This window comes from Meles meles, chromosome 3, assembly GCF_922984935.1.
Source record: "Meles meles chromosome 3, mMelMel3.1 paternal haplotype, whole genome shotgun sequence".
Taxonomy (NCBI): domain Eukaryota; kingdom Metazoa; phylum Chordata; class Mammalia; order Carnivora; family Mustelidae; genus Meles; species Meles meles.
In genome coordinates this window covers 107359017-107476404 of record NC_060068.1, presented here as the reverse complement: position 1 = coordinate 107476404, position 117388 = coordinate 107359017, and the positions used below count along the sequence as shown (strand labels likewise).

Sequence of the window (117388 nt, the reverse complement as noted above, 5' to 3'; positions counted from 1 at the left end):
ACTGATCCCAGGACCCTGAGATCATGACCTGAGCCGAAGGCACACACTTAACTGACTGAGCCACCAAGGCGCCTCACCATTTGAGATCTTATCTACTCCAAAATTCCAGTTCTGTTTTTCTGCTGATGATTGCTAAATTCCCATCTCGGTGCAAATTCAAGACACAACAGGTCTAATGCTTCACCAACCATTTCTACTGGGATGACAACATTGATTTTTTCTTTCAACTTCTGTTTCCATGGAGAAACTTCAGGCCATGGAGAAAAGTGAGACTTGTCCTGAATCTTCCTTGACTCCTCCCTCTGCTCAACTTTTCATATTTAGCCATCTTCCTTTAGGTTTGGCCTCCAAATCTATACCCTCCTCTTCATTACTTTTGCCTCCAGTTTTGACTAACACTGTTATATCTTGTACCTAAATTTTCGACTAAACTTTGCACTCAATAATCGATATTTTGGCTCTTGACTCTCCACTTAACACATTGTTATAATATTTATCTAATATACCACATTCAGTTCATCATTTGATTTAAAAACAAACAAACAGGGGCGCCTGGGTAGCTCAGTGGATTAAGCCGCTGCCTTCAGCTCAGGTCATGATCTCAGGGTCCTGGGATCGAGCCTCGCATCGGGCTCTTTGCTCTGCAGGGAGCCTGCTTCCTCCTCTCTCTCTGCCTGCCTCTCTGCCTACTTGTGATCTCTCTCTCTGTCAAATAAATAAATAAAATCTTAAAAAACAAACAAACAAACAAACAAACAGGGGCACCTGGGTGGTTCAGTGGGTTAAAGCCTCTGCCTTTGGCTCAGGTCATGATCCCAGGGTCCTGGGATTGAGCCCCTCATCGGTCTCTCTGCTCAGCAGGGAACCTGCTTCCTCCTCTCTCTCTGCCTGCCTTTCTGCCTACTTGTGCTCTCTCTCTGTCAAATAAATAAATAAAATCTTTAAAAAATAAATAAATAAAAATAAAACAAACAAACAAACAAGGGTACCCGGCTGGCTCAGTTGGTAGAGGATGTGACTCTTGATGTCTGGGTAGGAGTCTGGATCCCACATTGAGGGGCAGAGTGTACTTAAAATTTTTAAATCCTCAAAGACAAAACAAAACAAAAGAAAAAACCCTTGCAATGTCCTAGAAAATAAAATCTCAATATTTTGTCCTGACATTTCAAGTCTCCTAAACTGGACACTATCCTACAGTAACATTTAAACATTTTTTCTATAAATATATTCTCATAAAAATTCAAACAATTTAGAAGTCAATAGACCACAACGTGAATATTCAGCTTTATTCCCTTCTTCCTCCAGCCCACTGCCCTTCCCACAAGTAACTGCTAATAACTCACTTTTCCAATTTCATCCTTTGTTTCCTCAGCCCCAGCTAGACCGCATTATGACAGTTCCTCACATATAGTATTCCCATGCAATTTCTGTATCCCAGTGGAGGCCATCTTCCTCCCTGAAATACTTTTGCCCTAACTACTGACTATCCAACTCCAAACATTCTGTCCTTCAGGTTTATTACCTGCTTCTTGAAATCACCTGCCTTTTATTGGATAGGATCTAAATATCACTGCCTATGATATCTAGTCATTATGTATTTTTCTCTGTTTCAACAGTAGAGCCGACAAGTCTCCACTTGGAGGTAGGACCATGTTACCTCTCCCTGCCTCCATAAACCTCTTACAACACTCTGCATAGAGTAGGTAATTAGTGCTCTTCTGACATTAAACAGTTCATGGAATCTTAGCGATGGAGAAGACTTTAGTCATCTCCTACAATCCTCTCACCTTACAGAAGAGGGAAGTTATTTGCCCAAGGTTATTTGTCTAGAAGTAAAGGTCAAGCTGAAGATAGATCTCAGTTCTCCTAATTCTGAGTTCAAGCAACTCCTTGGTCTTTTGCTCTGGAAAGGATCCATACTATTATCAGGAGAAACCAGCTGGGTAATAACTCAGATAGGTAACGATGGGGGAGAGCTTGGATGTGTCATGTGAAATCAAAACACACACACACACACACACACACACACACGTTTTGTTTTAAGTAGGCTCCATGCCCAGCGTGGAGCCCAATGTGGGCCTTGAACTCACGACCCTGAGATTAAGACCTGAGCTGAGATCAGAGTCAGATGCTCAACCAATTGAGCCACCCAGGCACCAACCCAAATTTTTCAGATAAAAAGAAGGAAGGAGAGTTGGTTAAGTGTCTGCTTTTGGCTCAGGTTGTAATCCCAGAGTCCTGGGATCGAGCCCAGCCACACGTTGGGCTCCCTTATCTGCTCAGTGGGGAGTCTGCTTCTCCCTCTCCTTCCCTCTCCTCCACTCAAAGTCCCTCTCTTTATCCCTCTCAGTCTCTCTCTCAAATAAATGAATAAAATCTTAAAAGAAAAAAAAGAGGAAAGAGAAGAACACATGAGGTTTCCCAAACATATCATTACCACTTATGCCCAAGTATAAGGAAAAGGTCATCCATTCCTCCTCTTACTATTCTTCATTGCATGTCCCTTTCTCTAGTAGTTACCTTAACTTGGCTTCATCTGAATAAACATGTTGTAGAGCACAGGGGCTCCTGGCTGGCTCAGTTAGAAGAGCACAAGTCTCTTGATCTCAGGGTCATAAGTTTGAGCAACATGTTAGATGTAGAGATTATTTAAAAATAAATAAACTTTATTTTTTAAGACTTTATTTATTTATTTATTTATTTGGCAGAGAGAGAGAGAGAGAGAGAGCGCACAAGCAGGAGGAGCAGTAGGGGAAGAGGGAGAAGCAGACTCCCTGTTGAACAGGGAGCCAGACACGGGACTCAATCCCAGGACCCTGGGATCCTGACCTGAGCCAAAGGCAGACTCTGCTCAAACATCTGAGCCACTCAGGCACCCCAATAAATAAACTTTAAAAAATCATTGTAGGGCACAAATTCAGAGTCACCTTGGACTTCTGATACCTCTGGAAACCCAGTATTCTTTCAATTATTTTTTGGTTTATGGCTGTTGTCCCAGGTATAATTGTAAGTGCGTCACTTTTTTTTTTTTAAGATTTTATTTATTTGACAGAGAGAGATCACAAGTAGGCAGAGAGGCAGGCAGAGAGAGAGGAGGAAGCAGGCTCCCCGCTGAGCAGAGAGCCCGATGCGGGGCTCGATCCCAGGACCCTGGGATCATGACCTGAGCCAAAGGCAGAGGCTTTAACCCACTGAGCCACCCAGGCGCCCTAGTGCATCTCCTTTCAAACTGAAAAGTACCCTGGCTTGATGATAGTTATATGGTACTCCTATTTACAACCTATTTCATTCATTCATTCATTCATTCATCCACTCATTTACTAAATAATATTCACTGGACACCTACTCTGTTATATGCATAGCACAAATCCAGGGGATACAGAAGTTCATGACATTGACAGATCTCTGCCCTCATGGAATTAACATTCTAGTGGAGGAAATGAACAATGAGTAAATAAAAAAAATAAATTATTACACATTGAGTAAGTGTCATGATAGAAATATGTACACTTGTCATAATAAGACAGCAACATCTTTGGAAAAAGTGGCCAGGGGGGCACCTGGGTGGCTCAGTCAGTTAAGCAAGTGACCTAGCTCAGGTTATGATCTTGTGAGATTGAGACCAATGTTGGACTTTGTGCTCAGCCCCAAGTCTGCTTCACATTCTCTCTCCCTGTCTCTCTCTCTTTCAAATAAATAAATAAAATCTTAAAAAGAAAAAAGAGAAAGTGGTCAAAGAAGGCTCTCTGTGAAGTTGACATGTAAGCTGATACCCAAAGGATGTACAGAATCCAATTATAAGAGCTTCAGGAAAGCATAATCCAGAAGGAAGCATCATATGCCATCAAGGCCAAAGCAGAAAAGAGCTTGAAAAATTCCAGGAGCTTATGAAAGTTTGATGTGACTGGAGTGTGTTTTGCATGTGAAATTAGAGAAGTAGGAAGAGGTCAGATAATCTAAGATCCAGAGAGTCCCAGTAAAAAGTCTGAATTTTGCTCCAGAGGAATGGGAAGCCACTAAAAGATTTTAAGTGAAGTGATGCTAGGATCGTAATTACTTCGTAAGAAAACTCATATAAGCTGCTATATGGAAAATGGAGTGGAGAGAGGCAAGTGTGGAAGCCTGGAGACAAAAGGGAAATTATATTAGGCTAGGCTAGACCTGAGAGTGGCGCAGATGAATGTAGGGACAGAGTGAATAGAAAAGGGAAGATGAGAAGTATGTATAAATGAGGTAGAACTGGGGCGCCTGGGTGGCTCAGTGGATTAAGCCGCTGCCTTCGGCTCAGGTCATGATCTCAGGGTCCTGGGATCGAGCCCCGCATCGGGCTCTCTGCTTGGCGGGGAGCCTACTTCCCCCTCTCTCTCTGCCTGCCTCTCTGCCTACTTGTGATCTCTCTCTCTGTCAAATAAATAAATAAAATCTTTAAAAAAAAAATGAGGTAGAACCAATAAAATTTGCTGATGGACTGAATGTGGTGTGTGAGAGAAGAGGTGAGATCTAGGATAACTCTGGTTTTCTAGCTTTGGTTAGTAAGTGGCAGATGATGCCACTTACAGACATAGGCAAAATGAGAGAGAACCAGGTTAGGGCTAATGGGAAGATGGAAATCAAGAGTTTTTTTAAGGGGTTTCTGGGTGACTCAGTGGGTTAAGCCTCTGCCTTTGGCTCAGGTGGTGATCTCAGGGTTCTGGGATCGAGCCCCGCATCGGGCTCTCTGCTCTGTGGGGAACCTGCTTCCTCCTCTCTCTCTGCCTGCCTCTCTGCCTAGTTGTGATTTCTCTCTGTCAAATAAATAAAATATTAAAAAAAATGTTATTGTAGGGGTGCCTGGGTGGCTCAGTGGATTAAGCCTCTGCTTTTGGCTCAGGTGGTGATCTCAGGGTCCTGGGATCCAGCCCCGCATCAGGCATCAGGCTCTCTGCTCCGCGGGGAGCCTGCTTCCTTTCTTCTCTCTCTGCCTACTTGTGATCTCTCTCTGTCAAGTAAATAAATAAAATCTTTTTTTTTAAAAAGAGTTTTTTAAAATTTAATTTAATTTAATTTATTTCAAGTAGGCTCCACGGGGCACCTGGGTGGCTCAGATCAGGATCCCAAGGTTCTGGGATAGAGCCAGACATTGGGCTCCCTGCTGAGACTTTCTCCCTCTCCCTCTGCTACTCCCCCTGCCTGTACTCTCTCTCTCAATCTCTCTCTGTCAAATAAATAAATAAATAAATAAATCTTACCAAAAAAACCAAAAAAGTAGGCTCCACATTCAATGTGGGGCTTAAACTCACAACCCCGAGATCAAGAGTGGCATGTTATACCAACTGAGCCAGCCAAGCACCCCAAGAGTTCATTTTAAATCAGTCAATACAGCATGGGACTCTTGCTCTCAGAATTGTGACTTCAAGCCCCACTGTGGGCATAGAGCTTACGTTAAGAAAGATAAAAATTGCAAAGAGTTCCATTTAAGCATGTTAATTTGAATTTTTTCTGAGACATTCGAGTGGAGACATCAAGCAGGCAGTTGACTATTAAATCTGGGAAAGCTGACTAAATTAAATTAGAGAAGAAATTTAAGATGGAGATGCAAATTTAGGAGACATGAATACAGAGACAGTTTCTGAAGCCACGGGAGTAAACGGGACTTCCTAAGAAGAGGAGGAGGTGAAGGGAAGAGGGTACAGGTTCAAGTCCAAAGAAACACCACATCTCTCCCACTGATGTCCACAAGTGGCCAGTGAAAAACCTGGGCAGCTGAATCTCTTTTGGAATCTGGGAATTGCTGCCAGACTTGCTGGCAGGTAGAGAGATAGCTGAGCTGAATTTTGTGGGTGGCCTCTTTCAATCTCTTCATTCAATGAATGTCTTCTGTGGGTCAGGCACATAAACATGAGGGGACATAGTCCTTCCCAATCGGGAAGGAAAGCACACTTGTGCCCATAAAAATGTGTTATGGTAATCTTTCTAGAGGAGGTGTGTACAGGAGCAGTGAATACAGGGAAGACAGCAAAAGATGTCTGCCTGGTCCAGAGCAGGAGCAAAGCTCATTCAGGGAGCTCTGAAGCCAGAATGGCTTTTCCCCCACTTCTCCTTGGTTGTTTGCTTCTATTTTCAAGCAAATCTTGTGCTTCCTAGAATAAAGGTAAAATCTCGACATGTTGGTGGGGGTTAAAAAACAAGGCTTTGGTTCTCTGACCATTGACAATAGAGAACAGTCCTTTCGGAGGAGCCTTAATCAGGTGTGGGGCGGGGGTGGGAGTTAGAGGAAAAAGTGGAAGTGAGAGTGGTTTATTGCTGTTCACAATAAAAGCAATAAAATACTTTGCCCTGAGCTGCATAAGGGCCATAATTGGTATGATAAGCTATCATTTAACATGAGGAGGAAATTGAAGTTTCATTTCCTTGCTTTTGTGGCACCCCTTGAATTGAATTGATGACACCATTCAGTCAATCAGCATGAGGCCTGCCTTACCAATTTTGTTTTGCAAAACAAAGCCAGTCACGGTCAAACTCAGTTGGTCAATTCCATAGATTAACATGAGAGGCCCCAGGAAAGCAAGACAGCTGGGATAGCTCTGGCTGGGAAATGATGGGTTAATCCTAGGCCAGCTTGGCAGGAAACTTCGTAAGATCTTTCAGGGCCCTGGTGCCCTCCCACTCCTCACCCCTCCAAGAGCTTCCCACACTCACCAGTGTCCTGGGGTTGACTCTGAATAATCTCCAGAGTTTGAAGGACAGGGGGTGGGCTGAGGGTATGGATGCAATTCCCCACTGTGTCATAATCCTCCTCTTCAGGTCTGATTTCTTCAGACGCAGGAAGGGTCATATGGTATGACGGAAGAAGTCTGACCTATAGGAGTTATATGATCTATATGAGGGCAAACGGGGAAGAATGAAATTTTCTTGAAAAATGGTCAATACAAAATTTCCGCCAAATCCTGGGCTCTCATAGATGTACCAACACAACCCACAACCTAAAGAACACAGTGAAGATTAAAATATTGTTAAAACTGTACTGAAGAGAGGGAGATTTTTGTTGCCTCTATGGCTAAAACGTTAGAAAGAAATTGTTGATTTTCCTAGAGGATGACCCAAACCCATCCTGATTCCTCTCCATGCTCAGAAGTTGTTAAGAACTGAGGCCACTTTAGAATAGATCACAATCTGGAGCTTTTCAAAGTTCCCATTTAGCTGAGATCATTCCATTTTTGTCTCGTTCTGAATTCTGATGTTTCTGGCGAACAAACAGTTCTGCCAGTAACACAAAGAACTATCAAAAAGCCAGGAAATCTGTACGTGGGGGAAGTTACCTGAATAACATGGGGGTTCATGTTCCCAGGGAGATTAAGGGAATGTTTGATTTTAGTTCCCTGGTCATCTTATATTTTTCTAAAAGGATTTATTCTTGCCATCTCTGTGACTGTCAACACAATTTAATTTTAATTTTCAAGTAATCAAAGGAGGCAATTTGATATTTGATAGCAGCAAAGCACTGCTGATTTTTTCACAGATTTTACTATAACGCCATGCAAATCACTTTCTGAGCTTCAAATTCCTTACTATAAAAAGAAGGGGATTCGATTCAAATGCATTAGATATGCACAAAACTTCTTTGAAATTCTGAAATTCTATTCTGAGCCCCTACATTTCTCTCTCCTGACAGTTCTGCCTTCATATGATGTCCCATGCCAATTGCCATACAGAATAAATTAGAACTAGTTTTGGTTGCTAGAAACTTAGAGCTTGTGAAACAGCAACGGGAAGATGTGCTTCAGATACATATCCTATGATTAGATTCCAGTAATTTGAATTTTGTACTGAAGGAAACTTATTTGTATATTATATTTTAAAAGGGGTTGCTGTTAAATTAACACCACAAAAAGGGCTGCAGGTGGAAGTTGTTAACAGCTTCTGATAACAATCTTCTCAAGTTCTTCTTCCGAAGGGGCTCCTTGCATAATATATGGCACTCTGGATGTGAGCCAGGAACCTGGATCATCATCCTTAGCTAGATTTGTGACCTTGGGCATGTCTCTTAGCTACCCCGGACCTCATTTGCGTCGACTATGAATGAAGGAGTTGTATTAGGTAAGAATGAGTAGTGGTTAAATGTAAATAAAGGCATTAATGCCTTTGGTAATACGGAAAATGCAAAGGGATTTAGAGACACTTTTTAAGTAATAAAGGAAAAAAACCTTGTGATTGTAGGCCCCCCAAAGCAACAGCATAAATGTAGTACAGTTCCAAGATCCATTCACTGATTAATTCACATAAATCCATTAAATGGATGAACTTGCTCTGCACACAACATTTAGCTGGCCCTATGAGAAAAACAAGGTTTTCCATGTCTGTGAAAAAGCACCAGGAAGTAATGGAAAGGCTTTAGGGCCAAATATAATTGAGTTCAAATCACTGGCTCTAAAAATTCCTAGGTATGGCCTCTGGATCAAATCATTCTAACTTCAAGATTATTGTGAGAATTAAATAAGATAACAGATGGAGGTTCTTAGCATAGTGCTTGGCACATCATAGGTCACAACAGATAGTTCTTTCATCAATGATGGGAACATAAGCGCCCCTGGCTGACTCAGTTGGTAGAGCATGTGACCCTTGATCTGGGGGTTGTGAGTTTGAGCTCAATTTTGGGGGTAGAGATTTTTTTTTTAATTTTTTTTATTAAAAAATATACCTGAGGTAAGTAATAATCACCAATATGGACTGAGTGCTCACTCTGTGCCTCCAAGGTACTGTTGGGTAACTTTTACATATCACATTTAATCCTTACGACAACGCTGTCAGGTCAGTACTATCATTTCCCAGTTTACAGATGAGGAAACAGACTCAGAGGTTAAGCAACTTCTCCTATGGTCACAGAACTAGGAAGTCAAGAAGTTATGATACAAAACTGCTTCGTTGTTTCCAAGAGTCAAGCCCTAAACCATTTCACCATATTATCCATTACATTATGTCAAAGGAGTATATTATTGAGTGCCAGAAAAGTTAGAAATTAAGCATGAGTATTTCACAGGCACAAGAAACAAGCATGTTTTAGAGCAAAATTATAGGACTGCCTCCTACGCTAGGGATTGTGTAACCATAAAAGAGTAGGAGAGTCATCTCCAGTATTTGCGAGGTGAGGGAGCAGGAGTAAAGGAAGAGACTGACTTCAGCAAATGTAGAGAATTAGGAATGAACCAGTTAAGTCAATAGACCACACTAAATAGAGCAATGTCCATAAAGGCAGGCTCTGGAATAAGGTGGGAAAGATAAGCACTAGCCAGAGTGTGGGAGCCCTGAATACCAGACTAACAAATAAGAAATATTCTTTTTCAACCATATTAGGTATACAAGAGGTACTCAATAAATATTTGTTGATTGTCACAAAATCAAGAGAATGAATTTCAAACCTAACTCCCCAATGGAAGTAGGAAACCCATTTTTTTTTTTAAAGATTTTATTTATTTATTTGACAGACAGAGATCACAAGTAGGCAGAGAGGCAGGCAGAGAGAGGAGGAAGCAGGCTCCCTGCTGAGCAGAGAGCCCGATATGAGGCTTGATCCCAGGACTCTGGGATCATGACCCGAGCCCAAGGCAGAGGCTCTAACCCACTGAGCCACCCAGGTGCCCCAGGAAACCCATTTTCAATATGGGCAGTGTCTATTCAGCCTGAGTCCCCTGGCCAGCTAGAACAGTAAGAAAGCACATGAGCACACTATTTTAAATCCCTTCAGTCTGTATTGTGCTTCAAAATTTCAAACTCTCTGAGTTTTACTGAGATATGATCGACATACCTGAATCTTTATAGCAGCTTGAGGTCAAGAATACCAAACTCACTGATAAAAATAAAGGGAAAATGATGAAGATGAGAGCAAGAAAAAAGATAAAGACTTTGAAAATAAGGGAGCTGTGAGAGGAAGAAAAGTCTAAGAAGATGCAAGGGCACAGAATCCAGTGAAAAGGCCAGCCAGATGGCTTTGGAAAGCCCAGGGCTAAGCCCTCAGAGTCAGGTAGCTTCTGAAGAGTGGAGAGGAGAGGGCAGGTAGGGATGCCCAGACCTACAGGAAGCTACACAAAAGGTCTGGCTTTCTACATACAACCGTGGCTTCAGATTGGGACCTACCATAATAGCAATAGAAAGAGGGATGGAATTTCATGATACAGATGTTTTCTCTAAGTTACAGCTCCACTGTAACCACAAACTTACAGTAGAAACTCAATCAGTATGATCTGGAAGTTACTTTTAAGTGTAATGTAACAAATACAACTCCTTGAGCAAACCAAGTGATACAGAAATGTGCTTTTTAAGTGATTTTGAGGAGCAGTCAGATAAGGAACGTAATTATATTTTGGTGTGTTCTTTTCAGTCTTTTTTCCCCCCCGAAAGTGTGTTTACCTACATCCTTTGCAAATGTTTCTATTTCTATTAGTCAACAGTAAGTCTTTCTTCATGCAAGGGTTAATATATGTACAACTTATACTATGCATAGGTGCATATAACCGACATATATACTATGTGGATTTAGCCTCTACGTATATTATATGCACATATAAACACAGGAATGTTAATATGTGTGCACATTTTAGCTGGCCTAAATTTCTTTTTCTGAATAAAGGGGTAAAATGTTAAAAAAAAAAAAAAAGAAGAAAAAGAAAGAAAGAGGGATGTAACAATGTGATTTTACCAGTGATAATATGGTATTTTTACTTAGACTATATTGCATTTCTCAGCACAGAGAAAACAATGGTTTCATATATTACATTTTCTTACATCCCTGTGGGGCATGAAGAACATTCATAATGGTTTGCCAATTGTGTGTTGAACTTGCATCTCTGAAAGGTACAAAGAAGTTAAGCTACACTAGAACTTGGGGGTTCTGTTAGATATAGGATTTTATTTTAATTGAACTTTGAATGGAAAGACTGAAACTTTAAAGCCTGAAAATTTTCAACTGGGATGTTTAGTCTATAGCTAGTCATCTGATGGTTAGAAGTTTGGCATGACTAATTCTTCACAGTCCATTTGCTAAATGACACATTATAAAAGCAAGCACCACTGAAAAGGATGTGCTTGTTTCCAAAGCTTCAGCTTCATTGCAGACTGACTGTTTTATATCGGTCCTCCTCTAACCATTTTATGGGGCAAGAGGCTCTAACCACATATATACGTTAAAGACTCCTTGAAATGTTCTCACATTGGCAAGGACCAGAAACACTAGATAAAGTCCAGAGAGGTCATCATCCAGGCCTCAACGTCACCTAGAAGGCCACCTAGAAGGATCAGGATTTTATAATTCTGATAGAAGATATTAACCCCTGAGATGTTTATTCTTGTAAAATAGTTTAACCCTCTCTATCCCTCAATTACAAAACTTGTCCTGAAAAGTAACCAGATCCTCGTAGAACAGTTGAGAATGTGAGTAAGCTCCGCATGGCTGCTTCATAATAAAAAGCTGAACACGGAGAGAATAATAACAGAAAGTTTAAAGAAGGATCTAGAAATTGTAGTTCAGATTGACACATTGTTGTTAATCTGTGTCTTTCAAGGGCCTTGTCTGTTTCATCTAGTTTGTCGAATTTATTGGCATAAAATTACTCATAATATTCCCCTATTGCCCTTTTTTTTAAGTTTTTTTTTTTTTTAATCTGAGAGAGAGAGAGCGTGAGAGAGCACAAGCAGGGGGAGAAACAAAAGAGAGGGAGAAGCAGATTCCCCATTGAGCAGGGAGCCTGACATGGGACTTGATCCCAGGACCCAGAGATCATGACCTGAGTCTAAATCAGACACTTAACCAACCGAGGCATCTGCGTGCCCTGTCCTTTTAATATCTATAAGGTCTGTAGTCATCTGACGATATTGGGCCCAATAAACAGAATTGGTTTAAGAAAGAAAAAGGGTGAAAAAAAATTGAGGCTGATTTGATAGACCATACTGAAGCCATAATTCTTCCAAGGAACATTCCACCACCTTCAGCTAAGAAATGCAGATGAGACAAGTTGGGGGGTGGTTTATGGTTCTAGTGATGGGGCTGTTGATCAGATTAGCTGCCCATTTGTCTGCAAGCTGCTTTCTCCTCCCATTCCCTGTTCCTTGCCACCACAGTACAGCTGCTGGCCAGGAAGCCTGAGGAAGAGGCTCCCTCTGGAGCTGATGGCAGTGGCACTTTAGAAAGTGCTGGCAGGGGGTGGGCTATAAAAAACAATTTGGTTTGGGAACAAAAGGCATCAATCAAAGCAGTGTCATCAACCCTTGATTTGTATGGGAGAGAATTTTGGGGTCACCTTTTGGGAAGAAAGAAAGGAATAGACAATTTTTTTTAAAGATTTTATTTATTTGACAGACAGAGATCACAATTTTATTTATTTGACAGACAGAGATCACAAGTAGGTGGAGAGGCAGGCAGAGAGAGAGGAGAAAGCAGGCTCCCTGCAGAGCAGAGAGCCCGATGCGGGGCTCGATGCGGGGCTACATCCCAGGACACTGGGATCATGACCCAAGCCGAAGGCAGAGGTTTTAACCCACTGAGCCACCCAGGCGCCTCTCAAGGGTCTAATTTAATAGGAAAGCTAAGCATGACTGCTACACAGACATCTCTTCCTTTAGCCATGTCCTTTGGTGAGGTAGGCGAAAGCTATCTCACTTGCACTTTCTATCTGAAATTGTCAAAAATCCCTGGATTCTACCTTTAGAAGTAAACTCTGTTAAAGGCTCTCTTAAGGGGGCGCCTGGGTGGCTCAGTGGATTAAGCCGCTGCCTTCGGCTCAGGTCATGATCTCAGGGTCCTGGGATCGAGCCCCACATCGGGCTCTCTGCTCCGCAGGGAGCCTGCTTCCTCCTCTCTCTCTGCCTGCTTCTCTGCCTACTTGTGATCTCTGCCTGTCAAATTAAAAAAAAAAAAAATGCAAAAAAAAAAAAAAGGCTCTCTTAAGACCAAGAGTTTTGGTTGTTGTTTTTTTAAATTTTATTTATTTATTTATTTGAGAGAGAGAGCAGGAGCAGGAGGGGTGAGAGGCAGAAGAGGCAGAAGAGAGGAAGAAGCCGGCTCCCTGCTGCGCAGGGACCCCCCCAATGCAGGGCTCAATCCCAGAACCCCAAGATCATGACCTGAGCCCAAGGCAGCCACTTAACTGACTGAGCCAGCCAGGTGCTCCAGTTTCTGAGATTTAATTACCTTTTGGAAAGCAATTAGGGATCTAAAATGAAAGGCATAAAATTAGGATAGGGACTGTTGTTAGTGAGGGGACCAACAAAAATAATCCAGGAAAAGCGTCTGAAGTCAGAGAAAGAGCAAACAAAGAATTGAGCCATCTCTGAATCAAAAGTCGAAACTCAATGTAAATAGTTCTTAGAATTAACTGCATAAAAGTAGCAGCAGTATTTCTGAGCTGGGTGCGTGCTTGTCCAAAGTATCTGTGACACTTTCAGATCATGCTCATCTGTGGCACCCTTCTGCGAGGACCAACACACGACTGCCCTGGATCTTCTCCTTCAAGCAATATTCTGCGCTTCAGAATCCGCCAAACGAAGCTGAGGTAGGTACGCACAGGTGAGACATTATGTGCCACGTTTCCTGGCTAAGTATAAGAGCAGTAACAGGCATGGGGAGCTTCTAGATGCTATCCCAGATCTACATGTGTACAGAAGTAAAGAAACAGCTGAACTGTTTAGTTCCAAGTCATTACAGAATTGCATGCTTGCTTGTTTTTTTCTTTGGTCTCTTTGAGTCCTGGAGAAAGGAAATAAATTTAGTGATCTATCTTGGTTAATAAAGATACCACACTATCACTCAGTGTGAGAGACATGCATGAAATCACTAGCACTTAACAAGGACAAATGTGTGCATAATAGTACTTTGGTACTACCTTTTAGTACATCAGAACATGGTCTTCTCCCCTCTCTAGTTACCCAGGAAGTAAACAAGAAGGCAGTCTTCCTGTTTTCCTCTGCAGTTGTGACCCATGAAATAATTACCTCAAATGTGTCTAAAATTAAAGAATGTAATAGCTAACTATAAATTTTTCCATGTGCATGTATTTTTGTTCATTCCATCTCCAAAATGTATCTCAAATGAGTCAGTTTTCTCTTTCCCCCTCCATTTTTTAAAGACTTTATTTATTTGAGAGAGAGAGCGTGTGTGCATGCACAAGCACGAGTGGAGGGAGGGGCCGAGGGATAGGGAGAATGAGAGAAGCAGATTCCGCTCTGAGGGTGGAGCCCAACATGGGGCTCTATCTCCAGACCCTGAGATCATGACCTGAGCAGAAATCAAAGAGACTGATGCTAAGCAACTGAGCCACCCAGGCGCCACCCCCTTCCCACTCCATTTAAAAAAAAAACAAATGGTAGGTTTGGAAACTGGAGCTGATTTCCAGTGTGGAATTTTTCTGCCATATACAATGCTGCCTCTTTTTTAGGCAAGAGTATACCCCTTGGGGAGGAAATGACCACGTGAACCTGTCACACCTAAATCTCATTGTAAAAACTATTTGCTTTTTCCTACGTGCCCTTGGTCACTGCTCAAAATACAACAATCTACCACTTATCTTTGTTACTAAGATTTTGGTTTGTCTTCCCAATACCGATGCCAAAGCTGTTTTGAAATACAGCAAGCAGATCAGTCTCAGGAGGAATACGTCCAAAAATTCATATATACGCCAGCACTAAGAACTTGTAAAACATCTTGGCAATAGGTAGCCTATTAATAAAGAAATATTGCCAGCCCTTTTAAGTTGACATCCATTAAGATGTGTATTTTTTTAGGATGGCCGGGGTGGCTCAGTTGGTTAAGCGCCTGACTTTTTTTTTTTTTTTTTTTTAGATTTATTTATTTCAGAAAGAGAGAGAGAGAAAGGGAGAACAGTGGCAGGGGCAGAAGGAGAAGGAGAGAAATCCTCAAGCAGACTTGATCCCAAGACCCTCCCATCATGATCTGAGATGAAATCCAGAGTTGGATGCTTGAGTGGATCTTTTTAAACCTTAGAAAAAATTGCAAAAGCAGTTTAACATGAACACTGCAGAAAAATTTTAAATACAGCTAAGTAAAAATTTATTTATTTTTTAAAAGATTTTTGAGAGAGAGCAAGTGCTAGCAAGAGGGCACAAGCAAGGGGAGAGCAGCAGAGGGAGAGAGAGAAGCAGACTGCCCATTGAGCAGGGAGCCTGAAAATGTGGGGCTTAATCTTAGGACCCTAGGATCCTGACCTAAGCTGAAGGCAGATGCTTAACCAATTGAACCACCCAGGTGCCCTGCTAACCAAAAAAAAAAAAAAAAAAAAAAAAAAAGAGCAGGGGCACCTGGGTGGCTCAGTGAGTTAAAGCCTCTGCCATGATCTCAGGGTCCTGGGATTGAGCCCTGCATGGGGCTCTCCACTCAGCGGGGAACCTGTTTCCCCTCCCCTCTCTCTGCCTGCCTGTGATCTCTGTCTGTAAATTAAATAAATAAAATCTTTGAAAAAAAAAAAGATTTTATTTATTTATTTGACAGAGAGATCACAAGTAGGCAGAGAGGCAGGCAGAGAGAGAGTGGGAAGCAGGCTCCCTTCTGAGCAGAGAGCCCGATGTGGGGCTCGATCCCAGGACCCTGAGATCATGACCTGAGCGGAAGGCAGAGGCTTAACCCACTGAGCCACCCAGGTGCCCCAATAAATAAAATCTTTAAAAAAAAAAAACCCAAAAAACAAAAGAACATATTCCCACCTTCCAGAGATTATATAATAATTATGTAATAGGTGGGTATCTTTCCATATCATACCCTACATATACACATATATGTATTTTTTTCATCAAGGAGATCACACTGTGCTTTATAATGTGTTTTTTCCAATTAACAATCTTTACTTTCCAAGACAATACATTTTCATCTCATCTAATACTCAACCTGGATTCAAATTTTCCCAGTTGTCTCAGAAAGGTCCTTTGCAGCTTCTCCGTCTAAACTAGGGTCTAGGGTTGCCTGGGTGGCTCAGTTGTTAAGCGTCTGCCTTTGGCTCAGGTCATGATCCAAGGCAGGAAGCCTGCTTTCCCTCTCCTAGGCCCCCTGCATGTGTTCCCTCCCTCGCTGTGTCTCTATCTGTCAAACAAATAAATAAAGTCTTTAAAAAAAATCAAGTAAAATGGGCGCCTGGGTGGCTCAGTGGGTTAAAGCCTCTGCCTTCAGGTCATGGTCTCAGGGTCCTGGGATCGAGCCCCACATCAGACTCTCTGCTCAGAGGGGAGCCTGCTTCCTCTTCTCTCTCTGCCTGCCTCTCTGACTACTTGTACTCTCTCTCTATCAAATAAATAAATAAAATCTTTAAAAAAATAAGTAAAATAAACCAGGGTCCAGTCGAGAAACTAGTATTGGTTCTGATTATGTATCTTAAGTCTCTTTAAGTCTAAAGTGGTCCCTTTTTTTCAAGACACCAATATGTTGAGAAGATAGGGGCATCTCTCCTGCAGATCATCCCATCTTCTAAATTTTTCTAGTTGCTTCTTAAACTTATATGTACTTAAACTTTTTAAACTAAGCTGTCTGAACTGTGTATTATAAATGCATCTAGATATACAATATATGCTTAGGAAAACATCAAAACTAAAATACTGTGTCTAGGAGTGCTTGGCTGGCTCATTTGGTAGAACATGTGACTTAGGGTCATGAGTTCAAGCCCCATGTAGGACTTACAAAAAAAAAAAAAGAAAGAAAATTCTATGTCTTACTTTGCTAACTTAAAAAAAAATAATACAGCGACATATCTTATCAGTCTTCTATTACTTAATGTTACATCACTGTTAAAGTCATACCCTAAGCTGACCACAGCTGTTACAGTATACTGAGCTCCAAAGAGACAGGACTAGGGCAGGTAAGAGCCAGATGTGCACTGGGTAACTCTGTGTCACACTAAAAAAAATAACTATACACAGGCAAGGAAGACCCTAAGAGACCAAGAAGTAAAATGCCATCATAGGCACTCTTTGTGCAAACTTTCTAGGAGGACCACGAGAAGCAACCAGATGCTTCAGTCCCCTTCTCAGAGTTTTACAAAAAGAGCTCAGAGAGGTAAAAGACCATGTCTACAGAAGAGAAAGGTAATTTTGAAGACATGGCAAATGCAGACAAGGAACCCTACATTCCTCCTAAAGGGGAAATAAAAACAAAGTCCAAGAATCCTGATGTACCGCAGAGGCTACCTTGAGTCTTTTTCTTGTTGATTATTGCCCCCAGATCCAAGGAGAACATCCTGGCTTATGCACTGGTGTTGTACTAGGAGAGACGTGGAGTAACACTGCTGTAGATGACAAGCAGCCTTAGGAAAGGAAGGCTGCTAAGCTGAGGAAAAAACAGGTAAACTAGATAAATTGCTGAAATACCAAAATATGAAAATAAGTCTATGTGGCAAGAAAAAAGTCCTCAAAGCTGAAAACAAGAAAAAGAGGACGAGAAGATGGAGAAGTAGAGGAGGATGATAGAGATGAAGATGATGATGATAAGGTGGGTTCTAATTTTTTTCTCATCTCTAAGATATTTAACCTCCCTATTACACAACTCACTCCTTTTGAAGAAAAAAAAACTGAAATGGAATACTGTGTGAGACTTGTTTTTAAACTGCAGTGTCTTTTTCTGTCTAGTAAACACACCATCAAATGTGTCTTCAGCTACCCTGTCCTAGTGGCATTTTCAGTGGCCACTACCCTTGCCTGTGTGTCAAGAGGCCCAGGAATTGAAAGCAGGTTCTTCTTGGTCCATAGTCTTTTCATCTTCAGTTGTTTCTAACGTGTCTTATATAAAATAATCGTTCTCCTAACTGGATGCCCATTTATGATCACAAAAAAAATAATACATTTGTTTCATTAACATTTTATATACTTCTGGATAAAATCAATTTTCTTATTAGAGAACAAAAATTGTACCCTAAAGCTATATTTTACCTTAGGTAATGCTATCTTATGCACAAAACACAGTCATTTGTTTAAAACATCTTTAAAAACAACTCATTTCGCACATAGTTACTTAAACCCCTTAGGAAGCTTTGTTTTAAAGTAGAAGCATGTCTTTCACAGTAAGATAGTGATTTGTTCTTTGAGGAACTTCAAGGTTCTTCTGCAGACAGATTGTGACACAGCTTGGGCTTGTTGGGATTATTTTTCAGTAGCCAATCAGCGAGCCAAATCTACAGAAAACAGAGAAAAAACTTGTAATAAACATTTAAACACATATACTATAAATTATAAATATATATTATGAATTATATAAATACACACTGTATATACAAACTCACACTATAATAGTATAAATATAGATCAACTTAAAACTTAGTTTACAAAAATCACTCTGAGAATGAGAAAATAACCATTAAAAAACTGAAACACTTGGGGCGCCTGGGTGGCTCAGTGGGTTAAAGCCTCTGCCTTCAGCTCAGGTCATGATCCCAGGGTCCTGGAATGGAGCCCAGCATGGGCTCTCTGCTCAGCGGGGAGCCTGTTCCCTCCTCTCTCTGCCTGCCTCTCTACCTACTTGTGATCTCCATCTGTCAAATAAACAAACTCCAAAAAACAGAAAACTGAAATGCTAAGTTTTACATTATGCAAAATTGTCAAGTATAGATCCATATTGGAAAAGAAGTAAAACTATCTCCTTTTACAGTTGACATGATCCTATTTAAAGAAAATCCCAAGGAAAGCTATTATAACTAATGAATTCGGCAAAGTTGTAGGTTAAAAGATTAACATAAAAATCCTTTGTGTTTCTAAACCATAAGAGACTCTTAATCTCACAAAACAAACTGAGGGTTGCGGGGAGGGTAGGGAGAGGGTGGTTGGGTTATGGACATTGGGGAAGGTATGTGCTATGGTGAGTGCTGTGAAGTGTGTAAACCTGGCGATTCACAGACCTGTACTCCTGGGGCTAATAATACATTACATGTTAAAGAAATAATAAAAAATTTAAAGAAAATCTCTTGTGTTTCTATATATCAGCAATAAACAGCCCAAAAGGAAAATAAGAAATCACTTCCATCCCAGTAGCATTAAAAAAAATTTAGGAGTTCATTTAACTAACTTGCATACTGAAAACTATAAAATGTTGCTGCAAGAAATTTAAAGTCCCAAGTAAATGTAAAGATAACCTGTGTTCATGGATACAAAGACTTAATACTATTTTTTTATTTTTTTAAAGATTTTATTTTTTAAGTAATCTCTACACCCAACGTGGGGCTCAAACCCACAAACCTGAGATGAAACATCCCATGCTCCACCGACCAAGTCAGCTAGGTGCCCTGGAAGACTTAATACTGTTAACATGTCATTACTACCTAAAGTGAGCTACAGATTCAATCTAATCCTTACGAAATTCCCAGAAATGTTTTTGCAAAAATGTTAAAGTCAATCCTCAAACTCATATGGAATATCAAGAGGCTCTGAATATATAAAACAATCATGAAAACGAAAAATAAATTTGGAGAATTTTGACTTTCTTCTTCCTCTTTTTTTTTTTTAAGTTTTTCGTTTATTTACATAATCTCTACGCCCAAGGTGGGGCTCACACGTATGACCTCAAGATCAAGAGTCACATGCTCTTCTGACTGAGCCAGCCAGGCACCCCATCTTTTTTTTTTTTTTAAGTAAACTCTACACTCAATGTGGGGCTTGAAGTTGTGACCTGGAGTTCAAGAGTCACATGTTCCACTGACTGAGACATCCAGGAGTGCCCTCTCATCTACTTTTAATCAGAGTATAAAATGGTATAACCACTACAAAATTTGGCAATACTTACCCAAATTCAAGGTTTTTTTTAAAGGTTTTTATTTATTTATTTGACAGAGAGAAATCACAAGTAGGCAGAGCAGCAGGAAGAGAGGAGGAAGCAGGCTCCTTGCTGAGCAGAGAGCCCAATGTGGGGCTCAATCTTAGGACCCTGAGATCATGACCTGAGCTGAAGGCAGAGGCTTAACCTACTGAGCCACCCAGGCGCCCCCTTACCCAAATTTAAAATGCACATATCAAATACATCAAAACATTCTTTAAAAAAAAAAACACATTTTTTTTTACTAGTATTTCCATTTGTAAAGAATTTATTCATAGATATATGGTATACAGACATATGAATGAAGATATTCACTGTTGGCAGTTCATAGTAATAAAAGCATAGAAACAACCTAAACTACCATCTATACATGACTAATTAATAAACTGTAAAACATCAATTCAAGAGAATGCCATGAGCTGTTCTTTTAAAACAGGGCAATTTTGGTCGTGGTGTTATTTAATAATTTATAATATATATTGTGTAAGTAAGGTAAAAAGAATTAAATGGCATATTTACTAGCTAGCATTTGTAAATGTACATGTTTCTAAGTAAAAATATATATGCTTATATATGTACAGATTTTCTCTGCTGAAAGGATATATAGAGACTGCTAAGAGTGAATGACTCCAGGAAGTATAACTGAATGACTAAGGAACAGAAATAAGAATGAGAGTTATTCTTCAGGATATCTTCTTGTAACTTTTGAATTTTATACCATATTTAAATATTGCTTACTAAAAAAACTGTTCTAAATATTACCTGCTCAAAAAATTAATTAGAAAAGAAAGTAAAAGGCAACATTTTTTTTTAATTTGTTTATTTGTCAGAGACAAGCAGAGGGAGCAGCAGGCAGAGGGAGAAGCAGGTAGATAGATGGAGAAGCAGGCTCCCCACCGAGCAAGGAGCCCGATTTGGGACTCAACCCCAGGGCCCTGGGATCATGACCTGAGCCAAAGGCAGATGCCCAACTGACTGAGCCACCCAGGCATCCCAAGGGCAACATTTTTTTAGATTTTCATACGTTTTGAATTATAATTCTACCTTTTAAATTTTTTTATTTTTTATTTTATTAAGTAGGCTCCATGCCCAAGCTGAGACTTCAACTCACAACCCTGAGATCAAGTCACATGCTCTAGTAGTAAGCCAGTCAGGCACCCCTGTACTTTTTGATCTCTTTCCAAATGATATAACCTCTGTGTGAAAAGACTTATACTCAAAGACTTATACTCAAACTCAAATAGCAAAAGAAGTATGATAAGGGTAATAAAAGAAATCACTTAACTATTAATCTCTATAAAATATATATTTAAATATAGTGATATTTATGGGATATATGTTTATATATAGTAATAGAAATAAAAAATAAAACCTGGGCAAAGAAAAAGCAGGACTGGAAAAGACAAAATTATAGCAGTTAATAGTTGAGCACATATGCACCTAGACACTCTAAGAATTTTACATGCACTCATATTTCTTGGTGTGTGTTTGTGTTTTTAAGTAGGCTCCAGAGGTGTTTGAATTCACAACCCTGAGATGAAGAGCTGAGCTATTATCAAGAGTCAGGTGCCTAAACAACTAAGCCACCCAAGTGCCCTCACATACGTTTATACATTCAATCCTAACAATATTCCTACCACATAGGCAGATACTAATCTATTTGCATTTTACTGATAAGAAAAACTCAGAGGTTAGATGTCTGGAGTCAGAGTTGAATCTAGGCAAGATGACTACAAAAACCATGTTTAGGAAATGGAACCAGGGGTATCTTTTTATCATCTTTATATTTTTCAGTAATATCAGTTTCCTACTAAGTAAACTATGTTATTCTCACAATGAAAAGGAGTTATGAAAGAAATAATCTGCCTAGGGGCACCTAGCTGGCTCAGTCAGTAGAGTGTGTGACTCTGTCTCAGGGATCATGAGTTCAAGCCCCACATTGGCCCTAAAGATTATGTAATATAAATAAAAAGAAAAAAAAAAGAAATAATCTTATCTTTTGTTTTTGGTAAAAGTGACAAAGTTAGTAGAAGAGATTAAATCTTTTGTCTTCCAAAGGGGATTCCCTTTCAGAATGGTAACACAGGCTGGAGATACCATTTTGTCAGGGCTGATATTAAAATAACCTTCCCTGAGGTGACTGGTGGGCTCAGTGGGAAGAATATGCCACTCTCAATCTTGGGGGTTGTGAGTTCAAGCCCCATGGTGGGCATAAAGCTTACTTTAAAAAAAAATGAATGAGGGGTGCCTGGGTGGCTTAGTGGGTTAAAGCCTCTACCTTCAGGGGTGTCTGGGTGGCTTAGTGGGTTAAAGCCTCTTCCTTCGGCTCAGGTCATGATCCCAGGGTCCTGGGATCGAGCTCCACATCGGGCTTTCTGCTCCGCAGGGAGCCTGCTTCCTCCTCTCTCTCTGCCTGCCTCTCTGCCTAGTTGTGATTTCTCTCTGTCAAATAAATAAAAATTAAAAAAAAAAAAAAAAAAAAAGCCTCTACCTTCAGCTCAGATCATAGTCCCAGAGTCCTGGGATTGAGCCCCGCATCGGGCTCTCTGCTCAGCAGGGAGCCTGCTTCCCTTCCTCTCTCTCTGGCTGCCTCTCTGCCTACCTGTGATCTCTGTCTGTCTAATAAATAAATAAAATCTTTAAAAAAAATGAATGAAATAACCTTCCTTGATTATCTCTGAGTCTTCAAATGAGTGGGAGTACCTATAAGGAAGAAACAAGGAAGACATTTGGCCCTGGATACCATCCTAGTTCTTCCCACCCAACTATTCTTCCACCTGACTGAGCAATGTTGAAGTATCTAGGGATGGGGGCACCTGGGTGGCACAGTGGGTTAAAGCCTCTGCCTTCGGCTCAGGTCATGATCCCAGGGTCCTGGGATCGAGTCCCACATCGGGCTCTCTGCTCAGTGGGGAGCCTGCTTCCCCCTCTCTCTCTGCCTGCCTCTCTGCCTACTTGTGATATCGGTCTGTCAGTTAAATAAATAAGGTCTTTAAAAAAATGATAATAAATTTAAAAAAAAGAAGTATCTAGGGATGTAAATAAATATGTTTTCTGTGAAAAAATACAATGTTTTAAATATGAAAACTATAGACAATTTCTTTATTGTGAATAAAAAAATTTCTTACAAAAGGATCTGCTGGTTTCTCCTTACAAAGTGCTGTGAGTCCTTCAAGCAGAGTTGGTGTTACATATAAATTTAAATAATCCTTAGCAGCTTGTCCAACTGGAATGGGTTCAATAATCACTGCAAATACAAATGTATTCCCATTAAAACTAATACAAATGATGAAATATAATCATTACAAAGAAAGAAATTTTAGTGGCATGATACAAAGGTTTGTGTTTTGTTTTTTTAACAAAAAGGAAACAGAACTAGATACATAGCATACATAGTGTGTTCAAAAACACACAAGCACACACAGAGAAATAATAAGACCACATAAGAGTGGCAAAAAAATATATATCAAAACGCTAAGGTTGGGGTGCCTGGGTGGCTCAGTGGGTTAAGCCTCTGCCTTCAGCTCAGGTCATGATCTCAGGGTCCTGGGATCCAGCCCCACATTGGGCTCTCTGCTCAACAGGGACCCTGCTTCCACGCACCCCGCCCCCCTCCCCCCCGCCTGCCTCTCTCTCTGCCTACTTGTGATCTCTGTCTGTCAAATAAATAAAATCTTTTTTTAAAAAAAAAGCAAAAAAAAAAAAAAACCCACTTGATCATGTATAGGATTTTGATTATGTTTTCTACTACATCCTTGTCTGCATTTGCATTTCCATATTTTTTACAGTGAATATTACAATGGGCAATGTCATGAAAAAGAAAAATATGAATGAAGAATTTGAGAGGCAGAGCATACCCTCCCCATAAGAGACGTTTAATCTCAGGTAACAAACTGAGGATTGCTAGGGGTGGGGGGAGGAGGATAGAGTGGCTGGGTTACAGACATTGTAAAAAAAAATCTCACTGTGATTTTAATTTGCATTTCCCCAATGATTATGTTTTAACACTTTTTCATGTGCTCATTAGCCATTTGTATATCTTTTATGAAATGCTTATTCAATCTTTTGCCTGGTTTTTAATTGTTTGCCTTTTTATTTTTTTATTTTTTATTTTATTTTATTTTTTTTAAGATTTTATTTATTTATTTGACAGAGAGAAATCACAAGTAGACAGAGAGGCAGGCAGAGAGAGAGAGGGGGAAGCAGGCTCACTGCTGAGCAGAGAGCCCGATGCAGGACTCGATCCCAGGCTCCTCAGCAGGGAGCCTGCTTCCTCCTCTCTCTCTCTCTCTGCCTGCCTCTCTGCCTACTTGTGATCTTTTTTTTTTTTTTTTGTAAAAAAAAAAAAAAGAATGTATGGATTTTGATAGGAAGTGCATTAAATTAATTGATCAATTTGGAGAGAACCACCATCCTGACAATACTGACTGTTCTGATCCATCAACATGGGACTGGGACATCTATTTATTTTAGATAGTCTTTCAGTTCTCTCAGTAATGTTTTATGCCTTTCAGTGTATAAGAATTGTACTTCTTTTGTTAAAATACTCATCTTTGTATTTCTGGCACATAGTAGGCAATTCAAAAATTTGTTGAAGGAATAAAATTTAGCAAAACTTTGAACTAGCCATCTCTTTTGAAAGGGAGAGGAAGGGTGCTACATTTTTCAAGGGTTAGGAACTCTGAATATCTTTGTGACTTTTTTGAGTGAATCATCGTATAGGGTTTTGCACATAGTTCTTTTTTTTTTTTTTTTTTTAATTTTTTTTTCAATTTTAAGATTTTATTTATTTGACAGAGAGAGAGAGAGACATAGAGAGAGCACAAGCAGGGGTAGTGGGAGAGGGAGAAGCAGGCCTCCCGCCAAGCAGAGAGCCTGATGTGGGGCTCGATCCCAGGACCCTGGGATCATGACCTGAGCCAGAGGCAGACGCTTAGCAACTGAGCCATCCAGGCGCCCCTGCACATAGTTCTTGACTGACCTCTAAGCAAGAGAGAGCTCATATCCTAAACTCTGAGAATTTACTCAAAGAACTTCATATTCTCATAGCAGAAGATCTGCAGTGTGGTAGGTAATTAATCATTTATATTTATCCCACAACTTCTGCTTCTCAAATGTCTATGTCTCTTAAACTCATGTCTAGAAGACAAATCAATAGGCAAAACCAAAGGTAATCTAAGAGAATAGCTTAGGTATATAACCCAATGAGTAAGAAAAGCCTCTAAAACGAAACAAAACAAACAAACAAAAACTAGAGAAAATAAAACAGTAATAGCAGTAAATAGTTGAGCACATATGCACCAAACACTCTAAGAATTTTACATGCATTTATATATTCAACCCTAACAATATCCCTAGCTAGGCAGGCACTACTAATATTTGTATTTTACTGATGAGAAAAGAAAAAAACAAAGAAGTTAGATGTCTGAAATCAGAGGAAAAATATAATTCAATAAGAGGACTAAATCTAAAGTACTATCACATTAAAAAGACATTTCATGTTTGAGATGTACTTTAAAGTAATATGGAAGCATTAGAAATAGAAGCAGAGGTTACAGATGATATAATAAGATGATATAATAATAAGAGGATACAGATGATATAATAAGAATATAATAATAATAAATATATATAATATAATATAATACGATGATATAATAATAATATAATAAGACTGATCACAATTATTTAAGTTGGGTGATAAGTTCATCAGGGGTATATTATACTATTCTGTCTACTTTTGGTTATATTTGAAATTTCCACAATAAACAATTCCAAAGAAAACCTAGTGGAAGGGATATGTGATAGAAATTAGATCAGTAAGAATAAAATATTTAAGTAGGTAAATCCTTTTGTGTACAAATAGCTATAAAACAGTTTTTGTGGGGTACCTGGCTGGCTCACAGGGTGGAGCATGCAACTCTTGATATTAGGGTCATGACTTCAAGCCCCACGCTGGGTACAGAGATTACTTAAAAATTTAAAAAATGAAAGTAAAAAAACCCCTTTAAATCAGTATTTTAAAAAACAGAACTCAAGTTTTTATTTGTTTAAGAATCAGCACTTTTGGGGCACCTGTGTGGCTCAGTGGGTTAAAGCCTCTGCCTTTGGCTTGGGTCATGATCCCGGGGTTCTAGGATCGAGCCCCGCATCAGGCTCCCTGCTCCGTGGGGAGCCTGCTTCCTCTTCTCTCTCTGCCTGCTTCTCTGCCTACTTGTGATCTCTGTCTGTCATATAAATAAATAAAAATCTTTAAAAAAAAAGAATCAGGACTTTTAGGGGTGCCTCGGTGGCTCAGTCTGTTAAGCGTCTGCCTTCAGCTCAGGTCATGATCTGGGAGTCCTGGGATAAGCCCCACTTTGGAAGGCTCCCCACTCAGCTGGGAGTCTGCTTCTCCCTCTTTCTCTGCTCTCCCTCTCTCTCTGCCATCCCCTCTCTTCCACCAGGCTCATGCTCTCTCTCTCAATAAATAAAATCTTAAAAAAAAAAGAATTAGGACTTTTAAATCTCCAAGACAGATTTCAGTTTTCTTTGAATAAATCATCAGTAGAAAATACTGAAGAATAGGCCTAAATGACTTAAAAGAAAAATAACGGGCCAAAAAAAAAAAAAAAAAATATATATATATATATATATATTCAAAGCTTCCCAATGCTTTACATCTTTTTCTTTACAACAGAAATCACCAAATTTTCTTCTGGATCTAAAAATATTGATAACAAACTAAAAACTTCAATGCTGTTCCTTACTATGCCCAGTTCTAAAAGGCTTATGACTTCCATAACAGGATGGAAACAAAAAACCGGTCTGAGACCTACTAATTTCACAACTGCTTAAGCGTCCATTAGGCAAACAGTAAGGTATTAGAAAAAATGGGAAATCTATCATAATTTCCAAGGGAGAGTCTTTTTTTCATGTGTAACAAACTTTACTGGTGCATTAGGAAGCACCTAAGGAATTGCAACAAAGGAGAAGAGAAACTCTAAACATGGCTAGTCTAAGAGAAAAGAAAGAAAAAAGTAAACTCCTCTCAACAGATTCCCTACAGGGCACAATTTAGTTCTAAGGGAAATAATGTATTTTCCATTCTTGGCTCAAGTTTGTAAGTAACCGTAACTTCAAAATATGACAAAATATATTGGAGAAAAACCCTGTTATCTTCCTTCCCAGGTACATCACCCAAATAAAAGAAAAAGCAAACAATAGTGAGATGCACTTGACTAAATTACTCATCAGTAACTCACCTTCAGGAAACATGAATCGAATTTCTCTTTCTGCTGCAGCAAAATCATTGCTCCCATGAAGTGCATTCCTTAGGTCATCTGTGCCATAAATTGCCCTTAGACTAAAAGTAAGTTAGAGATGATGACCATCCAGTGTGATATCCTTTCCTTACTTTTTACATATGCATTCTACTTGGGAATTTTACAGAAGCATTGCCACTTCTCACATATGGAGGTTTTAATCTATTTTGAATTTTAGCTTAAATCTACCTAGATGAGGGTCAAATATATTTAAATCTGCAGGAGGATACACCGGGAAATAGGAGTTCTCTGGGTGAAATAGAGTTGTTGTTTTGTGAGAAGTGAAAAGGCAAAGTATATTTAAAAATGCAAGAATTCAATGTCCTCGCATTTCCAAACTTTAATGATAATGCTAAAAATCTGTTTCTCTGGCCTTCTATAAACAATAATATTTTTAAAAGCCATGCCAATTTTCTTATGAAAAATCCTACTTAGGTGGCAGGTTAATTCAAGAATGAGAAGAATTAGTCTAATCAAATACAAATCAGACATTCGCTGAGACTTTTTTGGGGTATTTGCTATTAAGTTGGACATTTAAATAGCTAAAATGTAAAACTGACCCCACCCCATCCCAACCAAAAAATACAAAAAGTTGACTTAGGAAAAATTTCAACCGAAAAGAAATTCCTATTACAATGAAATCACTTTTGGTGTTGTTGTTGTTGTAGTTGTTGTTTTCTTCTCATTTTTATACTTGGATTCCACTTTTCCCCCTAGGAAAGTTACCTGTCTGGGTGAGTCTCTTTAGCTACTAAGGTATTACTTGGTCCCAAAAGTTCTTTCCAGTAAGAGATGGCTTTATGTCTAGCTAATATCATGACAACAAGTGGTCCAGAACTCATGTAAGCTGTTAAATTGGGGAAGAACATCTTCCCATACTGTTCCACATAAAAGTTACTACAGTGCTCAGGGCTGAGATGCAGTTTTCTTCTCTATAAGAGAAACAAAGTCAACAAAAGTATTTCAAATGACAGTTCAATAATAACTCATTAAATAATTAATAACTTGAAATTAATATAAATTTGATTATAAATTTGAGATTTTTTTATTATGAAGGGAGAAATAAAGTTAAATGTAGGCTATAAATAAACTTCTCAAAGTTATTTAACCAACTGTTGTGCGCTGTTGATGTGAATACAGACTCATGCAGCCACTGTGGAAACCAGTATGGAGTTTCATCAAAAAACTAAAAATAGAAATACCATATGATCCAGTAATTCCACTACTGGGTATTTACCCAAAGAAACAAAACCACTAATTCAAAAAGATATATGCACCCCTACACTTATTGTACCATTATTAACAATAGCTGAGGGGTGCCTGGGTGGCTCAGTCATTGAGCGTCTGTCTTCAGCTCAGGGCATGATCCTCAGGTCCTGGATCGAGCCCAATCTCGGGTTCCCAGCTCAGTGGGAGGCCTGCTTCTCCCTCTTCCAATCCATCTGCTTGTGTTCCCTCTCTCACTGTCTCTCTTTTCTGTCAAATAAATAAATAAGGGGCACCTGGGTGGCTCAGTGGGTTAAAGCCTCTGCCGTCGGCTCAGATCATGGTCCTGGGATTCTGGGATCGAGCCCCGCATCGGGCTCTCTGCTCCGCGGGGAGCCTGCTTCCCCCTCTTTCTTTCTGCTTGCCTCTCTGCCTACTTGTGATCTCTGTCAAATAAATAAATAAAATCTTAAAAAAAAAAAAAAAAGAAAGAAAGACGGGGCGCCTGGGTGGCTCAGTGGGTTAAAGCCTCTGCCTTCAGCTCAGGTCATGATCTCAGGGTCCTAGGATCGAGCCCCGCATCAGGCTCTCTGCTCGGCAGGAAGCCTGCTTCCCCCTCTCTCTCTGCCTGTCTCTCTGCCTGCCTCTCTGCCTGCTTGTGATTTCTGTCTGTCAAATAAATAAATAAAATCTTAAAAAAAAAAAAGAAAATTCAGTCTTTAAATAAAGAAATAAATAAAATCTTGAATTAAAAAAATCCAGTAGCTGAGACATGGAAGCAACCCAAGGATCAATCCACAGATAAGTGGATAAAGATGTGGTATATATATATACAATGGAATATTACCCAGCCATAGAAAGGAATGAGATTTTGCCATTTGTGACACTATGGACAGACCCAGGGGGCATTACAGTAAATGAAATAAGTCAGACAGAGAAAGACAATTACCATGATTTCACTGATATGTGGAATCTAACAAAACGAATGAACAAACTCTTAAACACAGAGAACAGTGGGCAGAGGGAATGTTAGTAGGAGGCAGAGGTGAAACAGATGAAGGGAATTAAGAGGTAGGAACTTCTACTTACAAAATGAGTAGTAATTCAGAGATGAAAAGTACAGCATAGAGAAGAGTTAATAATATTGCAATAATGTCATACGGTGACAGATGGTGACCACACTTACTGTGGTAACCATTGACTGAAGTATAGAATTATCAGATCACTATGTTGTACACCTGAAACTATTATAACACTGAATGTTAATTACCCTTAAGTTAAAAACAGCTATTTAACCTACTTAAGAAAGACTACTCCTGGGGTGCCTGGGTGGCTCAGTGGGTTAAAACCTCTGCCCTTCCATCAACAGATGAATGGATAAAGAAGATGTGGTATATATACACAATGGAATACTATGCAGCCATCAAAAGAAATGAAATCATGCCATTTGCGACGACGTGGATGGAACTAGAGCGTATCATGCTTAGTGAAATAAGTCAATCGGAGAAAGACAACTATCATATGATCTCCCTGATATGAAGACATGGAGAAGCAACATGGGGGGGTAGGGGGATAGGAGAAGAGTAAATGAAACAAGATGGGATTGGGAGGGAGACAAACCATAAATGACTCTTAATCTCACAAAACAAACTGGGGGTTGCTGGGGGGAGGTGGGATTGGGAGAGGGGGAGCGGGCTATGGACATTGGGGAGGGGAGGCGAACCATAAGAGACTATGTACTCTGAAAAACAACCTGAGGGTTTTGAAGGGTCAGGGGTGGGAGGTTGGGGGAACAGGTGGTGGGTAATGGGGAGGGCACGTTTTGCATGGAGCACTGGGTGTTGTGCAAAAAGAATGAATACTGTTACACTGAAAAAAATAAATGAAAACTTTTAAGGTAAAAAAAAAAACAAAAAACCTCTGCCTTTCGCTCAGGTCATGATCCCAGGGTCCAGGATCGAGCCCCGCATCGGGCTCCTTGGCGGGGAGCCTGCTTCCTCCTCTCTCTCTCTCTCTCTGCCTGCCTCTCTACTTGTGATCTCTATCTGTCAAATAAATAAATAAAATCTTTAAAAAACAAAAACAACAACAAAAAAAAAAACCTCTGCCTTCGGCTCGGGTCATGGCCCCAGGGTGCTGGGATTGAGCCCTGCCATCAGGATCTCTGCTCAGCAGGGAGCCTGCTTCCTCTTCTCTCTGCCTGCTTCTCTGTCTACTTGTGATCTCCGTCTGTCAAATAAATAAATAAAATCTTTAAAAAAAAAAGAAAGACTATTCCTATCTGGCAGCCTACTTCAATATATGGGTTTTTTGTTTTTGTTTTTTTTGTTTTTTATTTGACAGAGAGAGATCACAAGTAGGCAGAGAGGCAGGCAGAGAGAGAGAGAGAGGAGGAAGCAGGCTCCCTGCTGAGCAGAGAGCCCGATGCGGGGCTCGATTCTAGGACATGCGGGGCTCGATTCCAGGACCCCGGGATCATGACCCAAGCCAAAGGCAGAGGTTTTAACCCACTGAGCCACCCAGGTGCCCTGGTTTTTTTTTTTTTTAAGATTTTACTTTTTTATTTGACAGAGAGAGAGAAAGTGAGAGGGGGAACACAAGACAAGACTGGGGAATGGGAGAGGGAGAAGTAGGCTTCCAGCTGAGCAAGGAGCCTGATTTGGGGCTCCATCCCAGGACCCCACGAACTGAACCAAAGGCAGACACTTGATGACTGAGCCACCCAGGCGCCTCTATATATGGTTTGTTGATGACAAATTCAGCTTATCTCCTTCTTAAAGTAAAAAGACTACAATCATCAACATTTTTATACTTTGTATACATTGAAGTAACAAAATTGGACTTTAGAATATTCCAAATTCATCTTTATCTGTTTGTGATATTTTCCTATTAATTATGGAATTTTCACATATTATTTTAGGGAACTGGTCTCATTGTGGTACTTAGAAATGATATACCGTATAGTGATGCAGTGAACAAGTTTTTCTGTTGAATGTGAAAGTTGTGTAATCTTTATTCTGGTTCTGTCATAAATATGTGTATTCACTATGATCTTAAAATACTTGGTATTAAGTTTCTCAGTTTGAAAGAACATAAAATACTGAGGGCAAGTAAACGTTATTTTTCTTCACAAATAAGATTATACGAATGAATCAGTAAAAAATCACCAAAGTGCAACCAGCCATTCTGGAGATCATCCTTCTCCAAAAGCAGCTATTTGAATGCTCATCCATTACTACTGTTTGTCAGTTCAGTATGGTTGATCATGAAGAAGACTCAAGCTACAACAGAGGGATTCAAATTAGTCACCAAGAAAAACTTCTAGCTAGAATAAGGATGATGAGAATGGAGATAAATTGATAGGTCAAGGCTAAAAATCTCCATGATTAACACAGAAAGCTATCTTTCTAAAGTGAGTTAGATTTTTCCTGGCAGTACAGCATGAAATCTACCAAGTGACCTCTTAAAGCTCCTTCCAAAACAATCATGTCCCCTCAGGTTTCAGAAACTTGGCAAAATTGCTTGGTTTGTAGTATGAAATCAAAACTGCCCAAAGCAAGAAATGGGAAAATGCTTACCAAGGTGGGTCAAGACTGCTGTAAATAGGCTCTACTGACAACATTCTCACCAGTCCAGGACTGGTGCTTGTATCTGTTCACATACTGAAATTTATAGAGTCAAGAAAAAGAACTTTGAGAAGTTACTAAACCACCTGATTTATACAAACCTTGATTCTATTATTTAAAAATAAGATGTGTCAGGGTGCCTGGGTTGCTGTCATTAAGCGTCTGCCTTCAGCTCAGGCCATGATCCCAGGGTCCTGGGATGGAGCCCTGCATTGGGCTCCCTGCTCAATGGGAAGCCTGCTTCTCCTTCTCCCCTCCCCCTGCTTGTGTTCCCTCTCTGTCTCTGTTAAATAAAATCTTTAAAAAAATAAGATGCATCAGTATTTGTGATTCTTGGGCATACTGGTATGGGTTTTTTTGTTGCTGTATTAAAAAATAAAAATTTCGGAGCACCTGGGTGGCTCAGTGGGTTAAGCCTCTGCCTTTGGCTCAGGTCATGATCTCAGGGTCCTGGGATCAGGCCCCGCATCAGGCTCTCTGCTTAACAGGGAGCCTGCTTCCCCTCTCTCTCTGCCTGCTTCTCTGTCTACTTGTGATCTCTCTCTGTCAGATAAATAAACAAAATTCTTGAAAAAAAAGTAAAATAAAAATAAAAATTTCATCTGTTATAATGTAAGCCCTTATCGCATGCCCCTTAACAAGCAAAGGAAGCCACCTGCTACAGATATGCTGTCTAATGGAGCATAATTATAAAAATTAAGAGCTCCCCTTAAACTAAAATTGATGAGGGGTACCTGGGTGGCTCAGTCCGTCAAGTGTTTGACTTCACCTCTAATCATGATCTCAGAGTCCTAGGATCAAGTTCCCCCCACTCTGGCAGGGGTGGGGGTGAGGGTTGACACTCAGCAGTAAGTGTACTCCCCCCCACCCCGCTCATTCTGTCTCCCTCTCTCTCTCAAATAAATAAAATCTTAAAAAAATTGATAATGAATCAGTAATTCCACTTTACTTTAAAATTAGGTCAGGGCTCCTAGCTGGTTTGGTTAGTAGAGCATGCATGCAACGCTTGGTCTCTGGGTTATGAGTTTGAGCTCCATGCTGTGGGTGAAGATTGATTAAAAATAAAATTTTTTTTTTAAGATTTTATTTATTTGCCAGAAAGAGGGAGCGAGAGCATGCGCACAAGCAGGAGGAGCGGCAGACAGAGGAAGAAGCAGGCTCCCCACTGAGCAAGGAGCTTGAGCTCGCCCTTGATGTGGGACTCCATCCCAGGACCCTGGATCATGACCTGAGCTGAAGGCAGAAGCTTAACCCACTGATCCATCCAGGCATCCCTAAAAATAAAATCTTTTTAAAAATGAGATCAGGTAAAATTTTTTGGAATTCAGGTGAATATTTTCACAAAGCTAAGCTGTATTAAATAATATCAGAAAGGCAACCATTAGTTTGTAACAAAGGAAAGACTGCCACCTATTGAAAGGATGCGTCATTTTCCAGGTTCAATGGACTTCCAACTATAAAAAGCCTATTTTAAAAGTATATGATACAAAGAATAAATATTGTACAATTCCACTTACATGAGATATCTGGAATAGTTAAAGTCAGAGAGACAGAAAAAGCAGAATAGTGGTTACCAGAGACTGGGAAGAGGGGTAAACAGTTAGTGAGTAGTACGTACAGAGTTTCAGTTCCAGATGATGAAAAAGTTCTAGAGATGGATGGTGGTGATGGCTGCACAATAAAGGGAATGTACTTAATACTGTTCAACTGTACCCTTAAAAATGGTAAAATTTATGTTGTGTATATTTTTGTCACAATTAAAACAAAAAAGAAGCATGCAATATACCAAAGCTTTCTTTGGTACGAAATTTACTGCTGACTTGGGAAAGTGTAAAACATTAGTATTTTTTTTTTAAAGATTTTATTTATTTGACAGACAGAGATCACAAGTAGGCAGAGAGGCAGGCAGAGAGAGAGGAGGAAGCAGGCTCCCTGCTGAGCAGAGAGCCCAATGCGGGGCTCGATTCCAGGACCCTGGGATCATGACCTGAGCGGAAGGCAGAGGCTTTAACCCACTGAGCCACGCAGGTGCCCCTAAACATTAGTATTTATGCTAATTAACATTCAAGGACCAGCTACTGCAAAACAGGTGCTTGTATCTGTTCTTATACTGAAATTCATATAATTAAGAAAAAGAAATTTGAGAAGTTACAAAACCATCTGATTTAGTATAATCCTATTAGTCTATTATTTAAAATTAAGATGTGTCAGTATTTGTGATTCTTAGGCATATTTAACATGAACTACTTAAGGTTTTCACTAATTATTTTTAAAAGATGGACTTCTAAAAAAAGTTAAATAGAATAACTTTATCTTATTTGTATACTTCATTTAATTGTTTTTCTCCCCAAATGTAATGGGTAGTATACTTACAGGGATAAAAAATTCGGGACGCCTGGGTGGCTCAGTTGGTTGGACGACTGCCTTCGGCTCGGGTCATGATCCCGGAGTCTCGGGATCGAGTCCCGCATCGGACTCCCGGCTCCACGGGGAGTCTGCTTCTCCCTCTGACCTTCTCCTTGCTCATGCTCTCTCTCAAATAAATAAATAAAATCTTAAAAAAAAAAATTCAAAGCACTATAAAAAAGTATATACTGAGGGGGCACCTGGGTGGCTCAGTGGGTTGGGCCTCTGCCTTCGTGGGCCTCTGCCTTCGGCTCAAGTGGTGATTTCAGGGTCCTCGGATGGAGCCCTGAATGGGGCTATCTGCTCAGCAGGGAGTCTCCTTCCCCTCTATCTCTCTGCCTACTTGTGATCTCTGTCAAATAAATAAAATATTTTTTTAAAAAAAGTATATACTGAAAAATTACATCCCTATCCCTGTCCTAATCCACCCTGATTTTCCTGCTCTCCAATAGGCAACCATTTTTTAATCTCCCAGTGTTTCGTTTTGCAAATACTGGCAAACATGAATATGAATATGTTACTTTTCTCTATCATAAAAGATTGCTGTACACAGTTCTGTTACCTTTTTTTCCCATAACAGGACATGGAGAGGTTCCTCTTTTTTCATTTTACAATTAGTTGCAGAGTATTCAATTTTATGGCTTCATCAGTCTATTTAATCATTTTTTTAAGGTTTTTTAAAAAGATATTTATGTATTTATTTTTGTGAGAGAGAGAGAGACCACAAGCAGGGGGAGAGGCAGACAGAGGGAGAAACAAGCTTCTTGCTCAGCAAGGAGCCAGATGTGGGACTTGATCCCAGGACCTCACCATCATGACCGAAGTAATCTTTGCACCCGAGATGGACTTGAACTTACAACCCCAAGATCAAGCGTTACATGCTTTACCAACCCAGGAGTCTTTATTCAACCAATCTCTGAATGCTAGGTTGCTTTCAATCTTTTGCTCAAAAATGGATAATGCTCTGGGTGATAGACATTAAGAAGAGCATGTGATATAATGAACACCAAGTATTACATAAAAGTGATGAATCACTGACCTCTACCTCCTCTGAAACCAATAATACATTCTATGTTAATTAATTGAATTTAAATTTTTAAAAGTGGAAAAAAATGCTGCAAAAAATAATCTGTATATATGACACTTCATATTAATACATGGGTCACAGGAGGAATTCCATCATTAGAATTGCTGAGTTAGGGGCACCTGGGTGGCTCAGAAGGTTAAAGCCTCTGCCTTTGGCTCAGGTCATGATCCCAGAGTCCTGTGATAGAGCCCCGCATAGGGCTCTCTGCTCAGCAGGGAGCCTGCTTCCCCCAGCCCTCTCTCTGCCTGCCTCTCTGCCTACTTGTGATCTCTGATAAATAAATAAAATCTTAAAAAAAAATTGCTGAGTCAAAGGGTAGATGCATTTATAATACTGTTCGATAACTGCAAGATTCCCTTCCATAGGGGTTTACCTTTATGATTTTGCTAGATGGTATTTTAGTGTTTTTTTTTTTTTTTTTAAGATTTTATGTTTAGGTAATCTCTACACCAATGTGGGGCTTGAACTCACAACCCTAAGATCAGGAGTTGCCAACTGAGCCAGCCAGGCACCCCTCAGTGTTGATTTATTTTTTTAATTTTTCTTTTTTTTTTATGATAGATGTAGGTATGTATGTATGTATACATGTATTTCTATGACAGAGACAGACAGAGAGAGAGGGATTATATGACAGAGAGAGAGGGAACAAAAGCAGGCCTCCCCCTCAGGTGGGAGGGAGTCCAATGGGGGATGGGGGGAGGTAATCCCAGGACCCTGGGATCATGACCCCAGCCAAAGGCAGATGTCCTACCAACTGTGCCACCCAAGCAACCCTGTTCTACCCATTTTCAATGAATTTTTAAAATCTTTTTCTAGGAACTCTTTATATAGTTAAAGGAGATTAGCCCTTTGTGTTATGAATTGAGAATCTTTTTTTCCATGTTTGTCATGTGCTTTCACATTCTGACTTTATGATGTTTACCTGGCTATGCTAAGTTTTTTATGTTTATAGTCTTGTCAATCTTTTCTTTTATGGCTCCCAGATGATAAGTCATAGTAAAAGCGGCTGTCCCACTCCAAGAATAAAAGAAATTCATGCATCTTTTCTTCTAGAATTTATATCTTTTTCTTTTTTTAAGTATTAAAGATTTTATTTATTTGTCAGAGCAAGAGAGAGCGCGGGAGCGCACAAGCAGGCAGAGTGGCAGGCAGAGGCAGAGAGAGAAGCAGGCTCCCTGCGAAGCAAGGAGCCCAATGCAGGCCTCGATCACAGGACCCTGGGATCAAGACCTGAGCAGAAGGCAGAGGCTTAACCAACTGAGCCAACCAGGTGCCCCTAGAATATATATCATTTAATTTATTTATTATAATTTTAAAATATTTAAATCTTAGCTTTGTTTGGAGTTTACCCTGATTAAGGGTAAAAATCCTAGCAATATTTATTAAAGGGGCACCTGGGTGGCTCAGTCGGTTAGGCATCTGCCTTCGGCTCAGGTCATGATCCCACGGTCCTGGGGTTCTAGCCTTGAATCGGGCTCCCTGCTTAGCAGGAAGCCTGCTTCTCCCTCTCCTACTTTCCTGCTTGTGTTCCCTCTCTCGCTGTCTCTCTCCCTCTGTCAAATAAATAAATACAATCTTTTAAAAAAGTTATTAAAAAGTTCCTTATCTGAGTCTTTTAAATATTTCATTATACATTCCTACACTACTTCCTTGTTATCATTCTTACTCTGAGCCTTTACCTATCCTTTACCTATCCTTCTAAGTTCAGCTCAAATCCCATATTTTTCCTGAAGACTGAAGTTTTTTTTTTTTAATTTATTTTTTAATTTATTTTATTTATTTTTGAGAGAGAGAGAGGGAGAGAGAAAATGTGAGCAGGAGGGAGGGGCAGAGGGAGAGGGAGAAGCAGACTCCCTGCTGAGAAAGGAACCCAATTCTGAACTTGATCCCAGGACCCTGAGACCATGATACTTAACCAAATGACCCACCCAGTCACTCCCTGTTTTCTTTTTAAAAACACTGACAAAATAGACAATATGACACTATACAAATATGAGAATGAAAAAACCTGTAATTTCAAATAGGGATGATACAAAAAGTATTCAAAATATTTCATTCTATTTGATAATCTTTAACAAGGCTCTTTTTACATACATTTTCAAACCTCTACCAACTGCAGAATAAGGCTTTAAAACATTAAATGTTTTTAATAATTGAAAAATAATACCAGTCTAAAGTCCATCAATTGAGGAACAAGTAAATAAATTGTCATTCATTCATAGGGGAATAATACACAGAACTGAAGAAGAATGAGAGCGATTCAGCCATACTAACATGGAATGCTATCAGAGCAACTCTGTAAAGAAGTCAAGGGAAGAGGACTGTCCTGTTTCATGGGGGAGGAAATGTTTGTAAATGCTTAGAAAAATCCTGCAAAGGGGCGCCTGGGTGGCTCAGTGGGTTAAAGCCTCTGCCTTCCGCCTGGGTCATGATCCCAGGGTCCTGGGATTAAGCACTGCATCAGGCTCTCTGCTCAGTAGGGAGCGTGCTTCCCCACTCCCCTGCCCCCCACCTGCCTCTCTCACAAGTGTGATCTCTGTCAAGTAAATAAATAAAATCTTTTAAAAAAAATCCTGCAAGGACAGAAAGCATTAAGAAGATGCCTTTCCTTGGAGACTGAGACTTGGGTGTTAGAGCAGAGGGGGAAAAGGAATTTTAATTCTCATTTTATATTCTTTTGAAGTATGAAAAAAATTAAAACTAACACATATAACTTTTACACTTAAAAGTTAAAATAAGGGATGCCTGGGTGGCTCAGTGGGTTAAGCAGCTGCCTTTGGCTCAGGTCATGATCCTGGGATCCTGGGACAGAGTCCCACATCTGGCTCCCTATTCTGCAGGAAGCCTGCTTCCTGAACCTGCTTCCTGTCTGCTGCTCACCCTGCTTGTTCTCACCCTAACACATAAATAAAATCTTAAAAAATAAATACATAAAGTTAAAATAGGGCGCCTGGGTGGCTCAGTGGGTTAAAGCCTCTGCCTTCATTTCGGGTCATGGTCTTGGGGTCCTGGGATCGAGCCCCCCCATCGGGCTCTCTGCTCGGCGGGGAGCCTGCTTCCTCCCCTCTCTCTGCCTACTTGTGATATCTCTGTCAATTAAATGAATAAAATCTTAAAAAAAAAAAAAAGTTAAAGATCACAGCACCTCACCAGAATGCCCCCGCAGCAAGCGAGCGAGCGCCGAGGCATGGGGAAAATGGCAGACAGTTTTTCACTTAATGATGCTTTATCTGGGTCTGGAAACCCAAACCCTCAAGGATGGCCTGGTCAGTGGGGAAACCAGCCTGCTGGAGCAGGGGGCTACCCAGGAGCCTCCTATCCTGGTGCCTAGCCTGGACAGGCTCCTCCTGGCAGTTATCCTGGACAGGCCCCTCCTGGTGGCTACCCTGGACAGGCCCCTCCTGGCGGCTATCCTGGACAGGCACCTCCAGGAGCCTACCCTGGCCCAATGCTCCTGCTTATCCTAGACCACCCGCACCAGGAGACCACCCTGGGCAACCGAGTGGGCCCGGGGCCTACCCGCCTCCTGGACAGCCAAGTGCTCCTGGAGCCCAGCCCGCTGCTGGTGCCTTTGGCATCCCTGCTGGACCACTGACTGTACCTTATGACCTGCCCTTGCCCGGAGGAGTCATGCCTCGCATGCTGATAACAATTCTGGGCACAACGAAGCCCAATGCAAACAGATTTGCTTTAGATTTCAAGAGAGGGAATGATGTTGCTTTCCACTTTAACCCACGCTTCAATGAGGACAACAAGAGAGTCATTGTTTGCAATACAAAGCTGGATAACATCTGGGGAAAGAAAGAAAGACAGGCGACTTTCCTATTTGAAAGTGGTAAACCATTCAAAATACAAGTGCTGCTTGAATCTGACCACTTCAAGGTTGCGGTCAACGATGCTCACTTGTTGCAGTACAATCATCAGATGAAAAATCTCCAGGAAATCAGCAAACTGGGAATTTCTGGTGACATAGATCTCACCAGTGCTTCACACTGATGTAATCTTAAAGGAGACTTAAAAAAAATGAAATTGAATGTAAACCCTTACACACTGAAACTTCATGTTTCCTGATTGAACATTTTCACTTTTTTTTTTTTTTTTTTAAAGATTTTATTTATTTATTTGACAGAGAGAGATACAAGTAGGCAGAGAGGCAGGCAGAGAGAGTGAGAGGGAAGCAGGCTCCCTGCCGAGCAGAGAGCCCGACGCGGGACTTGATCCCAGGACCCCGAGATCACGACCTGAGCCGAAGGCAGCGGCTTAAACCACTGAGCCACCCAGGCACCCCGAACATTTTCACTTTTATTCATTCATCTTTCTTGTAAATCTTCGATTTAATAAACATTCTAAGAGTTAAAAAAAAAGTTAAAATAAACCTAAGTTTAGTACTAAGTACTAAGACACTAAATAATTTAACATATTTAAGCATTTAAAAAAAAGTTTTAAAGAGATTTATTTGACAGAGACAGTGAGAGAGAAAACACAAGCAGGGGGAGTGGGAAAGGGAGAAGCAGGCTCCCTGCTCAGCAGGGAGCCCCAATGCAGCCAGATTCCAAGACCCTGGAATCACTACCTGAGCCGAAGGCAGATGCCCGACCACTAAACCACCCAGGTGCCCTCATTTTTTTTTCTTAATCAGCAAAGAGAGAAAAAGAAACATGATCATCATGCCCTGAGTTACCTGAACAATGGTGAATCCAGATCTGAGAATGATATCTTGTATCTCCTCCTCTTTGTCCACAATATCCGGTTTGATAATAGCCAGAGTTTTTTCTACATATATCTGAGGTGGGGGCATTGACATCTCCATTCTGCCTTTTTAGGGTACAATTTAGGAGATTCTCCGCAGGTATCAACTGCAATGACATGCATCGTCCCACCCCAAATTTAATGTAACTGCGATTTAGAACAATATTACTAGGTGCTTGGGGCGCCTGGGTGGCTCAATGGGTTAAAGCCTCTGCCTTTGGCTCAGGTCGTGATCCCGGAGTCCTGGGATGGAGCCCTGTGACAAGCTCTGCTCGGCGGGGAGCCTGGTTCCCCCTTTCTCTGCCTGCCTCTCTGCCTACTTGTGATCTCTGTCTGTCATATTAACAAATAAAATATTTTAAAAATATATTACTAGGTACTTGATGTTATTAACTTATAGTTACAAACTGCCAAGTCTTTTTCTATGAGCAGTGTCTCAATAATATCATGTCTGAGCGCCTGGCTGGCTCAGTCCAAGGAGCACATTACTCTTGATCTCTGGGTCTCCTGGGTTCGAGCCCCAGGTTAAGTGTTAGGTTCATAAATGAACTTTAAAAACAACATAATTTCTACTCTATGTCTTTTTTTTTTCCCTTTAGATTTTTATTTGCCAGAGAGAGACACAGTGAGACACAGAACACAAGCAAGGGTGTGGGAGAGGGAGAAGCAGACTCTCCCCTGAGCAGGGAGCCTGGGATGGTGACCTGAACCGAAGGCAGATGCTTAAGGACTGAGCCACCCAGACACCCCTCTACTCTACCTCTAATTCGTGCCCTTGGTTTTCCTAAGCGCTTTCACTGAGGTCCAGAGGCCAAGGGGGTAGTCTGAAGGCCTTGAAGACCAGGTGGGCCTCTCTACAGCAACTCTCCACCCAGGGCAGGTAAGCCACCTCCGGTCCCCCCCCTTCCTGGAAGTCCGCACACAGGATCCGGCCTGGTTAGAAAGCAGGAACCCCAGGTCCCACGGCCTTTCCAGGCGCACTCGCAGTCCCGAGTACAGCCCTCAATTGCGCACTCACCCCCAAGCCAACTCCTGCCCGGCTACCGCCGCTTGTTGCTAGGAGACCCAAAGCACATTCAGGGACGGCGGCTGCAGAGGGCCAATCCCAGCACAGTGCGTCACAGATTCTGGGTGTTTCATTTTAATCAAGGGAAGGAGCAAGCCTACACCCGCCTTTATTCCCCTTGCCAATCTTCAAGCACTAGACATTTTTCAACATTTTCCTCATCTTATTTTACCCTCCTAGCCATTTAAAGGACGCTTCAATTATATCTTTATTAGTAATGAGACAAATTGTAGACACTCTCCCCTCATCCCCCACCATCCCATTTCAGACAGCATATATAAGAAACCCACGTCAAATACCTTACGGTCATTTCACCAGATGTTGTTCCCTTTATTCCCAGATTCTGTAATCATTAAAAAAGCAATCTTCAACTTGTGAAATAATATTTATTTATAGAGCAGTTATAAGAGGCTTAATTTAGTTACATCTAAATCAAGCCTTCGGAACAAAGAAGTGAGCAACATTTACCGCATAACCCCAGATCTCAGCTTTCCCCGTTTTATATTATGTGCACAGACACCTTTGACTCCTTGGTTGTGAGTTAACACATTTTCTTACTAGAAAAGCAACAGAAAACTGGTAAACAAGTATTGGGATCTTCTCTGAGTCTCAGTAAGAGGTCCCAAATCCAGAAAAGGTCAGGACAGCAGCTCCTGGTTATCCAGATGTTTTCCATCATCCACATAGCTGGCTGGTTCTCATTCCAAACTATTTAAGTCTCTTCTTTTGTCTAACCAAATACTCAGCACCTACAGAGTCAAGGCAGATAGCAAGCTATGAATCTTAAAAACTATAGAGATTTGAACGCAATTTTCTTTTTCCGCAATGAGGTTTAACTATGCTTTTTTTTCCTTTTAAATATGGTCCTTCCCAGAAAAGAAACTCCAAAATGTCATCTTCTGCCTACCATGTCTGACCCCTGTAGATGGGACAGTGTGAACATACATTAATATCAACAGGTATAGCTTTGGTCTGCATGTTTAGCCCTCTGACTTGATGCCCTGGAAAAAGGAGCTCCAGTTACTTATCTATCCCCATCTCTGAGACTTCCTCTGCTGTCTATCTTCCTATACTAGTTTACTTCACTATCTATGAAAGCTGGTCCTACGGAGGCTTAGAGTTTTCCAAAGCAGTAGGTACAATGTCAATACCTCAGGGCCTTTAACCACGTCTAAACATAAACTCTGAGGGCGCCTGGGTGGCTCAGGCCACCTCTGCCTTTGGCTCAGGTCATGATCTCAGGGTCCTGGGATCGAGCCCCACATTGGGTTCTCTGCTCAGCAGGGAGCCTGCTTCCCCCTCTCTCGCCTGCCTCTCTGCCTACTTGTGATCTCTGTCAAATAAATAAATAAAATCTTTGAACAAACAAACAAAACATAAACTCTGAGAACACAAGGTTACCTTAACATTGCTCTTATTCTCACACTTTCTGAAATCAGATTCCAGAGGTTGTACTCCTTTTTCTTACAGCTCACTACATACAGTACCTGAATCTGCTCTAAGACTTCTCGCTGCATCTCCACAGCCATATGGTACACATGATGATCAGAGTCATTGTACATCACAGCATTCTGGAACATCAGCATCAGGTCCCGCTGGAACTGAGCCATGGTGCGAATCCGTCCCTTAGACAGATTCCTTTTCAGGCTAGTTAGGTCCATAGGTCTGCAGATGGCCAAGAGAAACCAAAGGAAATCAAAACTTTTATGTGGGACCTAACATGCTCTCTTAGAGAACCAGCTCTTAATTCCCATCAAATAATAAAGTAGCAACAGCAGTTAACATTTGACTTTTTACAACAGGCCAAGTGCTTACCTTGCCAAGTACAAGGTACTTTGTATATTAATTCACTTGACCCTCTCAGTAAACTTATAAAAGCGAGGTACCTTATTATCACCAACTGGCAGAGGGGAACCAATGCTAAAGAAGTTAAGTACTTGCTCAAAGTCACACAGCTTGGATTCCAATTTAGAGGCAGCCTGACTCCAGAGGCCACAAGCTCTGGAGGCCAGAGGCCACTATACTCTACCCCTGTAGGAGGGGTACTGGCCTCACATACCAAAGTTGTAAGGAGCCCCATGATTAGTCTGTCACAGAGGAGTCACTGACTATTCAACGTGTAGTCCTATACTAGTTGTTTAATCTGCTGCTCTTACTATATAATCAAAAGCTAAGAATTTTTTTCTTCTTTTGTGGAAAAGAGTGTGAATCAAGTGAATGTTTAGATAAATAACTAATGAGACATGGAGAGCTGGTATATAAGGGAAGACATAACTGTGTAGAAAGAGGACTGAACTAGGAGGTTAAGAATCTAGGGTTTAATTCTAGCTTTGCTATTCACTGTTGATCACCCCAAGTCATGAGCACCTCTGAGCCTTACTTTCCTCACATACAGAATGAAGGAGTCTGTCTCCAAAGGTGCTTTCCTGATCTTTTATACTCTATTAAAACACTGGTTTATGACAGCATTTTAATGAATTATGCTACAAAAATCCAAAATAGTGCTATCAATGTTTATAATAGCCATTTGTATTACCATCTTTGCCTTAGCATACTTATAACGGCTTGATGAATATAGTGTTCTTTTTAAAGCTTTGGTCCAAAAGAAAGTACCAAAAGCTATCAAAGGCTATGGAAGATTACAATGAATGGATGTTACTTAAAAATCAGTACTAAAAAAGAAAAAAGCCTATTATTATCCTTTTGTTCCCTGCATTCTTTCTCAAATGAAGACCAAGCTTACCATCACTTTACAAACTTGTTCAGATATAAAATATATCTTGAGTTTGTAAGTAATCTAAATGAAATAAAGAAATGAGGGCACCTAGCTGACTCAATTGGTGGAACATGTGACTCTTGATCTTGGGGTTGTGAATTTGAGCCTTATGTTAGGTGTAGAGATTACCTAAAAATAAAATCAAAAAAAGGAAGGAAAGAATGAAGGAAGGAAGAAAGAAAGAAAAAGAAAGAAAGAAGAAAGGTGGATGGATCAGAAATAAAGTTTGAAAAGACAGATATAAAAGCAACCAACTGTTTTTGACCCCTTTTCCACTGACCTTTTTTTTTTTTTAAATACTTTATTTATTTGACAGAGAGAAATCACAACTAGACAGAGAGGCAGGCAGAAAGAGAGGAGGAAGCAGGCTCCCTGCGGAGCAGAGAGCCCGATGCGGGGCTCAGTCCCAGGACCCTGGGATCATGACCTGAGCCAAAGGCAGAGGCTTTAACACACTGAGCCACCCAGGTGCCCCTTCCACTGACCTTTTCACCACATCCTTGTATCCTGGGGCCTGCCTTTCTGACACAGGCTTCAGAAAAGGACTGCTGAACCTGTTAAGGGAAAAACTCTGAGAGAATGAAGAAACTCTGGAAAGTCATTCAAATGAGAAGAATGACTGTGAAGGCCAAGAGTGGCTTGGAGACCTACCTGTGACTGGCAATCATCTTCCAGACTGGCAGGAGAGTCTTCTTAAATAACAAGTGATCCTGAACAGGGTCACTCTGGCCTATATCAGACCTATGCGATAAAACAGAAAAGAAACAGTAACTTCACATATGGTATTCTGTCTCTCCCAGGTAGGTAAAGAGATCTCCTCATTATATAGTGCTTCTACTTAATATGGGAAGGAACTAACACCAGAAATTAAAACATATTTAATCCTTCCATAAGAGAACCCAAACACTACAAATATTCTCTTACTGGTCACTATTACCTAATAAAATAGTTAATTTCTCCTATCAATCTACAGTTGCTTCTGTCTTTTGGACTCTTGCTGATTTGCTCTTCAGCACTTGTGACTCTAAAAAACTGGTGTATGAAAGTAGTCTTTGTTCACTGATGCTCCCCAAGTGTGTGGCACATAGTAAGTGCTCACATATTTCATAGTATTAAGTATTTCAAAAATGAATCTGGTCCTATGCTTATGCAGAAACATGCCACAGTAATAAGTATTTCTTCTACATTTCCTGAGAAGGAAATACTTGGTTACACATCTTAGGGAAGTCTCTTATGTTTCATCTGAATGCTATACAATTTACATATTTCTCCTTTTCACTAAGAAAATACCTAAAAAAAATTCATTTTTCCTCATGGCCCTTCCTTCTCTGGGCTAAATGCTCTAGTTATTTTTTCTTCCAGGTGCTACTGTCCAATGTTTTATTTCATCTTATAATCTTCCCAGTTGACAAGTTTTCTCTTTATTCCAAAGTTGAACATTATGTTATACTTCCCACTTAATATATTGCATTAATCTCTCAAAATGGGTTCTTCTTACACCTAAAGTTTCACACCCTCTTTTTGTTTTATATACCATACGGTGTATGTCCATTCGAGCACAGCTCACATCTCATTTTATCTTTCTCCAAGTTGAACAATTCCAAACAACTATCCAGTTTCAGGATATAGTATCTCATCTGCATCTAAATTATATACACAAAAATCAACTGTCCTTAAATCCAGAACCCTATCAGAACAAGGCATTTAAAGACCAAAACAAACCTCTTCCTTCTTTTCTGGTCAGTTGACCAGAATGAATAACAGTTCCTTGGTACCAGGGCATTTTTGTTCATATACCCACACGAACGGTATTAAGTTTCCATTATGTGAAAGGTACTGCCTTAGGTTTTGTAACCTCATAATTGATCACCTTTGCAATATTTTAAGAAATAATCCCTAGCTTACCTTTATTTCCACCTACTTGGAAATGCATGCCAGGCAACAAGTAAAAACATGGGAACGGAAAGCACCTGCAGGCTTAGAGTGGTGCTCCACAGGTTCTACTTCTATTTTTTCCTGAGAGTTAGTACCAACTAAGGGAACCAAGAAAAGAGAAGCCTGGAGAACGTCTATCTTTTAAAGTAGTTTTAAGCTTGCCTGATTATAAGACTAAATCTCAGCTTTCTATTTCCCTTAAGTCATCTGGCTAAGGAGACTCAATTACTGTTATCTATTGCTTTCTAATAAATATTCCATGTTTATCCTAAATCCTAAAAAAAGAGCGTGGATTTTGCCATTCAAGGTACTAAAATGTCATGAGATAAAATGTCCCAGATTAGAGATTTCCCGTTTTCTGGAAAGTCATCATATATGCCCTCTGTTTATACTTACACAGGGTGCTACAGAAAAGCAAAGGAAGCAATTCTTCAACAACGTAGGTATTAAGCTGTGTTCTACTTGCATAACAGAATTTTGAAATCTGCTACTTAAAAAACAACACTTTATGCTATCTTCTCTCGGTATATAGATACAAGACCAGGCCCAGAAAAGGAACTATTTATTACCATAACAAAAACAACTTTTTTTTTTTCTGATTTAAAAAGAAATTCCTGGGCACCTGGGTGGCTCAGTGGGTTAAGCCTCTGCCTTCGGCTCAGGTCGTGATCTCAGGGTCCTGGGATCGAGTCCCACATCAGGCTCTCTGCTTGGCAGGGAACCTGCTTCCTCCTCTCTCTCTGCCTGCCTCTCTGCCTACTTGAGATCTCTCTCTGTCAAATAAATAAATAAAATCTTTAAAAAAAATTCCCTTTACTAAAAAAAAAAAAATTAAGTTTCCACAGTGTACTCTTTAGCTTCATAATTATTTATAAGACAGTTATACAAACAATTTCCCAGGATCTGTGAAAAAGAAACAAAGTAGGGGCGCCTGGGTGGCTCAGTGGGTTAAGCCGCTGCCTTCGGCTCAGGTCATGGTCTCAGGGTCCTGGGATCGAGCCCCACATCGGGCTCTCTGCTCGGTGGGAAGTCTGCTTTCCACTCTCTCTCTGCCTACTTGTCATCTTTCTCTCTCTGTCAAATAAATAAATAAAATCTTTTAAAAAAAAAAAAAGAAACAAAGGAGATCAATACTTCAAAATAATTTTTAATTACAAGTTACAAGGAGTTGTTTTTCAAAGTATTTTTCAAAGAAGTACAGTTTCAGTATTAGACTTGAGGGACAATCTGAATGGCAATGTTTCCTGAGTAAATACAGTAATTGAAGAGAAAGTTTATTGAGGCATCTGGGTGGCACAGTCGGTTAAGCGTCCAACTCTTGGTTTTGGCTCTGGTCCTGATCTCAGGATTGGGAATGTGAGACCAGGCCCCACATCAGGCTCTGTGCTGAGCGCAGTCTGCTAAGGTTTCTCTCTCCCTCTCCCTTTGACCCTCCCTGCCTCACGCATACGCATGTTCTCTCTCTCTCGAATAAATAAATCTTTTAAAAAAAAATAGAGAAAGGTTATTTATGAAAGAGATTCTCAATGTCGATGAAACATTTTTTTAAAAAGTAGGCTCTTTGCCCAATATGGGGCTCATACTTACAACCCCAAGATCAAGAGTCACACACTCTACTGACTGAGTCAGCCAGATGCCTGAAACAGATTTGTTTCATAAGAGGAAAACATAGACTTCTAGTTATACAATAAAGTTATATTTAGTTCTATTCCTAGTGTTCTCCAAATTTTAATTTCTTTTTATTAATTTACAAAAGTAATCCATGTTCATGGTAATGAATTCAAGTAGGCATAAACAGAAGTAAAAGTGTGAATCTTAACAATCTTGGATAAAAATCCATACTTACAACTTTGAAGAGGTAGCGCGGCTGAAAAGGATATCCACCAGAGGAGTCTCCTGAATGCTGAAGCCATCATCACACTCACCTGAAGAGGGCTGGTCTTCCACCTCTGACACATACCCTTCACCCTGGTCCTCCTCTTTGGAGTCTTCCTGAACCTCCCAGGGGAATGCGAAGAAACAAAGAGATCTTTAGAAAGAAATTTACTATCTGCAAGGTAATTTTATTTGCATGGGGTAAATGAAGGCTGACTTTAAGGTGGAAAGGGTCAATTACATAAAGCTATACAAGAGATTGGAGAAAGATGACTTAACCAGACCTTAGTCAATGAATTCTTGTTAACAATTTGGCCAGAGAACTGATTCTGTATCCCAAGAAAAAATAAAAGACCAATATACTAATTTCTAGGTGGATGTTGTATCCTTTTAAAACTGTCAGTATGACTTGTGTCCCTGGAGTTGCTGGTCTAATATTCAACATAATGACATTCTAAAGTGTTATCGATTGCTCACTGTGAACCAGGCACTAAGCAAAGTGTTTTACATGAAATGTCTCACTTCAACTTCACAGCAAACCTTAGGTAGCGAGAGCACCACTATTCCATTTACAGTGAAAAAACATTTACAGTTAAGGGTGCTGAAACCTGGATTTGCCCCCAGGAACCCAAACTTTCTGGGGTTAGCCTACATGCAGTAACTATGTGTTCTGCCTCCCTGGGTAGAGGACCAATCAGCCAGCTGGTTTAAGTTACTCACTCACCTCTTCACTCTCCGTGGTTAGTCGCTGAATTACACAAATATCTGAGGGTGCTGAAGCCACCTCTGGCCTTCCATTTTCTCCCAGTGACTTCTCAAATACCAAGGGGTCTACCCTTGCTGAAGGCTGTTCAGGCTCTCTGCATGACTCTTCTTTCTCAATAACTTCCATTTCCCTTCCCTTTTGTTGTCTGGTACCAGATGAAAGACAGCAACCTTCACTTGATTCTTTGCTGCTAATGCACAATGGCTCCATTAAATAAGCTACCTGCAATCATAGCATACATAGGAACACCACTGGAAACCATTATCTATATATCAATAACGTTACATGATTACATTGCCACTAAGACTCAGTTTGAAATGCAAACAGATTAATTCATTCATTCCATCAATTAAAATTTATAAAAAAGGGGTTCCTGGGTAGTTCATTGGATTGGGTGTCTGCCTTTGGCTCAGGTCATGTTCCCAGGGTCCTGAGATTGAGCCCCACATCAGGCTCCCTGTTTAGTGGGGAGCCTGCTTCTCCCTCTCCGACACACCCCCAGCTTGTGCTCTCTCTTAAATAAATAAAATCTTCCAAAAAAAAAAAAAGATGTATAAAATAACTCAGATTCCCAGTCACTGAACTGGTTGCTTGGAACCTAATAGTAAACAAGATAGATATATTTCTTGCCTCTTCAAAGAGCTTGTGCTCTAATTTTTCATGTCAAGTGTTAACTCTGATCAATTGGGAGTGGCAGTCGAGAAAACTGTTGAAAATTTTTCCTCCACAGACTTTGCAGAAAGAAGTAGCAACACATAATATGGATTTGTCTTGACCTAGGTTCTCCTGAATGTGTGAAGTTGCCACATAAATATAAACTATCCAATTCAGTTTATCTCTGGCCTTCAACCCTAAACCAGGGTAATAAGGACACTGTAAAATATTGCCTTGAAGTCGTAATGTTATAACCTTCCAAGAGTTCAGGTGTCACCTCCCATGACTCTGAAAAATGAATTGCAACAGAAATTCATAAGGCATAAGTCCTGCATACCGAAATTCCACTTCCTATGACCTTGGGCTCCTTATGACTGGGATCTTAGAACATTTGGTCAAAAAGTACATATTCAGCACATATTGTGTATTAGCACGAAATCCTAGAGACATAATAATTAACTTAGTTCCTGCCACTGTGGAGCTTGCATTTTAGTAAACAATATTAAGAGTGGTAGAAATGTATGTATGGGCAAGCATTCTCTTAGAAAGTTGAGACTCTCCCAACTTTGGAAATAATGGTTCCCCATTACCTCAGACAGAAAGTGGAGGAGATTCTGATGGCTGACTTCCTCTGCCTCTTCCTGAGATTCCTCACTGCCTCCGTCCCCCATAAGCAGCTCACTAGGTTCTCTCCCTGGGCTGCTTTCCTCTAGTTCCTCAGCCCCTGGCTCCTCAGTTTCTCTCCAGCTGCCCACATCAAGATCCAGACTGGAATCCCATGAGCTGAAGAGGGACCTGCAGTCGTTGCTCAGCTCAGAGTCATTGGGATAGTCTTGCTCCGAATCGAACCAAACCCACTCACGCCCCATCTGTAAATACACAGAAAAATGCATTAAATTCACTCATACTGCTATTTCTAAGGCATTTTCATCACCAATCTTCAGTACAAAGTTGAAGGATCAGAAACTTCTTTCTACTCACCATTACAAAGAATAAAAGCTAACTGAAGGGAGACATCAGGAGATGAAATGTTTGTCATTAGGAATAAAAAGAAAAAGCCTCATGTCAAACAGTCTAACAGAGGTATTACCCAGTAATTTTTTCTTGGGTTTCCTCATACTCCAAAAGAAAGGAGTAGGAGCATAGCTAGTTGAACAGAATTCCTCTATCCCCAATCACCCCTACACTCAACTGGAAGACAATACATTTGAGGGACAAGAGATATTCTGCTAAGTGTATAGACATTTTTAATCAATCATTGAATCCTCAAAACATACTTTAAAATCATCTGTGGCATTCTTCCAGTCATAGCCAACTCACTTCTCAGAATGAGTACAGTATCAAGTTTTAAAAGTATCTTCCCGTCCTCTCATTACTCTGTACTATCCTGGTTTTCTTACCCCTTTCTCTTCTCCCTTTTTAAGAAGGCTCCACAACCAGCATGCAGCTCAGTGTGGGACTCAAACTCATGACCCTGAGGTCAAGACCTGAGCTGACATCAAGAATCAGACTCAACTGACTGAGCCACCCCGGCACCCCTCCCTCCTCTCTTTAACCAGTTGCAGGAAATCCTCCTTTTATGTTCTAGTCTGGCCTCTGCTTCCTTATTAATACTTAAAATAATCTCTGCATTTTGAGGTTTCAACTTTGATCTCTACTCAAATAGCTCCTGTATCTCCACCTTTACTTCTTATGTGCATTCTGGTCTCATTTTTCCATGTATGCCAAGGTGCCATACCATCTGCTTTAACATTTCTAACTAAAATCACTCTCTTCCTGAGTATCTCCAAAATCATTTTCTTTCCCAAACTCCGTTTTCCCTCTTATCACTATTTTCCTAATCCTCTTTACTTCTCTTATATTCAGTCAACAAGCCCACTTACGAATTTCCATCTATGGTAACTTTTCTCAATGCCCATCCTCTGTTCTAAATAAATGCCAAAACCTGCTGGTCAGTTTCTTGAGCTTTAATCCAATGTGCTGTTAAGCACATCTGTCACCTTCCTACCAACCCAGTCTGTATCCTTTAATGGATCTTCTCTACTATCTTCTCTCATTTTTAGGGCTTCATGGCTTCTACCACATGCAAGTTTATAGACTGCTTTGGGAATATATACTTTTCTTTTTTTTTTTTAAAGTAGGCTCCACACCCAGCGTGGTGCCCAATAAGGGGCTTGAACCTGAGATCAAGGCCTAAGCTGAGATCAAGTCAGATGCTTAACCGACTGAGCTATGTAGGCACCCCGTATTATAATTACTGATCTTCTAATTCTTGGATTGACTGACTTCCCTTCTGTCACCCCACAAGACTGTGTCTTCTACTTCCTTAGCATCCTAACAAGCTTCACAGTTTAAGCCAGAAAGATCTGTAACTTCTATTATCTTTCTTAAACACATCTTTTTCAAGAAAACTCAATGTACCAGACAATACCTTATTAATGTCCATTTCTGTGTAATATAAGGCTCTTAACTGGTTCACCTTATGGAGTTAATTTTTACTTAGTAACAAAAATTGGAATGAACTCAGATGATAAATTTCCCCTTAAACTGATTTGAGCCTTCAAATAGCAATGAATTATAAAATACACAAGAACCCTACATGTAGAATCAGGAAGGAAATAGTGTCATACTGTCCTAGAAATACCACCTGCTAAGATAGTACACTAAGTAGGACAAATGTCTGGGATAAAAGTCAGTGCTACCTTTGTCCATGCTCTAATATTCATTAAAAGCAATACCATAAACAGAACTCTGAAAACCTTAAGTTTCCCAAAACATTCAAGAAAAGCTGAATAAGATTATTCTCAATACACAATGCAACACTTTAAAACATTAATTATAAATTCAGTCTTGGTTACTTACCTTCTCTAGGCTGTTGAATAGTTCATATTATAATACCACATCCCCCCCACCCAATCATCTCATTTCCAGATGATATAACAACTATCATGCAGAAAAAAATCTCAAGCCTCTCATACACACACATATACACATAGAACACACCAAAGGCTAGAGTTTTATTTTCTTTCACTTTATTGTGTACACACACACTTCACAGGTGTTTTGTTTTAAAAAGTCTGTACACTTCACCAGACAGTACAAACTAGCTACAATCTGCTAGCTACACATGAGGACATTAACATAGCCCATGATTTTTGCCCTACAACAGGCAATTATGCTACTCCAACTCTCTGAGAGAGTTTCCCCAGCTCATGTCACATGGCCCAGGTGCCTCCTCTTCTGTAACTTCCACTTCTGGAACTGGGCCGACAAGCCCAAGCTCTATCTTGTTTACTTCTACTTCAGGTTCAGCTCAATGAGGATACTCTGAAGCTTCACTTTTTCATCTTCATATCTGCTTCAATGGCACAGCGGCGCCCCCTGGTGCCCCCATCCTAGACGACAGGCAGACAAAGAAAGGGAGCATGAGTGAGTTGATCAGGAGGTTAAGAAAAAAAGTTGCAACAATGCTGGGGATGCGGTATCTTGGGGAAGAAGGAAGAGAAATCAACAGAAAAATCCAGGAAATGAGAGGTACAGATCTGTCTTCCCACAGAGTGAGCTAAAAAATTCCTGGCAGTAGTTTGTGAAAGGAAAAGCAGGACAGACTATTTTTGCTCCTGCCCACCACACAGGTCACTGGGGTTTCACCTGGGGTCCCAAAGAATGACTATCAGTCATCCCACCCAGGCCCCAAGCCGTGTTCAAAGAACAGGTAGAGTAAAAGAAAGGTGGGAGGGTCAGAAAGGGGAGTGGATAGTGAGATTCTTGGCTAACATACCTGTCCAGCTGTTGGTCCCTATAAGAAAGGCCTTTCCTGCAGACTGACCCTGGCACTAGTTCCCTAGCACCTCCTGACAGTTGTTTTCCATGAGATCAGGACAATCAGAAGGCTTCTTTCCATTTGCTGCTCTCTCCCTGCAGCCCAGCTCCTTCCTCTTGTGCAATACTTTGCTGTCTTCAATAGATAAAACATCCTATTAACCAGCTTTGCAACAGCCAACCAATTGCTTGGGGATCCAGAGTCACTGTTGCAGGCCAGTAAGAAAGAAGGGAGATTACAGTGTTCCGTCCGTGGTACAGGCTGATGCCTGTAGGCAAGATGAATTAGTGAACACTTTTGCTGGGCTAGGCCATTTTTACATTTCTAACATGCAAGGACTCAAACTTTTCAGACCTCATGAACATAAATAAGCTGCCTTTGAGGCGACATTAACAATAAAAATACCACCTTGCATTTGTTTAACACTTTAATTTTTTTCAAAGCCAGTTCCATACCTTGATCTCATTTTATCCTCACAACATCCCTGTGAGGTAGGCTGGACAGGTATCTCATTATATTAGTTCCATCATACAGATGAGGAAAACAAGGTTACAAGAGATAATCCAGTGAGTTTAAGATCATGTGGTTTTCGAGCTGATGCTCTTCCATTACATCATGCCTCAGGGCCCCATAATGAACAGTCAGAAGGTCATTTAATGCACAGAGGAAAACAGTAAGTCTTTAGGACTCGCTTTACTAAGTATATCGCTAATTCTACAAGCCACTACTGTATGCAGTACTCATCGTTACTAATATCCTTAAATTTTACTGAGTATTTGTGTATCAGGCATCAGTCTTGCAACTCAACATTAGGGGAAGAGGAAAAAAAATTATGTGCTGAGTATCTGCTGGTATGAGGAACACTTATAAAAAGCCAGCTAGCAGCTGCTGCTCTGGGCAATCTTATATGCAAGAAAAGAATTGGCAAAAGGTGGAGTCAAAAATGAGGAGCAGGTGCATCCTATATCCTTACCAAGAATACCTCATTTCAGTCCAATGAACTCATAAATAGTCCCTACCCAGCCCACACACACGCACATGCAGAAAGACAGGAATGCAGAAAATGAGACAGATTCTTATTCAATGACCTGAATAAAGAGAAGTTCAAGACATTGCCACAGTCTGCATGTTGGATTTCCCTCTGCCACCCACCCCCAGCAGGAGCAGAGAATCTCTGTGGCAACACCACCCCTTGCAGCCATTCAATACTTACAAAGAGAGAGAGAAGGAAGGCAGGAGAGCCCATGGGGACACTGTCCTGTTAGAGGACAAACAAACACTGATCAGGTTCCACAGAAACTCTCAGCCGCAAGCACCCCAAACCTCAGGACAGAGACACAAGCACCACACGCACAAAGACAAAATTTAAAAACTCAAGAACAAGAGGAAAGAGATCCAAAAGCAGTCTGGCCATTATGGTTTCTGGAGCAGGAACTGATGGTCCCCAACTGCTGCAAAAGTCATTTCCCCCACCTTGTAAGCACTCACCCAGAGAAATTAATAATCCACTCATTCAGCTCACAATTTCTCAAGTGACTGACTGGACCTTTCAGTCGCAGCAAGCAAGTGTTTTCGACGCATGGATGAGTACATCCAAAGATTTGTATGTCTATACACCACTGGAATATAGAAGCCCAGCAGTCACCAAGTACCAAGTAGTAATCTAAGGCTCCTTGGATGCTTCAGACTTCTAGCTCTGGAACACTGGAATACAGGCTTTTTCTTGGTCTCCTCACCTTCTCTGAAGAATCTTGTTTTCGGGTAGAATCTCTCCCTCGAAGACTTTTAGCACTGATCCCAGATTCAGATGTCTGCATAATCAACTGTGTGGCAAGGAATTGCTACAGAGGAAAGAAAGACAGTTGGCCCCTGAGACCTGATCGTAGGGAAGAAATAAGATACCTTTGACTTTGTAAATAGGACTTCATTTAATATCTGTTTGCAAACAGCATTCAAATACTTCTCGACTAATTGAAAGTTTAGCATATTAGGGTTTCATTCTAGTAAAAGGATCTAAATACCAAATATCTCTAACTTTTTGGCTAGAATACAGAATAAATCTCTCTTAAGAATGAGAGAGAGAGGAGACGCCTGGGTGACTCAGTTGGTTAGGCCACTGCCTTCAGCTCAGGTCATGATCCCAGGGTCCTGGGATCAAGTCCCGCATCGGGCTCCTTGCTAGGCAGGGAGCCTGACTTCTCTCGCTGCCTCTGCCTGCCTCTCTGCCTACTTGTGTGTACTCTCTCTCTACGACAAATAAATAAAATCTTTAAAAAAAAAAAAAAAAAAAAGAATGAGAAAGAGAAAAAAACAAATGAACCAAAGGCCTTTAGGAATTTAATTTAGCAGACTAAGCAGATATAGACAACATCCCTTCAAGTTCAATATCCCAAAGGGTGCCAGACAGTCCAACTATAGGACAGAAGTAGATTATCTATGATAAAAAGGAAGAATAAACCATTTGTTGAAGGTCAACTATGTATATACTTAATGTAATTTAAAAATATGCATTCACAGGGCGCCTGGGTGGCTCAGTGGGTTAAGCCTCTGCCTTTGGCTTAGGTCATGATCCCAGGGTTCTGGGATCCAGCCCTGCATCAGGCTCTCTGCTCAGCAGGGAGCCTGCTTCCCCCTCATCTCTCTCTGACTGACCCTCTGCCCACTTGAGATCTCTGTCAAATAAATATATATACATATGTGTGTGTGTGTGTATATACTTATGCAATCACCATTCTATAAAAAAAACTATTCCCCCCAAATATTTAAAAATATTTAAAAAATATTTAGAAACTGAAGTATTTAAATTCCCCAAATATTTAAAAATATTTTAAAAAATATTTAGAAACTGAAGTATTTACCCAAGAAAGGAAGAATATTCTCTTAACTCTTTTACCAATTCAACATGAGAAAACCAACATGAATCCATCAAGAACATAATGTTCCTGTGTCCCTGAAGACTATTCCAATTAAAAGTCACCAGCATCCTTTCCCGACATCAGTATGAATCCTTCCCCTGAGTATTTTCATTTCATCCTTGTTAAAACACTAAAGATCCTCAAAGTACCTGAATCTGCTCTAAGACATCTCGCTGCATTTCTACTGCCATATGATAGACATCATGGTCCGAGCTATTATACATTACAGCATTCTGGAACATCAGCATAATATCACGCTGAAATTCAGCTGTGCTGCGGATCAGTCCATTTTCAATGTTTTTCTTAATAGTTGACAAATCCATAGGCCTAAAAAACAAAACAACAGCAACAGGTAAGTGGAGGGGAAGAGGACTCAAATGGATCCAAATATATTATTATCACACAGATCTTCTCATACATACTCTTAGTCTTAGCAGCCAGGGCTGAAATGCCAACCCCTCATCCCACAACATGCACTTAATCCAAAAACCAAAGTCAACCTTTATAATAAGTATTGGCTAGGACAGGTAATAAAGAGGGTTAATTCTTGGAGACTATCTTTGGTGATCCAGCCACTGAAATGATCCTTACCACTTGGTCACCTTTACTCACATCAAAAACACTTGCTTTAAATATATCGTTTATAGTAAAAATCCACTAAGACTGAACAACTTACAATTCAGGCAAGTCAGCATGCTGAAAGGATAATGGCTTACCTCTGTACAATGCTATGGTAGCCAGGTGCTATATCATCTGTAACAGGCTGCAGGAAGACATTGGCATATCTGTCCAGAAAGAGTAAGGTGCAATTACTGACTTACTCTTCAGAAGCACAGGTGAGGGAATCTGATTTAAGTAGGTGAAGACTGTAAAAATCAAAGCCACCAATCCCACATAAATCCACCCAGACTTCTTTCTAGTCACTGAGGAGGAGCAGGAGAAAAACTCCTAGGTGACTGGTTAAAACTCACCTATGATTAGCTGCAGCTCTCCATACAAGCATGATAGCTTTCTTCCAGATTTTCTGTGCCTGAATAGCTTCCTGATCTTCACTACAGACAGAGCTGAAATAAAGAAACAAAGGAGTCCCACTAGGCATTAAGTCCAAAAAAATAAAAATAAAAATAAAAATAAAACAAAATAAAATTCCTAATCATTTCTTGCCAACTATTAGCTCTAGGCCAGGAGGAAAGAGAAGAAGAAAAAGAAGAATCTCAGATACTCACAACTGTGAAGATGCAGGGCTGCTGGGAATGGAGTCTGCCAGTGTATGGGACTGCAACGTAGCATTGTGAATGCTAAAGCCATCATCACTCTCACTCACAGGGGGTTCATTATCCATTTCTGACAAATAGCCTTCTCCTTGATCTTCTTCCTTAGCCTCCTCTAGGCTGGCCACTTCACTCACTCCATCTTCCTCCTCATCCTCACCTGGGGCATCCTTAGACACAGTGTGCTCTGGTTAATGCAAGCAAAGCTATCCAGCAAAGCATCATTAAACATGATCTTTTTGGGTTAGATCAGTTCTAGATAACGGCCTCACACTGCTTCCTGACTGAGCCCTCTATCACTTATACTACCATCTACGTACACTCACTGATCAAGTAATACAGAACCTGGACAAAGAATAAGACCCAGGATCTTTTTAAAAGGAAGAAAAAAAAAGCTACTTACTTAAGACTAAGCTAAGAGGCGTTCCTTCTTTCCCCTTGCTCTTGAGAGGAATTCTGACCCTGGATACAAAGTTATCAAAAATAGTTTTTATTTTGTGTCTCCTCTGATGGAGCAAGCTCACATCGCATTACTTTAAATCTGTTTGTTACTACCACTTTAGTAATTCTAAAAAGAAAACTCTGGATAATTTTCTTTGGACAGTTTAACTAATAATCTGATTTCTTAAATGTTCTCCCTGACTCTGGCATCCCTATTTACTCCACATCACTCTGGAAGTATCAAAGCTTCATTGTGCATTATGTGCAAAAGAAAGCTCTGTGTGATGTTCACAAACTCTTTCAGATGGGAAGCACATGTGGCCACAGTACTGCCAGTATGCCTAACTATCCACTGTAACTTTTCCCCATGCAACTCCTTAACCAGTCTCATCTCAGAGAGTAAGATGCATGTTTACTGTAATTCATTAAAAAGGTAGTACTATCGGGAAATCTAGTCACACAGCAAGAGGAATAAAGAAAAGTCTGAAATACCTTTATCTGGCTTCCAAAAATAGTCCCTGATTCTTCTTTCAATGAGTCTGCAGAGGAGAGAAAGACTACCTGAAGATTTTTCCACCTTAGCCTTCCCCTTCCTATGGACAATAATCCCCTGCAGCTCTCCTTTCCATGCTGACCTATTCTACCTCCTCTACTTGCCCACAACCCACAATCCCTCAGAAGCCAAAGCAAAGGATTTCAAGTTAGTTACAGAGTACAGAATTTCTGGCCTTACTATTTACCTGACATTTCAAACTTGTGCTGAGTCTCTGCCTCTAGAGGATCTTCGATGGGATTGGAGACATGTGATGGAGACAACATGCTTTCAGGAGATGCCTGAAGACCAAAAAGAATAAATACTCTAAGTACTGATACATCGCTTCAGCTGACACAAGTTTATTTTTCAATGATGAGACTACAGAAGCAATTTTAAGTCCTACTCATGTAACAGGAATCGAATGGACACCTTACAAGGAACAGGATAAGCGTACGTAGCAATAATCATACCTGTGGGCTATGGACACATCAACCATGTGAAAATTCAGGAACTCAAGAGGAAAACCAAAGGCCTGAACAGTCACTTCTTACCTAAGGTATAACCCTCCATCCTCCCAGCCCCTGATTTTAAATACCTCTGTCTTCACAGTTGTAAGTGGAGTCTCATCGCCTTTCCCACTGGGAACATCTGCTTCAACAATCTCTCCAGTGGCAATACTTCTGGGTTCCTCGTCTAAGTCCTGACTCCTGAGTTCTGGTGGCTCCATACTTGTGGCTGGAACAACTCCAGTTACTATTTCTGGAACTGAGATGCCTTGTTCTGATTCTGCAGGTTCCATTTTAATTTCAACACTGGGCTCCCTGATGTCTACCAGTTCATGGATTCCTTTGTTTTCTGTTTCCTCAAAATCCAGCCTTTCCTGCTTTACTGTCATCTCTGGTGCAGGGAGAGATACTGGCTTGTCCCGCTCCTGCTGGATAGGGTGCTCCCAGGGGCCAGGCAGGGACTGGGGATCATCATTCTCTTCACAGAACGACAGTGCTGCTTCTACTGCTGCCACATCCAGCACTTCAGGATGATCATCCACCTGTCCCATAATACACACAACTGTTGAATTCACAGAAATAAGCCCAAGTCCCTCAATTCTGTTAGCACCAAATGAGATGGCCTCAATCTGTAGCTTCTCTCTCCATCTTCTCCATGTAGTAGAAACAACCAATGGACAGGTTCCTGTCCTGAACAAACCAGTAACATCGGGATGGCTGGGCAGATGACTCATGTGAGCGCCAAAGGGCTTTAGGACTAAGGAGATAGAGACGGGCAGAAACAGAACTGCTTGTTTATTTAATTCTTACTACAAGAAGTAAGGAGAGGCTGAGGAGAGAAGCCTATGTAGGACTCATGAGACATTCTTTTGGGCTTTGCTAAATATTTACCTTGTCCTCAATGATGGCAATAATGTCTCCAACAGTCTCGAAGTCCAGCTCTTCACCTGTGTAGGACACAGCAATATCCATCTTCTCAGCCAGATCTAAATCTTCCTTCCCATCTATACTGGGAGCCTTTGATCCCCCAGGGGCCTCTGCTACCCCTGATCGGAAACACTCTTCTTTGATAGAATTGATGATCATGGAGATTTCACTGCTATCCATGGAAACAGTCACAGTATGTGGGTCCCCTACAGCCTCCATGGGGACACAAGTGTCAGGCTGACTCACTGAACAATAGGAAGAGAAAAACATTTCAGAACCTCATTTGATACCAAGTGACCACCTCAAGATCAACCAAGGCTACAGACAGATGTCAAGCACCCATACACTTAAGCTCAGAAAAAGTTATCTTAGATCTACATCTTTGTATGTCTTCTTGTCCCCAGTTTTATCTAGAAGAAGGCTGAGAACATGTTCTTAAGCCCACTCATATTTATACACTTAGCCCTTTTCCCCCAACACATAAGTGCCCACCCACATCTTCTCAAATTCTTATTTTTCTAAGGATAAAGATGGTATGTGTCCATGGAGAACAGAACAGAAGCACTGAATTGGTTGATGCTCTTGGGTCCGCTCTAACTGAAGCTCGAGAAGGAATTCTGGACCTACTGGCTGCTCAGGGCGCAGGTCAAGGACGCACCTGGAGCTACACTCTCAGGAGTGGAGACATCCGGAGCAGAGGATGGTGCTGGCAGCGCAGGCATCATGACAATGGTAGCCTGGGACACAGACTCTACAGGGGGTGGCACAAGTTTAACTGGAGGTTCACTGGCAACAGTAGTGAAGGAAGCGAGAGGAGTGGTGAACTGTGTAGGACCAGCTTCTAAAAGCCGGGAAAGAGTGGGAGCACCTAACAGACAAAGAGGTACATAAAACGAGGTAAGAGGAAAGCACATGAACAAGAAGCAATAGCCACTTTAAGACTCAACCAAGAAAATTTTTAGTCTCAAAGAATGAAAAGAAACTTCTCTGTTGAATAAGACTATCTATACCCTTACTTTTTCCAACCTTACTAATAAAGATCTTCTTCCAAGTTAGGAATGACCCAAAGCACTAGAACACACAGTGTAGGTCAAAAATAGGCGGTAACTTTTTTCCCAGAAGAAAATTAAACAGTAACAACAAAACCATGAAAAATTGGTATGAATAAATCTATCACTTCTGCAATTAAGCATGCCATACATCACCCAAATTCAATACCATTCAAATATCCCTAAGGTTTGATATTTTGTCAAGTTTTTTCTTGCTTTATTTTATCTCACTTAATTCTCATGACATCCTTGTGAAGTACACACACTGCAATTAATAAAAGAGGAAATTGAGGTTCATGGGTTAAACCATCTACCCAAGGCCACAAAATCAGTATGCGGCAGGCTTGACACTATATCCAGTTCTCTGGCTTCAAGTCTCAATCCCCTGTACTATAACCTCAGGTATCTCTAGCACTCTTCCATAATTTCATAAGCCCCAGGGAAGCAGTTTTACTACTAACTTCACTCTTCTCTTTGATATGTATGCTGTGGTCATCCAGAGCTATTTTTAAAGTACTGACTTTGAAAATAAGAATGGATTTACAATCTGGGGCACTACGTGGTTTAACAGGTGAAGCAGCACCAAAAAAAGTCGGGCTTTACATCTACGACTGACAGTTGCTTACTACTAAAGGCTAGAAACCAAAGACAATCAACACTAAGATCAACATCTGTGAAGTAAAGTGGGCAACGGAAAGGTATTGACTTACCTGAGGCAGCAGGGGAGGCCGAAACAGTGTTGGGTGTTTGCTGCATTTCCCCACCATGTATCATGGGAAGAACCCCGCCTACCTCCAGGAGGACACCTGTACTGTTCAAGTGGCCAGAAGCCACAGCCATTTCACTCTCATTGACCTACCAGGGAAGAATAGAGGTGAAGGCTACACTCAAGCTTTCCTTTACTACCACTTCCCAAAAAAAGCTCCAGCAGTTGACCAAACTTCACGAAGTTAATATCCAAAGAGAATAATTTCAGACCCAAGGGAAGCTCTAATTTTAAAAGTTATTTGATAAGAGTTCTCTGGAGAAGAGAACTGAAATAATTGTGGTTTCAGATAACTCAGGACCCAAGGACACTCAACTTATTGGTTGTTTCTGTTTTTGTTTTTTAAATTAACATTTAATTAGGAGATCTCTTTCTCTTTTGAACTTTTTTTTTTTCCATGTCATATTTTAGGTCCCAGGCACTCCCTTCCAAAGTACTAAATCACCACAGCTCTCAAACACCCACAGAAGTCTCCATACCAGTCTGGGGCTAGTAGGCAGGAGGCTGCCCTTCTTCAAGAGCTCTGACAGCAGAGGGGAGGGGGGTGGAGTTGCTTTCTGTCCAAGCATCTTTTTCTGGGGTGAATCATCTGTTACTGGGGTCATGGGGGCTTCTAAGGGTGCAGAGCCTGGAGGAAGGGTGTCAGGAATCCCAGGAAACGAGGTGACTGGGGTACTCGGCAAAGTCCCAGGGGTTACCTAAGAGACAACAGAGAACCTTTATCTGACTTCTCAAACTCTGGAAGGTTCCCTACTAATCTGGATGGGTTAGCGTGTCTAACTATTTCATTATTAGTCCTGAGTGAAACTGCCAAGAAACCCTCTACCCCTCCTGCTCTCAGACACTCCATTCTTCCCCACGGTTTTTTCTCTTCTACCCACTCAAACCCACAATGACACAAATATTCCACCCAACCTGTCTTTTACAATCTGCTTAACCACTACCAATATTCTATTCACAAGAAAACTTACTTCCATAGAAATTTTATAAGACTAGTTTACTTACAAATAATTCTTAACATAGTATTTTACCTATCTCCCAAAAGGTCACAAGGCTCAATGTTTTTAGGTCCATCCTTATCTTAGAGCACAGAACATGGTACTTTAAGTCTTTAACATTCAGACCAAGAGAGGAAAATGCCTCTAGGCCAAAAGTCATTTCCTCATCACTCAGTTCTCTGCTGGCTTATTGCCCCTTTGCTGATCAATTCCTGCAGATGAAAATATACTCACTCCAGAGGTGGCCTCTTCCATAGTCGTTGCAGTCAAGTCTCCAAGTGGATAATCACCTCCTGGGGAGGCAGAATCTATAGGAGAGCGGACCATCACAGTGGGTAATCTCCGAGGGGGTGTTTTTACTGCTTGACGAGCTAGAACATAAAAGACAACGATTACTTAGTCTTTAAGATTAAATAAATGAAAGTAGACACTACTCTGCTATATTATAATAAAAGACTAATGGAGATGTTGCATAATTAAAGCTGCATTATGAGTCTGGATTAGAAATGTTTAACACTTCTGGGAAACAGGTAACTTTTTAGATTCATTTTTCCAAAGCATAATTCTCACACTAAGCAAACTCACTAAACTATCTCAAAGGTCCTGAGGTAGGAAAGTGGTTCAAACATTCCTCAATAACCTCTTCGACAAGTTATTAGGTCTCTGCTTTTAACAAGAGGGAAAGACCTCACTGGCTCAAAGCATGTATTAGACTTACAAATGCTTAAGTTCTTATCCAAAGAGTGGGCTATTCTTAATCTTCTTACAGGACTTTGAATTCTAAAAACTTAATGATGTTCAACATTTATTTTAAGCCTTTGTGTCCTAAAATGACCCAAAGTCTAGTGATAACTGAGCAGAAATCATTTTCCAAGAGTTTCTTCCTGAATAAAAAGGGATGTTTTTACTCTGGTAAAAGAGAAGAGGATACAGAACAGTATACAAGTAAATAAGCATCAGTGGATTCTATCTTACAATTACAACAGTCTTCAGCCGTTACTAGCATGCGGTACTCTATAGTTAATGGTTAAACAGAGTCACCATGTTCAGTTTACCCTGATATGCAGCATCTGTAGCCTTCCTCTTAACTTCTGCCTCCTCTTCCTCCAATTTCTTCTTCCTAAAGAGAGAAGTAAGAGTAAGATCCTAGCCAGCTCTAGTTCCCCTGTAGGTCACAGTACCCTACCTTCACAAGGAAATTCTCTGCCAGGCTAGCACTTTCTGAAGGAAAGGCCTAAAAAAGAATCCTTAGCAGCATAACAGGAAATGTTTTACAATTTTTTTAAGATTTTACTTTTAGGTAATCTCTACACCCAATGTGGGCTCAAACCTACACCTTCAAGATCAAGAGTCACATGCTCTGACTGGCCAGCCAGGCACCCCTAAAATGGGAAGATTTTTAGTGTACCCCCTAACTACCAGCTCTTCATTGGCAAACTAAAGCACTTTTTTTTAAAAAACTCATTTCTAAGTTGTTGTTTTTTTTTTTTAATATTTTATTTATTTGACAGAGAGAAATCACAACTAGGCAGAGGCAGGCAGAGAGAGAGGAGGAAGCAGGCTCCCCGCAGAGGAGAGACCGTTGCGGGGCTTGATCCCAGGACCCTGAGATCATGACCTGAGCTGAAGGCAGAGGTTTTAACCCACTGAGCCACCCAGGTGCCCAAACTAAAGCACTTTTCAAGTCAAAACTAAGTTATGGCCTCACGTTGAAATATGCCATCACATTACCTTCTACAACTCACTCCCCCCTCCCAGCTACTAGGCCACTCTGCAGCTTCTCCCTTCCACAATCACTCAAATCTAAAGGGGTGGCAGATGGAGGAGATAAGCCAGATTACTTGAGGTGAAAACGGGATAAAATGAGAGAGATGTGTACAAAAGGAAGAACAATATAACCCACATCACAATGTCATTGCAAAGCTCATCCAGTCTGCTGTCCATGTGCCCAGCTTGAATTAGTTCTGCATCTCTTTTCAGCCGTCTAGAAAGAGAAGTAATAAGTTAACTGGGTTTTTCAGTCTACTGTTTAAAAAATTCTGACCGGTATAAGAACTCAGCACCTTTAGTCTCTCCCAACCACTTCGTATCTTCTCTCTGATAAGTACCTATATTTTTCTTGGGTTTCCTTTATCACTTTCTTTAGTTCCTCAACTCGTTCAGCGGTCAATTTCCGAACAATGACATCTTCAACGGTTTCAACCACTTCTCCTTTTTCACCCCGTTTCCGTCTGTAGAAAATTTAAAAACAAAAACAAGTATTTTAATAGAAGAACATCTATTCCGACTCCCAACTGCTTTGATCCTCTCCACAATTTAACCATAGATAACTCTTGCTCTATTTTTTAATCACCAGTAATGTTAATAGATATAAAGCAGACGTCCACAGTGGACACTTTCCACTGAAGAGATGTAGCTTGAATGTCTGGCTTTGTACTTACTTTGGGGTCTCAGTGGTCTCTAGAAGCTCTGAGTACTGGGAAGCACAATGCTATGGAAAAAAAGTAAAAATATGATGAGCAAGCCTAGAAAGAAGCAACCTTTCAAAGTTTTACCATATCAGATTATCAGATCTCTCTTAAGATATGAGTGGTTTCTAGGAGGGCAAATTACTCTGCAGTCACATCAGTTAAAACTACTCAATACCAGGCGGTGCCTGGGTGGTTCAGTTGGTTAAACATCTGCCTTCAGGCCAGGTTATGATCCCAGGGTCCTGGGACAGGGTGCTGCATCAGACTTCCTGCTCAGCAAAGAGTCTGCTTCTCCCTCTATCCCTCCACCCCGACTGTGAACTCCCTCTCTCATACTCTCTCAAATAAATAAAATTGTAAAAAAACAAAAAAAAAATCCTAAATACCAGGACACAGAAAAGGGAGTCTTCTGACCTAGAATTCATATAGTTAGGGAAAAACAACCCAAGAGCCAATACTGATAGTTAGTATCTACTGAGTAATTACCATATGCAAGGCACTGTGCTAAATGCTTTATAGGTATTACCTTGACTAAAACTTTACAACAATCCTGAAGCAACTTTTATCTATTTTACAAATGAGAAAACTGAAAATCATGGTCCAAAGACTCTAACTGAAGTCATATTAAACCTAGATCTTCTAACTCCCAAGCTTAGCCTCGTACATATTATGTTACACAGATAAGAAAGTTTATAATATGAACACACATGAAAGAATTGGCAAACAGTGGGTAAAATGAAAAGGTATTCTCAACTATGCTTTCTCTTCATGGCATTAAAGGGCAGGGCCCAGAAGGAAACCCACTTCACATCTCTTAAGACTGCTCTAAAAGAGCACTTGCTTGGGAACTTACTTTTTGAGAGAACCAGTCTGGAGGGCGGCCAGGTTCTGCAAATGGCTTGATTGCTCTGCTAACTGATACCCTACACAAAATAAGAAAACCATATTACACATGAAACGGGGAAAAAGGGTGATAGGGGGAGGTATGTTAAGAGTTCAAGGTTTGGAGTACAAAATTTAGAACAATAAACTGCCACCAGGAAGTATTCTGAAATATGTGACTACAGAAAATGACACAACCACTTAAAATTTATTTGGCGGGTGTGGGGGGACACCTGGGTGGCTCAACTGCTTAAAACGCCTGCCTTTAGCGCAGGTCGTGATCCCAGTATTCTGGGATCGAGTCCCGCATCACGCACCCCTTACTTAGTGGGGAGCCTGCTTCTTCCTCCACCCCTCCCTGGCTTGTGTGCTTTCTCTCTCACAAATTAAAAAAAAATTTCATTTAGAGGGAAAGTATCATTGCCAAACAGTTTTCCTAGGTGATATATTTCCTGAGTGAAGTGAAGGTATTAGAACCTTGTACATTATCATGTCTGTGCATTTGGGCAAGTATTTTTATGTTGATTTTGGTCCTTTTGAAAGAGATGTGTCTTTTGAAAAATAATTTGTAATGTATTCCAGACTAAAAAGTTATCTTTTGATCCACTAATACAACTCCTAGGAATATATTATTAAAAAAATAATCTAACAAAGAAGCAAGTACCAAGAAGAAAGCACCATGTAGACTTGATCAAACTGACAGTTAAGTTTTTCCGAAATGCCTGCAGGGGATGTTTAACTTATGGCATTTCACCTCTATAAAATATTAAATAGGCCATAAAAATAATTATGAAATATATACCACATAATAGTAACTGAAAAAAAAATGACACAACTTTCTACTATGATGCAATCATACAATCTTTTAAGATTGTATGTAGATTGTATTAAGATTGATGTAGACAATCTTTTAAGATTGTAAAGATAGGGGCACCTGGGTGGCTCAGTGGGTTAAAGCCTCTGCCTTTCGCTCAGGTCATGATCCCAGGGTCCTGAGATCGAGCCCTGCATCGGGCTCTCTGCTTGGCAGGGAGCCTGCTTCCTCCTCTCTCTCTCTCTCTCTGCCTGCCTCTCTCCCTACTTGTGATCTCTGTCAAATAAATAAATAAAATCTTAAAATAAAAAAAGAAGCTGTAAAGACAAAAAACAAAAACAGGTAAAAATAAAAACAGGACTAGAACAGGATCAAGGAAGAGTGTAGGGCTTTAACTCCATCTATGTTTATTTCTTTAAAAAGATCCAAAGAAGGACAACTGGGTGGCTCAGTTGGTTGTGCATCCAACTCGATTTCTTCTCAGGTCATGGTCTGAGGGATCGGAGATTAAGCCCTCTGCTAAGCTCAGAGCCTGCTTGAGATTCTGCTTCTCTCTCTGCTCCTCTCCCTGCTCATACATGCTCTCTCTAATAAATAAAATTTTAAAATGTTGAAAAAGATCCAAAGAAAACATGATAAAGTATCAAGATTTGTTAAATCTAGTCTGGGTACATGGATTCTCTGTATTATTCTCATACTTCTCTTGGTTGAAAGACTACATAACTTTATTTTTTAAATGTATTTTTAAAGACTCTACTGATTTATTTTAGAGGAAGAGAGAGCGCACACATGAGCTATGGGAAGTAGAGGGAAAGGGAGAAGCAGGCTCCTCGCTGAGCAGGGAGCCCGATGTGGGGCTCTATTCCAGGACTCCGAGACCATGACCTGAGCCAAAGGCAGGCGCTTAACCAACTGAGCCACCCAGGTGCCCAGAAAAACTAGGTTAACTTTAAAAAGAAAAAAGTTTTTAATATCTGTGTTGAAATAATGGTATCACACAGCTCTTTTCCTTTTTTTTTTTTTAAGATTTTATTTATTTATTCATCAGAGAGAGAGAGAGAGAGCACACAAGCAGGCAGAGAGAGAAGCAGGCTCCCCACTGAGCAAGGAGCCCAATGTGGGATCACGACCCGAGCTGAAGGCAGCAGCTTAACCAACTGAGCCACCCAGGCACCCCAACTCTTTTCCTTTAAAAGTTCAACAGTTCTATGGATAGCTATTATCAAAAAATAAGGTTTGATCCATAATTTACACCTTAGACCAAGAAAAGCCCCAAATGAACCAATAATTTAAATATTTTTTAAAAATTTTACCATGAAAGTATTAGAAGAAATCAGTGAATTATTTTATAATCTCAAACTAAGGTAGAACTCTCTAAATAGGTCAAAAAATCTAGGAACTGTTAAAAAATTAGGGCCACCTGGGTGGCTCAGTCATCAAGCCTCTGTCTTCAGCTCAGGTCATGATCCCAGGGTTCTGGGATCAAGCCCCACATAGAGCACCCTGTTCAGTGGAGAGCCTGCTTCTCCCTCTCCGTCTGCTGCTCCTCCTGCTTGTGCACACGCACGTGCACGATGCGCTCTCTTTCTCTCTCCCACTGTCAAGTAAATAAATAAAATCTTGAAAAAAAATTAATAAGCTACATTTTAAAAGTCTTAAAGTAAAAATGTTACCATAAATAAAGCCAAATGGCACACTGGTTTAAAAAAAAAAAACTATCTCATAGCTCAAACAAATGGCTAATCTCCCTAATGTGTAAGGAGTCCTTTCCCAATTAAAGAGAAACACTAATAAACAGAAAAATGGGAAAATGCAGTTTACAAAAAAAGAAATACAAGTGGCTCTTTAACACACGAAGATATTCAACCTCACCCGTCATTAAGATTAATGTAAAAGCAAAACATGAGGGGCGCCTGGGTGGCTCAGTGGGTTAAAGCCTCTGCCTTCGGCTCAGGTCATGATCTCAGGGTCCTGGGATCGAGCCCCGCATCGGGCTCTCTGCTCAGCAGGGAACCTGCTTCCTCCTCTCTCTCTCTGCCTGCCTCTGTGCCTACTTGTGATCTCTGTCTGTCAAATAAATAAATTAAAAAATCTAAAAAAAAAAAAAAAAAAGTTAAAAAAAAAAAGCAAAACATGAGATTTCTCACCTTTTATAATACTGTCAAACATCAAAAATATCTAAAACCAGGTCATAGAAAAAGGGGCATTCTGATACATTACCGATGGGAATATAAATCGAAAGAATCTCAGAGCAGACAATTTGAAATATTTATCAAACTCTATGAACACCTACATTCTTTGACCCAGTAATTCTATTTGCAGTTAATAAATAACTATGCAAGGCTTTATCTGTATTAGCAAATGTCCATCAATACAGTACCAGTTAGTTTTTTTTATTTTTTATTTATTTTATTTTTTTTAAAGATTTTATTTATTTATTTGACAGAGAAAGATCACAAGCAGGCAGAGAGTCAGGCAGAGAGAGAGAGGAGGAAGCAGGCTCCCTGCCGAGCAGAGAGCCTGATGTGGGCCTCCATCCCAGGACTCCAGGATTATGACCCCAGCTGAAGGCAGCTGCTCAACCATCTGAGCCACCCAGGTGCCCCTCAAATAACTTTAAAGGTGAAATCTGGGTATCCTAGGTAATACTTGTTCTTGAACCAAATTAAATGGTAAACCCCAAGACAAAATGAATCACACTAGTTTGATAAATCAGATTAAAAATAGTATAAGAATACTTAAGTCAAAATGGAGTTTTATTTATTTAAAAATATATATATATTTAGAGGGGTGCCTTTTCCCCCTACTCTGTTCATTCCCTCTCTCTCAAATGAATAAATAAAATCTTTTAAAAAAAAGGTATTTGAGGGGCGCCTGGGTGGCTCAGTGGTTTAGGCCACTGCCTTCGGCTCGGGTCGTGATCTCAGGGTCCTGGGATCGAGTCCCGCGTCGGGCTCTCTGCTCGGCGGGGAGCCTGCTTCCCTCTCACTCTCTCTGCTTGCCTCTCTGCCTACTTGTGATCTCTCTCTGTCAAATAAATAAATAAAATCTTTAAAAAAAAAAAAGTTATTTGAAAAATATGTAATGCTGCAGAAATGCTAAATGTGACCAATAATGGAAGCCTTAGCAAACTCATTTGAACAATTAAAGTAGTAGAGATGTACCACATAGACACAAATTTGAAAATTAAGTAATTACAAGACTTAGGACAATTAAAAGGTGTCCTTAGGGGTGCCTGGCTTGCTCAGATGATAGAGCATACAACTCCTGATCTGGCTGTAGGGAGTTCAAGCCCCACCGTGGGTATAGATACTACTTAAAAAAAAAAAAAGAAGAAAAAGAAAAAGGTTTCCTTAAATCTTGAGGAAAAACACAAAATGTTAAAAATAAAAGAGGGGTAGAGGCGCCTGGGTGGCTCAGTGGGTTAAAGCCTCTGCCTTTGTTCAGGTCATGATCTCAGGGTCCTGGGATCAAGCCCTGCATCGGGCTCCCTGCTTAGCGGGGAGCCTGCTTCCCTCTCTCTGCCTGCCTCTCTGCCTGCTTGTGATCTCTCTATCAAATAAATAAATAAAATCTTTAAAATAAATAAATAAAAAATAAAAGAGGGGTGCCTGGGTGGTGCAGTCAGCTTACGTTGTGGTTTCAGCTCAGGTTGTGATCTCGGGCCTGGTGAGATGGGAGCCCCATGTGGGGATCCACTCAGCACACAGTAGCAGGCTTGAGGCTCTCTCTGCCCCTCCCTTCCACTCCCCTTCCCAGTAGGGGCTTTCTTTCCTTCTCTCTAAAATAGATCTTGTCAATCAGAGAAAGGCAATTATCATATGACCTCACTCATATGTGGAATTTAAGAAGCAAAACTGGATCACAGGGGAAGACAGGAAAAAATAAAATTAAGATAAAATCAGAGAGGGAGACAAACCATAAGAGACTCTTAATCACAGGAAACAAACTAAGGTTACTGGAGGGAAGGGGGTGGGAGGGATAAGGTAGCTAAGTGGTGGACACTAAGGAGGGCTACTCATGTAATGAGCACTGGGTATTATATAAGACTAATGAATGGGGGCACCTCAGTGGCTCAGTCATTAAGCATCTGCCTTTGGTTCAGATCATGATCCCAGGGTCCTAGGACTGAGCCCCACATCAGGCTCCCTGTTAGTGGGAAGCCTGCTTCTCCCTCTGCCTGCCTCTCCCCACTGCTGGTGCTCTCTCTCTCTCAAATAAATAAATAAAATCTTTAAAAAAAAAAAGGATGATGAAACAATGACCTCTACCTCTGAAACCAATAACACATTACGCATTAACTGAATTCAAATAAAAATTTTAAAAAACAAAGGAAGAAAAAAGTCTTTTAAAATAAATATAAAAAAGGGTATGCACTAGAAGTAAAAAGCTGGAAACCACAGTTCTACTTTATGGTCCTTAAAAAGAAATACTGAGGGGCACCTGGGTGGCTCAGTGGGTTAAAGCCTCTGCCTTCCGCTCAGGTCATGATCTCAGGGTCCTGGGATAGAGCCCCGCATCAGGCTCTCTGCTCAGCAGGGAGCCTGCTTCTCCCCTCTCTCTCTGCCTTCCTCTCTGCCTACTTGTGATCTCTGTCTATCAAATAAATAAATAAAATCTTAAAAAAAAATAAAGAAGAAAAAAATACTGAGTGCCAAGACAGTATCAATAGGGAAAGAATAGTGTTGTTAACAGAGACTGGATAATGGGACATATCTATGTGCAAGAGACCTCTACCTTACAACATATACAAAAATGAATTCAAAATGGGGTGACTAGCTGGCTCGGTTGGTAGAGCATGCAATCCTAGATCTCAGGATTGTTGAGTTCTAGCCCCAACCTGGGAGTTGAACCTACTTTAAAAAACAAACAAACAAAAAAAAACCCTGAAAATGGATCACAGACCTAAATGTGTAGAGCTAAATCTATAAAGGTTTGACAAGAAAACACACAAATAGGGATGCATGGGTGGCTCAGTGGGTTAAAGCCTCTGCCTTCGGCTCAGGTCATGATCTCAGGGTTCTGGGATTGAGCCCCGCATCAGGCTCTCTGCTCAGTGGGGAGCCTGCTTCCTCCTCTCTCTCTGCCTCTCTGCCTACTTGTGATCTCTGTCTGTCAAATAAATAAATAAAATCTTAAAAAAAAAAATCCAAAAGATGAGAGCATTTTTCGAAGAGATATAAATGACCAATAAGCACATGAAAATATGCCCAACATTAGTCATCAGAGAAATACAAATCAAAACCACAAAGAGATACCATTTCATACCCACTAGCAAGACACACCCTAAGTGTTGTCAGGCATACGAAGAAATTAGGGCCTTCATTCATTGCTTGTGGGAATGTAAAAACCATGAGGCTGTTTTAAAAAATAGTTCACGGGCACCCGTGTGGCTCAGCCATTAAGCATCTTGCTTCCGCTCAGGTCATGATCCAGGATCCTGGGATCCCGTCAGGCTCCTTGCTCAGCAAGAAGCCTGCTTCTCCCTCTCCCCTTGCTTGTGTTCTTTCTCTGTCTCTGCCAAATAAATAAAATCTTAAAATAAAATTAAATTAAAATTAAAAAAAAAAAAAAAGTTCAGCTGGAGGCGCCTGGGTAGCTCAGTTAATTGAGCCTCTGACCCTGGATTTTGGCTCAGGTCTTGATCTCAGGATCCTGGAATCAAGCCCTGAGTTGGGCTGCATGCTCAGGAGGAAGTCTGCTTAAGGAATCCCTCTATCAAAAAAAAAAAAAAAGAAAAGAAAAAAGAAATAAAAAAGGAGTCCCTCTAACCCCCTAAAATAAATAAATAAATCCTTTTTAAAAAATTAAGGAAATTGGGGCGCCTGGGTGGCTCAGTGGGTTAAGCCTCTGCCTTCGGCTCAGGTCATGATCCCACGGTCCTGGGATCGAGCCCCGCATCTGGCTCTCTGCTCGGCAAGGAGCCTGCTTTCCCCCTCTCTCTCTGCCTGCCTCTCTGCCTACTTGTGATCACTCTCTGTTAAATAAATAAATAAAATCTTTTTAAAAAAATAATTATTTACAAAGTTAAGGAAATAGTTCAGATGGTCCTCGAATTACAGAATTCCATTTGTATGAAATTTCCAGAATAGGCAAGCTACAAAGAAAGGAGACCGAGTATCTGCCTGAGGGTGGGAGTGGGGGTGAATGCTGAGGAGGTGGAGATTGTACAGTGACAACTAAAGAAGGGATAAGAGATTTCTTTTAGAAGTAATGAAAATGTTCTAAAATTAGACTGTGATAATGGTCACAGAACTCTGTGAATATACTAAATTATGTGTATATACTACGTTAATTTTATTTAATTTGAATTAAATCTCAATAATGCTGTTAAAAAAGAAATACTGCTTAAACGCTAGTATGATTAACCATAGGAATCCACCAATGTAATAATAAAAAAAATACCCAAAGTTTCTAAGACCCAAGAATGCAGCTATCTTAGATATCTTACCAATTTTGATCTCCACTCCTCATGACTGAAGAGGCTAAACAGAGCTTCTCTCGGATGGACCATGGCTCTGTAGGGCCAGTACTCAGCAGCTTGTGTTCTAAAAGGAGAAAAGTCTTAGAGAACAACCACTGAGGCACTAGTTCTAAGGCCCAAAGGAAGGACTAAAAGCCTAATGCAAAACATCCCACCTTGTAGGAACAAAGTGAGTTACCACACACAATCTTGATTTTCACCTCTGTCCTAAAAAATCATCACTATTCATTCCCTGCAAACTGCACTGAGTATCTGTCAAAACATTCTACTTCTTCAAATGACATGGCTACTTTGTTTTATTTTAAAAAGGCAGGGGAGAATGCCAGCGTAAGAATAGGGCAGTTCTCCCGAAAGGCCCAGTTTGAAGACTACTTGATTCCAATTTGAACTCCAGGGCTTCTTTCCCAGGATTCCCAGCAGCCACTCCCCTCCCCCATCCCGCGCCTCCTGCCCTGCCTTCTTCTTAGCATAAACTTGTTTACTTCTCTCCGTACTTCAACCTCCCTCCAGCTGTCGGGCCTAAAATACATTCTCAGCTCAGTGTGCGAAACAGGAAAATGGCTCAGATCCACATAACGCAATTTCCCTAGCGGCCGAAAAAGCTAAGAGTTAAAGTACCCCATTTCTCTGGGAGATAGACCACGGGCCTCACAAACGCTGGCCAGAAACGAACGGCTGAGAGCCGGTTACTCCCCATGGCTCGCAGCATCTCTTCGTCTGAGCCCCTTTATCTCGCAATCCGCATAGTTCCCAAGCACACAAGGATTCGCTGAGCTGCTTCTCTCAAATCTCCGCAGCCTCCCTGAGACACAACACCCTACACTTCTTCTGGGCCTCTAATCGTTAGTCTTCACGATACGGTCAAGCGCAGGTCTTTCAAGACCCTGGACTCTTGGGCAATCATTGCTCCTAACCCCCAAACGTGTGACAGAAATCTGGTACCTAGCCTGTGGTCTAAAAGGCCTTCCACGCAAAAATAGCAGACATACTTACTACCCGTTCCTGTCGCCATCTTGGTCCTGAAGTCTCCAGTCCCTCAGGGAAGAAGGTCTGGCGCGGCCGCTGCCTGGGAACTCTGGGAAATAGAGTACGGGAGTTTGTTCGCGATGCCTCCTGGGAAACGTAGTCCCATCCCCAGGATGAACAAGCCCTAAACCAGGCTCCTTGAGTGCTCCTGGAAAGGAATGTGCTAAAGAGGATGGCGCTGAAGCCTCAGAATATCCTTTAGGTTTCTTAGAAAGAAGCTCCTAGGGAGCAAAGCGCGAAGAACTGTAGGCGGCCCAACTCCAAACGCCGTCAGTTGGTAACCCGGACCCACATTGGAAAGCAGAGGTCAAGCCAGAGCAAACGGTCTAGCAGGCTCCTCCGCCCCCTTTCCTTGCGCTGATTGGCAGCTGCAGGCTTCGCTGTCTGATTGGCCGAACGAACGCAGCGCGTAATTTAAAACATTGTATCAGTAACAAAGGTGCGCCTCGTGGGTGGAGTTGTGCTCTCAGACGGCGAAAGTCCAGGTTCGGCAGCAGGGAGTGTGAGCCGGTACCAGAGGAGGAGCGAGTGTCGCGTCTTCGGTGAGTTTAGGGCTGTGCCAGAGCCCAGCTGCGGTACCAGTTCTTGCCCTCGAGGGATAGGCTTTTAGAAACCGAAGCTGCCCCCACCCCACCCCCTTTTTTTAATACCTCTGTCCTTCCTTGGGGCCTAGAGTGAGGTTGGAGAGGGAGCCTAAAGCAAATATACCTCCTCCTCTACACCGGTGAGCGAGGCACCCTAGTTAGAGTATGGCCTTCTGCTTTTGGAAAAGCGAGGTATCTTCATTCTTTTTGGCGGTCGGAAATGCCTAAGACAGGATTACGTGATTTACTCCTTCTCTTATCCCCTATCCCTCTACTGGCATTTCAAGGAATAAGGGAGTAGGAATTCAGGCGGCGAGAGGAAGGTGTCCTGGGGCAAGGAAATTGTTTCTTAGAATTTGCAGCCCCTTCTGTCCCTTAAGGTTCCCCTCCCGACCCACTCTTGTCTCTTTGTAGACCTAAGCTGCCCCTGCTGTCATGTCGCAAGGGATCCTTTCTCCGCCAGCCGGCTTGCTGTCAGATGAGGAGGTTGTAGTCTCCCCCATGTTTGAGTCCACAGCTGCAGATTTAGGGTCTGTGGTACGCAAGGACCTGATATCAGACTGCTCTGTCATCTCCACCTCCCTGGAAGATAAGCAGCAGGTAAAGGAGTTGGACAGTGGCTTGCCAGCAGAAAGTGATAGCCTCAGTCTACCAGCTGTTGTTAACAGAATTAGTATGAGGTCAAAGACAGCAATCCCAAGGGTCTGAGAGATCAATTCAAAATTAGGAGCAGAACAAGTAAAAAATGTAAATTTGTGTGTCCATAAGAGCTATTATTTGCATTCCATTAATGAAAGATACTCACGTGCATACTCAGTCCTATGAGGGCAGGGCAATTGTTCTCTTCTTCACCATGAGGCCTAGATGTGTTAAATAATTTGCCCAATACTATATTGCCATTTAGTATGTTTTTAATATCAACTGTAACTTCCATTTATGGAGTCTTTATGCCAAACTGGGGTTTCTCAGCTGCAGCATTATTAACATTTGGGGCCAGATAATTCTGTTTTATGGGGCTGTCTTGTACCTTAAGATGTCTAGCAGCATACCTGACCTCTACCCACTAGATGTCACTAGCTCCTTCCCACTGTGACAACCAAGAAACTTCCCCTGGCGTAGCTAAATGTCCCTTGGCAGGGAAATGGTGCTGGTTGAGCACAACTCTACTAGGATGTTTCCTCTTTTATAGAGAAAATTTCATGAGAGCAGGAGCCTTGGTAATATCCCTGACTGTGGACTACCAGAGCATTAGAGTTCCCAGGCCATAGTAGGTAGATCTCTAAACGTCTGCTGAATGAATGAATTGGGTTCTATTATTAACCCAGTTCTACAGATATGGAAACTGAGGCAGGAATCTAAAGAACTTGTTCGAGATGTCATACTTCTAAATGATGGAATTGGAACTCAAATTTGGGTTCGTCTGCCTCCAAGGTGCTTAACTACTATGTTTTGCTGTAATACCACAGTCTGATTGCCCACCAGTTAACCAGTTCTAATTCAGAAAGTCAGTGTGGCAGGCCATGTTTCCAGGATACTGAAGACAGTGAAGGGTGATAAAACAGTGAAAAAACCCAAATGGGTTGGAATGATTATAGAGCTATAGAGTAGCTGTCTGTACAGACATTTGAGGTGAAATGGAGGTAGTGTTAGCAGATTCTCTGGAAATAAGCTATTTTTGCCCTTCTGCTTGGAAGTAACTGCTGATTCCGCCCTGGAATTCTGCCACAGGTTCCATCTGAGGATAGTACAGAGAAGGTGAAAGTATACCTGAGAGTTAGGCCCTTGTTACCTTCAGAGTTGGAACGACAGGAAGATCAGGTGAGTGTCTAAGGTGGGAGGATTTAAGATAGAATGATGCAGTACAGTAAAGGTTCCCAGGATTGTTTCCTTCTGTGATTTTTTCCTTTTTACCCCTTCTCAGGATTGTGTCCGTATTGAGAATGTGGAGACCCTTGTTCTACAGGCACCCAAGGATTCCTTTGCCCAGAAGAGTAATGAGAGGGGAATTGGACAAGCTGCCCATAGATTTACCTTTTCCCAGGTATGGAGCTACTACTTTATGAACAAGAACCAACATATTAGGGGCAACTTTATTCTCTCTTTAGAGGGGAAGCTTTTCACTTGACCGTGAGTTCCCTTACATGTCTATAATTTGGGGGACTCGTGTGCAAGTTAATGCATCACATACTTTATATGCATTAATTCCCAACATTTCCCATTATTAATTATCATTCTTGTCCCTATTTTCCTGATAAGGATACTATGACTCAGTGAAGGTTATGTTGCTGAATCAGTAGTGTTAGGCCTTGCATCTAGAATTATCCATCTCCAAAGCCCATACCTGTGATTACTGTGTTGCTCTAAGGCCCACACAATGGCCTTGGAGACTACTGACGATCAGAGGCAAAGACCAGGGTACAATCCCTCCGTTCCTGATAGTACCTTGAAATATTTGTTGATTTGGATGAAAGAGGCACTGGCAGAGAGCAGTTTAGTTTTCAGTGTTTGGAGAGCAGCTGGCAGCACTGCAGGAAGAGGTTGCTTGAGTAGTCTCCAGAGCCAATCACCCAGGAGGGGACATATCTGCTGGCTCTGTACAGGAGGCAAGTGGGAGATGAGGGATGGGCCTCTGAGAAATTGGGTCTGTCTCTAGATCTTTGGGCCAGAAGTGGGACAGGCATCCTTCTTCAACCTGACCGTGAAGGAGATGGTAAAGGATGTACTCAAAGGGCAGAACTGGCTCATTTATACATACGGAGTCACCAACTCAGGGAAAACCCACACAATTCAAGGTGAGTGAGTAGTAGGCCTCACAGAATTGCTGATTGGCCTGTAATGGTGCTTTTTGTTTTGTTTTGTTTTTTTTAAGATTTTTTAATTTATTCGTTTGAGAGAGATGTGCTCGCTTCCGCAGCACATATACTATTCGTTTGAGAGAGAAAGATAGAGTGCATGAGCAGGGGGGAGGATAAGAGGGAGAAGCAGGGAGCTCGACACAGGACTTGATCCCAGGACCCTGTGGGATCATGACCTGAGCTGAAGGTCAGAGGGCAGACACTAGACCAACTGAGCCATACAGATGCCCCTGTAATGATGTTTTCTTTGCCTTTTGATGCTTTGAATTTGGGAAGAACACTCAGCTATCCATCTTTCCCTGTGTTTCCAGGTACCATCAAAGATGGAGGGATCCTACCCCGGTCATTGGCTCTAATCTTCAATAGCCTCCAAGGTCAACTTCATCCAACACCTGATCTGAAGCCTGTATTCTTCAATGAGGTAATCTGGCTAGACAGCAAGCAGATCCGACAAGAGGAAATGAAGAAACTGGCCCTGCTAAGTGGAGGCCTCCAAGAGGTGAAGTGCTAGGTTTACAGAGGTGGGGATAAGAGGACAAATCTGTGGAAAGCTGTGTGCTTATTTTCTCCCTGGGCCCCTCCAGGAGGAGCTGTCTACCTCCTTGAAGAGAAGTGTCTACATTGAAGGTCGGATGGGTACTAGCACCAGCTTTGACAGCGGCATCGCTGGTCTCTCCTCCAGTCACATGACCAGCAGTAGCCAGCTGGATGGTATGTACCACGACTGGGCTTTGTACCAAGTATCAATAGAAACCCACTCCCTTGCTTCCAGCAGCTGCCAGATGTATAGACCAAAGGTTTCAACCTAAGCTGCTCCTTCTAAGGCCCCCGCAGGCCGAAGGGGAGATGGACTACTCTAGAGTTGATGCCGTGTACATGGGCTTCTTCCCCAGAAACGAGTCACCGATGGGCACAGCCAGACACTGCCCCTGTGAGTGTCCCTGCTGATATTCGCTTCTCCATCTGGATCTCCTTCTTTGAGATCTACAATGAACTGCTTTATGACCTGTTAGAACCACCTAGCCAGCAGCGTAAGAGGCAGACTCTGCGGCTATGTGAAGACCAGAATGGCAATCCGTATGTGAAAGGTATGGGAAGTTGGGGAGGCTGCCAACAACCCTGAAATGGGGGGGGGGGACTTGGGAGAAACCTGGACAAGTTAGGTGCTCCCATCTTTTGTGCGCCTTTCTCTTTGCCTCAGATCTCAACTGGATTCATGTTCAGGATGCTGAAGAGGCCTGGAAACTGCTCAAAGTGGGTCGTAAAAACCAGAGCTTTGCCAGCACCCATCTGAACCAGAACTCTAGCCGCAGGTGATGGGCTGTGGGAGTCAACTTTTCTTAAGTTCTAGGAAACAATAGTCCTCCACCTAGTCATGGAAGATACACAGTGACTTTTCATTTTTTTCTTGATTTCCAGTCACAGCATTTTCTCAATACGGATCCTGCACCTTCAGGGGGAAGGGGATATCATCCCCAAGATCAGCGAGTAAGTTTTTCCCTTTAGAAATGCGGGCTGATGGGGTGCTTGGGTTGTTCAGTGGATTAAAGCCTCTGCCTTTGGCTCAGGTCATGATCCCAGTGTCCTGCGATCGAGCCCCACATCGGGCTCTCTGCTCAGCAGGGAGCCTTCTTCCCCCCCGCCCCTGCCTGTCTCTCTGCCTACTTGTGACCTCTGTCAAATAAATAAATAAAATCTTAAAAAAAAAAAAAAGGAGTTTAGAAATGTGGGCTGCTTGGTCATAAATGGTATGGAGGCAGGGGTTAAGGGAAGTCCTCAGAGTTATTACTTTTATTAGAGCCTTGCTCTGCTTCCTTGGGTACAGAGATCCTTGGTGGGCCCTCCCCTCCCGAGAACTATGTGAAGGGCTGGAAAGCTCATAACATGTGGGGTCCTTATGTCAGATCCTGTCCACCATTCAAGGTTGTCACTCTGTGATCTGGCTGGCTCAGAGCGCTGCAAAGATCAAAAAAGTGGTGAGCGGCTGAAGGAAGCAGGAAACATTAATACTTCTCTGCACACCTTGGGCCGTTGTATTGCTGCCCTGCGCCAAAACCAGCAGAATCGGTGAGCTTCTGACTGTAAACTGTGGGACTGTGGGCTGAGATGGTTTGGAGCACTGCAGCTTGCTAAGAGACCTCCTGGTTATCTCTGGAGATGGTGCTGGGATACTCCAAGGGCTGGAATTCTTCTCACAGCTCTGTTCTCTGATCCTTTGCTAGCTCAAAACAGAACCTGGTTCCCTTCCGTGACAGCAAGTTGACTCGAGTATTCCAAGGCTTCTTCACAGGTCGAGGCCGCTCCTGCATGATTGTCAATGTGAATCCCTCTGCATCTACCTATGATGAAACCCTTCATGTGGCCAAGTTCTCAGCCATTGCCAGCCAGGTAAGAAGCTGTAGGTGCAATGGTTGTGCTCTCTTTGGGCTGGTACCTTTATTTAAGGAATCTGCTAGGGACTAGTTATGAATTCACTTGATTTCCCACCTGCTCCATCCCTAGCTCGTGCATGCTCCACCTGTGCAATTGGGATTCCCATCGCTACAGTCATTCATCAAGGAACAGAGTCTACAGGCATCTCCCAGCTTAGAGATGGGAGCTAAGAGAGATCCAGGCCTTGATGATGACACTGAAAATGACGCTGACATCTCCATGTATGGCAAGGAGGTGAGAATGCAAGAAAGCTCTGGGGTAGCAGCTTGATGACTACATATTTTCCACACTGCCTTCTAGGTGGGCCTTTACCTTTGTGGGGCATGGACATCTGATCACTTGTGAACTGTGTGTCCCTCCAGGAACTCCTACAGGTGGTGGAAGCCATGAAAGCACTGCTTTGTAAAGAACGGCAGGAAAAGTTGCAGCTGGAGATGCAGCTCCGTGATGAAATTTGCAATGAGATGGTAGAACAGATGCAACAACGGGAACAGTGGTGCAGGTATCAGCTGAGTGATCGCTCTTGGTCTGTCAACTACACCACAGAGAGGGTGGGGAATAGGGACTAGGATAGAGTTGTGCCTTAAGCTCTGTTCTCCAAACTTACTCCTCAGAATCTTCGCTCCCTTACCTTTTCTTCTCCTTTTAAAAAGAAAAACTTACGGGGCTCATGGGTGGCTCAGTGGGTTAAAGCCTCTGCCTTCGGCTCAGGTCATGATCTCAGGGTCCTGAGATCGAGCCCCGCATCGGGCTCTCTGCTTGGCAGGGAGCCTGCTTCCCCCTCTCTCTCTGCCTGCTTCTCTGCCTACTTGTGATCTTTGTCTGTCAAATAAATAAATAAAATCTTTAAAAAAAAAACAACTTATTATTGGGGTGTGTGGGCGACTCAGTTGATTAAGCTTGACTCTTTTTTTTTTTTTTTAAGATTTTATTTATTTATTTGACAGAGAGAGAGAGATCACAAGTAGGCGAAGAAGCAGGCAGAGAGAGAGGAGGAAGCAGGCTCCCTGTGGAGCAGAGAGCCTGATGCGGGGCTTGATCCCAGGACCCTGGGATCATGACCTGAGCCGAAGGCAGCGGTTTAATCCACTGAGCCACCCAGGCGCCCCTTAAGCTTGACTCTTAATTTTTGGCTCAGGTCATGATCTCAGGACCATGAGATGGAGTCCCCCCCACATCAGGCTCTGCACTGGGTGTTCACCCAGCTTTAGGCACTCTTTCCCTCTCCTGCTGCCCCTCCCCACCGACTTGCTCTCACTTTTTTTTTTTTTTTTTTTTTTAAAGAAGTTGAGAAACAGGCTTATTGGCTTTTTTTTTTAAGATTTTATTTATTTATTTGACAGAGAGAGATCACAAGTAGAGAGGCAGGCAGAGAGAGAGAGAGGGAAACAGGCTCCCCGCTGAGCGGAGAGCCCGATGCAGGACTCGATCCCAGGACCCTGAGATCATGACCTGAGCCAAAGGCAGCGGCTTAACCCACTGAGCCACCCAGGCGCCCCTCTTTTTTCTTTTTTAAGACTGTATTTATTTATTTGACAGAGATCACAAGCAAACAAAGAGGCAGGCAGAGAGAGAGGGGGAAGCAGGCTCCCCGTTGAACAGAGAGCCTGATGTGGGGCTCAATCCCAGGACCCTGAGATCATGACCTGAGCCAAAGGCAGAGGCTTTAACCCACTGAGCCAGGGCGCCTGGGTGGCTCAGTGGGTTAAAGCCTCTGCCTTCGGCTCAGGTCATGGTCCTAGGGTCCTGGGATCGAGCCCCACATCGGGCTCTCTGCTCGGCGGGGAGCCTGCTTCCTCCTCTCTCTCTCTGCCTGCCTCTCTACCTACTTGTGATCTCTGTCTGTCAAATAAATAAATAAAATCTTTAAAAAAAAAACCAAAACAACCACTGAGCCAGCCAGGCGCCCCTCGCTCTCACTCTCTTTAAAGAAGACTTATTGGGCGCCTGGGTGGCTCAGTGGGTTAAGCCGCTGCCTTTGGCTCAGGTCATGATCTCAGGGTCCTGGGATCGAGTCCTGCATTGGGCTCTCTGCTCAGCAGGGAGCCTGCTTCCCTCTCTCTCTCTGCCTGCCTCTCTGTCTACTTGTGATCTCTCTGTCAAATAAATAAAAATCTTTTAAAAAATAAAATAAAATAAAGAAGACTTATTATGGAGTATAACTGACACGCAATATTAGTTTCACACGTACAACCTAAGGATTTGATAATTCCATACATTTTTCAATGTTAACCACAGTAAATGTAGTCATTATCTATCAGCCATACATTATTACAGTGTTACTGACTATACTCCTAAAGCTGTACTTTTCATCTCTGTGACTTATTTATTATACAATTGGAAGTTTTTACCTTTTAATTCCTTTTACTGATTTCACCCATTCCTCCCACCCCCTACCCCCTGGCAACCACCAGTTTAGTTTATTCTCTGTATTTAAGCCTACTAAAAAAAAAGTCTTTGTTTTTTAGATTCCACATAAAAGTGAAATCATATGGTATTTTGTCTTTCTCTGATTTATTTCACTTAACATAATTTCTCAGTCCAAAAAAATAATTTTAGTCCATCCATGTGGACTTGGAAAATCTTTCCCTAGCAAAAGGGAAAGATTTCATTCTTTATGGCTGAGTAGCATTACATGGTTTGTGTTGCATGTGTGTGTATATGTACCCCATCTTCTTGTCCTGCTCCGTTTCCGACCTGGGCCTGTACACCCCTCCTTAGGCAACCTGGTGGTCTCCCGCTCCTGGGAGGTCACCATATTGATGCCGAACTTAGTGCAGACACCGGCATAGCTCACTACAGCCCAGAACTCCTGGGCTCAAGCGATCCTCCTGCCTCAGCCTCCCAAGTAGCTGGGACTACAGGCGCGCACCACCGTGCCCATACCCCATCTTCTTTATACATTTTTCTCCTCCAACAGTGAACATTTGGACACCCAGAAGGAACTATTAGAGGAAATGTATGAAGAGAAACTAAAGATCCTCAAGGAGTCACTTACAAGTTTTTACCAAGAAGAGCTTCAGGTGAGTTGCCCTGAAAGCAGCCTCAACTGGCCATTGATTCCCATCACTAGCTTGTCTGATGTAAATAGATTTTATAAACTCTGGTAGGGGAAGAATATGTAACTCAGTTTTTTCCTAGTCTTCTTGTACTGTATAGGTGTCAGTCTATGAATTAAGGGTTGGTTGACCTTGAAGTGGTTTAAGTGTTAACAGGCTTTTTTTTTTTTTTTTTAAGATTTTATTTATTTGAGAGAGCAAGCATGAGCAGGGTGGGAGGGGTAGAGGGAGGTGAAGCAGACTCCCTGCTGAGTGCAGAGCCAGGACCCAGAAGATCACTACCTGAGCAGAAGTCAGACTGAAGTCAGATACTTAGTCGGCTAAGCCACCCAGGTACCCTGCTAACGGGCTTTTCAAGAATAATTGTCAGGGAAGGTTTTGTTCACCGTTCAGTCATCTGTTCCTGCAGGATTTGCCTGACTCTGGATAGAACTGTGCTCTCTGCTTCCCTCTTAGGACCGGGATGAGAAAATTGAAGAGCTAGAAGCTCTTTTGCAGGAAGCCAGACAGCAGCCAGTAGCTCAACAGTCAGGGTCTGAACTTTCCCTTCGGCGGTCACAAAGGTTGGCAGCTTCTGCCTCCAATCAGCAGCTCCATGAGGTTAAAGCTAAACTGGAACAGTGCAGAGCAGAGCTAAACTCCACCACTGAAGGTAAGGAAGGAGAAAGGGCACAAAGCATAGGAATGGTTCAGAGAAGAACTGTTCTTGAAACTTGGGCCTTCAGATTCCCAACTCCAAGATAATTTTCTCAACTCTGAGCTACATCCCCTGACCTTTCACTCTAGGATGCACATGACCTCCCTTTTTATATTTGCTGCAAATATAAAAGCTACTGTTAATTCAGTTAAGAGGTAAGTCCAAGACTAGAAAGCCTACATGTTGAAGTTTTCTTGTTTCCTTCCCTCAGAACTACGGAAGTATCAGAAAATGTTAGAACCACCTCCCTCAGCCAAGCCCTTTACCATTGATGTGGACAAGAAATTAGAGGAGGGCCAAAAGGTAATTTACACCTTTCTCTGTTACCAAGGATCTTACCTAAGGCAGCTTCCAGCCCTCTATCCGGGTTCATGTGAGGACCAGGGTTTTTGTTTTTTGTGCACAGTCCTGCAGAGTGATTACTTCATTTAGCTGACTAGCCTTTCTAATTTTACTTCTCTTCAAATGGCTATTCAATTCCTTCAGCTCATTATCTTGGTTGATCTTGGCCACAATGTGGTTCCTACTCTTAATCTTTTCAGAATATAAGGCTGCTGCGGACAGAGCTTCAGAAACTTGGTGAATCTCTCCAGTCAGCAGAAAGAGCCTGTTGCCACAGCACTGGGGCAGGAAAACTTCGTCAAGCCTTGACCACTTGTGATGACATCTTAATCAAACAGGTCAGGGCACCTTATATCTATCTCCTCTCCCATCAGCCCACTCTAGAACATATGTGAGAAAGAAGAATGAGAAGCAGAAGAGAAAGGCAGAGGTTTGGGGGCTAGTCTTAAAGGAATAAAATTATTAAGTACAAGGTTACTAATCTAAGTAATTTATAGGCATTTTCTGTTATAACAAACCTATGGAAGTAGATCATATTTCATCCAAAATGTGTAGATTTTAAGGGGCATCTGGCTGACTCAGTCAGTAAACTTTTATCTTGGGGTCATGAGTTCAAGCCCCACATTGGGCATTGAGCCTACTTAAAAAAATAAAACTCTGTATTTAAAAAACCCAAAAAGCCAAAATGCATAGATTTTAAGAAAGTGTTATAATACCACTGAGACAAAACACTAACAATTAAGCTATGACAATTGTCATCAGTAAATGCACCCTGATTTCAGAGTGCAAAAAAAAACTTAGACTAAGCACAGCTTTTTTTTTTTTTTTTAAGTTTATTTATTTTTGGTAATCTGTGCACCCAGCGTCGGGATCAAACTCATGACCTGAGACCAAGAGTCGTATGCTCTACTGACTGAGCCAGCCAGGTGCCCCTAAACACAGCTCTTAATACATAGGCACTAGGGCTCTTGGAGGTTAAATAAACTTATTCAGGCTCATGCCACATATTACAAAATGTCCTTCTATTCAGTGCTATTTGTTTGGGTTTTAAAGAAAACACTCCCTATTCAATGATAAGCTCTTATTTTAAAGAATTAATCTTTGTAAAAACAGTTGTTAGTAACTAGGTAGTGGATGGCACATGTTACCTTGCACTTTAGTTTCTCTAATACACCAGACCAAAATGTTTTATTTAACTTTATTCATCTTCCTTAGGATCAGACCCTGGCTGAGCTCCAGAATAATATGATGCTAGTAAAACTGGACCTTCGGAAGAAGGCAGCATGCATCGCAGAGCAGTATCATACTGTACTAAAACTCCAAGGCCAGGCTTCTACCAAAAAGCGCCTTGGTGCCAACCAGGAAAACCAGCAACCAAACCAACAGCCCCCAGGGAAGAAACCGTTTCTTCGAAATTTACTTCCCAGAACACCCACCTGCCAAAGCTCAACAGACTGTAGCCCTTATGCCCGGATCCTGCGCTCACGGCGCTCCCCTTTACTCAAATCTGGGCCTTTTGGCAAAAAATACTAAGGCTGTGGGGAAGGAGAGAGCAGTCATTGCCCTGAGGCAGGTCACTGCTTGAGAAACAGGTCTCTAAAAAGCTTTACCAATACCTGGAACTGTATCCAGAATGCAATATACATACACTAGTTATTTTCCTCCCTTTTATAATATAATCACATATGTAATCTCATGCTTTTTTTACTTATATGGTTTCTATGCACACACAAAGTTATATTAAATAAAAATACTGTTCACATTTTTTGTGGGTTTCTTTCACATTTTTTGTTTGAATTCCAAATTTAACAAATTCATTAAAATGGGACTTTTAAAAACAGGGAAAAAATAGAAAATTAAACATCATTTGGGCCCCTTGGAACCTTGAACAGGAATGGCAGTAAAGATATGTAATTAGTGGACAGCTAAGCTAAGAAAAGCCTTGTAAGAAATGAATTTAAGGGACATTAGATACTCTAATGTCCTTAATATAAATATATATGTACACATTACATAAAATATAAAATATAGATACCTTAATATAAAATGAAGTGTTGTTCCTGAAGAGATGACTGGCTAACAAACTTGTTCTAGAAACAACAAAGGAAGGCTGGGCCCTGAGCTCAGAATAATCCACAGCATAAATACAGTTCAAATTTATTACAGAGGACATTATAGTCCCGGCACATTACCTCCTACTGAATACACATGGACAGCCCTGAAACCCTCTAAGAATACAGCAAGAATGATTCTCTTTACTTTATCTAAACTAGTGAAGTTAAAAAGAACTATTTTGTTGGAGATAACAGAGGGGGGAGAAAAATAATATCAAAAATATTTATTACAACAGACCAGCTTGAAGTGAGTTTATTCTTGTCTATATAGTCACAAAACATAACACTCCTAAATGTCCATGAAATTATCTATTAATCCTGCCTCCTTGATTTGCTTTAGTAAGAGTACAGCTAACTCCATAGGCTCTTTTGCCACCAATAGTTCCCTAAAAAGTAAGATTCTTTTTGTCTCTTCTTTGATTCAACTCTAGTAAGTTCCTTTCTATTTGAAAGCTTCTAGGAAAAGTCCTTAAAATGATGTTTTAGAAGACTGTCCCCACAAAGTAAGAACAAATGTAAAGCTTCACTCTGTTCAAATCTTACCTCTGACAGCATAGTCATGTTCCGTAAATCCAAGAATGAAGAGATCATGTCTATCAAGTGCCCTGACCTCCCTAGGGTACACATTGCCCCTACTGCCTGCAGAAGGTAGAATGGCACACTTTTCTCCTTTCCATGCCTCTCTAAGGAATCTCTCACTCCCAGCAGCATTGAAACTTTGTTCCTGTAAGCCTTGCCTGTGCTAAAGTGCTGTTAAAGGGATGTTTTTTAGGGGGGAAGAGGTCTGGGAAGAAGGCCAAGATCTGAAGCCACTCTCTGAACAGAGGGAAATAGAAGTGCTTCTAACTGACAAAAGACAATTTCTGTTGCCAGGATTCTTCTGTCGGTCTACACCAAAGGTGATTCTATAAACTGTCCCCAAGGAGCTATTTCCAACTGTATAAACAAAAAAACCAAGGTCCTTGGAAGAATAGACTTGGCCATTCCTTACACGGAGGTAAGGCTTAACATGGGTCTAGTGATATGCTGGCTTGAAAGCAGTCAACTATGGTGTGACTGAAGACAGGTTGAGTGGAGAAACTCTGCGTGTGGGAGTGTTGTTAGCAGACAGTGAGGCAGGGAGGAAAAAGGGAGCAGGCATCTCAGTAGAAGGAGTCTCGCCTTGGTTCCGAAGTTGTAGGATTTGCCGGAGCAAGGCCTTCCCTTCTTCCCGGGTCTGAAACAAAGTCAGGCAACTGTTTCAAAATATGTCCAAAGCTATTCTCAAAAACAAGTTCTAAAACGCTGATATCAAAGTTTCACGGGTCAAGGTAGCCTTTCCACTTCTCACCCATCTTCCACCCTCAGGTCACAGTAAAGATCCTAAGTCTGAGCCTAAAATCCAAACCCTTTAGTAAAGAACTGCTACTCACATCATTGAATGCACAACACTTTTGGGCACAAGTTGAAGCTTCATCCCATAGCTTGCACTTAAAATAGTACTGGGCCAAATAGCGGAAAGCAGTGCTTTCCTCCAGGTGCTCCACTATTTCCTAGACAGGGAAAGCAGGAGTGACTGAGGTGGTCAGGATGAGAACAGCAACCCAATTCTGATGCTCATGACACATACCCCACAGGAATAGATATCTTGGATATATTTGATGTAACACTGGGCAGCTTGTTCTGACTCAGTCAACTGTTCATGAAGCCTACAAAATAAATTGGTCTGTAAGTACAAATCGGATCTCAAAGCAAGCTAGTGATAAAAGTAAAAACAAATGATGTACCATACTAGAGAAGCCAACAGACATAACAACAGCATTTCACTCCTTTCACTCACTTTGCCAGTTTCACCAGAGCCATTTTCTCCACATCTCCCACGGCATAAGCTCTCCAATAACACTGTCAAAAAAACAAACAAACAAACAAAAAAACTGGTCACTTTGACCAATGTCCCATGTGCCATGGCCTACCACATAAACGCCCAAGTCTTATAAGCCACCCAGAAGTGTGGACTTGCAGAATGCAAAGCATTTTTACTAGACTGATAGGCCCACTGATAATGTCAGTTCTGCTTTGCTTTTTAGCCTATGAGTCCATAAATACTTAAGACTTTCATATGTAGATAGATCAGAATGAAGGACAGTTAGAGCAGAGCCCACCGTTCATCCAAACTGCTAATTTCTGCTCCAATTCTGCAGGACCCAATTGCAGGTACCTTTTTGGCTTCCACTAGTTGATTGAGTTTCTCATAACATTCTCCTAAAGCAACCAGCATACGAGAATCATTGGGCCTAAGAAAAAAGAACAGGCAGTCTGAGCAAAGGCTTTAAAAAAAATCTAAAGTCCTTCCTTAAGGAAACACCATCACCGACCACTATTTCAAATCTATACAGTTCACATCTATAAAGATCAGTGACTGATCTTTAATCCAATACTTCATATAATTGTATTATTTTGTGTTCACAATTAAACTATTAACCCATTAGAATACACTACATAAAAATTATCAAAAAGCATATTGCACGTTTAAACCCAGGTCTCTAAGAGTCAAAACCATTCATTCACTGTGATTCTTCAGTACCTATCAAAAGGTAAAGGAAAGTATGAGCTCTTCTCATAACAAACACATCATTCACCAGACTTACCGAAGTTGATGGGCCCGTCTATAATAATAAAGGCAATAAAATGGCATCTTAAGGATTTCATAGGTCTGTCCAAGCCCATACCACGCTCTGTAGTCCCGTTTATTGACCTCAATGGCATGTCTATAAAATGCAAGAGAGACTGGTTAGAGGGCAGAATCAAGGTTAACGACTTATAGGCTCAAAGAGAGGCTCCTAACATCTCAGTAATCCCCTCCACCTCCTCCCTCAACTAAAAACTCACCTATAAGCCTGAATAGCAGCAGATGTGTTCTTCATTTCCATGTACTCATGTCCCATCAGTGTCCAGGCCCCAAGATACCGAGGATTCAATTTCAGGGCTCTCTGGAAATATAAGGCTGCTTTCTCATGCTGAGAACGCAAACTATAATAATTGCCTGATTGAAAAATAAAAAAATATATATATGAATAACTAGACAGGTAAAAATATAAGTTCACTAAAATAGCATTCCACAGAGCAGACATGAAACTATAACCCATTCCCCCAAAGTGTTTGCTGCAGAAAAGCCAATTTATACAAAGGGAACATCATCATTACCTTGGGAAATATACTGCATCTATCACACATTCTAGTTAAAAAAAAAAAAATTCCCTAACACTTAAAAGTTTTTCTTCAGTTTATTTCATCTGAATAGAGCATTTATCCACATTTTCCTTTTCTCTTTTTCCCTCCATTTTTTATTTTTATTTATTTTTAATTATTATTATTTTTTAAAGATTTATTTATTTATTTGACAGACAGAAATCACAAGTAGGCAGAGAGGCAGGCAGAGAGGCAGGCAGAGGGGGGCGGTAAGCAGGCTCCCTGCTGAGCAGAGAGCCCCATGTGGGGCTCGATCCCAGGACTCTGAGACCATGATCTTGGCCAAAGGCAGAGGATTAACCCACTGAGCCACCCAGGCGCCCCTTCCTCCATTTTTTAAATTTAAAATTCAATTAGCCAACATATACATCATTAGTTTTTGAAGTAATGTTCAATGATTCTTTTTTTATTTTTTAAGATTTTATTTTTTTATTTGACACAGAGAGAGAGAGAAATCACTAGTAGGCAGGCTGGGGGGCGGGGGAAGCAGGCTCCCTGCTGAGCAGAGAACCTGATATGGGACTTGACCCCAGGACCCTGAGATCATGACCTGAGCCAAAGGCAGACGCTTAACCCACTGACTCACCCAGGCACCCCATGTTCAATGATTCTTTGGTTAGGTATAACACCTAGTGCTCATCACATCACATGCCCTCCTTAATTATCCACATTTTCTTAACGAAGGGTAGAAAGGGACACCTGGGTGGCTCAGTTGGTTAGATTAAGTGTCTGCCTTCCACTCAGGTCAGGACCCCAGAGTCCTGGGATCCTGTCCCCATCAGCCTCCTTGCCCAGCGGAGAGCCTGCTTCCCCCTCTGCTTGCCACTCCCCCTGCTTGTGTGCTCTCTCTCTCACTGACAAAAAAATAAATAATATCTTTAAAAAAAAAACAACAAACAACAATGAAAAAAAGCAGGAAATGTCTGTAGTATGTTTTAGCTTGGTAGTTTTCCAATTCTATTCCTAGGTTTCTAAAGAGGTTCTCAAAGAATAAAAAGGCAGAGCTCTGAGCTCCTCTCTTCCACAAGAATCAAAGCAGGTCTATTAGCATTGGTCCTGAAGAGAACAGGTGAAAGCTTTTGGGATTTTTTGAAAGATTTTATTTGCAGAAAGGGTATAGAAGCCATCTGTCTTATGTCAACCGGTAAATGGATAAAAAAAATATGTATCTCTAAACAATGGAATACTAGTCAACATTAAAAAGGAAAGAACTGGGGCGCCTGGGTGGCTCAGTGGGTTACGCCTCTGCCTCAGGCTCGGGTCATGGTCTCAGGGTCCTGGGATGGAGACCTGCATTGGGCTCTCTGCTGAGCGGGAGCCTGTTTCTCTCTGACTGTTTCTCTCTCTGCCTGCCTCTCTGCCTACTTGTGATCTCTCTGTCAAATAAATAAATACAATCTTTAAAAAGGAAAGAACTACTGATACATGCTACAACATGGGTAACTTTGGAAACAGCTAAGTAAAAGAAGCCACACAATAAGACTAAATATTCCAAGATTCCATTTACATGAAAATTTCAAGAAAAGGCAAAATATAGAGTGAGAAGGCAAATCTGTGGCTGCTGGGGAATGCAAGGCGGACTGCCTGCAAACACATTCAAGGGAACTTCCAAGGGTGCCAGAATATTCTAAACTGGATTTATGGCTATGGATACAGAACTGTACAAATTTACAAAAATTCACTGAATTGTAACGTTAAAGTTGGTAAATTTTATGGTATTAAATTATACCTCAATGAAGCTGGTTTTTTTTCAATAAAGCTATTTTTAGAAAAGAATAATTACAAGGTACAAATTTCCAGTTATAAAGTAAGTCAGTCACAGACTACAAAGTACAGCATAGGAAATACAGTCAATAATACTGTAATAACTTGGTATGGTGACTATGCTTATTATAGTGAGTGTTCAGTAATATACAGAATTGTCGGGGCACCTGGGTGGCTCAGTGGGTTAAAGCCTCTGCCTTCGGCTCGGGTCATGATCCCAGGGTCCTGGAATCGAGCCCCGCATCTGGCTCTCTGCTCAGCAGGGAGCCTGCTTTCCTTCCTCTCTCTGTGCCTGCCTCTCTGCCTACTTGTGATCTCTGTCAAATAAATAAACAAAATCTTTAAAAAAAAAAATACAGAATTGTCAAATCTCTGTTGTACATGTGAAACTAATATAACATTATACTTAATAATAATTTAAAAAACCCACAAATCAATCCTGTTTCTATTGTAGCTATGAAACAAAATGTTTCTAACAGTACAAATGAAAAAATAACCTAAATAGTCATTAGCTAGGGAGTAGGAAAAGGGAAGGAATGAAAGCTGTATGTATCAACGTGGTACATTTCTAGGCCAAAATACTGATTTTGCATCCAGAAAAAGGGATATAGCCCTATATAAGCCCTACGTGCTAAAGGAGTGAGGATGATAGAGACATTAAATAAGTCAGAACAAGCCAAGTTTTGAGCAACGACCAAGTAAATGAGATTTGTTTGTTTTGTTTTGTTTTATCTTATTTGGAAGAGCCAAAGTATAATGAAGGTTACAACATGCTGGGCAACCTACATTGTTATAAGTGCTTTCTAGGCATTAATTTTTCTAATCCTCATGACAATTACCTGAGAGAAGGATCTACTGTTATGCCTTTATTGAGGAAACTACAGCATAGATAGGTTAAGCCCAAGGTCACTCAGCTAGTTAGTAGTAGAACCAAGATTTAAACTGAGTAGCCTGATTCCAGAGTCCAAACTTAACTACATCGTTCTATAGTATATGCTGTTATATATATTTAAGTGCTGCCTCTCAGAGATTGGGACTCCAGAAAAGAAACAGAGGGAAACAATCAACTGGTATCATGACCTAAGAGGAGAAGCAAGGACTAAACAAACAGGAGATCCCTGCCACCACTCTACTCATAAGAGTTCATTCTTTCGGGTCCTCAGTTTCTTCTCTCCATTCTTCTTTCTCCTTTTTAATTCCTCTGAACTGGCTACAATGTGAAAGCTGAAGTATATTTTTTAGCCATGAACTAATAATCCTTATTTTTTATTTTTAAGGTAGGTGGGCTGAATTCAACAAACATTTATTTACCATGTCAGGCACTGTGCTGGCCATTTACAGATGTGCTGAGAAAAAACCAGTTCATTAAGGAGCTCATCTCAAGGGGCGCCCAGGTGGGCTCAGTTGGCTAAGCATCTGCCCTCACCTCTGGTCATGATCCCTGGGGCCTGGGATGGAGGGCCCCCCCAACTCAGGCTCTCTGCTCAGTGGGGAGTCCACTTCTCCCTCCCTCCTCCTAAGCCCCCCACCCCCCACCTTGTGCTTTCTCTTCCTATCTCTCTCTCTCAAATAAATAAAATCTTAAAAAAAAAAAAAAAGTTCACCTCAAATGATTATTAAAACAACAAAAAACTCCCAAATCATTACTCTTTAGATATATGTCTTCTTTTATTTTAATTGGCTCTAGGTCAAGAGATGAAAAAAAGGATTGTTCCTTATCTCCCCGACCTCTGTTTTCTTTCTTCACGTACAGGGCACTGTTGCCCATCTGGTTACCCAGTTGCCAAATCCTGTTTCTTCTATTTCCTATATATTTTCTAAGTCTAATAGCCTCTCTCCATCCTTCCTGCCAATACCTCAGTGTAGGCTCTCATCCTTATCCCTAGACTAGATTATTGCAAAAATCTCCTAGCTGGTCTCCCCGATTCTAGTCTTGCCCTTTTTCTAATCCTTCCAGCACAATGACTACAGTCATCATTTGAAAATGAAAATCTGAGAACTTTCATCACTCTCTGATTAAAAATTCTTCAGAAGACTCCTACCACTTTCAAAATAAGATCCAAATGTTTAGCAAGGCATAAAAGACTCGTCAAGATCTGGCCCCTCTATGAACATTTCCACCTCCCACACCATGCTTCCAGATGAGGAGCTCCTTCATGCCCAACGCCCGTTTCATACTTCAGTGCCTCTGCAGTGCAATGCCTTTCCCAAGTCACTCCTTTTCCTCCCTTACTGAACTTTTTTACTTCTGCCCAGCCTTCAAGCACCATGTTCTCAAGAAGACTTCCCTAATCATACGCTAGATTAGGTATCTTTTGTATGAAATCTCTCAGTATCTTTAGTTTACCTCAATCCTAACACTTCAACCCATTGCATTATAGTTATTTTCTTATTAGTATTCCTCAATAAGCAATTAGGGTAGGCACTACAATAAGAAGTACAGTGCCTGGCACTCAGAAGATGCTCAAAAGATGTTTTCTGAATAAAAGAGAGTTCTACCCTCATAACAGACTTTATCTTTTCTTCATAATGCTGACACTGAAAAGATCACTTACTCCCACTCTCATGTTCCAATAGTTCCTGTTACATTTTTATTTTTAAGATTTTATTTATTTGACAGAGAGACACACAGCAAGAGAGGGAACACAAGTAGTAGGGGTGGGAGAGGGAGAAGCAGACTCCCTGCCGAGCATTGAGCCAAATGTGGGGCTTGATCCCAGGACTCCAGGATCATGACCTGAGGCGGAGGCAGCCACTTAATGACTGAGCCACCCAGGCACCCCTTATTACATTTTTTTAATGCTTTTTTTCTCATACTGAACTACAACTTCCTCAAGAGCTACAAATAGTGAATTGATGGACTGAAATTCTATTGGTTTAAGAACTTCCTGGGTGGCTCAGTGGGTTAAAGCCTCTGCCTTCAGCTCGGGTCATGATCCTGGGGTCCTGGGATCGAGCCCCGCGTCGGACTCTCTGCTCAGCGGGGAGCCTGCTTCCTCCTCTCTCTCTCTACCTGCCTCTCTGCCTACTTGTGCTCTCTGTCTGTCAAATAAATAAATAAATAAATCTTTAAAAAAAAAGAACTTCCTGATCTAGAAAGATACAATGTATGATCTCAACGCAGTGTCATCACACACCCAGCAACAGACATCTCCCTTTTGTTTCTAGGGAACCGAGGCTTTCAATCACAACCAAGCTTACTTTCATCCAGAAGTGGCTACTGATGTGTTGATGTCAACTGATGATCAGGTCACAATAGTGTTGTGGAGTACATAGGGCCATGGTTCTCAACCACAGATGAATCTAACCCCAAATACCCAAGATCTGACAGTTATCTGCATACATTTTTGGTTGTCACAACTGGGGGAAGAGGTTTGGTGGCATCTAGTGGGTAATCTGCTTCTCCCTTTCCCTCTGCCCCTCCCCTGCTCGTGCTCTCTCTCAAATAAATAAATAAATAAATATCTTTTAAAGAGGAGGGGCTTCTTGATGGTTTCATCCCTTGTAGTCCTTTTTATTCTATAAGCTACCTCTATTGAGGTGCAATCGCAAACAAAGGCTTTAGCCAAGTATGTAACAGCCTTCCTGGTAAAAGGAGCCTCGAAGCTCACTATGGGACAGTCCCTGACTGTAATGACTTCACATCAGGTCCAGAGTGCCTTAGAGACCAAAAGCCACCAAGGGATGTTGGGAAACTGACCTTTCTCTTTTTTAAGATTTTATTTATTTATCAGAGAGCAAGAGTGCACAATCAGGGACAGCTGGTGGCAGAGGGAGAAGTAGGTTCCCTGCTGAGCGAGGAGGCCGATACAGGATTCGATCCCTCAACACTGGGATCATGACCTGAGCCGAAGGTAGATGCTTAACCGACTGAGTCACCCAGGCATCCCATGGGAAACTGACTTATTAAACACCAGGCAATGCTTATAGATATGCTTGAAATAATACTTAAAACGTGTCAAACCTTAAACCCAGCTACCCTTATGCATGGACCTGACCATCATAACCTCTATAGAGCATAACTGTTCAGAGGTCACTGATCTTGCTTATTCTAGTCAACCAGATTTAAAAGATTCCCCTAGGGGCGCCTGGGTGGCTCAGTGGGTTAAGCCGCTGCCTTCGGCTCAGGTCATGATCTCAGGGTTCTGGGATCGAGTCCCGCATCGGGCTCTCTGCTCAGCAGGGGGCCTGCTTCCCTCTCTCTCTCTCTGCCTGCCTCTCTGCCTACTTGTGACCTCTTTCTGTCAAGTAAATAAATAAAATCTTTTAAAAAAAAAAAAAAAGGACTGACTCATGTCTGACAACCCCTTTAAAAGATTCCCCTAGGGCGCCTGGGTGGCTCAGTGGGTTAAGCCGCTGCCTTCAGCTCAGGTCATGATCTCAGGGTCCTGGGATCGAGTCCCGCATCGGGCTCTCTGCTCAGCGGAGAGCCTGCTTCCCTTCCTCTCTCTCTGCCTACCTCTCTTGTGATTTCTCTCTGTCAAATAAATAAAAAATAAAATCTTTAAAAAAAAAAAATAAAAAAAAAAAATAAAAGATTCCCCTAGGGGCGCCTGGGTGACTCAGTGGTTTAAAGCCTCTGCCTTCAGCTCAGGTCATGGACCCGGGGTCCCAGGAACAGGCCCTGCATCAGGCTCTCTGCTCAGCGGAGAGCCTACTTCCCCCTCTCTCTCTGCCTGCCTCTCCACCTACTTGTGATCTCTGTCTGTCAAATAAATAAAATCTTTAAAAAAAAATAAAAGATTCTCCTATCAAAAATGCAGACGACAGTTGATTTACCAATGGCAGCTGTTTCATGAAAAAGGGATAAGAAAAGCTGGGTATGCTATAGTCAGTCTAACTCAGACTGCTGAGGCCAAAGCCCTATCAGCAAACACGTCTGCCCCCAAAGCAGAATTTGTAGCCCCCACCTGTGCTTTGCAATTGGCAAAAGCCTTAAAAATATTTATACTGGGGGGCGCCTGGGTGGCTCAGTGGGTTAAGCCGCTGCCTTCAGCTCAGGTCATGATCTCGGGGTCCTGGGATCGAGTCCCGCATTGGGCTCTCTGCTCAGCGGGGAGCCTGCTTCCCTCTCTCTCTCTCTGGCTGCCTCTCTGTCTACTTGTGATCTCTCTCTGTCAAATAAATAAATAAAATCTTTAAAAAAAAAAAATATTTATACTGGGGCACCTGGGTGGCTCAGTGGGTTGAGCCGCTGCCTTCGGCTCAGGTCATGATCTCAGGGTCCTGGGATCGAGTCCCGCATCGGGCTCTCTGCTCAGCAGCGAGCCTGCTTCCCTCTCTCTCTCTCTGCCTGCCTCTCTGTCTACTTGTGATCTCTCTCTCTGTCAAATAAAAAAAAAAAAAAAATTAAAAAAAAAATATTTATACTGACTCCAAATATGCCATCCTAGTCCTATATGTCCATGGCGCAATTTAAAGAAAGGGGGATTATTATCAAGCCATAAGTCCCCCATCAAATGGGCCTGAAATTCACACAAATTCAAAGGATGACCCTCCAAAACCAAATAGCCCTTAATATCTTGACTGCAATTCAAGGAGGCCCAGTATTAGATGGCCGGTTCCTGGCTGGGACTCAATGGCTACACGACTCTAACTTGTGGCCACTGCTCCCCCAGGCTGGATAGGCCGAGGTACTCTGGGTTTTGCCTGGATGCATGGACGCATTATTAAAACCATTACCAACCCAGCTAACCTTCCAAATTTGAAACAATGGTGGGTATGTCCTGTGTCTTGTTGGTATGACCACCCAGCATTCATCTTTGTTCCCTCTTTAAGACTGCAAGATGTTGTTTGACACAAAGCAGCTCTTAATAAGTACATGGTCAAATCCTTAAATGACACTCAAAATAACATTTCTCCATTAAATACTAAAGTAATACAAATATGTAAGGCAGCTTTACAAAATAGAATGACATTAGGTGCTTTAACTCTTGCACAAGGCAGAACCTGAGCTATCATAAGAACAGAATGCTGTGTATTTATTCCAAATTATCACAAAAATATTTCTGGGTTTTTAACTGACATGAATACTCAAACTGGTGCTTTAAACGATCTCTTTCCTTTAGTGACTGCTTTAAATTCCCAGATTGGACGAAAATTATGGTCAACTATTAAGGATCTCGGGGCGCCTGGGTGGCTCAGTGGATTAGGCCGCTGCCTTCGGCTCAGGTCATGATCTCGGGGTCCTGGGATCGAGCCCCGCATCGGGCTCTCTGCTCCACGGGGAGCCTGCTTCCTCCTCTCTCTCTCTGCCTGCCTCTCTGCTTACTTGTGATCTCTCTCTGTCAAATAAATAAATAAAATCTTTAAAAAAAAAAAAAAAAAAAAAACTATTAAGGATCTCTTTATTAGACTTCTTTATAGCCATACTCCTCTTAATGCATTGTCTTTTTCAGTATCTCTCTGCTTGGTGCCAAGACTCTACACCTACAATGACTTCACATCAACAGATGACCCCTTCTACTCAAGGAGGTTCATATATGTTGACTATGTTGCATTCAGCTGCCTCCCCTTTTCATAATTCCCCTATGTGTTCCCCAACTGACGAATGTTGACCCTAGGTAGGGGCATCGCTACACCCCTACTCAGCAGGAAGAAGTTACAAAAGATGAGATCTTCCACCTTCAACAACCTTGAAGATTTAAGGGTCAAAATTGTTCAGGGGGGAAATGATGAGAGAGCAGAAAGCAAGCTGAAGACAAAGCATAAGCTGACAGCCTATAACCTCCCCCAAACGCCCATTCCAGGGTGGGATATGTGTGATTTTCTTCCAGGAATCTCCCAACTATCTTAAAGTTAATACCTTGCTAGAGGGGAAAACAATCCTAACTTGAAAATGACAAGGCCTTCAGTATTTTATAGGTCAGTCCTCTTTAGCATATGAAAGTTCTTTTGAAACCTTCCTTTTCCTTCCCCCAACTCCAAGTATATAATCCCCACTCCTCAAGATCCCAGTGCAGCAGTTCTTTCTGCCCACAGATCCTGTACCCCGATCTTTAATAAAACTGCCATTTTGGGGCTCAGTCATTAAGTGTCTGCCTTCGGCTCAAGTCATGATCTCAGGGTCCTGGAATCAGGTCTCGGGGAGCCTGCTTCTCCCTCTTCCACTCCCCCTGCTCGTGTTCCCTCTCTGGTTGTTATCTCTTTCAACTACATAAATAAAATCTAAAACAAAACAAAACAATACCATTTTGCACATGCACACACGTACATCCACACCCACAAAGATGGTTCCTGAAACTATTTTTATATCAACAAGCAATGGCGACAACTTACACAATAGAAAATGATTACATAAAAATGATGATACATCTATGTAATAACAAATAGCCATCAAAATAATACAAATCTAGATGTACTAAATAAAACGATGGAAAAGATAAACGGTTTAAAAAAAGAGGAAGTTACAAATCAGTGTTCATAATGATAACAGTTTTGCAAGCAAATTATACACACACATGCACCCATACTCTCATTTTTAGTATTCACACAGAAAAATATTCTGGAGTCATGTTCACCAATCTTGGAGGTGGGATTATACCCAGCTTTTACATTCTATAGTCTATGATTTTGTTATCCTTGATGCTTTTATACCATTATTTTTACATTTGTATTACTTATAAGGAAAACAAATCTTAAAAGAAAAAAAGTAGTCTCTTACCAATTACACAGCATGTTTCTACACGATATTTATCTATCTCACAGAGGTTATGAGCCAGATAACTCAACTCAGATTTCATGCTCTGGAAGAAAAAAGAAAGACAATTAAGCAAGAGTGAGGAACCCGTGAACTATATTTCTCATGGCTAACGCAACCCAGTGACAATCCAACCCAGGAGATTAAAGCACAAAAGAGCTTGAACAAGTCTAAGCAAAGGAAGCAGCTCACCCTGACATAAAGAAGGTTGGAGAATGTGTCCATATTTTCAATCCTGTAAGGGTCTTGTTTCCTTAGCTCATTAAAAATAGAGAGGGCTTTGTCAATATCTGTAGAAAGAAGATAAGAAAATTTAGAAAACAATACAGTGCTACCTTCAGGATGTGATGGTATTTCATTGTCCTTATTCACTCACCTCTGATATTGTGATAGGCAACTGCAATTTGGGAAACAATATATGAGCTCTTAGAGAAGCCCACATCAATGAGATTCTGATACTTTTGCAGGGCCTCCTCTATCAACTGCAACTCTGTGTATATATGAGCCAGAAAAAACTCTTTCATCCAGGTGTCTGGCAAAGACAGGAACTTCAGCTGCCAGCAGGAGAGAGAGGGACACACTTAATATACTTTGACCTCTCTCCAAAATGAACATCAAGGAACTATCTTTATTGTCTAAAGAAATTTATCACCAAAACTTTATGAGAACACCTAACAATGAACACAGGGCAATTCAATTAAGTGAGCAGGACTCACAAGCACAACAGGGAGGAATGACCTAGTTGAGGAAGACTTCAAAGAAAAGATAGGATTTCAGGTGAGTCTCAGAGGATGGTTAGAACTTGAAAAGAAAAAAGAGAGAGGAAGAGAAAAAAAGAACATTCTAAGCAGGGCAACAACATAAACACAGACAAAACAATCCTGATGAGTGTACGTAAATAGGATGAGGAAACTAGCTTAGTTTAAGGGGAAGCTATGTGCTCGAAAGTAGTGAAAAAATAAGACTGAACTGGTAGAGCAGGTACTCTGGTGCAACAGCAAGTGGGATGCAATAGGAGACCACTACAATTTTGGGCAAGAGAATGACATGATGACATGGGTGTTTTAAGAGTAAGTTTGAAAACAGTATACACGACAGCTTGGGAATGGGAGTGTATAAATGGAAAAGCTAGATAGAAAAGTAGCTATTAATTATAAATAATCCAAATCTATGTTGAAAACCAAGATAGCAAAGAAAACCAAGAGAAAGAGATGTATATAAGAAGAAAACTATGGCGAGGTCTGGCAAATGACTAGACATAAGAAGAGTGAGAGAAAGAGAACAAATATGACCGTGTAGCATCAAGACTGGGTGTCTTTGAGAAACAGTGATGCTATCAGGAGAGTCTCTCAAGCTGGGAGAAAGAATGAGAATTTGTCAGGCAAGATCAGAAACTTGGTTTTGCATATTCTGAGTTCAGAGATAAAACAAACTTTCAATAAAAGTCTATCAGGCAGTTAGAGATAATGAATAAGAATAAACCAAGATAAGACTTCAGACAGATGTAGCAGCACATATCATTATTGGGGGAAATCAACCAGCCTTTGGCTCTTCAAAGCCAACAAAATAAAGTGTATTATCAATTCCATTAACTACTGAAGAATGGCAAAATAAACTCTATAGACAATGTCCTCTAACAATGACTAATAAAAGGATTGCTGTTTATAAAGCAGTCTCCATATACATTATTTCATTAACAAATCTACAAATCTTTATGGAGTCCTAGGACAGCCCAGGAGAGACCTTAAAAAAAAATTTTTTTTTTGTTTTTGTTTTTTTGTTTTTTGGTTTTTTTAGATTTATTTATTTGACAGACAGATCACAGGAAGGCAGAGAGAGAGGAAGGGAAGCAGGCTCCCCTCTGAGCAGAGAGCCCGATGCGGGGCTTGATCCTAGGATGCTGGGATCATGACTTGAGCTGGAGGCAGAGGCTTTAACCCACTGAGCCAGCCAGGCGCCCCCTTAAAAATGTTTTTAATATAATCCTTGATGTCAGAGAAACCTTTCCTATAGCATTTCTGGAATAAGGAAACAACGTATACTAACATTTAGTTGATACAACAAGTTACAGTAAAACTCGAATGTGGAAACATGAAATAAAGAGAAGATACTCTAATATAACTACACATAAATACAACAGCAACTACCAGCCAAGAGCCAGACATTAGACTTTTAAATGAAGACTGAAATTCCAACAGTGAAAGAGATTAGAGAAGGAGCAAAGACCTAGCTACAAGCAAAGGTTTAGCAAACCTCTCTCCTCCCATCCCATTACAGAATTACGTAAGACTTAGAGCAGAAGTTCATTCATATAAATTTCTCAATTTACCATCTCTTTGTCTGTAATCAAGTTACAGAGTTCTAGCCAGGCTCCCCAATGCAAAGGCAAAACATGAGTAGCCTCCACAAACACATCAATGGCCTCTTTCACCAGGTCCAGTTTTCGAAGCACCACACCGTATCTAGGAAGGCAAGAAACAATTATAGGAGAAGTTAATGTTTCATAACACCACCCCTCTACTCAGGAGAAAATGTTATAGAAAAATCTAAATTACTCTGACACTTACAAATAAAGGCCAAATCCATCAAGTTCACGAGCCTGGTGTTTTTTGCTGAGCTCCACTCTCAATTCTCTAAGTGCCTCATTTTTTACTTGTCCTTTCTCCAGCGGACCTAGGAAACAAAATCTCACATCTAAGGAAAGACTGCCAATGTTCATTTCATAGACCTAGACATTCCCTTTGGCATCAACCAAAGTTACAACTGGAACTTATACCAGTTATGTAAGAATGCTGAGAAGTGGCCAACATCTTATACAATCCATTTGCTTTGTTCCAGAAATTACAACTGATAACTGGTCTGCAGTCATATGTTGTTAGACCCACAGAGGTTGTTCGTTATTGTTGTTGCTTTAAGATGTATTTATTTATTTTATTATTATTTTTTTTAATATTTTATTTATTTGACAGAGAGAAATCACAACTACGCAGAGAGGCAGGCAGAGAGAGAGGAGGAAGCAGGCTCCCCACGGAGCAGAGAGCCCGATGTGCGGCTCGATCCCAGGACCCTGGGATCATGACCTGAGCTGAAGGCAGAGGCTTTAATCCACTGAGCCACCCAGGCGCCCCTATTTATTTATTTTAAACAGAGAGAGATACTGTATTGGTGGGGGGATGAGGGGAGAGAGAGAGACAGACAGACAGACAGAATTTCAAGTAGACTCCCAGCTAAGCATGGACCTTCTAGTGGGGCTCAACCTCAGGACCCTGAGATCATGATTCAAGCCAAAATCAAGAGTCAGACACCCAACTGACTGAGCCACCCAGGCGCCCCAGGCCGGCAGAGGGTTTTAAAAATTCGAAAGTTATCGGGGCGCCTGGGTGGCTCAGTGGTTTAAGCCGCTGCCTTCGGCTCAGGTCATGATCTCAGGGTCCTGGGATCGAGTCCCACGTCCGGCTCTCTGCTCTGAAGGGAGCCTGCTTCCCTCTCACTCTCTCTGCCTGCCTCTCTGCCTACCTGTGATCTCTCTCTGTCAAATAAATAAATAAAATCTTTAAAAAAAAAAAATTTGAAAGTTATCAATGTTTAAAAATCACAAGCCTCAACTAAAAATCCGAATTTTTAGTTTCAGGTTCCAAAGAACAGTGTGGAGCCAAGGGAAGAAAGCCTTGATAACACTAGGCCCACATTTCCTTAAGGCAGCCCTCAGCCGGAGGTATGTAACAAGCAGGAAGTTGTGCTCCCCCATTTGTAACAGTCCTCCTAGGTCCACTTCACACATTTATATCATTTATATTACCTGCTTGGCTCATATAGGCATTTAAGTGTGCAACCCCTGCTTTAGTCCTAAAGATAAGAGAAAGAAATTCATACCTAGGCTATCGACTGTTTCATCGTCCTTCTTCTTTTCTCCAGACTGTAAGAGAAAATCAATAAAAAGGTCTTATCTCAGTTTATTTTTTTTTTAAGATTTTATTTATTTATTTGGCAGAGAGAGATCACAAGTAGGCAGAGAGGCAGGCAGAGAGAAAGAGAGAGAGGGAAGCAGGCTCCCTGCTGAGCAGAGAGCCCGATGTGGGACTCGATCCCAGGACCCTGAGATCATGACCTGAGCTGAAGGCAGCGGCTTAACCCACTGAGCCACCCAGGCGCCCTTATCTCAGTTTATTTTGAAACTCATTCTAAAACTAGCAACCTAACTCCACATAAAGTGCCCAAGTCCAACCAAATGGCAAATACTAGCAGCCACTACTCTTATTTTTTTACTTTTTAGAGATTTATTTATTTTAGAGAGGGGGGAAGAGCAGAGGAAGAGTCCTAAGCAGATGGTGAGTGCAGAGCCCAACATGGATCCTACAACCATGAGCTCAAACCAGAATGGCAAACAAGAATCAGAGACTCAACTGACTGGGTCACCGCGGTGCCCCACAGTCACTATTTTTGAATAATTCAAGGGCTCCCAAAGGTTAAATCTGAAATAATCCGAGCACCAAACTAAGTAAAGTACTAAATTACAAACAATTACAAATATATGAATCTTTGATAGTAAATAAATAAATGGAGAAGGAGAAGGGGAGGAAAAGCTCATGTATAGTATAGAATGCCAAGTGGCAAGTAATAAATGTAGAGAGAACACTGGTGTGGAAAATCATCACTTTGCAACGTCACATTAAAGAATACTTCAGACAAGGGCCACCTGGGTGGCTCAGTGGGTTAAGCCTCTGCCTTCAGCTCAGGTCATGATCTCGGGTCCTGGGATCAAGCCCCACATCAGGCTCTCTGCTCAGCGGGGAGCCTGCTTCCCTCCCTCTCTCTGCCTGCCTCTGTGCCTACTTGTGATCTCTTTCTCTCTCTGTCAAATAAATAAATAAAATCTTAAAAAAAAGAAAAAAGAATACTTCAGGCAAGAATCAACAAATGACTATTTAGATTATTGACATTTTATGGCTATCACAAAAAATAATAAATATCCCTATTCATATATCCTTGTGCATATACTGAAGTATTTCTATTTGACAAGTTTCTTAAAAGTAGAATTGTCTCGTCACAGTATTTCATATGGACATAATCTGCCAAAATTGATTTCTAAAACCTCTTTATGAACTTTAACTACCAAAATAGGGAGTCTACTGCCTCACACCTTTGTCAATAATGAGTATTATCAGGGTACACATGGCTGGCTCAGTCAGAAGAGCACAAGACTTGTGATCTTGGGCTCATGAGTTATAAAAAAAACTTAAAAATATATATTGTCAATTTTTAAAAAAAATTTTATTTCTTTAAGTAATCTCTACACCCAAAGCTCTACACCCGTGAGCTCAAACTCATGACCCTGAGAGATCAAAAAGTCACATGCTCCACAGAATAGCCAGCCAGGCACCCTATGAATTGTTTTAATATTTTCTTTTAATACTGTCATTTTTTAACTTTTTTTTGAGACTTTCTTTATTACTGTTAAGTATAAAGTACACTTAACAAGTAGACTACTGCTAAACTATTTAAAAGATTAAAGTTTTCCCCGTTGGTGTTAAATATGGATGTTTCACTAAAGGCAGAATGACATCTTAAAATGGTCCTCACCAGATATCTGGAATACATGTATAGAAAATAGGCTTTTTTGCTATTGCAGCCATGCAGGAAATGTGCTGCACGATCATACTCTTTAACATCAAAGTAGGCTTTGGCCAGGGTGTAAGCATCCATATCCTGGGCATCCTCCTAGAAGAGAGACAAGTTTATGTAAGTGTTAGAGAATAAGACAATAAAAATTAAAAATGAAGAAGCATATTCATTAACAAAAAAAAAGTATAGGGGCGCCTGGGTGGCTCAGTGGTTTAAGCCACTGCCTTCGGCTCCGGTCATGATCTCAGGGTCCTGGGATCGAGCCCCGCATCGGGCTCTCTGCTCGGCGGGGAGCCTGCTTCCCTCTCACTCTCTCTGCCTGCCTCTCTGCCTACCTCTCTGCCTACTTGTGATCTCTCTCTGTCAAATAAATAAATAAAATCTTTAAAAAAAAAAAAAAAGAAGAAGTATACTCGGGGCACCTGAGTGGCTCAGTGGGTTAAAGCCTCTGCCTTTGGCTCAGGTCATGATCCCAGCGTCCTGGGATCCAGCCCCGCATTGGGCTCTCTGCTCAGCAGGGAGCCTGCTTCCTCCTCTCTCTCTGCCTGCCTCTCTGCCTACTTGTGATCTCTGTCTATCAAATAAATAAATAAAATCTTTAAAAAAAAAAAAAGAAGTATACTCAATAATTTCAAGACGTAAGAAAAAGTATTTTGTTCCTCCCAAAAACCTAGCATATATATGTGTGTATATATATTTATTTACATATACATATATGTATAAATTATTTTTTATTATTTTATTACAAACTAAGGTTATGGTTTTTTAAAAATTTAATTTATTTATTTGACAGAGAGGAGAGAGACAGAGAACGAGCAGGGGGAGGGGCAGAGGGAGAGCAAGAAGGAGGCTCCCCAATGAGCAGAGAGCCCAATGTAGGGCTCCATCCCAGGACCCTGAGATCATGACCTGAGCTGAAGGTAGACACTTAACTGACTGAGCCACCCAGGTGCCCCCTAAGGTTATGGAACTTTTTTTCAAAATAAAAAGTTGGGGGAAAAAAATAAAAATTTAAAAAACTAACCCAATACACTCAGAAACATGTACTGTTTCTTTAAATGTAGTGGGAGTTGCATAGACTTCAGTGTTAGGGACCTGGATTCAAATCGTGATTCCTTAAATTACTGGTTTCATGACATTAATAGGGAAGTTCCTTAGTTTCTCTGAGAATTCCTTTCTTTTTTTTTTTATTTTTTTAATTAAAAATTTTTTTAATTTATTTGACAGAGATGCAGGACTAGATCCCAGGACCCTGGGATCATGACCTGAGCCAAAGGCAGACACTTAACGACTGAGCCACCAGGTGCCTCTGAGAATTCCTTTCTTTATCAGTAAAATGGAGCAAGTAGTAGAGATTTGAGGAGGAAATAGCGGAAACATCATGGAAAATGCCTAGCATTAATATCTGGTATTTGCCTCTTCTGGTCTTTCAAATATGTACAAAAATATAATATAGTGGGATGCCTGGGTGGCTCAGTAGGTTAACCGTCTTCGTCATTCAGACGTCATTCGTCTGAGCCTTGGGCTCAGGTCATGATCTCAGGGTCCTGGGATTGAGTCGCATCAGCCTCCTCGTTCAGCAGGGAGTTTGCTTCTCCCTTCGTCTGTCTCTCCCCACTACTGGTGCTCTCTCTCTCTCTCTCTCTGTGACAAATAAATGAATAATGTCTAAAAAAAATGCAATATACTGTGCAATTACTTATGTTTTTTATACTTCAAAAAGTTTTGACATTGCAAAAGGCACAGAACACAGACATAATTCTGTATGTAAATAAAAGAGATGATGCATATTTAAGTTAAAAAAGCATACAATCCTCACAAATTCTAGGGGTAAGTTGATTAAAACTTTAATAACTTCATTCTCCTTATCCCTCTTGCTGCAAATATCATCAGAACAAAACTGGAACCAGAACATATTCAGTGTTTCCTTCATTGGAACAAGTTCTAAATATATCCATTCAGCTTAGGAGTCTAGTGTCCTTTTTTTTTTTTAAGTTTTTTTTTTTTTAATTTATTTGACAGAGAGAGAGATCACAAGTAGGCAGAGAGGCAGGCAGAGAGAGGGGGAAGCAGGCTGGATTCTGGGCTCCATCCCAGGTTAAAGCAGAGGCTTTAACCCACTGAGCCACACAGGTACTCCTCTAGTGTCCTTTTTCATATCCTCTCACCATTTTCTTTTTTCCTTCCCCATCCCCTCTCATCTCCAATATACCTTCTGGAGTAGGAAATACTTATGGTTTCTGGGATCAAGAAGTGGCATCTTCAGGAAAAACGAAATGGATTATGATGAAAATCATTCAGACTACACAGACTATGCAAAAATACCTGCTATATAGATCATATATGAAATATATTCGTATCTCATTTAATTTTCTCTATATCCCCTTAAAGTAGATACTATTATTATCCGCTTTTCACAAATGAAAAAACTGGCTCAGCATATTACGTAAGTTGCCCAAAGTCACTAGTGTAGCTGAGATTTGAACCCAGAACTATTTGAATCCAAAGCCAGTGTTGTTAAAACCTTTGAGTCTTCTGGGTAGTCCTGGGTGGCTCAGTGCGTAGAACCTGTGCCTTCAGCTCAGGTCTTGATCACAGGGTCCTGGGTTCCAGTCCCACATCAGGCTCCTTGCTCTGCGGGGAACCTACTTCTCCTTCTGCCTACCACTCCCCCTGCTTGTGCTGTCTCTCTCTCTCTTACTCTCTGACAAATAAAATCTTTAAAAAAAAAACAACAAAAATTTTGATCCTCCTCATCGTTAAGAACATTGTCTGGGCTGGGCTACAAAACCTTAAAAGGCTTAAGTCTTTTAAGGACTGTTTACTAATTTTCTCCAGCTTAAGTAAAGCACCACCAAATCTTTACAAAGATCAACAAACCCACACTGATAAAATCGCTTAGAACATTCTGCTCTTTAAATGCTTGAATTCCCTCCACAAACATTCCTGATAAGCATTATGCTCCCATCCAGCGACAGGGCACTCGGTAGGTAACTCTTCAGGTTGATGAGGAGCGCTAGCAGAGATGGAAATCCTTACCTCTGTAATAGGTGGCGGAGGCTGCAGCTCCGCCAGAGGCAAGGCGGGGAGGGAGAAGGCCAACTCCGCGGACCTGGAACACCCAAACTGAATTAGCTCCACGGCCCCAAAGGCCAAGGATCCAAGTCCAGCCCCTTTCGACCCCGACATCTCACCATTTGCTACTGTGTAGCAGGCCCCGCTCCCGGGTAAGGCCTGCGATGAGTAGCAGCTGCTTCTTAATTTCTCGCAAATTTGAGAAATCGCTGCTGGGTGACAGGACGGGGATCACCGCAGCAGTCACAGCCACCGGGACTACAGACGGACTAGCAGCCATTTTCCTGGCTCGTCACTCCAGCCAATCACCAGCGATAATACTAGCGGTCCGTCTGCACCAAAAAAGTCTGCCAGTTATTGGTAGGCTTCTGCTCCAGAATGTCCAATGAGAGGTGTGACTTCTCTTAACGTCACCAAGAGGCGGGGAAAGAAAGGACAATCCCATCTCCGATTGCTCAGGGACTGCTGGGGCGGGAAAGTTAGAACTAGAGAAGATGTAGGGCGATTTTAAAAAAAGGCATTGTCTCTGGGCGGTACAAAGGCGTGCGAGTAAATAGAATAGGTGGGTTGGGAAGCTGGGGCTGGAAGTTGGGGCAAGAAAGGGTGCCTTGCCCCTTAATGGTGATGCGGTTGGACGAGAGAGTGTGGTCTGCAGGCAGATTCTGTACTGTTGGACGGCGAAATGATGTTAAGTGTCTAGCAAGGTTGCCCAGGAGCTTCTGGATTTTTCCTTGAGTAGTAGTAGGCTGTATGGCCTCAGGTGAAGAATCCTTCCTCTTTATCCACCCCAGGGGGTTAAGGATAGTTAACATTAATGAGGGTTTACCCTATAACAGGTTGTCTTTTTACAAGCGTAGTCTGGTTTAACCTTTAAACAGCTCTGTGATAGCCTGGGATGGAGCGATACGGAAGTCTGCTTCTCCCTCTCCCTCTGTGCCCTATCCTCTCGCTTGTCCTCTCTCTCTCACACTGTTTCCCTCTCAAAGAAATAAATAAAATCTTTTAAATCTACAAAATCCATGTAATAGGAGGGACTGGGAGAGGAGGGATGGTATAGGAATAAATATTATATGACATTACATTAAAAAACAATACAAATGATACAAACAATACGATGATAGTCGTATCATCCCAATTTTACAGATGAAATGGAACTTCAGGGAGTTTCTATCACTTTTCCAGGGAGAGAGGCTAGATTAAAAGCCAGATCTACCCCTAGTGTTCTTAAACATTATGTAACATTTTCAACAGTTTGTTGTTGTTGTCGTTTTTAAACTTTTCATAGTTATATATGACTTTACCAGCTCTCTTGAGAATTTTTCAAATCATTTGTTATTCCTTGGGTGTTATATATAAGTGCTTTTAGGTTAAAGTCTGTTGTTTTAGATTAGTATATATAGTATATATATTACATCTATATGTAATATTAAAAATTGTTTTATAAAGTCAACTTTATTACACTGTAATATATGGTATGTGAGGCAGAATTTTTTTTATTGTTACACAAATGATGTACACTTTATACTTGTTTTAATAAGAACAAAAAACATGATTTGTTAGCAAATACAAAAATTGCATTGTATCATACCCGTGTGTATATTTTCTTTTCTTTTCTTTTCTTTTTTTTTTTTTTGTCAGAGAGCCCTCGCATGCAGAAGCAGGGGGAGCAGAAGGCTCAGAGAGAAGCAGACTCCCTGCTGAGCTAGGAGCCCTCTATGGGACTTGATACCAGGACCCTGGATATCATGACCTGAGCCAAAGGTGGACGCTTGACTGACAGAGCCAACCAGGTGTCCCACCCATGTGTATATATACTGAATATAAACTGGATATATACTGACATGTAGAATGAGATGTGATTGTTTATGGCCTTATAGGTAGTCAAATAATGCTTTCATGACTTGTTTAGAATTCTTACATTTTTCCCTTTAAAATATCACATTTTTTACAATGGTATATGATTTTATAAATTTTTATGTCTTCTTTTTAAACAATAAAATAGAGAGATTTCAAATGCTTTGGCAAGACAATACATTTTGGGTGCAATCAGTCTTTTGTCCCAACGAATGAAAACCTAAATTGGATAGAATTGTCATACATTTTTTGCACAATATTTAAGGCCATAGTCGTTCTAGTATTATCATTACTTTGTATTGTTTTTTAATGTAATGTCATATAATATTTATTCCTATACCATCCCTCCTCTCCCAGTCCCTCCTATTACATGGATTTTGTAGATTTAAAAGATTTTATTTATTTCTTTGAGAGAGAAACAGTGTGAGAGAGAGGACAAGTGAGAGGATAGGGAGGGAGAGGGAGAAGCAGACTCCCGTGTCGCTCCATCCCAGAACCCTGGGATCATGATCAGAGCCCAAGGAAGACGTTTAACTGAGTGAGCAACCCAAGCGCCCCCTGTAGCTTTCTATTTTTAAAAAATTTAATTAATTTAATTTATTTATTTGACAGAGAAAAAGAGCACAAGCAGGGGGAGAGGCAGAGGGAGAAGACCTTGGGACCATGACTTGAGCTGAAGGCAAACACTTAACTGACTGAGCCACCCAGGCATCCCTGCCTCTGATAATTTTTAATTGAAAATTGGAACTCAGACTGCCTCAGCGCAAGTCAGAGGAAAGAAAACAATCTCTGTTTTTAAACAGTGCATGAGAAGCATCTGGGTGGCTCAGACTCAGCGGGGAGTCTGCTTTTCCCTTTCCCCCTCTCCCTGCTTGTGTTCTTTCTCCCGCTGTGTCTCTCTCTGTCAAATAAATAAATAAAATCTTAAAATTAAAACAAGCTTGGAGTGCCTGGGTGGCTCAGTGGGTTGAGCGTCTGCCTTCAGCTGAGGTCGTGATCTCAGGGTCCTGGGGTCAAGCCCCACATCAGGCGTTATGCTCAGCAGGGAGACTGCTTTGCCACCCTCCCCCACCGCCTGCCTCTCTGCCTACTTGTGATCTTTCTCTCTGTCAAATAAATAGATAAAATCTTAAAAAAAAAAAAACCTAAAACAAACTAAATAGCACCTGAATGAAAAGGTAGTGATGTGATGAGGAATTAAGAAGTCACAATTATGGTTGGGGTGCACAAGCTCCTATCCATTGGAAGCCTATGAGCCCTTTCCAGAAACCAAAGTCAGAGACCTCAGTCTCTCATTATCTCACTACTTCAGAACAAGGACTCTCCCCTCTGCATAATGTTCGACAGATACCTTGAATGGGAGGAGAGGTGAGAGGATCCCAGAGTTTGATCCCTGCACTGCAGAAGGAGATTCTGCTTTCATTTTATGAGCCCCCACTGTGTCTACTTACTGGTCAGGATGCCTCCTCCTAAGTGTGCACAAGGACACATCGCCAAGCCACCCAGCAGGCAGCCTCCAAGCTCACAGGATGGGTCTCAGAGAGCAGAGCTGCACTCAACATCCTAATGTCCAGTGGCCTCAACCAGGGGCTCAGACCTAGGAAGGGAGATGACCCTAGAACTTCATTTCCTCCAAGGAGATTAGTATCCTGGGCTTAACAACACAAAGCCAGGAATGTGCTTGTTGCCACCTGGTGAGTACTTGAGAAACACTTGACGAACTGGATCTAGAGCTTAAGAGAAACTGTACAGGCACACAGCTGCCTTTAATACCCCTGCTGGAAAGAAAATTACCCTGTCAGTGAAGAAGAAAAGGAGAGAGGGAGAGAAAGATTTTAACACGTCTCTTAGCTGATTCTTGTGTACTTTACCTGTCTTTTCTTCTGATTCTCACAACAGCCCTGTGTGATAGATTACCAACCATCAGTATCATTGCCCTTCTTTTGATAGCTGGAGAGTTTTAGTGACTACTACTGGTATATAACAGAACCACTATTTGAACACATGTCTCTCTGATTCTCAAGGTCATGTGCATTTCCATTATAACACAGAGTTCTTCTGTCAGAGAAGAAATTATTTTAAAATGGGGCACCTGGGTGGCTCAGTGGGTTAGGTCTCTGCCTTCGGCTCAGGTCATGATCTCAGGGTGCTGGGATGGAGCCCCGCATCGGGCTTTCTGCTCAGCAGGGAGCCTGCTTCCCCCTCTCTCTCTGCCTTCCTCTCTGCCTACTTGTAATCTCCGTCTGTCAAAAAAATAAATAAAATATTTAAAAATAAAAATAATAATAATATAGGGTGCCTGGGTGGCTCAGATGGTTAAGCATCTGCCTTTGGTTCAGGTCATTATCCCAGGGTCCTGGGATCAAGTCCCATATCGGGCTCCTTGCTCCTTTGGAAGTCTGCTTCTCCCTCTGCCTCTCTCTCTCTCTCTCTGTCTCTCATGAATAAATAAATAAAATCTTTAAAAGTAATAATAAAGTAAAATAATAATGTAAACAAAAATAGCTTCTGTTTAGGGACTTACAACTATGCCAAAGTCTGTTAAGATTTTACATAGATTATCTCATTTGATGCCTACACAAACATTACCTCATTAAATCTCACAGCAAGCCAATAAAGTAGGTATTGTTCTTATTATTTCTATTTTATAGATAGATATGCTGAAGTCCATAGAATTAAGTATCTTACTCTAGGTTTCATAGTGGTTAAATGTCAGAGGGCAAAAAGAAAAAATTCTTTTTTTTTTTAAGATTTTATTTATTTTTCAGATAGAGAAAGAGAGTGAGCACAAGCAGGGGGAAGGGCAGGGCAGGCAGAGCAGACAGAGCAGGTAAGCAGGCAGAGGGAGAAGCAGGCTCCATGCTGAGCAGGGAGCCCAATGCAGGACTCAGTCCCAGGACACTTGGGATCATGATCTGAGCTGAAGACAGACATTCAACCAATTGAGCCACCCAGGTGTCCCCCCAAAAAAATTCTTTAAAAGGAACAGAATAGAAGGAAAGAATGTACAAAAGAAGGAAAGGAAAGGAGGAAAAGCAAAGGGATAGAAGGCGGGGAAGGAAAGAGAGCTGATGACAGTGTAACTGTGTCCGTGGGGTGGGGGGGTTTCTACAGAACCAGTATGTAATGTTTTCTCCTAATCTGAGTAGTGGGTCATGGGTGTTTCTTTTAATATTATTCTTTAAACTGGGGGTACCTGGGTGGCTCAGATGGTTAGGCATCTGCCTTCGGCTGAGGTCAGGATCTCCAGTCCCAGGATCAGTCCTGGGATTGAGTTCCCTTGAGTTCCCTGCTCAGTGGAGAGCCTGCTTCTCCCTCTGCCTCTCCCACTGCTTGTGTTCCCTCTGTTTCTCTCTTTCTCTCAAATGAATAAATAAAATCTTTTTAAAATATATATTATTATTTAAACTGTACTTCTATACTGTATGATGTGTATGAGCACGCTTAGGCACTATATGTGATATAAATATATGTTTCACAATTAAGGATAAGAAGGGAAGTATTCCAAGAAGAATAAGAAGTTGCTAAATACAACGAAACCCTGAAATATAATAACCTAGGCCCTAATCCCACACTTGTCACGTGAGACAGCATCAGTAGCAACTTCATCTAGTCACATGCTGTCCACTTACAGCTTTCCAGCTGCCCTTGGGGTGTGTAATACAGTGAAGGATGATGATATACACCTGAGGTCTCTCCTGGAACAATCTGCTGGGTTCCCTGCTGTGATGCATGCTCTGGCCAACAGATGGAGCCATTTCCTCCCTACCCTCTCTTCAAATTGCTTATGAGGAAAAGCTGTTGCTCAAAACTGTGTGGTCCAGGGATAGGAGGACTGTGGCCATCACCAGACACCAGAGGCTAAAGAAAGGCAAGGGCTGACTACTACCAAAAAGAATTTATTATACCTAAACCTGGAGGACTGAAAGAACAGTTCCAGCAGAGTTTGGGCCATATCAACCTTATAATAGGGGCCAGAGGGTGCCTGGGTGGCTCAGTGGGTTAAGCCGCTGCCTTCGGCTCAGGTCATGATCTCAGGGTCCTGGGATCGAGTCCCGCATCAGGCTCTCTGCTCAGCAGGGAGCCTGCTTCCCTCTCTCTCTCTGCCTGCCTCTCTATCTACTTGTGGTCTCTCTCTGTCAAATAAATAAATAAATAAATAATCTTTAAAAAAAAAATAATAGGGGCCAGACAATTCTTTGTTGGGGCTAGGGGAGGTGTGTCCTGAGCATTGTAAGATGTTTCATGTCTCTGGCTTCCATCCACTAGACGCTAGCAGCATGCCCCTACCCCCAACTGTGACAACCAAAACTGTCTCAAAGATTGTCAAATGGCCTGGGGGCGGGGGGCCCAAATCACCCCTAGTTGAGAACCACAGGTTCACACCCAGTGTTGGTGTTGGGACAGTGGTCTATATAGAATGGAGTCCTGGTGACCTTTGCGGAATGTACTCTATCCTGAAAACCCAGTTTCCAATGCTCTGGAGTTGAGGAAGGCCTTTAAAATAAGGTAACTAACCCCCCCACCTAATAAGTAAGTAAAGCGAAGAGGGTCTCAAAGAAAAGGGGAGAGGGGAGAATGAATGTGGACTTGAAACCCTCATAGTTAGGACTGGACCGTGACAGTGGGGATTATTTTTATCCCTACTTTTTTTTTTTAAGATTTTATTTGTTTATTTGACAGAGATCACAAGTAGTCAGAGAGGCAGGCAGAGAGAGAGGAAGGGAAGCAGGAAGCAGGCTCCTCCCGATGCGGGGCTCGATCCCAGGATCCTGGGATCATAATCTGAGCCAAAGGCAGAGGCTTTAACCCACTGAGCCACCCAGGTGCCCCTTTATCCCCACTTTAAAGATTAAAAAAGAAAGAAAGAGGAGCGCCTGGGTGGCTCAGTCACTAAGTGTCTACCATTGGCTCCGGTCATGATCCCAGGGTCCTGGGATCAAGCCTTGCATTGAGCTCCTTGCTCAGCAGGAAGCCTGCTTCTCCCTCTCCCACTCTGCCTGCTTGTGTTTCCTCTCTCACTGGTTTCTCTCTGTCAAATAAATAAACAAAATCTTAAAAATAAATAAATAAATAAGAAAAAAGAAAGAAAGAAAATTTGAGACTCAGAGAGATCAAGCAAATTGCCCAAGGTCAAACAGTTAGGAAGGGATAGAATTGGGATTCAAACCTAGGACTATCTACAAAACCTTATGCTGCAACTTTGGAACGCCAAGAATCTTATGTTTCATTTATTCATTTTTTTATTCATTCATCCATCCATGTGTTCACTTACAACCATTTAATTAGCTCTCACTTCGTGCCAAGCTCTGGGAATAGAGTGATGAATGAGACAGTCAGTCCTCACATTCATTGAAGTTGTCTAGTGGGGGGATAAAAACGATAAATAAACAATCACACAAGGAATTATATAACAGTTATGATAAGAGCAGTGGAAGAAAAGCTTTCAGAGCTGTCTGTACTAGCTCTCCCTGGGTATGTGCCTTTTTGCAATATGACTTTTGTTTTTTAAGATTTTATGTATCTATTTGTCAGAGAGAGAGCACAAGCAGGGGGAGCGGCAGGCTGAGGGAGAAGCAGGCTTCCCACTGAGCTAGGAGCCGGATGTTGAGCAGGGATCCCGATGCTGAGCAGGGATCCTGATGCTGAGCAGGGAGCCCAATGCAAGACTTGATCCCAAGAACCTGGGATCATGATCCGAGCCAAAGGCAGACACTTAACCAACCGAGCCACCCAGGCTCCCTCAATATTACTTCGCAGCAAGAGGTTACCCTATTTCCCTCCCTTTAATTTTGTGCTGGCCTTGTGAATTTCCTTAACCAATAGATACAATGGAAGAGACATTGCTATGTGACTTCTGAGCCTTGGCCTCGAAGGGCCCTGTAGCTTCTACTGCCAACCTCTTATTGCCTGAAAACCACCATGTAGGAAAGCCCCAGGTTAGCCTCCTCGCTGTCCCAGACATTCCAGCTGTTCCGGCTGTTCCCATCATTCTAGCTGAGGCTCCTGACATATGAGTGAGGCTATCCAGGAAGAGCTAGCTCCCAGTCAACCCAACAACTGATGGCAGCTGCACTTTACCAGGTCACCCCAGGCAAGATGGAGCCCAGTCAAAATCACAGAAGGATGAGCTTACATATCATTGAAGGTGGTTTGTTACCCAGACAGAGAAAGCCACTCAAAGCCCTACCCTGGTCTGGGGTTGGGGCATGGGCTTTAGGGTAGCATCCTTGAAAACATCAGATTCAAGCTGAGACCTGGGAATAAGTAGGTGTCAGCCTGGGAGAGAGTGGGAGAAGAGTATCCAGGTGATATAGACACCAGTTTGAAGGCCTTGAACTAAAAATGAACTGTGGATGTATGAGGACCTAAGCAAGGAATGGGCAGCATAAGGTGGTGTGAAGAGAGAGGTGAGCTCAACACTGTAAGCAATGACCAACCCGTGGAGTGCTTTAGTAACTACACACTGCCCATCTCCAACCCCAGATCTACTCTTTTTTTTTTTTTTCCACTTTTTTTTTTAAGATTTTATTTATTTATTTGACAGATAGAGATCACAAGTAGGGAGAGAGGCAGGCAGAGAGAGAGGAGGAAGCAGGCTCCCTGCCAAGCAGAGAGCCCGATGCGGGGCCCGATCCCAGGACCCTGGGATCATGACCTGAGCGAAAGGCAGAGGCTTTAACCCACTGAGCCACCCAGGCGCCCCCCAGATCTACTCTTTATAACATTCTGGATACACCCACAGGCTGTTCCAAGCATGTAAATTTCATATGCCCTGTATGTTGAAGAATTAAAAAGTTGAAAATATAGATGGACATTAACCAGGCTCCCAGAAGCTGGGGAAAGGTTGAGTCACAGTCTTCTGGGGATGAACAATATGAAGATGACAAGGCAGCCTGAGCACAGGGGGAAAAAATGTGTTTTTAATAGCTGTGATGACCATCTAAGCTATTATGGCCGCACCTTCACTGATCTAAGCTCATTCTTAAATGGAAATTTACTTGAAAAGCCCTTTCTTTGCATAATGGAAAGGCAGGCTTGTCTAATTCCATTTCCCCAAGGTAATAGCCCCAGGGTGTAATGGGATGCCTTTCTACCAGTCCTGCTCATCAGGGGCTCCCTGGGTAACCCCCTTCTTGATGTCCTTTATCCCTGACTCAGGAAAGTCCCCCTAAGGATGCCTCACCTCCAAGGTCACTGCTGAGAACTGTAGGGAAGAGGGAGAATTGATGGGACTGACATCACTGTGTTGCTCATTCTCCTGGGGAAGATGATCCAGCAGGAGCTCCCTCAGCAGGGGCACCGTGCTGAGCCTGATGGCAGCAGACTTCCCATTAGGCAGGCTTTCCCAAGGATAGCTGCAAGACCCCACAGCCAGGCCATCAGAGGAGGGCAAGCTGGGTGTGGCTCCATCCTTATGGATCCTGGACACTACTGACTTTTCTCCTATTGGGAAGAGGGTCCTACTGCTAGGCCCTACAAGAGAGGGTGGGGTTTTTTAACTATAAAAGTGAATATTTGCTCAGAACAATACAAGAGATCACAAAAAAAATTATACATTTAAGAAAACTGACAAATCCCCAAAGCATGACAAAATCCAGGGAGGAAAAACCATATGCATTTATTAATTAACTGCCTGACATACCTCCATAATACATTTTCCCCTATGTTTTAGGCTGCAACGTTTAAAAAAATTTTTATTTTATTTTATTTATTTATTTGCCAGAGAGAGAGAGAAAGAGAACACAAGCAGGGGGAGCGGCAGGCAGAGGGAGAAGCAGGTTCCCTGCTGAGCAAGAAGCCCAGACACAGGACTCCATCCAAGGACTCCAGAACCATGACCTGAGCCAAAGGCAGATGCCTTAACCCACTGAGCCATCCAGGTGTCATTTTTTTTAAAATTTGAATCCTGGGGTGCTTGGGTGGCTCAGTGGGTTAA

General features: G+C 41.5%; 5 protein-coding genes and 2 pseudogenes across 9 annotated transcripts; 3 read left to right on the top strand and 4 right to left on the bottom strand.

The window, feature by feature from the left end:
• Positions 1-8054: 8054 nt before the first annotated feature.
• On the top strand, positions 8055-17394 carry LOC123939263 (annotated as a pseudogene).
• A 193-nt stretch (positions 17395-17587) lies between these two features.
• On the bottom strand, positions 17588-41192 carry NME5 (NME/NM23 family member 5). 2 transcript variants are annotated; one of them, XM_046000329.1, is made up of 6 exons: positions 41162-41192; positions 40076-40250; positions 27796-28001; positions 27010-27110; positions 22894-23012; positions 17588-18134 (listed from the first exon to the last, which is right to left on the bottom strand). In XM_046000329.1, the coding sequence occupies exons 2-6, from the start codon at positions 40202-40204 to the stop codon at positions 18054-18056; spliced, it is 636 nt and encodes a 211-aa protein (XP_045856285.1). In that variant the 5' UTR covers positions 40205-40250; positions 41162-41192; the 3' UTR covers positions 17588-18053. The 2 variants fall into 2 exon arrangements, with proteins under 2 accessions (XP_045856285.1, XP_045856286.1); XM_046000330.1 differs by having other exon boundaries at positions 18072-18134; positions 22920-23012.
• Positions 38591-39390, top strand: LOC123938715 (annotated as a pseudogene).
• Positions 41193-41620: 428 nt separating the features above from the next.
• Positions 41621-50131, bottom strand: LOC123938460 (bromodomain-containing protein 8-like). Its single transcript, XM_045999840.1, has 7 exons — positions 49806-50131; positions 48520-48783; positions 47767-47918; positions 44637-44726; positions 44471-44539; positions 42697-42874; positions 41621-41958 (listed from the first exon to the last, which is right to left on the bottom strand). The coding sequence occupies exons 1-7, from the start codon at positions 50106-50108 to the stop codon at positions 41908-41910; spliced, it is 1107 nt and encodes a 368-aa protein (XP_045855796.1). The 5' UTR covers positions 50109-50131; the 3' UTR covers positions 41621-41907.
• Positions 50132-52241: 2110 nt separating this feature from the next.
• BRD8 (bromodomain containing 8) lies at positions 52242-74330 on the bottom strand. Of its 4 annotated transcripts, none has more exons than XM_045999835.1 (22): positions 74091-74329; positions 73065-73161; positions 65771-65840; positions 64888-64937; positions 64555-64677; positions 64350-64430; positions 63502-63566; positions 62681-62817; positions 61928-62146; positions 61393-61537; positions 60292-60501; positions 59598-59878; positions 58796-59248; positions 58406-58499; positions 58158-58204; positions 57180-57394; positions 56925-57017; positions 56670-56738; positions 56103-56280; positions 54775-54879; positions 54252-54296; positions 52242-52610 (listed from the first exon to the last, which is right to left on the bottom strand). In XM_045999835.1, exons 1-22 carry the CDS (start codon positions 74107-74109, stop codon positions 52551-52553), a joined length of 2856 nt encoding a protein of 951 aa, XP_045855791.1. In that variant the 5' UTR covers positions 74110-74329; the 3' UTR covers positions 52242-52550. The 4 variants fall into 4 exon arrangements, with proteins under 4 accessions (XP_045855791.1, XP_045855793.1, XP_045855792.1 ...); XM_045999837.1 differs by having other exon boundaries at positions 74087-74105; XM_045999836.1 differs by lacking the exon at positions 54252-54296 and having other exon boundaries at positions 74091-74330.
• Positions 74331-74557: 227 nt separating this feature from the next.
• On the top strand, positions 74558-85844 carry KIF20A (kinesin family member 20A). Its single transcript, XM_046000982.1, has 19 exons — positions 74558-74665; positions 75122-75307; positions 76436-76525; positions 76629-76748; positions 77361-77499; positions 77874-78061; positions 78147-78273; positions 78456-78650; positions 78764-78875; positions 78982-79050; positions 79486-79629; positions 79785-79950; positions 80065-80229; positions 80358-80497; positions 82916-83018; positions 83511-83706; positions 83963-84054; positions 84294-84431; positions 85309-85844. The coding sequence occupies exons 2-19, from the start codon at positions 75143-75145 to the stop codon at positions 85624-85626; spliced, it is 2667 nt and encodes an 888-aa protein (XP_045856938.1). The 5' UTR covers positions 74558-74665; positions 75122-75142; the 3' UTR covers positions 85627-85844.
• Positions 85845-85981: 137 nt separating this feature from the next.
• Positions 85982-107875, bottom strand: CDC23 (cell division cycle 23). The gene is made up of 16 exons (XM_046000983.1): positions 107715-107875; positions 107560-107632; positions 104479-104616; positions 102772-102814; positions 101466-101571; positions 101228-101360; positions 99275-99452; positions 99091-99188; positions 98863-98944; positions 89076-89229; positions 88835-88954; positions 88405-88480; positions 88027-88088; positions 87817-87895; positions 87620-87739; positions 85982-87423 (listed from the first exon to the last, which is right to left on the bottom strand). The coding sequence occupies exons 1-16, from the start codon at positions 107873-107875 to the stop codon at positions 87253-87255; spliced, it is 1794 nt and encodes a 597-aa protein (XP_045856939.1). The 3' UTR covers positions 85982-87252.
• Between the last annotated feature and the right edge of the window lie 9513 nt (positions 107876-117388).

What these genes read in the sequence shown, in the direction of transcription:
- NME5 (XM_046000329.1), bottom strand. Translation starts at nt 40,204, where the DNA reads ATGGAGATGTCAATGCCCCCACCTCAGATATATGTAGAAAAAACTCTG. An exon ending in AAAGAGACTCACCCAGACAG is followed by an intron (nt 27,111 to 27,795) that starts GTAACTTTCCTA and finishes ACTTACTTTTAG; the next exon opens with TCTAAGGGCAATTTATGGCA. An exon ending in TCGATTCATGTTTCCTGAAG is followed by an intron (nt 23,013 to 27,009) that starts GTGAGTTACTGA and finishes TTGTATTTGCAG; the next exon opens with TGATTATTGAACCCATTCCA.
- CDC23 (XM_046000983.1), bottom strand. Translation starts at nt 107,875, where the DNA reads ATGGCTGCTAGTCCGTCTGTAGTCCCGGTGGCTGTGACTGCTGCGGTG. An exon ending in CTGCTACACAGTAGCAAATG is followed by an intron (nt 107,633 to 107,714) that starts GTGAGATGTCGG and finishes TGGGTGTTCCAG; the next exon opens with GTCCGCGGAGTTGGCCTTCT. An exon ending in GCTGCTATTCAGGCTTATAG is followed by an intron (nt 88,955 to 89,075) that starts GTGAGTTTTTAG and finishes TGCATTTTATAG; the next exon opens with ACATGCCATTGAGGTCAATA.
- KIF20A (XM_046000982.1), top strand. Translation starts at nt 75,143, where the DNA reads ATGTCGCAAGGGATCCTTTCTCCGCCAGCCGGCTTGCTGTCAGATGAG. An exon ending in CGCCAAAACCAGCAGAATCG is followed by an intron (nt 79,630 to 79,784) that starts GTGAGCTTCTGA and finishes ATCCTTTGCTAG; the next exon opens with CTCAAAACAGAACCTGGTTC. An exon ending in GCTAAACTCCACCACTGAAG is followed by an intron (nt 83,707 to 83,962) that starts GTAAGGAAGGAG and finishes TCCTTCCCTCAG; the next exon opens with AACTACGGAAGTATCAGAAA.
- LOC123938460 (XM_045999840.1), bottom strand. Translation starts at nt 50,108, where the DNA reads ATGCATTTTTCTGTGTATTTACAGATGGGGCGTGAGTGGGTTTGGTTC. An exon ending in AAGATGATTGCCAGTCACAG is followed by an intron (nt 44,540 to 44,636) that starts GTAGGTCTCCAA and finishes TTCCCTTAACAG; the next exon opens with GTTCAGCAGTCCTTTTCTGA. An exon ending in AAGTCTTAGAGCAGATTCAG is followed by an intron (nt 41,959 to 42,696) that starts GTACTGTATGTA and finishes TTGACTCTGTAG; the next exon opens with GTGCTGAGTATTTGGTTAGA.
- BRD8 (XM_045999835.1), bottom strand. An exon ending in GAAACCCAAGAAAAATATAG is followed by an intron (nt 64,431 to 64,554) that starts GTACTTATCAGA and finishes TTCTCTTTCTAG; the next exon opens with ACGGCTGAAAAGAGATGCAG. An exon ending in TACAGATGCTGCATATCAGG is followed by an intron (nt 62,818 to 63,501) that starts GTAAACTGAACA and finishes TTTATGTTCTAG; the next exon opens with CTCGTCAAGCAGTAAAAACA.